The 126,800-nt window shown below is 46.2% G+C and overlaps 4 protein-coding genes and 3 pseudogenes across 4 annotated transcripts in view; 4 read left to right on the top strand and 3 right to left on the bottom strand.

The window, feature by feature from the left end:
• The first annotated feature begins 1,001 nt into the window (after positions 1 to 1,001).
• Positions 1,002 to 6,188, top strand: LOC136940956 (toll-like receptor 2; annotated as a pseudogene).
• A 5,485-nt stretch (positions 6,189 to 11,673) lies between these two features.
• On the top strand, positions 11,674 to 89,029 carry LOC136940949 (zinc finger protein 721-like; annotated as a pseudogene).
• LOC136940953 (toll-like receptor 2) lies at positions 26,287 to 31,130 on the top strand. Its single transcript, XM_067233297.1, is given in 4 exon segments — positions 26,287 to 26,696; positions 26,896 to 27,526; positions 28,974 to 29,318; positions 29,668 to 31,130. Coding segments are annotated over 4 exon segments (2,460 nt in total). The 3' UTR covers positions 30,742 to 31,130.
• Positions 63,804 to 68,985, top strand: LOC136940955 (toll-like receptor 2; annotated as a pseudogene).
• A 2,879-nt stretch (positions 89,030 to 91,908) lies between the features above and the next one.
• Positions 91,909 to 93,410, bottom strand: LOC136938518 (histone acetyltransferase p300-like). The gene is made up of 4 exons (XM_067231703.1): positions 93,226 to 93,410; positions 92,829 to 92,970; positions 92,365 to 92,483; positions 91,909 to 92,196 (listed from the first exon to the last, which is right to left on the bottom strand). Exons 1-4 carry the CDS (start codon positions 93,286 to 93,288, stop codon positions 91,909 to 91,911), a joined length of 612 nt encoding a protein of 203 aa, XP_067087804.1. The 5' UTR covers positions 93,289 to 93,410.
• Positions 93,411 to 106,466: 13,056 nt separating this feature from the next.
• Positions 106,467 to 109,577, bottom strand: LOC136938534 (transmembrane protein 184B-like). The gene is made up of 4 exons (XM_067231704.1): positions 109,519 to 109,577; positions 108,227 to 108,396; positions 107,738 to 107,932; positions 106,467 to 106,567 (listed from the first exon to the last, which is right to left on the bottom strand). Exons 1-4 carry the CDS (start codon positions 109,575 to 109,577, stop codon positions 106,467 to 106,469), a joined length of 525 nt encoding a protein of 174 aa, XP_067087805.1.
• A 942-nt stretch (positions 109,578 to 110,519) lies between these two features.
• Positions 110,520 to 126,800, bottom strand: part of LOC136938547 (GTPase IMAP family member 8-like) — a 17,542-nt gene continuing 1,261 nt past the window's right edge. Inside the window, exons 2-6 of the mRNA XM_067231710.1 lie at positions 124,537 to 124,624; positions 123,871 to 123,915; positions 123,144 to 123,680; positions 121,070 to 122,119; positions 110,520 to 113,522 (exon numbers count right to left, since the gene is read on the bottom strand). Coding sequence (XP_067087811.1) covers positions 111,508 to 113,522; positions 121,070 to 122,119; positions 123,144 to 123,680; positions 123,871 to 123,915; positions 124,537 to 124,561 — 3,672 coding nt within the window. The 5' untranslated portion in view covers positions 124,562 to 124,624 and the 3' untranslated portion in view covers positions 110,520 to 111,507. The remainder of the gene's footprint in view (positions 113,523 to 121,069; positions 122,120 to 123,143; positions 123,681 to 123,870; positions 123,916 to 124,536; positions 124,625 to 126,800) is intronic.

Genomic DNA, 126,800 nt, shown 5'->3' on the forward strand with positions numbered 1-126,800 from the left:
AATTGGATGTTACAGTGTTGTGCTTCCAACACTGACAGGATGTGTGTGTGACTCTCTACTGACAAGGCTGGTGGCAGAGACCACTGGACACCATGTGTGTATACGTGTGTGTGTGTATACGTGTGTACGCGTGTGTGTGCTGAAGCTTCAGAATGTCACCCTCACACACCCTCCCTTAGACACGGCTGGAGTTTGAACATGTATTTAACACAGATGTTGTTACGGTTATTTTAGGGTTCCTCTTTTTAGATCATGTGAATAACCTTCTACTTTATCTGTCTCTCTTTGTCTCTCTCTGTCTCTCTCTCTCTGTGTTGGTCTCTGTGACAGTTTCATATAATAATCTCCTAGTTTTACTCGCTGCACTGAAATAAAAACCCATATAGAATTCCTCTGTGTTTGCAGGTTATTTGAAAGTGTTTGTATCAGAAGACCTGTGTGTGTGTGTGTGTGTTTGTTTTCACCCTGGGCCTTAGGGGAGATCATTGTCATGGTAACCGCAGTGGAGTGTCTGTAACCGGGAAGAACAAAATGCTCATATCCTCTTTTTACGTTTTTACACTGAACAGGCAGAACACACACACACACATGATGAGACAGTCCTTCTCTCATTCCGAAGAGAGTAGGACTTCCTCCCTCTGTACCTCTGTCAGTCCAGACGCAAACACGCTCACACACTGTCTCTCACACACTCTCTCTCACACACAGAAGGAGAACCACACAGAAGAACTTCAAAAAGGTACAGTCTTCCATCCCTCGCTCTTTTTCTGCAGTTTACAGAACATTTACATGTAGTCATTTAGCAGACACTCTTATCCAGAGCGACTTACAGTAAGTACAGGGACATTCCCCCAAGGCAAGTAGGGTGAAGTGCCTTGCCCAAGGACTACACAGCCGGGAATCGAACTAGCAACCTTCTGATTACTAGCCCGATTCCCTAACCTCAGCCACCTGACTCCCTAACATGCTTGACTAACCCCTCCCTCTCTCTCTCTCCAGCCATGCCTTTGCCACTCTTCTTCCTCCTCCTCCTCTCCGGGGGTCAGAGGTCAGATCCGGGGGTGAGGTCTGAGGGGGGGACGGCGTGCGGCTGTGACGCGCGTCAGGTGTGTGACTGCTCCTCCAGGAACCTGACCCTTATCCCCAAGGTCCCTCTCCACGTCGTCGCCCTCGACCTCTCCCTCAACCGCCGCGGTGACCAACGCCGACCTCGCTGCCTACGCTCGCCTCACCACCCTGCGTCTCCATGGCAACCGCCTTTGGAGCGTGGCGGGGAGGGCGTTCCGGTCGCAAGGGAGACTGGAGCGTCTGGACCTGTCGGCCAATCAGCTGGCCAGCCTGAACGCTGATTGGTTCACAGGGCTGCTGTCTCTCACTCACCTCAATCTTCTGGACAACCCCTACAGGTAGGTGTGTGTGTGTGTGAGGGAAGGAGTGTGTATGTGAGGGAAGGAGTGTGTGTGTGAGGTAAGGAGTGTGTGTGTGAGGGAAGGAGTGTGTATGTGAGGGAAGGAGTGTGTGTGTGAGAGAAGGAGTGTGTGTGTGAGAGAGAGAGTTTGAAGGAGGGAGTGTGCCCTATATTGATCTCACCCCTGCCCCGCCCAGGTCCCTGGGCCCCCGCCCCCTGTTCCAGGGCCTGCTGTCCCTACGGACCCTCCGCCTGGGGGGCCCCTCCCTGGAGGAGCTCCGGAGCCACGACCTGGCAGGGGTGGGCCGGCTGGACCTCCTGGAGCTGCACGCCAACCACCTCCGCCACTACGACCCGGGTTCCCTGTCCCGGCCCTGGCCCCTGGGCGCTGCCACCCTCAGCCTGCGGGAGCCCTTCCTGACCAACCAGACGCTGGCGGAGGCTGTCCTGGATGACGTGTCGTACCCAGAGACGCCGCAGACCCTGTGCGACCTCCAGATGGCCGGGAACGTGTCGGTGCGTCCGTTTGCCGCCGTGGCACGGCGCCGCGTGCGCTCGCTGTCGCTAAGCAACACCTCGCTGTCGGATGAAACATTGGTCGACTTCCTGGAGGTGACGGACGGGACGCCGCTCAGCTTCCTGTCGCTGCAGGATGTGAGGTTGGTGGGGACGGGGCACCTGGAGCAAGCGCGGAAGACACAGCATGAGGGGTTTGACACGTTCTACCTGAGGAACGTGGAGATCGTCAACCTGTACCATTTCAGCTCCATGCAGGAGCTGGGGTTCCTGCTGCAGTACCCCCGACAGGTGTCTGTCATCTGGGCCAAGGTGAGGGGGGGGAGGGGGATCTGAACATCCCAGATTCAGATCCATTCTTGCGCTCTGGCAGAGATGGGACATCACAATTTATTTTTCTGAAAAGTATCTGTACATTCTACTTCTCACATTTTCAAGCCAGGCTTGAAGTTCAGTTCAAGTAAATATGAATAGTTCACGTTCATAGTTCACCATTTAAATTCTGAACTCGTTCATAGTTCAGTTCATTTCATAGTTTTAAGGTGGAAAGTGAGAATGAAAGACTTAACTTGTTTTTTAACCCTTAGATGCATGAGGTCTAAATATTTCCGACGCTCCCTGCATGAAGTCGAACACACCTGTTGTCTTGGAATACGTTGCTTGTTTGGTCTACATGTGTGTGAAATGAATCATGGGTAACGTAGTGCAAAGTCGAGTTAGTTGGTTTAGGGTAGGCTACATAGCGAAAATTTTACAGGCACTGAGCAACGACATGGTGCAAGCATTCGATTTAGACATCATCTCTCCTCAGGAGAAGGAAAACATTCCGTAACGTTTTAGCTAGACCTCAGATAATATGAACATGTTCATCGTTCAATTCATTATTTGTCATTAAGTTGCGTTCAGTTCATCGTTCTCATAAAAATTAACGTGTTTAATGAACGCGTTCTTTTGAACTCGTTCATGCACAACTCTGCATTTCACGCACAACAAACATAAGCTAGTCTATGAAGCTACCATGGAGCTGTACTCTTGTACTCTGCTGTAATCTACTCTGTTTTAGGCTTCTCTGTTCTCCTCTCCCCTCTCCTCTTCTCTCCTTTCAATGTGTGTGAACAAAAAATTCTATAGCTTGGAAAAGAAAGTTTCCCAAAACATGTCTACAGATGAAAAAAAAAAAAAAAGTTTCTACAAGTTGAAAGAATATTTTCGAAAAAAAAGTTACAATTTTTTTTTTCATCATTGATGAGTACTTGATGAGGACTCAGCCATACTATACTGTACTATACCGTATTGTTTCTTAAAAAGAATACAATAAAGTTTAGATTTATTTCTTCCGAAAGGTTGAAAAGATTTTCTCACAGTTTTTTTTTAAATCATTGATGAGGACTCTACTGTACTGTATTGTGCTCTGCCTAAATCAGTTTGAGGCCTCTCTGTTCTCCCCTCTCTCTCTCTCTCTCTCTCTCTCTCTCTCTCTCTCTCTCTCTCTCTCTCTCTCTCTCTCTCTCTCTCTCTTCTCTCCTTTCACTGTGTGAAAAAAACTTGTAACTGTTCTGTGTCGTGTGTAAAACAATTACATTTTGAAATTTAATTTCAAATGTAATGTCATGTTTTCGAAAAAAAGGTTTGAAAAAAAGTTTCACAAAAGAAGTTTCCATCATTGATAAGTACCCCCCTCCCTCCTCCATCCCTTCCCTTCTCTCCCCCTCCCCTCTCTCCTCTTTCCCCACTCCTCCCCTCCCTTCCCCAGGCCTTCGTCCTCCACTGCTTCACCTCCGTCCTCCTGACCAACCTCCAGTACCTGGACCTGAGTGAGAACCTCCTGACCGACCACACCCTGGCAGAGACGCTCTGCTACGGGGCTGGCATCCTCCGGAACCTCCGGGTCCTCAACGTCAGCTCCAACGCCATCAAGTCCCTCGCCCTGGCCGGCCGCCTGGTGGCACGCCTGGAGAGGCTCACTCACCTGGACATCAGCGGGAATGCCCTGGCCTCCATGCCCAGGGCCTGCTCCTGGCCGGCCTCCCTCAGGTTCCTCAACCTCTCCTGGGCCTCTCTGCGGACGGTCACCCCCTGCCTGCCCAGCACCCTGGAGGTAGGGGTGCACTGACGCCACCGGTACACACTAAGAAGTCTGTGTTACTGAGGACTGGGTTTTAACAGCCCCCTAAAGCAGATGGAGGTTCTAGATCAGGGGTGTTCCCCCCTGGTCCTCAGGGTCCGCTGTTCTGCATGTTCTAGATGTTTCCCTGCTCCGGCACACCTGATTCTAATGAATGGGTCGTTATCAAGCTTCCACAGAGCCTCATAATATATGTTAAACATAATATTTACATAAGATCTCTTTAAAAAATATATATATATTTGTGTTTTTTTAATATTAAACTATTCCACAGAAATGGCTTCAACATATCATATTTAACCTCTGACATCTGTGTGTGGAGGTGTTGGACCTGAGCCACAACGACCTGACCAGCCTGGGTGTGGTGCTTCCCAGGCTGAGAGAGCTGCTCCTCTCTGGGAACAAGATGCTGGCTCTGCCCTCCCCCTGGAAGACCCCCAACCTGGAGCTGCTGGTCGTCACCACCAACGCCCTCAGCGACTTCTCCCCCGACGACCTACGACCTTTCGGGCGTCTGCGAGAGCTGCAGGCCGGCGGAAACAACTTCCTGTGCTCCTGCTCCTTCGTGGCGTTCATGGCGACGGCGTTGTCCAGGGCGACGGTGGAGGGGACGGGAGCGGGAGGTGTGGGGGTGCGTCTCACGGACGATCCGGACAGCTACGTCTGTGATTCTCCGCTGTGGGTGCGGGGCGAGAGGGTGGGCGGGGTGAGGTTCTCGGTGGTGGACTGTCACCGCCTGGCGTTCGTGGCGTCTCTGTGTGGCGTCTCCCTCCTCGCCGCTGGCCTCCTCGCTGCCCTCCTCCACCGGCTGCACGTCCTCTGGTACCTCCGGATGATGTGGGCGTGGCTATCTGCCAACCGCAGCGCCAGGCGCCGTCGCCAAGACCGCAGCCGTCTCCTCGGCAACGACGACCCCGTCAGCGACTCCTCGAGGTTCAGCTACGACGCCTTCGTCTCCTACAGCGAGCAGGACGCCGACTGGGTGGAGCACTTCCTGGTTCCGGAGCTTGAAGAGGACTCCAGCTCCCAGGATGCACCTCTGTCCCTCTGCCTCCACAAGAGGGACTTCCTGCCGGGCAAGTGGATCGTTGACAACATCCTCATCGCCATGGAGAACAGCCGGCACACCATCTTTGTCCTGTCGGGGCACTTTGTGCGGTCGGACTGGTGCCGCTACGAGCTGGAGTTCTCACACCTGCGGATGTTCCAGGGCGACCAGGACGAGGCGGCCATCTTGGTTCTGCTGGAGCCGCTGGGGGAGAAGGACGTCCTCCGCAGGTTCTGCCGGCTCAGGAGGATGATGAGCTCCAGAACCTTCCTGCAGTGGCCCCGGGACGAGCAGGGGAGGGAGGAGTTCTGGAGCAGCCTGAGGGCTGCTGTGAGGGGGGATGACTGAACACACGTACACACACACACACACGTGTACACACACACACACGTGTACACACACGAGCATGCAAGCATATTGACAGTTATTTTCTTTCTAATGTTTCTTTTTTATTCAACACGTTGAGCAGCATCATTTGCCGTAGCCATGACAACAACACATCTGTAAACAGCTTAAAATCACCTGGGGGCTATTGCACAAAAGTAGAATAAAGAAATCCAGGATAACTGAAAAAGCGCAGCTTGACTTAGTGTTATCCGCTCATCGCGGCTTATTCGGTTGCACGTTTGCCAAACCAGGATGAGAAGGTGCCGCTATGTCAATCCAGATGTACATAGTTGGGATAAGTGCACCTTCACGGCTTTCTTAAATAGACCATGGTATCGATCACAGATTTACTGATGCAGAAATGGAAAAGACGCGTGTGGCATATTTTTCACCCGCTGAGCAGCAACTAATTATGGAAATTGAAGCATAGTGAAGCATATAATATGCAAAAAAGGAAATACGGCTGCTGTTATTAAACAGAGAGAAAAGCCTGGCAGACAATCGCGGACCGACTGAATGCGTAAGGATTGAAAAATATCTACTTGGAAAGTTGTACACTCTGTTTTAATTGCTTTTAATATGCTTGTTTTATGTGTTGGTTGTATTGCTGTATCTGTGTTTATGTGCTAAATGTGCTGGTTTTACTGTAAAGTGTCTTTGAGTAGCCTACCATGTAAAGCACTATGTAAATAAAATGTATTATTATTTAGCCTACTTTGCCTTAAAAGTGAGCAGAGGGAATTAATTTTCCTCCGGAAATGTACCCTAAAAACTAGGCCTAATTTCAAACCCTTATTCACAATGCAAGAACATGTTTTACAACCATATGCACAAATCTCTAATTCGAAATATCTTTCTACAATTAATGTTCATACAGAACAAACATGACTGGACAAAAAAGATCCTGGCAACAAGTCAAGATAAAATATAAAAACATTTTGCAGGTTGGTAAGTGCCTTAACAGTTTGCAAATGTAGAAATTACTTACAAGATGCCGGCTCACATATTTGATCAAGGGGGGGGGGGGGGGGCTTCACCCCAGCTGATGAATTGGCCCTTGTTTTAAACCAAGGAAGGCCTGTGATGGAAGGGATTCAGGGTGGGACAGCTACTGACTACCTGCAAAAACTGCCCTCTTCATACAAGGTACTTGTTTAGTTTTAGCGTCTCACAAATCACCCACAAAAGAATCAGTGAAAATAAACGTTCAGAACTGTTATTAAAAAACCTTGTCCCAAAATAGTTTATTAAGCCTGGAATTTTCAAAGACTGTGGAGCTAGCGTGGCTGATCACGTTTTAATTACAGTCGGACATGGCATGCACAGCAATGGCGTCTATAAAAGTATCATGTCACAAATTTTTCCAATTTGTACATGACATCTGTTTTTGGATACGTTTATTCGGTTTAACCTTTACTGTAGATGCGTGAGTTCAAAATATTTCCGACGCTTCCACCAGTTATTTTTACAAAACGGCAGCTAGGTAGCTTTAATTAGCTTCCGTTACCTAGCAACCTAGCATAATACTCGTAGCAATGCTACTACCTGCTAGTGTTACTTGTTAGCCTACTAATTGTAAATTTTGAAGCCATACTATAGCGTTTGTCATATAGTTTTTGTCTATCGGAAAATAGTCGGTTGGAATGTTCAGAATCACACGTGCGAAGCTACGATGTGGGGCCGTGCTTTCGAACGATCACATATGTGCAATGCTACTCCTTTAATATCAATATGCTAAAATGATGTACATAAACTACATTAGACTTTCATTTCTGTACAGATTATCCTACCACCGTCACACGGCCTAGCACTGTGTCCCTGGGAAATGATGGTAAAGTAATGAATGACCGTTTAAAACAGTGACAATAATTGTATGAGCCATGGCAACCCTAAAGGGAGTTAGATTAACTAACTAAAGTTCGGGAGGAAGATAGCGCACCAAGACTCCTCCTATACTCCAATCAAGCAAATCGCAAAAGCACGGAAGAATGCGCACCAACTCCAATCAACTTCACACGCATCAGCCTAGCGAAAACACGGAAGAATGCGACCAAACTCCCGGTATCAATTACGAGGCTTGTATAAAGTGTCTTCCGTTGCTCTGATCCTTGTGCTAGCATGTTTTTGTCTTTCGACTTTTCGTGCACCCCGCTGCTGTTCTGCCTGCCGACTGCCGACTCTGCCACCTGCTTCGTTGCCGCCGCCTCTGCTGCTCCCGCTCTGCTGCGGTCCGGCTCGCCCGTTCTCCCGGCTCCGGCTGTTCGCCTCCCGCCCTCATGGACGTCCTGGACCTCCACCCGTCCGACGAGGAGTTTCCCTCCCGGCTGGAGCGCCGGTCCCGCCCTCGGCGTTCTGGCCGCGTCCCCGAGGCCTCCGGCCGCTCTTCGTGCGGCGCTGCTCCGACCTCCTCGGCTTCCCCGGTTCCCGCGGCTTCTCCTGCTGGTCCCGTGCGTCGGCCCGACCGCCTCCCGCGGTCTCCGCCCCCCCGGCCTTCCTGCCGGGATCACTCCAGGCGTCCCTCCCGGTCTCGGTGGCTGCCTGCACCGGCCCCGGTTTCTCCTCCTCGCCCTCTCCTTAGCCTTCCCGGCCTCGCCTCTCGCGACCACGGGGGGCCCCGCTTCTCCTCCTCCGCCGGCTCTTCGCGCCGCTCCTCGTCCCTCGCCTCCCGGCGCTGCCCTCCGATTGGACCGTCGCCGGCCTGCAGCGCCTCCTCCGGGCTCGGGGGCTGCTTTTCAGCCGGTCCGATCCAAAGGCCAGGCTGTTCGCCCTCTGTTTCAGGGAGTCCGTGGGCCGGTGCGCCTCCCCGCTCCGCCCCTCTCTTGCTGCCGGGCGTGGGGTCGTGGCCGGCGCCTTCCTGCCCCCTGCCTTGCCCGCGTCCCTCTTTCCCCTGCCCCCCCTCCCCGCCTCCTCTGTCCCTGCTCCGGCTCCCGCCCTCGCCAACCTTCCTGGGCTGTTTGCGGCGTTCCTCGCCTCTATGGCGCCCCCCTGCCCCGTGCCTGCCCCTGCGTGCCCTCTGCAGATGGCTCCGCTCCGGCCACCCCCCCCGCCCTGGCTGCTGCCCTTCCTGCCGGTCCCCTGCCCGCCCCTCCCTTCACGCTGGCCACGGCGCCTCCCCCAGTCCGCCCCGCGGCCCCCTCTGCCTCCCGGCCTTCCCCCGTGTCTTCTGCCCTCCGGGCCGCCATCCTGCTGGGTAACTATGTGGACCTGGCTGACCTTCTCCTCCCCTCCAAGGTTTCCACCCCCCGTACCATTGACGGGACCTGCGGCGCCGTCTTGCTCCGTCACCCCGACCCCGCCCGGCGCCGGGAGCTCACACCTGCGGAGTTCGCCTACGCCTTCTCCCTGTACCGGAACGTTGTCTGCTCCTCCTTTCCCGGGCGCCGTGCGGAGCTGGACGACGACCTCACCTTGGTCCTGCAGCTCGCCCTGCGGTTCGGGGGCTCCGGCTTCTTCACCTACCACGTCCGGTTTGCCTCCGAGGCCGCAGGGCGGCTGCAGCAGTTTAATGAGTCCACCTACTGGGGCGTGCTGGACAGCCAAGCCTATTGCCGGGTCTTCGCCGCCCGGTCCGCCCTGCCCTGTTCCCTGTGCAGCGCCCCCTCTCATCCGTCGGATCAACAAAGGCCGATCAGACTCCATCACCGCCATGCCCTTCATCCGTCGCCTCACCTGGCTTTCAGTCACACATCAGTTCATAATCAAAGCCGCTCACATCCCCGGTCACCACAACACCATTGCCGACTCTCTCTCTCGTCTCTCCCTGCAGAAATTCAGGCGCTTGGCCCCAGAGGCGGACCCCCTTCCCACTCCGGTCCCTCCGTATTCCTATACGATCTTCCCGTAACGGCACCCCTCCACGACCTCCACCTCCATACCCAGGACGTCATCCTCCAAGGTCTGTCCCCCCGTACACTCTCCACCTACTGGACAGCCTGGAAAAGCTTCAGGTCCTTCCACACCATTCACCACCTCACATTCCCCTCATTCAACCTCCTTTCCATCACCAGCTTCATCTCATACGCTCACGCGCACCTCTCTATCCGCACTTCCACCATCCACACATACCTCAGCGGCATCAACTTCTTCTGCAAGTTGCTCTCCGGTTCCCCCTGCACAGCCATCTCCAACAGCCAGACCTCCGCTCTCCCTCTGCACGACTCCCCCTCACTGCCGACCTACTAGCCGCCTGCATCACCACACTGCGGTCTGGCTACTCCTCCCCTTCCACTGACTCCACCCTGGAGGCTATGTTCCTACTGGCTTTCTTCGGCTTTCTGAGGTGCTCCGAATTCACGTCCACCTCCTCCACTTTCGACCCTTCTGCTCACCCATGCGTCTCTGACATCACCCTACACACTCATTTTCTCTCTGAAACGCAGCAAGACCAATCAGAGTGGGTCCGCAGTTCCCATCTTCCTATTCCGCCTCAATTCTCCTCTCAGCCCCTTCGAGTCTCTACAGAAACTCATTCACTCCAAATCCGGCAGCCACGCCCTCCCATCCAGCCCACTATTCATCACGGAATTAGGACTCGTCGCCTCCCGGTTCTGGTTCCACCATCATCTCCGCCTCATCCTCACCAAATCAGGCATAGACCCCACACACTATTCCGCACATTCCTTCAGAATCGGCGCCGCTTCCTCTGCTTCCAGCCAGGGCGTCGCTGACCACACTATCCAGCTTCTGGGTCGCTGGTCCTCTCAGGCATACCGCCTATACGTCAGGACCAACCTCCCCGATCTCCACCACACTCAAGCTCTCATCAGCCTCGCAGCAGCCCGTAGGTGAGTGTTCCTTTGGGGATCCGGTTGAGCCGCTGCTCGGCCGTGACCCATAAGGACTCTCCGCCACACCCCGAGTCCATACCCGGAACCCAGGCCCGCCTCTGCTACCGGCCTCCATCAGCACCAGGCTAGGCCCTGCTACCAGCCTCCACCCACCGCCTCAGGCTCGGCTCTGCTACCAGCCTACACCAACCACTCAAGGCTCGGCTCTGCTACCAGCCTCAGGCTCGGCTCTGCTACCAGCCTGCGACACCCTGCATTAGGCTTGGCTCTGCTACCAGCCTCAGGCTTGGCTCTGCTACCAGCCTGTACCACAATGCATTAGGCTTGGCTTTGCTACCAGCCCAGCTTCAATAAAAGCTATCTATTCAATCGATGGTGTGATTACTGAACTCGTGAAAGGCTATGTTTTGAAACAAAAGCATGACTTAAAACTTTTGCATCACCAGATTCCATACCCTAGATGTCAACTCTGGTCTGGTGGAGGTGAACCCATTGGGGGCCCAGGAAAACAGAACTGACTCACCTTCTCAAGAGTATGACTTTAACATCGTTCATCCAGTGAAATGTTTTTTTTTTATTGAGTACAAATCTGAGGATGGGCAGTATTTTGTGAGCCAATCTTCATAATAGTTGGTAAATGCAAAAAGAGCCCAGCCTGTGTGTGTTGGGCGTCTGGTTTTGGAGAGAGGTCCTCTCTTACTGGATGGTAAATGTAAGAACCTTAAGGTTCCTTTTATAAACAGTATTTCGCAAACCTGGACTTTGTGTTCACAAAAAATGTTCACCCTTATTGGAACATTTCATATGAATCATCTTAGACCAACAGATCAATGATCAGTAAATATGCAGGATGAAAAAGATAAATGAAGATAATGGAATAAATGGAATACAAACACAGCCTGATATGTCTCTGTGGTTTTATTTGCCCGTGTCATGTGTCTTTTTTTACCATGTCTAATCATATAGCCTATAATTTTGAAGAAACCCAAATTACTATAAAGAGGAGTTGTATTTCAATTCAGTTTTTATCAAAGTGTTTTGTGTTTCTCCAGTAAAAAAGAAACCTGAGAAACAAACACCTCTCACCAAATGATCAACATTACGCAAAGTGGCCCATTATGACAGACAAAAGATTTCATTTATATGTGAAAGCTGCAGATCTCCTACTGGCCAATCATACTTGAATATGGGCGGAGACTAGACAGAGGAGACACCTTAAGGCTCCAGAGAGACTACAGAGAGAGACTCAACCAGAGAGACTACAGAGAGAGACTCAACCAGAGAGAGACTCAACCAGAAACAGCAGTAACCAGACAGAGAATCAACCAGAGAGAAACAAGCTTCCAGAGACTAGATACAGGATCCAGAGAAACCAGACAGAGAACAAAGAGAGAGCTGAGTTATGGAGACACATCACTGTGACACATGTGGGAAGAGCCTTTCCTCATCCAGTAACCTCAAGAAGCACATGAGGATCCACACTAGAGAGAAGCCCTACAGCTGTGACCTCTGTGGTAAAACCTTTAGACATGCTGGGGATTTAACAGTTCACAGCAGGATCCACACTGGAGAGAAGCCCTACAGCTGTGACCTCTGTGGTAAAACCTTTAGTCAGGCTGGGAATTTCAGAGCTCATAGCAGGATCCACACTGGAGAGAAGCCCTACAGCTGTGACCTCTGTGGTAAAACCTTTAGACAGGCTGGAGATTTAAAAGTTCACAGCAGGATCCACACTGGAGAGAAGCCCTACAGCTGTGAACTTTGTGGTAAAACCTTTAGACAGGCTGGGGATTTAACAACTCACTGCAGAATCCACACTGGAGAGAAGCCCTACAGCTGTGACCTCTGTGGTAAAACCTTTAGTCAGGCTGGGCATTCCAGAGCTCATAGCAGGATCCACACTGGAGAGAAGCCCTACAGCTGTGACCTCTGTGGTAAAACCTTTAGACAAACTGGGGAATTGACCATTCACCGGAGAATCCACACTGGAGAGAAGCCCTATAGCTGTGACCTCTGTGGTAAAACCTTTAGAAAGGCTGGGGATTTAACAACTCACTGCAGAATCCATACTGGAGAGAAGCCCTACAGCTGTGACCTTTGTGGTAAAACCTTTAATCAGGCTGGGCATTTCAGAGCTCATAGCAGGATCCACACTGGAGAGAAGCCCTACAGCTGTGACCTCTGTGGTAAAACCTTTAGACAAACTGGGGAATTGACCACTCACCGCAGAATACACACTGGAGAGAAGCCCTACAGCTGTGACCTCTGTGGTAAAACCTTTAGACATGCAAGCAATTTCACAACTCACCGCAAATTCCACACAGGAGAGAAGCCCTAACACTGTGACCTCTGTGATAAAACCTTTAAACAGACTGGGGAATTAACAGTTCATCGGAGAATCCACACTGGAGAGAAGCCCTACAGCTGTGACCTCTGTGGTAAAACCTTTATCCAGGCTCGTGGTTTCACAGCTCACTGCAGGATCCACACTGGAGAGAAGCCCTACAGCTGTGACCTCTGTGGTAAAACCTTTAGACAGGCCGGCCATTTCAGAGCTCACTGCAGGACCCACACAAGAGAAGATCTAAGCAACACACACTGACTGTTTATGTCAAACAAATGACATATTGAAGTTTCTTGCATATCTATGATAGAAAAACCAAGGGGGTGAAGTTGTCCCAGCAGTCACCACCTGAGAGAACTTCTGTATGACCCACAGCTGGAAGAACTACTGGCCTGTACCTACTGGGACAGCACATGCAGTAACACCAGATCTACAGTCCAACATGACAGGACACAAGGAAGATTCTCTACCCCTGTAACAATGGAGGGGCAGCTGTGTCAGACTGGGTAGAATCTTGGTAAACACTGGCTGACACCTTTCAGTTTTGAAGCATACATTTGTAATTTCTTAAGAAACCCATCAAGGTGCTCAATATTAATTTCTGGTTGACCTCTGTTTATCTCTGCAGCCCTTCAGAGTGTCTGTGTGTTTCACCCATTTGTTGAGTACGATTGGTTGTTTTTGTTTTAACTACAAGACCTGTTGAGGGTCATGCAGGTTGTTATTGAAACTGTATCTGTAATTTAAGGAAAACAATACTTCGTAGTTCTGATGAACACCGATAATAGTGTCAATACTGAAGGATTGTTAAGGAGCCTTAAGCTTTGGAAAGACTGAGGGCATTACATTATATTTCATTCACTGTACGTCACACTAAATACAATAGATAGTGCACAACAAAAGTACAGCAGAAAATCAAGAACCAGAACAAGCAAGACAGGCAAGAAGTATACCTTATTTTTTTATTGTTGTTTACTATATTAGTGTTTATAGTTTCATGATCATGTTTTTTTTTATTATCTAATTAAAGTCTTCATTTTGACACCATACATTCAGAGTCAAGTTCCTCTATGGATACAATGTTTTAATATCATTTTTTGTTAAGTTTAACCTTTTTATTTACATATCAGACTTTTGAAAAGTATACAACAATAATGATTCCGGGTTGATCATTTCTAGTTAGCAAAAAAATAAATAATAGAAATCTCAATGAATACAAATTTTACATCATGCATTTAGAGCAAGACATTTGCAATTTTAATTACCCCTATTGGTACTTTATCATTTGACTTGATACAAACCACGCACTGCATACAAATTAGAGTGTTCTTTACATTCTCTGCGTAATTAACTCCAAAGATGAAATAGATCCCCAGTAGGGCACCAACTCCCATTGAGATGTCCTCTACCTTTCCAATGTCCTTTCCATCCATGTGAAGACAAATTTCACATTCAGCACTTAAGGGGTTCCCACTCACGAGCAGCATTGGGGTAGGAGCCTTTGCTATCTAAAGCCCACAACAAATACAGTATCTTACATGAATACATTACATTTACACTGGTTTTCAAGCAGTCTCCTTTTTATTGGACTGAATTACAGAATTAGTCAGTGCATCTGATTGGAAGGTTAGCTGAACATCAATTATATTACACTATAGTACGTATTGTGTAGGCTAATAATATAGCGCATAATTTTGAAGAAAACCAAATTACTATAAAGAGGAGTTGTATGCCAAATAAGTTTGTCAAAGTGTTTTGTGTTTCTCCAGTAAAAAAATAAACCTGACAAACATACACTTCTCACCAAATGATTACATATGCAAAATGGACCATTATGACAGACAATAGATGTCATTTATATGTGAAAGCTGCAGATCTCCTACTGGCCAATCATACTTGATCATGGGTGGAGACTTGACACAGAAGACTCCTTAAGGCTCCAGAGAGACTACAGACACTCAACCAGAGAGACTACAGAGACTCAACCAGAGAGACTACAGAGACTCAACCAGAGAGACTCAACCAGAGTCTCTGGTTGAGTCTCACCACAGCTCACCACAGAATCCACACAGGAGAGAAGCCCTACAGCTGTGACCTCTGTGGTAAAACCTCAAAATCTCAGACGTCACCGCATGTCCCACACTAAAGAGAAGCCCTAAGCAGCCCACACTGACTATTTATGTCAAACAAATGACCTATTGAAGACTTTCTTGCACATCTATGATATAAAAACCTAGGGGGTGAAGTTCTCCCAGCAGTCACCCCATGAGAGAACTTCTTTATGACCCACAGATGGAAGAACTACTGGCCTGCACCTACTGGGACAGCACATGCAGAAGATCAATAACCAGAACAAGCAAGACAGTCAAGAATTATACCTTATTTTGTATTGTTGTTTACCTTATTATAGTGTTCATAGTTTGATGATCGTGTTTTATTGATTATCTAATTAAAGTCTTCATTTTGACACCATACTTTCAGAGTCAAGTTCCTCTGTGGATACAATGTTGTACAATTTAATATAATTTTTTGTTAAGTTTGGCAACTGAAGTGTTGAGATACACAACTCATTAATGATTTTCACAGCTGTAGATTGGCACGCAAGAATGGCATCCTCCTGCCACGCCCAGGCAGATGCTGGCACTCTGATTGATCCACAAGGCAACATACACACACACACACTAGTCGTCCTACTAAATAAGTCTTAATCTTTGATACAAAATAAAACCATGTGGGAAACCCACCCTGAAATGGAATATCTAAAGAATACTAAGTGGCGGCATCACTTACCCACTCGTCATCGTCCACACCCTGGAAGGACTCCTGTGGAAGAGGGTCGTCCATGTTCCCCAGCTTCGCCACCATGGCACTCAGCAACTGGAACACACACACACAAAGCAGTAAAAAATCAAAAGGTCACCAAAATGCTTAAACCAATCATAAAGAACACACAGACTCAGGGTAGATCAACGTACCTCATCTTTCTTCTGCTCATCAGTCTTCTCCAGAGAGGGCAGGCACTTCCTCACTGGGGCCTCCTTGGGAGCCTCGCTCACTGACACACAGACACACAAAACAGCGTCATAAATCATGGGAAGGTTCACTAGCGGGGCAGCAAGGGTGGCTGTAAAACAGTATACATTATAGATACTGTTTATGAAGTATGTTGGTGATATCTTCCTTAAATTAGTGTTGTGTCTTCTCTGTGTGTGCCTAGCCTATCACCAAGAGCCATAGGGGCTCATGCTGAGGAGCAGGGTGGGGGGCTTGGCTAAACATGACAATAATTGCAGTATTAGTAGTGCTGTTTTGTTTCAATGGGTCTAATATTTAAGTTGAGTGCTCAAAAGCTTCATGAATTTATTTTCTACTTTGTAATTCTCCGTTTTGAAATAGAACTTGAGACACACGCAATAGACAGAGTATATTATTATCATTGGTTTTAAAACTTTGCAATTCCAATCCAAAGTCATTTTATAGTTAATTTGCATGCATATTGTGTAGGCTAATCATATAGCCTATCATTTTGAAGAAAACCAAATTAGTATAAAGAGTAGTTGTATGCCAAAGAAGTTTTGTCACAGTGTTTTGTGTTTCTCCAGTAAAAATAAACCTGAGAAACATACATACTTTACCCTTTTAAAGTTGGTAACGGGGTCCGGCAGGGCGGTATATTATCCCCAGCCCTGTTTAATATCTATATGGACGACCTTTCCAGGCAGCTGGGGGGATGCAGAACAGGTTGTATGATAGGTTATTCCCTGGTCAACCACTTTATGTATGCTGATGACCTAGCTTTACTATCCCCTAGTAGCAGCGGGTTTCAACAGCTGCTTAACATCTGCTCTAATTATGGGGTTGATTTTGATGTTCAATATAATGCCAAGAAGAGCGTGGTAATGGTCTGTAGAACTAAGGATGACATGGATATTAAGTTCCCTGCCTTTAGACTTTCTGGGCAAACTCTGGGGGGGTCCAATAGTACCAAATACTTAGGGCACATTATTACAGACACATTGGAGGATGATGCCGACATGTTCAGACAGAGGAGATTGCTCTAATGTCCAAGCTAACATGCTGGTTAGAAAATTCCACCACTGTACACTTGACGTTAAAATTAATTTGTTTAGAGCGTACTGCACCCCTCTCTATACAGCTCCACTCTGGGTGAATTACAAGAAAGAGAGCTTGCGTAAATTGAAAGTAGCCTATAATGACTGTCTTAGGATACTCCTGAAGGAACCCAGGAGTACTAGAGCCAGTGAGCTGTTCTGCAATGTGGGTCTAACCACCTTCGTGGCCTTGTTGAGGAATCTTACTTTTAAGTTTATGAGTCGGCTTGACCACTCTGCAAATTTTATAAGTGATCTGATGACAGACCCTGGCCGTAGCCCTGTCAAGTACACCTCTAAGATCTGGGAACCAGGCGCGCCCCCAGACATTTTTCATTGGGGTGGCCAGATGGGACAAGGGAAAATCTTGGGGTGGCACACCAAAATCAAAACACATTTCAGGAATTATATTTTGCTCTTGTACTTAATAGGCTAGATGTCGATGTGAGCATTAATAATAGCATATACTAATTAATTATAATTAATAATGTCCGACGTGGACTTTCTTTTCATTGTCTGCAAATTGACATACAGTTACTGATCGTAGCTAGCTTAGCTAACGCTATACAGTACCATCCCACAACGCCAGCTATCCAGATACTCTAACAGTCCCAAGTTCAACTTCAGTTACGGGCCGAAACCACTAACACAAGAGTGTATTTAGAAATGCGTCTGCCTCAAAAACGACAAAAAGCGCATATGGAATTTAACAGAGCTGTACTGACGTACCATAGCAAACAATGGGGTTTTAAGTGCAATGTTCTAAAAATACACTCTCGGTGTGATCGTTCCGAATTGCCTAAGTTGGTACAGGCTACTCTCTAGACCAGGGGTACTCAATTAGAAACCCAAGAGGTCCACTAACCAAATTTCCATTCAGTCCAGGGTCCGGAACAATTATGGTTTATTTTTCTGGCCCTTACCTCAGAGTCTTGGGGGTAATTTTGTTCAAAGTGCCCATGCTTTGTGTCATGGTCTTTGAGTCAAATTCTTAATGTTGCGGAGCGGTAGGGATGGACTGGGAGTAAAAATAAGTCACGCACATTCTGTTTGATGTGATGCTAGTTCGTGAGAACGCTAGGATACTTAATGCGAGCGCGCATAGCACGCAAGATAATTTTTTTTGCCTTTATTTGAGCACAAAATAGTTTTTTGAGCTTTATGTAAAATGAACATAGCCGTTTTTCAATTGGTAAAACCTTGTTTAGTGAAGGTGATGTCTTTTTGTCTCTTAATTTTTCAGCCCCACCCTTACGTTTCTTAGCCTGGTTTTCCATTGTTATTCTTCTCCCGGTGCTCCCGATGGCCAGTCCGCTACTGCGGGGCTGGGCTGTGCCGAGGTGGTGAATTTTCAAGTCATATCATTGGAAATTCTCGTGCTGTCAGGGGGTGCTACAGCACTCCTAGTTCCCACGGCCATGATAGTGACGTTTCACATTAGCTACCACTATTGACAAGGGCAACCGTCTCATTAAACACATCGGTTTTGTGCGCCCCACCGGCAGCACAACTGCATACTTGTCTAAAATTTGGTATTTTTAGAATCAACTTTTCGCTGGGTTTAGAGCACGCCATGTTTTTCGCTAAGGAAGAAACAGGTACTGTTAGCAAATCGATTAGCCTGCGTTGTTGCGAATGACACACACAACCTGACCCACAGAGGTTGCAACCAACTTTCAGTGAGTGAGTTGTCATGGTGATTACAGTTATTAAAGCTCCTGATTGGACCTTTTATTGGACAAGTAAGATAGAAACCACATTTAGTTGGAACAAAAAGATGTGCCGGTTAAAATGGAAACGTTCCGTCAAAATGAATTAATTCCATAATAATATATCGGTTATAGGTCCGGGTCCGGATAGGGAACCGCCTGGGTCCGGACCCGGACCGCGGTCCGCCAGTTAGTGACCCTGCTCTAGACTGAAGTAACCTTGTCTGAACGAGCTAGCAAGGTAAGACAGCCCTCCTAAAATACCGATTTATATAACTACTGTAGCTTACCAACGTGAGGTTGCCTACAGTAAATAGGTCATTTAAAATTCAAAAACAGTTTATTCAATATTTGTACTCACTTTTTCCTTGAACTTGGTCGACGATCGACAATAAACTCCTGCTTCTATATGTACCAACCTAGGCTGCACTCTATCCTGGCCCAGTGCAACCTCTTGTGGGGGGAGGGGTGACAGGCTCTGAGTGTGAAGATACGTGACAGGATCTGAGTGGGGAGATACTTGGATTTCTATGACGAAGTGTTTCAATCGTAGATTGTGGTTAAAATATGTTTAAAACGTTCTACGTTTTACGTTGATTTGTCCTACAGTGAAGTTGAAATACCATTTTCCATTAATGATTTTTTTTAAATTATTATTCTTGATGACGGACAATATGCGACTCAAGATGGGGGGGCCAGTGTGGGGCCAGCAATTTTGTCTGGGGGGCCATGGCTGATGGCGCCACTGCTGGGAACACTGGCATGAGTGCCTTTTTTAGCCCTTCTTTCCCTGCATTTTTCTATTTAATGAATTATTTGTATGTATTGTTTGTTTTTTGTGTTTTCTTTTTTCTTTTCTTTTCTTTTTTCTTTCTTATTTCTTTTTTTTTACCATGTGGGCATTGAGCCTGTAATAAAGTTTATATATACACCTCTCACCAAATGATCAACATTACATATGCAAAGTGGCCCATTATGACAGACAAAAGATGTCATTTATATGTGAAAGCAGCAGATCTCCTATTGGCCAATCATACTTGATCATGGGCGGAGACTAGACAGAGAAGACTACTTAAGGCTCCAGGGAGACTACAAAGAGACTCAACCAGAGAGACTACAGAGAGAGACTCAACCAGAGAGAGACTCAACCAGAGAGAGACTCAACTAGAAACAGCAGTAACCAGACAGAGGATCAACCAGATACAGGATCCAGAGAGACGAGACAGAGAACAAAGAGAGAGCTGAGTTATGGAGACACATCACTGTGACACATGTGGGAAGAGCCTTTCCTCATCCAGTAACCTCAAGAGGCACATGAGGATCCACACTGGAGAGAAGTCCTACTGCTGTGACCTCTGTGGTAAAACCTTTAGACATGCTGGGGATTTAAAAGTTCACCGCAGAATCCACACAGGAGAGAAGCCCTACAGCTGTGACCTATGTGGTAAAACCTTTAGGCAGGCTAGTGGTTTGACATCTCACTGCAGGATCCACACTGGAGAGAAGCCCTATAGCTGTGACCTCTGTGGTAAAACCTTTAGCCATCCAAGCAGTTTCACAGCTCACTGCAGAATCCACACAGGTGTGAAGCCATACAGCTGTGACGTCTGTGGTAAAACCTTTAGCCAGGCTAGCAATTTCACAGTTCACCGCAGAATCCACACGGGAGAGAAGCCCTACAGCTGTGACCTCTGTGGTAAAACCTTTAGCCGTTCTAGCAATTTCACAGTTCACCGCAGAATCCATAATGGGGAGAAGCCCTACAGCTGTGACATCTGTGGTAAAACCTTTAGACATGCTGGGGATTTAACAGTTCACCGCAGAATCCACACAGGAGAGAAGCCCTACAGCTGTGCCCTCTGTGGTAAAACCTTTAGCCAGGCTGGCCATTTCAGAGCTCATAGCCGAATCCACACTGGAGAGAAGCCCTACAGCTGTGACCTCTGTGGTAAAACCTTTAGACAGACAAGCGAATTAACAGTTCACCGCAGAATCCACACAGGAGAGAAGCCCTACAGCTGTGACCTCTGTGGTAAAACCTTTGTACAGGCTGGGGATTTAACATCTCACCGCAGAACCCACACTGGAGAGAAGCCATACAGTTGTGACCTCTGTGGTAAAACCTTTCGACGGGCTGACAATTTCAGAGCTCATAGCAGGATCCACACTGGAGAGAAGCCCTACAGCTGTGACCTCTGTGGTAAAACCTTTAGACAGGCTGGGGATTTAACATCTCACCGCAGAATCCACACTGGAGAGAAGCCCTACAGTTGTGAGCTCTGTGGTAAAACCTTTAGCCAGGCTGGCAGTTTCACAGTTCACCGCAGAATCCACACTGGAGAGAAGCCCTACAGCTGTGACATCTGTGATAAAACCTTTAGCCAGGCTAACAGTTTCAGAGCTCACTGCAGGATCCACACTGGAGAGAAGATCTAGAAGCACACACTGACTATTTCAGACTAAGTTCCTTCATGGATACAATGTTGTACAATGTAACATCATTTTTTTTTTTTTTTGGCAACTGAAGTGTTGAGATACACAACTCATTAATGATTCTCTCTTTTAGAGTTCTCTCTCATTTTAGAGAACCATTGGCGTAGGAACTGGGGGGGACGTGTCCCCCTCAATACTGGAAAATGCAGCATGCGTCCCACACAAAAATTAGCCTAGATACCGCAGGGAAAAAAACTGTACATTTGGAACCTTTATTTTGAAAGCGCGACAAAGAAGATATTGGGTCAATATGTCCCCCTAATGTCAAAGTACATCCTACGCCCTTGTAGAGAACCATTGAGTGTCCCAGCTGTCTTGCCTCAAGCCCTACAGCTGTGACTTCTGTGATAAAACTTTTAGACAGGCTGGCCATTTCAGAGCTCACTGCAGGACCCACACAGAAGAGAATATCTAAGCAGCACACAGATTTTTTATTTTTGTTTACTTCATTATAGTTTCATGATCATGTTTTTTGATTATCTAAATAAAGTCTTATTTAGAGTCATTTTGACACCATACTTTCAGAGTCAAGTTCCTCTGTAGATACAATGTTGTACAAGGTAATATCATTTTTTGTTAAGTTTGGCAACTGAAGTGTGAGATACACAACCCAATGTTTGTAATAGTTGGTAAATGCAAAAAGAGCCCAGCCTGTGTGTATTGGGCGTCTGGTTTTGGAGAGAGGCCCTCTCTTACTGGAGGATAAATGCAAGAGTAGGGAGAGGTTGAGAAAGGTGGGCCATTTGGCTGGTTCTTCTCCCTCCACCGGGGAGAGGAGATGCCAGGTCTGGTATCAGCCCTTTGAGGCTTATCCAGAAAGATAGTGGCGTTGTATGAGGCATCATCATATTGATCGGAAATGGCCGTGTTGAAGGTTTGACTCTATGCTACAGATGAAATAGATCCCCAGTTGGGCACCAACTCCCACTGAGATGTCCTCTACCTTTGCAATGTCCTTTCCATCCATATGTAGTCAAATTTCACATTCAGCACAGAAGGGGTTCCCACTCACGCATGGGCGTTGCTTTAGGGGGAGACGCTCAGTACTAGTCCCCACCAATATTTTCAGGTGACAAAATGGTCCCCACCAATATTTTTGCTAACTCCTTTGCGATTCCGACGGCCAGGACAAGAAACGCTGTCATTTGATTGGCTGAAAACCCGAAGCGGGGAGGGTTATCTGACACGGGAGAGTGTCAAAGCAAGCACAGGCTACTTTGCTTGCTTGCACTGGCAGACAAGTGAGCGGGTGTGTCGAATACAACGGTAACTGACCAGGGCTGTCTGCCAATACATAGCCTACCCCATAACAGGCCAAAGTAAAACCTTTAAATATTCCCTTTGCCCTTCAGCATGTACATGTTTGCCCCTTTTTGTGCTTTGTAGCTATGCCACCCAAGTAGAAGAAAGGGGACTTTTTCATAAAGCAGAGTGTAAGTCAGGCAAAAATAACTAGTCACACAAACAAACTAGCAGTGGACCAGGCTTCCAAATGCAGATTCTACTGTGGAAAATAGTATTAACTAGGGGTGGAACGGTACACTGTATTCGTACCGAACCGTACGGTACGGGCGTCACGGTTCGGTGCATGAAATTACACGGAGAATACACGGTATAAAAATAAATAAAACTTGCGTGCAAATTAATTAATGTAATGCGGAACTACTGTTAGATACTTGTGTTCTTTTGGGACATCTAATCTGTAGCTCTGATTGGCGCCGCCGTGAGTCAGAGATTGGCTAGCTAGCAGCACTAAGGAAGTGTATGGCGAATGGTGGCGACCCACGAGAGATAGAGGACCCGCCGGCCGTTTTAAGATGGCAAGTTTGGGAAAACTTTGGTTTCCCATTCAGTTACAGTAGTAGAGGCGAGAGAGTGGTGGATAAGACGAGCACTGTGTGTCTGCATGGTTCAGCAGTTGTTGGCAATGACGTGTAGTCTGGGTAGGCAAGGTAGGCACTGCCTACCCTGCCAAAATTCAAACTTAAACATTTTTATTAAATCATTTTATTTAATAAACTTGTATTTTTACTGTTTATTCTTGTGATTTATATATACAATATGTGTGTTATTGCAGTTGTTTAGACGTTACGATGACGAATGTAGCAGTTACGCATAATCAAATATATATATTTTTTTTTTATAAGCAGTGCTTTTACTGTCCGTTCACTGCGGACGACAAGCGAAAAACTCACTTGCGCACTTCGATCCTGTATTCTTCAACATGTAGCCTACAGTAGGCTACTGGTCAAAAGTTTGGACACATTTTCCCATTTAAGTGCCTAGCCTCTTACTGACATCACCGCATGTCACTGGTTGTGGGGTATGTGACTGGAAATACATCTAACATGCTAACGCATATAACGCATCTGGCGTGTGCTAAATGACTAAAAATATCCGACGCCATCACCCAGGTGTGCCAATCATTGGAATGAGACAAAACATTTTTCAATGTTCTGCTCCCGAGCGGGTTTATTTTATGTAAACACGATTAGATTGAGGCTTTACAAGCAGAGGTGATACAGGAAGTCTGTTACAGACATGTCTTGTCCGTTTTTACTACAGGAACCTGTTGCAGAAGGTGCAAGAATAATTAGCAGAATTTAACATGAAACCGAATTAATTGCTCATTGCGTGATAGGCTCCTTACGGTGCGTGTCCACTGCAGCGACGCGAATCGCTTGCCATCGCTCGCCTTCCCACAGTTCACCACGCTCGGGGGCGTTTCAAACAGATTAATATAAAATGTAGTTCTCTAAAGTCACTGTTGTAGTTGTCATGGTCAAGTGTACAGACTTGGGTTTACATACTCGCAACATCGATGAAAATACAACTTGTATACAAAATACAAAACTGTTTAATAGACATAAACGTTGACATGTGTAAAAAACGTTTTATTATATTACTCAAAGTCTGCTAATCTGTCGATACGATAGGGAGTTCCAGCCGGGCTAGCTAGCTACTGTAGTTACCTCAGCACAGCGCGATATTATACAGACCGCCCGGTCCCAACACAAGCTCTTCTCCTGTCTGGCCCCCCAGTGGTGGAATCAACTCCCCACCTCCATCAGAGATACTGACTGTCTCTCCACCTTCAAGAAAAGGCTCAAGACGCACTTGTTCCGGGAGTACAACGGTACTTAGGAATGGTTCGCTTGACCCGATGTCAGTTTCCTCAAGGATCACAATGACTCTTGCTTAGAGACTTGTTGCTCTTGTGGTTAGTGGTAATTGTTTTAAATTTTTGTTCTCGCTGTGATATATAGTTTTTATTACTCTTGCTTGCTTTTTTCCACAGGTACACTTGCACTTATAGCGGTTCATGTTGTTTAATTGTAACTTGTTTAACTACATGCTCTTATGGTTCTTCCCTTTGGCACTTACTTTGGTTGTTCACAATGTGTGCTTCATGTTTTGGCTACTCGCGATGTTTTTTGGCTATCTTGTTGTTATGATCAGTGACCTATGCACTTTGTAAAGCTCTCTCTTGGAAGTCGCTTTGGATAAAAGCGTCTGCTAAATGAATAAATGTAAATGATAGAATGATTCTATCATGATAGAATGCAACGTTACCAAGTCACTGAATGTTAATCAGTCTATCTAAGTTAGAATCTTTCAGTCTCAAACAGTGGATCAGAGAAATTTTTTGTTTCTATATTCTGTCTGGGCATGCATGCAACCACACTCCCATGTTACGAGTGGAATACATCGTTTTCACAAAGTGCAGTGATACACGTCCCGTCGCAGCAATTTAACATGTTCCAGAAGAGGGGTTTTGTGTTGGCCTCAGAGGCATGTATACCAGAACATGACATCAAGACATGTTATCATTCTTCATGTTGAATTTATATTCACACAGAGAAGCCTGACGCCTTCTGAAGGGTATGACTTTACCTTCGTTCATCCAGCTTCATAGACAGAACCAAGTGACATGTTTATTTTTAGTACAAAAGTAGAAGTACAAATCTTAGGATGGGCAGTATTTTTGTGAGTTAATCTTAATATTTGGTAAATGCGAAAATAGCCCAGCCTGTGTGTGTTGGGCGTCTGGTTTTGGAGAGAGGCCCTCTCTTACTGGATGATAAATGTAAGAACCTTAAGGTTCCTTATATAAATAGTATTTCGCAAACCTGGACTTTGTGTTCACAAAAAATGTTCACCTTTATTGGAACATTTCATATGAATCATCTTAGACCAACAGATCAATGATCAGTAAATATGCAGGATGAAAAAGATATAATGACTGATTGATGGCTGATTGGATGTTGCAGTGTTGTGGTCATGTGAGCCCCAGACTGATGGCTGATTGGATGTTACAGTGTTGTGGTCATGTGACCCCCAGACTGATGGCTAATTGGATGTTACAGTGTTGTGCTTCCAACACTGACAGGATGTGTGTGTGACTCTCTACTGACAAGGCTGGTGGCAGAGACCACTGGACACCGTGTGTGTATACGTGTGTGTGTGTATACGTGTGTACGCGTGTGTGTGCTGAAGCTTCAGAATGTCACCCTCACACACCCTCCCTTAGACACAGCTGGAGTTTGAACATGTATTTAACACAGATGTTGTTATGGTTATTTTAGGGTTCCTCTTTTTAGATCATGTGAATAACCTTCTACTTTATCTGTCTCTCTTTGTCTCTCTCTGTCTCTCTCTCTCTGTGTTGGTCTCTGTGACAGTTTCATATAATAATCTCCTAGTTTTACTCGCTGCACTGAAATAAAAACCCATATAGAATTCCTCTGTGTTTGCAGGTTATTTGAAAGTGTTTGTATCAGAAGACCTGTGTGTGTGTGTGTGTGTTTGTTTTCACCCTGGGCCTTAGGGGAGATCATTGTCATGGTAACCGCAGTGGAGTGTCTGTAACCGGGAAGAACAAAATGCTCATATCCTCTTTTTACGTTTTTACACTGAACAGGCAGAACACACACACACACATGATGAGACAGTCCTTCTCTCATTCCGAAGAGAGTAGGACTTCCTCCCTCTGTACCTCTGTCAGTCCAGACGCAAACACGCTCACACACTCTCTCTCTCACACACTCTCTCTCTCACACACAGAAGGAGAACCACACAGAAGAACTTCAAAAAGGTACAGTCTTCCATCCCTCGCTCTTTTTCTGCAGTTTACAGAACATTTACATTTAGTCATTTAGCAGACACTCTTATCCAGAGCGACTTACAGTAAGTACAGGGACATTCCCCCAAGGCAAGTAGGGTGAAGTGCCTTGCCCAAGGACTACACAGCCGGGAATCGAACTAGCAACCTTCTGATTACTAGCCCGATTCCCTAACCTCAGCCACCTGACTCCCTAACATGCTTGACTAACCCCTCCCTCTCTCTCTCTCTAGCCATGCCTTTGCCACTCTTCTTCCTCCTCCTCCTCTCCGGGGGTCAGAGGTCAGATCCGGGGGTGAGGTCTGAGGGGGGGACGGCGTGCGGCTGTGACGCGCGTCAGGTGTGTGACTGCTCCTCCAGGAACCTGACCCTCATCCCCAAGGTCCCTCTCCACGTCGTCGCCCTCGACCTCTCCCTCAACCGCATCGCCGCGGTGACCAACGCCGACCTCGCCGCCTACGCTCGCCTCACCACCCTTCGTCTCCATGGCAACCGCCTTTGGAGCGTGGCGGGGAGGGCGTTCCGGTCGCAAGGGAGACTGGAGCGTCTGGACCTGTCGGCCAATCAGCTGGCCAGCCTGAACGCTGATTGGTTCACAGGGCTGCTGTCTCTCACTCACCTCAATCTTCTGGACAACCCCTACAGGTAGGTGTGTGTGTGTGTGAGGGAAGGAGTGTGTATGTGAGGGAAGGAGTGTGTGTGTGAGGTAAGGAGTGTGTGTGTGAGGGAAGGAGTGTGTATGTGAGGGAAGGAGTGTGTGTGTGAGAGAAGGAGTGTGTGTGTGAGAGAGAGAGTTTGAAGGAGGGAGTGTGCCCTATATTGATCTCACCCCTGCCCCGCCCAGGTCCCTGGGCCCCCGTCCCCTGTTCTAGGGCCTGCTGTCCCTACGGACCCTCCGCCTGGGGGGCCCCTCCCTGGAGGAGCTCCGGAGCCACGACCTGGCAGGGGTGGGCCGGCTGGACCTCCTGGAGCTGCACGCCAACCACCTCCGCCACTACGACCCGGGTTCCCTGTCCCGGCCCTGGCCCCTGGGCGCGGCCACCCTCAGCCTGCGGGAGCCCTTCCTGACCAACCAGACGCTGGCGGAGGCTGTCCTGGATGACGTGTCGTACCCAGAGACGCCGCTGACCCTGTGCGACCTCCAGATGGCCGGAAACGTGTCGGTGCGTCCGTTTGCCGCCGTGGCACGGCGCCGCGTGCGCTCGCTGTCGCTAAGCAACACCTCGCTGTCGGATGAAACATTGGTCGACTTCCTGGAGGTGACGGACGGGACGCCGCTCAGCTTCCTGTCGCTGCAGGATGTGAGGTTGGTGGGGACGGGGCACCTGGAGCAAGCGCGGAAGACACAGCATGAGGGGTTTGACACGTTCTACCTGAGGAACGTGGAGATCGTCAACCTGTACCATTTCAGCTCCATGCAGGAGCTGGGGTTCCTGCTGCAGTACCCCCGACAGGTGTCTGTCATCAGGGCCAAGGTGAGGGGGGGGGGGGAGGAGGGGGGAGGGGGATCTGAACATCCCAGATTCAGATCCATTCTTGTGCTCTGGCAGAGATGGGACTTCACAATTTATTTTTCTGAAAAGTATCTGTACATTCTACTTCTCACATTTTCAAGCCAGGCTTGAAGTTCAGTTCAAGTAAATATGAATAGTTCACGTTCATAGTTCACCATTTAAATTCTGAACTCGTTCATAGTTCAGTTCATTTCATAGTTTTAAGGTGGAAAGTGAGAATGAAAGACTTAACTTGTTTTTTAACCCTTAGATGCATGAGGTCTAAATATTTCCGACGCTCCCTGCATGAAGTCGAACACACCTGTTGTCTTGGAATACGTTGCTTGTTTGGTCTACATGTGTGTGAAATGAATCATGGGTAACGTAGTGCAAAGTCGAGTTAGTTGGTTTAGGGTAGGCTACATAGCGAAAATTTTACAGGCACTGAGCAACGACATGGTGCAAGCATTCGATTTAGACATCATCTCTCCTCAGGAGAAGGAAAACATTCCGTAACGTTTTAGCTAGACCTCAGATAATATGAACATGTTCATCGTTCAATTCATTATTTGTCATTAAGTTGCGTTCAGTTCATCGTTCTCATAAAAATTAACGTGTTTAATGAACGCGTTCTTTTGAACTCGTTCATGCACAACTCTGCATTTCACGCACAACAAACGTAAGCTAGTCTATGAAGCTACCATGGAGCTGTACTCTTGTACTCTGCTGTAATCTACTCTGTTTTAGGATTCTCTGTTCTCCTCTCCCCTCTCCTCTTCTCTCCTTTCAATGTGTGTGAACAAAACATTCTATAGCTTGGAAAAGAAAGTTTCCCAAAACATGTCTACAGATAAAAAAAAAAAAAAAAAAAGTTTCTACAAGTTGAAAGAATATTTTCGAAAAAAAAGTTACACATTTTTTTTTCATCATTGATGAGTACTTGATGAGGACTCAGCCATACTATACTGTACTATACCGTATTGTTTCTTAAAAAGAATACAATAAAGTTTAGATTTATTTCTTCCGAAAGGTTGAAAAGATTTTCTCACAGTTTTTTTTTAAATCATTGATGAGGACTCTACTGTACTGTATTGTGCTCTGCCTAAATCAGTTTGAGGCCTCTCTGTTCTCCCTCTCTCTCTCTCTCTCTCTCTCTCTCTCTCTCTCTCTCTCTCTCTCTCTCTCTCTCTCTCTCCTCTCCTTTCACTGTGTGAAAAAAACTTGTAACTGTTCTGTGTCGTGTGTAAAACAATTACATTTTGAAATTTAATTTCAAATGTAATGTCATGTTTTCGAAAAAAAGGTTTGAAAAAAAGTTTCACAAAAGAAGTTTCCATCATTGATAAGTACCCCCCTCCCTCCTCCATCCCTTCCCTTCTCTCCCCCTCCCCTCTCTCCTCTTTCCCCACTCCTCCCCTCCCTTCCCCAGGCCTTCGTCCTCCACTGCTTCACCTCCGTCCTCCTGACCAACCTCCAGTACCTGGACCTGAGTGAGAACCTCCTGACCGACCACACCCTGGCAGAGACGCTCTGCTACGGGGCTGGCATCCTCCGGAACCTCCGGGTCCTCAACGTCAGCTCCAACGCCATCAAGTCCCTCGCCCTGGCCGGCCGCCTGGTGGCACGCCTGGAGAGGCTCACTCACCTGGACATCAGCGGGAATGCCCTGGCCTCCATGCCCAGGGCCTGCTCCTGGCCGGCCTCCCTCAGGTTCCTCAACCTCTCCTGGGCCTCTCTGCGGACGGTCACCCCCTGCCTGCCCAGCACCCTGGAGGTAGGGGTGCACTGACGCCACCGGTACACACTAAGAAGTCTGTGTTACTGAGGACTGGGTTTTAACAGCCCCCTAAAGCAGATGGAGGTTCTAGATCAGGGGTGTTCCCCCCTGGTCCTCAGGGTCCGCTGTTCTGCATGTTCTAGATGTTTCCCTGCTCCGGCACACCTGATTCTAATGAATGGGTCGTTATCAAGCTTCCACAGAGCCTCATAATATATGTTAAACATAATATTTACATAAGATCTCTTTAAAAAATATATATATATTTGTGTTTTTTTAATATTAAACTATTCCACAGAAATGGCTTCAACATATCATATTTAACCTCTGACATCTGTGTGTGGAGGTGTTGGACCTGAGCCACAACGACCTGACCAGCCTGGGTGTGGTGCTTCCCAGGCTGAGAGAGCTGCTCCTCTCTGGGAACAAGATGCTGGCTCTGCCCTCCCCCTGGAAGACCCCCAACCTGGAGCTGCTGGTCGTCACCACCAACGCCCTCAGCGACTTCTCCCCCGACGACCTACGACCTTTCGGGCGTCTGCGAGAGCTGCAGGCCGGCGGAAACAACTTCCTGTGCTCCTGCTCCTTCGTGGCGTTCATGGCGACGGCGTTGTCCGGGGCGACGGTGGAGGGGACGGGAGCGGGAGGTGTGGGGGTGCGTCTCACGGACGATCCGGACAGCTACGTCTGTGATTCTCCGCTGTGGGTGCGGGGCGAGAGGGTGGGCGGGGTGAGGTTCTCGGTGGTGGACTGTCACCGCCTGGCGTTCGTGGCGTCTCTGTGTGGCGTCTCCCTCCTCGCCGCTGGCCTCCTCGCTGCCCTTCTCCACCGGCTGCACGTCCTCTGGTACCTCCGGATGATGTGGGCGTGGCTATCTGCCAACCGCAGCGCCAGGCGCCGTCGCCAAGACCGCAGCCGTCTCCTCGGCAACGACGACCCCGTCAGCGACTCCTCGAGGTTCAGCTACGACGCCTTCGTCTCCTACAGCGAGCAGGACGCCGACTGGGTGGAGCACTTCCTGGTTCCGGAGCTTGAAGAGGACTCCAGCTCCCAGGATGCACCTCTGTCCCTCTGCCTCCACAAGAGGGACTTCCTGCCGGGCAAGTGGATCGTTGACAACATCCTCATCGCCATGGAGAACAGCCGGCGCACCATCTTTGTCCTGTCGGGGCACTTTGTGCGGTCGGACTGGTGCCGCTACGAGCTGGAGTTCTCACACCTGCGGATGTTCCAGGGCGACCAGGACGAGGCGGCCATCTTGGTTCTGCTGGAGCCGCTGGGGGAGAAGGACGTCCCCCGCAGGTTCTGCCGGCTCAGGAGGATGATGAGCTCCAGAACCTTCCTGCAGTGGCCCCGGGACGAGCAGGGGAGGGAGGAGTTCTGGAGCAGCCTGAGGGCTGCTGTGAGGGGGGATGACTGAACACACGTACACACACACACACACGTGTACACACACGAGCATGCAAGCATATTGACAGTTATTTTCTTTCTAATGTTTCTTTTTTATTCAACACGTTGAGCAGCATCATTTGCCGTAGCCATGACAACAACACATCTGTAAACAGCTTAAAATCACCTGGGGGCTATTGCACAAAAGTAGAATAAAGAAATCCAGGATAACTGAAAAAGCGCAGCTTGACTTAGTGTTATCCGCTCATCGCGGCTTATTCGGTTGCACGTTTGCCAAACCAGGATGAGAAGGTGCCGCTATGTCAATCCAGATATACATAGTTGGGATAAGTGCACCTTCACGGCTTTCTTAAATAGACCATGGTATCGATCACAGATTTACTGATGCAGAAATGGAAAAGACGCGTGTGGCATATTTTTCACCCGCTGAACAGCAACTAATTATGGAAATTGAAGCATAGTGAAGCATATAATATGCAAAAAAGGAAATACGGCTGCTGTTATTAAACAGAGAGAAAAGCCTGGCAGACAATCGCGGACCGACTGAATGCGTAAGGATTGAAAAATATCTACTTGGAAAGTTGTACACTCTGTTTTAATTGCTTTTAATATGCTTGTTTTATGTGTTGGTTGTATTGCTGTATCTGTGTTTATGTGCTAAATGTGCTGGTTTTACTGTAAAGTGTCTTTGAGTAGCCTACCATGTAAAGCACTATGTAAATAAAATGTATGATTATTTAGCCTACTTTGCCTTAAAAGTGAGCAGTGGGAATTAATTTTCCTCCGGAAATGTACCCTAAAAACTAGGCCTAATTTCAAACCCTTATTCACAATGCAAGAACATGTTTTACAACCATATGCACAAATCTCTAATCTCTAATTCGAAATATCTTTCTACAATTAATGTTCATACAGAACAAACATGACTGCACAAAAAAGATGCTGGCAACAAGTCAAGATAAAATATAAAAACATTTTGCAGGTTGGTAAGTGCCTTAACAGTTTGCAAATGTAGAAATTACTTACAAGATGCCGGCTCACATATTTGATCTGGGGGGGGGGGGGGGGGGGGGCTTCACCCCAGCTGATGAATTGGCCCTTGTTTTAAACCAAGGAAGGCCTGTGATGGAAGGGATTCAGGGTGGGACAGCTACTGACTACCTGCAAAAACTGCCCTCTTCATACAAGGTACTTGCAGGCCTTGTGTGTCCAGTGACACAGTTACTCTCCTGCCACCAGACGAAGATCCAGTGAGTATTATTCTTTAAAAGCACATGGCTTGGCACATACTGTCAATAAAACGTCTATTGAATATGGCAGGGGGAATGAACTTATGCAGTATGGGAAGGGGCTTCTGCAGCTGTTGATGAGGAGACTGTGTCACTGGACTCCAGAAGGCCTGAGTTATCATGTAAATCATATGGAAATGCATATTTAGCCCATAATGGATGAGAAGTCATTTCAGTTCAGTTTATTCTTTGCTCCAGAAGGGCAATTTGTATGCAGCAAGAAGGCATCACATGAGAATATACAACACAAACCCCACAACAATATACACAATAAAAGTCAGTTATATAGCACTCATAATATATATTTGTAACAGGATCCAGACGCAGTAGGCTACAGCCTGACAGCCAGCCTGGCAACATTGTAAGTATGGGCTAAAGGAAATCTAAATCATGCACAATTCCTGCTGTGCTAATCAATGGGTGGTTTACGGAATTCACAAACTGTCAGATGCCATCACTCCGGCCCTGCTCCCATCCATCCTCCCTGACGCGTATCGTCCCAGCTATCGGTAGCCGATCTGGGAAAACTTTTTGAAAAAGACGGGCTATGGACCCAACCAACTCTATTTGGGAGGGGAGAACTCCCTCACATGGTACAACCCATGCAGAGGCTGAGGTGTCAGAATGCGGAACGTGTGTAGCCTACTTTAAGAGAAGATAGACTAACGTGACAAATGTAAAAAAATAAAAAATCCTCGACTGGCCCAAAAGTGAAGCGGCCCACTGGGAACTCTCCCGATTCTCCCGATTACCCACCCCGGCCCTGGTTGGAGATATAGAAGGGGGCGCAAAAAAAAACGCCTCCCTCTGAGTGGCGCCCTAGGCGATCGCCTATACTGCCAAACCGGTTATGCTGGTGTCGTGAGTGCTCGAGCCAAGGACACTTGACATCAGGTAATAAGCGATAGATAGGTTCTGCCACCTCCTCATAAGTGTAGCCGAGGTTTTTATATATATTAGGGCTTCTAATGTCGGAACCGTCTTGGTTTGCACGTCTCACTTTAATCAACTCCACAGAGAGAGAGAGACTGTCAGAACCAAACTCCCCTTTTCACAATAAAAGCACACAACAAAATACCGTATAAACAAAGTCGTACCTTGGTCGTACCTTGGTCGTACCTTGGTCGTACCTTGGTCGTACCTTGGTCGTACCTTGGTCGTACCTTGGTCGTACCTTGGTCGTACCTTGGTCGTACCTTGGTCGTACCTTGGTCGGCTGGTTACGTTATTTTTATACCCGTGGACAACGTTGCCGCGACGTCGTACCTTGGTCGGCTGGTTACCTTATTTTTAGACCCGTGGACAACGTTGCCGCTACTTCGTACCTTGGTCGGTTGGATACTGTTATTTTTGGTCCCATGGACAACGTTGCCGTGACGTTGTACCTTGGTCGGCTGGATACATTAACTTTGGTACCATGGGTTAAGTTGCGGTTAACTCGCTCTTTGGTCGCAGGACAACGGATCTCGAGTGCAATATAGTGGTTTATCCAGAGATGGCGAGATCACACTGGACTGCTCTCAGTTCTGACACTTTTGCAATGTAGCCATAGTCTACATGAATTTCAATCAAACACAATATTAAATGTTGCACCCAGCACGTATAAATGTAGACAATACATGTAATTCATGTGCAGCTCAACCCCAGCATGTCTTTTCTCATCAATTTTCTCATATGCAGAAACATAGCTTTAATAAATAAAAGACTGAATTTGGAATATAATTTAGTCTTTCATTCTTTACTATAAACATGTACAAAAGCAATCAATGTGTGATGTGTAACATGATTAAGCAAACATTCTTTGTATAGCACACCAAAGCTGTATGACACACAATGCAAATTTGTGCTCCAATAATTTTTGTAATACAAAATTGTTAAATGTGACCAAAAGGTAAGCGACTCTTAAGAGTTTCATTTCCAAAGACAAGTCATCACAGAATATTACAATTCTTCCTTAGCAAACCTGCCCCTCAGTCTGCCCTGAGCAACAACTTTGCGCATGCCCATTTCAAGGCATCGCTGAAACTGGGGTTTCAGAAGAGATTTTGCAGGGGTTCAACACCGTCTTGTACGCATTGGATTTCAACTGGAAATTATCTACTTCATTTACATTACATTTACATTTAGTCATTTAGCAGACGCTCTTATCCAGAGCGACTTACAGTAAGTACAGGGACATTCCCCCCGAAGCAAGTGGGGTGAAGTGCCTTGCCCAAGGACACAACGTCATTTGGCACGGCCGGGAATCGAACTGGCAACCTTCAGATTACTAGCCCGACTCCCTCACCGCTCAGCCATCTGACTCTAACTCACTTCAAAGGTGAGTTTCTTTACAGAAATAGTTTTAAATATATAAACATATTTTCAGAAATTGGATGGGGCATGCTAATACGTATATGTTTGAAATTTAGGCTATTTAGCCTGTTTATGTGTGGCCCGGTAATAGTCAGACCGGACACAGGAATGTAAAGATTGTTTTTATTTATTTGTGGGTTTGATTCCCTGACTGCACTTATTAAGAACAGTATTAATCTTTAAGCTTTGAGGAGCTTTCAGAACAAAAATACTTATTTCCTCACTTAGCTACATGTATACAATAGGTGAAAAATAGGCAACGCACTTGTTCCGGGAGTACAACGGTACTTAGGAATGGTTCGCTTGACCCGATGTTAGTTTCCTCAAGGATTACAATGACTCTTGCTTAGAGACTTGTTGCTCTAGTGGTTAGTGGTAACTGTTTTAAATTTTTGTTCTCGCTGTAATATATTGTTTTTATTACTGTTGCTTGCTTTTTTTTTCCACAGGTACACTTGCACTTATAGCGGTTCATGTTGTTTAATTGTAACTTGTTTAACTACATGCTCTTATGGTTCTTCCCTTTGGCACTTACTTTGGTTGTTCACAATGTGTGCTTCATGTTTTGGCTACTCGCAATGTTTTTTGGCTATCTTGTTGTTATGATCAGTGACCTATGCACTTTGTAAAGCTCTCTCTTGGAAGTCCCTTTGGATAAAAGCGTCTGCTAAATGAATAAATGTAATGTAAATGTAAGTATAAGCAACAGTAGTGGCTCTTCTGAATAATGAAAGAAAATAAACAAAAATACAATGGTTGAGCCACACATTAGTACATTGGTTAATTAAAACATTTGACAATTAACCATGTTCATGACATTTCAAATACAAACTCACTTTCTCTCTGGTGTACAGCCTGTGCGCTAAATCACACACGGAAATTAGACATACAACCAGCAATATCTCCCCTCTGGATTAGGCAAGAACATGAAAATAAACACAATTTATTAGTATACACGGCTTATGCAATATTGAACAATTATATGTTCTAGTGTACTGTGTTTAATTGCTTATGCTATCCCGCTGTTCAATACGTTCCACCTTGTGGTAAGTATTCCTTCAGCTCACACGCAGTCACCATCCAGACTAAATCTACATGAATTTATAATCATCGACAACAAATATTGGCCCGTTACATTTGCAGTCTTCTCATCCACCAACATCGATAGCCCATTAAGGTAAAATAAAAGTTTTTAATCCTTATTTCTAACTTTGTCGGCAAGAATACACACCTGTATCGGAAGCTAGCTCTGAAGTCTTCTACCCGCGCTAACTTTGTGACATAAAACGCGATTTCACCACCCTCGCGAGCTAACCGTGAACTGCTCTTAAGGTGACAGTGTAACCCCAACCAAGAAGCCGCTATCCAAGCAAATAAAACAAACAATGGTATTTAACAACTCAAAAACAATCCCTACCACTTGCTCACCTGGCTACATATGTGCTATCAGATTCACATTGTTTACGTTAGGATTTCGCTGGCTACAGTACAGTAGAGGTTAAACCCTCCAGAAAGTTATGTTGAAATACTGAAAATGCGTAGGCCTACATGTTATCAAAGTTTAGCGTCTCACAAATCACCCACAAAAGAATCAGTGAAAATAAACGTTCAGAACTGTTATTAAAAAACCTTTTCCCAAAATAGTTTATTTAGACTGGAATTTTCAAAGACTGTGGAGCTAGCGTGGCTGATCACGTTTTAATTACAGTCGGAAATGGCATGCACAGCAATGGCGTCTATAAAAGTATCATGTCACTAATTTTTCCAATTTGTACATGACATCTGTTTTTGGATACGTTTATTCGGTTTAACCTTTACTGTAGATGCGTGAGTTCTAAATATTTCCGACGCTTCCACCAGTTATTTTTACAAAACGGCAGCTAGGTAGCTTTAATTAGCTTCCGTTACCTAGCAACCTAGCATAATACTCGTAGCAATGCTACTACCTGCTAGTGTTACTTGTTAGCCTACTAATTGTACATTTTGAAGCCATACTATAGCGTTTGTCATATAGTTTTTGTCTATCGGAAAATAGTCGGTTGGAATGTTCAGAATCACACATGTGCGACGCTACGATGTGGGGCCGTGCTTTCGAACGATCACATATGTGCAATGCTACTCCTTTAATATCAATATGCTAAAATGATGTACATAAACTACATTAGACTTTCATTTCTGTACAGATTATCCTACCACCGTCACACGGCCTAGCACTGTGTCCCTGGGAAATGATGGTAAAGTAATGAATGACCGTTTAAAACAGTGACAATAATTGTATGAGCCATGGCAACCCTAAAGGGAGTTAGATTAACTAACTAAAGTTTGGGAGGAAGATAGCGCACCAAGACTCCTCCTATACTCCAATCAAGCAAATCGCAAAAGCACGGAAGAATGCGCACCAACTCCAATCAACTTCACACGCATCAGCCTAGCGAAAACACGGAAGAATGCGACCAAACTCCCGGTATCAATTACGAGGCTTGTATAAAGTGTCTTCCGTTGCTCTGATCCTTGTGCTAGCATGTTTTTGTCTTTTGACTTTTCGTGCACCCCGCTGCTGTTCTGCCTGCCGACTGCCGACTCTGCCACCTGCTTCGTTGACGCCGCCTCTGCTGCTCCCGCTCCGCTGCGGTCCGGCTCGCCCGTTCTCCCGGCTCCGGCTGTTCGCCTCCCGCCCTCATGGACGTCCTGGACCTCCACCCGTCCGACGAGGAGTTTCCCTCCCGGCTGGAGCGCCGGTCCCGCCCTCGGCGTTCTGGCCGCGTCCCCGAGGCCTCCGGCCGCTCTTCGTGCGGCGCTGCTCCGACCTCCTCGGCTTCCCCGGTTCCCGCGGCTTCTCCTGCTGGTCCCGTGCGTCGGCCCGACCGCCTCCCGCGGTCTCCGCCCCCCCGGCCTTCCTGCCGGGATCACTCCAGGCGTCCCTCCCGGTCTCGGTGGCTGCCTGCACAGGCCCCGGTTTCTCCTCCTCGCCCTCTCCTCAGCCTTCCCGGCCTCGCCTCTCGCGACCACGGGGGGCCCCGCTTCTCCTCCTCCGCCGGCTCTTCGCGCCGCTCCTCGTCCCTCGCCCCGGGCCTCCCGGCGCTGCCCTCCGATTGGACCGTCGCCGGCCTGCAGCGCCTCCTCCGGGCTCGGGGGCTGCTTTTCAGCCGGTCCGATCCAAAGGCCAGGCTGTTCGCCCTCTGTTTCGGGGAGTCCGTGGGCCGGCGCGCCTCCCCGCTCCGCCCCTCTCTTGCTGCCGGGCGTGGGGTCGTGGCCGGCGCCTTCCTGCCCCCTGCCTTGCCCGCGTCCCTCTTTCCCCTGCCCCCCCTCCCCGCCTCCTCTGTCCCTGCTCCGGCTCCCGCCCTCGCCGACCTTCCTGGGCTGTTTGCGGCGTTCCTCGCCTCTATGGGAGTCAGTTGGCTGAGCGGTGAGGGAGTCGGGCTAGTAATCCGAAGGTTGCCAGTTCGATTCCCGGTCATGCCAACTGACGTTGTGTCCTTGGGCAAGGCACTTCACCCTACTTGCCTTGGGGGAATGTCCCTGTACTTACTGTAAGTCGCTCTGGATAAGAGCGTCTGCTAAATGACTAAATGTAAATGTAAATGTATGGCGCCCCCTTGCCCCGTGCCTGCCCCTGCGTGCCCCGTCCTGGCCGTGCCTGCTCCGGTCCCTGCTCCCCTGACTAGGTGTTCTGTTCTTTCCTCTGCAGATGGCTCCGCTCCGGCCACCCCCCCCCCCTGGCTGCTGCCCTTCCTGCCGGTCCCCTGCCCGCCCCTCCCTTCACGCTGGCCACGGCGCCTCCCCCAGTCCGCCCCGCGGCCCCCTCTGCCTCCTGGCCTTCCCCCGTGTCTTCTGCCCTCCGGGCCGCCATCCTGCTGGGTAACTATGTGGACCTGGCTGACCTTCTCCTCCCCTCCAAGGTTTCCGCCCCCCCCGCCCGTCGCCGGGAGCTCACACCTGCGGAGTTCGCCTACGCCTTCTCCCTGTACCGGAACGTCGTCTGCTCCTCCTTTCCCGGGCGCCGTGCGGAGCTGGACGACGACCTCACCTTGGTCCTGCAGCTCGCCCTGCGGTTCGGGGGCTCCGGCTTCTACACCTACCACGTCCGGTTTGCCTCCGAGGCCGCAGGGCGGCTGCAGCAGTTTAATGAGTCCACCTACTGGGGCGTGCTGGACAGCGAAGCCTACTGCCGGGTCTTCGCGGCCCGGTCCGCCCTGCCCTGTTCCCTGTGCAGCGCCTCCTCTCATCCGTCGCTGGAGTGCACGGTTGCGGCCCGCCCGGCGCCTGCCCCCGGCCCCCCGTCCGGCCTGCCTTCTCCTCCTCCTCCCGCCCCTCCCCACCCCCTCATCCCGCAGCCCCTCATGTCTGGCCCTGCGAACACTGACCGCCGGGGCCGCCCCATCCTGATGCAGAAGGGGCGCATGTTCTGCAATAATTAACGCCGGGTCTTGCTCCTTGTCGTCCTGCCGGAGCCTCCACGTCTGCTCCTTCTGCGGTGGGGCCCACGTCTGCTCCTTCTGCGGTGGGGCCCACTCCCGCTCCTCCTGCTCCCTTGACCCCCCCGGCCGGCCGGCCCCCTGACTGTCTGCCCATTTCTCCACCCCCATCGTCGTCCCTGCCCTGGCTGCGGCCCTCCTCCGCCACCCCGACCCCGCCGCTGTGCAGTTCCTCCTGGACGGCTTGGTCCTAGGCTTCTCCCCCGGCCTGGTGTCCTTGCCCGCTTGCTCTTTTGCCTGCCCAAACCTCCGCTCGGCGCTCGAGGCCCCCGCCGTGGTCTCTGCCCTGTTGGCCAAGGAGGTGTCTCAGGGCTTCATGATTGGCCCGTTCGCCTCTCCCCCGTTCCCTGTCTACCGGGTGAGCCCCATCGGCGTCGCCACCCGGAAGTACTCGGGCAAGCAGAGGCTCGTGATTGACCTCTCTGCTCCCCGTCGCGGCCCCGGACTACTCCCTGGCTTACACCACCATCGACCACGCCATCTCCCTCATCCGCCTGGCCGGCCGCGGAGCCTGGCTGGCGAAGGCCGACATCACGACCGCCTTCAAGGTCCTTCCCATCCACCCAGACTACTGGGCTTTCTTTGGGGTCTGCTGGGAGGATTCCTACTACTTTGCCGTCCGACTGGCATTCGGCTGCAAAAGCAGCCCACGCTTCGACTGCCTCTCCGAAGCACTCTGCTGGATCCTCCTCAATGAGTCCAAGGTTCCCTTCTTAGTCCATCTCCTGGACGACTTCCTCACCATCGGACCCCTTCATCCCCACCGGCGCAAGGCCTCCACGCTCTCACCACGGTGTTCTCACAACTGGGTGTCCCCCTCTCCCTGGAAAAGACAGAAGGGTCAGCTACAACACTGGAGTTCCTCGGTATCACACTGGACACCAAGCGCCAACTCCTCTCCCTTCTCGGCCATCTGAACTACGCCCTCCGCATCATCCCCCAAGGCCGCTCCTTCATTTCCCACCTCCTCCTCCTGGCTTCATCCGTACAGTCGCTCCACCACACCATCACACTGGACGCTTCCTGTCTCATGGAGTTGGAGCTCTGGCATCATCTCCTTTCCCACTGGAACGGCATCACTTTCTTTTATAACGATCTCATATCCAACCCCAACGACGTGCAGCTCTTCACCGACGCCGCCCCCTCTTCTGTTTTCGGCTGCTATTATAACGGCCGCTGGTTCTCCTCCCCATGGCCTTCCAAGTTCCCTTCTTGCCCTTCTCCCTCACCGGCCCCCTCATCTGCACTTCACGAGGTCTACCTCATCATCGCCGCCCTCCTCTGGGGCCATGAATGGTCACGCCAATCCATCCTCATCCACTCCGACAACACTGCCGTCGTCTCCTGGATCAACAAAGGCCGATCAGACTCCATCACCGCCATGCCCTTCATCCGTCGCCTCACCTGGCTTTCAGTCACACATCAGTTCATAATCAGAGCCGCTCACATCCCCGGTCACCACAACACCATTGCCGACTCTCTCTCTCGTCTCTCCCTGCAGAAATTCAGGCGCTTGGCCCCAGAGGCGGACCCCCTTCCCACTCCGGTCCCTCCGTATTCCTATACGATCTTCCCGTAACGGCACCCCTCCACGACCTCCACCTCCATACCCAGGACGTCATCCTCCAAGGTCTGTCCCCCCGTACACTCTCCACCTACTGGACAGCCTGGAAAAGCTTCAGGTCCTTCCACACCATTCACCACCTCACATTCCCCTCATTCAACCTCCTTTCCATCACCAGCTTCATCTCATACGCTCACTCGCACCTCTCTATCCGCACTTCCACCATCCACACATACCTCAGCGGCATCAACTTCTTCTGCAAGTTGTTCTCCGGTTCCCCCTGCACAGCCATCTCCAACAGCCAGACCTCCCTTCTCATGAAGGGTCTGAAGCGCCTGGAACCCCGCTCTCCCTCTGCACGACTCCCCCTCACTGCCGACCTACTAGCCGCCTGCATCACCACACTGCGGTCTGGCTACTCCTCCCCTTCCACTGACTCCATCCTGGAGGCTATGTTTCTTCGGCTTTCTGAGGTGCTCCGAATTCACGTCCACCTCCTCCACTTTCGACCCTTCTGCTCACCCATGCGTCTCTGACATCACCCTACACTCCCCCGACACACTCATTTTCTCTCTGAAACGCAGCAAGACCAATCAGAGTGGGCCCGCAGTTCCCATCTACCATCCCACCCAGCTACCAGCCCAGCTTCAATAAAAGCTATCTATTCAATCGATGGTGTGATTACTGAACTCGTGAAAGGCTGTTTTGAAACAAAAGCATGACTTAAAACTTTTGCATCACCAGATTCCATACCCTAGATGTCAACTCTGGTCTGGTGGAGGTGAACCCATTGGGGGCCCAGGAAAACAGAACTGACTCACCTTCTCAAGAGTATGACTTTAACATCGTTCATCCAGTGAAATGTTTTTTTTTTATTGAGTACAAATCTGAGGATGGGCAGTATTTTTGTGAACCAATCTTCATAATAGTTGGTAAATGCAAAAAGAGCCCATCCTGTGTGTGTTGGGTGTCTGGTTTTGGAGAGAGGCCCTCTCTTACTGGATGATAAATGTAAGAACCTTAAGGTTCCTTTTATAAACAGTATTTCGCAAACCTGGACTTTGTGTTCACAAAAAATGTTCACCTTTATTGGAACATTTCATATGAATCATCTTAGACCAACAGATCAATGATCAGTAAATATGCAGGATGAAAAAGATAAATGAAGATAATGGAATACAAACACAGCCTGATATGTCTCTGTGGTTTTATTTGCCCTGTAAAACGAACATGTGTCTTTTTTTCCATGTCTAATCATATAGCCTATAATTTTGAAGAAACCCAAATTACTATAAAGAGGAGTTGTATTTCAATTCAGTTTTTGTCAAAGTGTTTTGTGTTTCTCCAGTAAAAAAGAAACCTGAGAAACAAACACCTCTCACCAAATGATCAACATTATGCAAAGTGGCCCATTATGACAGACAAAAGATTTCATTTATATGTGAAAGCTGCAGATCTCCTACTGGCCAATCATACTTGAATATGGGCGGAGACTAGACAGAGGAGACACCTTAAGGCTCCAGAGAGACTACAGAGAGAGACTCAACCAGAGAGACTACAGAGAGAGACTCAACCAGAAACAGCAGTAACCAGACAGAGAATCAACCAGAGAGAAACAAGCTTCCAGAGACTAGATACAGGATCCTGAGAAACCAGACAGAGAACAAAGAGAGAGCTGAGTTATGGAGACACATCACTGTGACACATGTGGGAAGAGCCTTTCCTCATCCAGTAACCTCAAGAAGCACATGAGGATCCACACTAGAGAGAAGCCCTACAGCTGTGACCTTTGTGGTAAAACCTTTAGCCGGGCTGACACTTTCAGAGCTCATAGCAGGATCCACACCGGAGAGAAGCCCTACAGCTGTGACCTCTGTGGTAAAACCTTTAGTCAGGCTGGGAATTTCAGAGCTCATAGCAGGATCCACACTGGAGAGAAGCCCTACAGCTGTGACCTCTGTGGTAAAACCTTTAGACAGGCTGGAGATTTAACAGTTCACAGCAGGATCCACACTGGAGAGAAGCCCTACAGCTGTGAACTTTGTGGTAAAACCTTTAGACAGGCTGGGGATTTAACAACTCACTGCAGAATCCACACTGGAGAGAAGCCCTACAGCTGTGACCTCTGTGGTAAAACCTTTAGTCAGGCTGGGCATTCCAGAGCTCATAGCAGGATCCACACTGGAGAGAAGCCCTACAGCTGTGACCTCTGTGGTAAAACCTTTAGACAAACTGGGGAATTGACCACTCACCGCAGAATCCACACTGGAGAGAAGCCCTATAGCTGTGACCTCTGTGGTAAAACCTTTAGAAAGGCTGGGGATTTAACAACTCACCGCAGAATCCATACTGGAGAGAAGCCCTACAGCTGTGACCTTTGTGGTAAAACCTTTAATCAGGCTGGGCATTTCAGAGCTCATAGCAGGATCCACACTGGAGAGAAGCCCTACAGCTGTGACCTCTGTGGTAAAACCTTTAGACAAACTGGGGAATTGACAACTCACCGCAGAATACACACTGGAGAGAAGCCCTACAGCTGTGACCTCTGTGGTAAAACCTTTAGTCAGGCTGGGAATTTCAGAGCTCATAGCAGGATCCACACTGGAGAGAAGCCCTACAGCTGTGACCTCTGTGGTAAAACCTTTAGACAGGCTGGAGATTTAACAGTTCACAGCAGGATCCACACTGGAGAGAAGCCCTACAGCTGTGAACTTTGTGGTAAAACCTTTAGACAGGCTGGGGATTTAACAACTCACTGCAGAATCCACACTGGAGAGAAGCCTTACAGCTGTGACCTCTGTGGTAAAACCTTTAGTCAGGCTGGGCATTCCAGAGCTCATAGCAGGATCCACACTGGAGAGAAGCCCTACAGCTGTGACCTCTGTGGTAAAACCTTTAGACAAACTGGGGAATTGACCACTCACCGCAGAATCCACACTGGAGAGAAGCCCTATAGCTGTGACCTCTGTGGTAAAACCTTTAGAAAGGCTGGGGATTTAACAACTCACCGCAGAATCCATACTGGAGAGAAGCCCTACAGCTGTGACCTCTGTGGTAAAACCTTTAGCCATGCAAGCAATTTCACAACTCACCGCAAATTCCACACAGGAGAGAAGCCCTAACGCTGTGACCTCTGTGGTAAAACCTTTATCCAGGCTCGTGGTTTCACAGCTCACTGCAGGATCCACACTGGAGAGAAGCCCTACAGCTGTGACCTCTGTGGTAAAACCTTTAGACAGGCCGGCCATTTCAGAGCTCACTGCAGGACCCACACAGAAGAGAAGATCTAAGCAACACACACTGACTGTTTATGTCAAACAAATAACATATTGAAGTTTCTTGCATATCTATGATAGAAAAACCAATGGGGTGAAGTTGTCCCAGCAGTCACCACCTGAGAGAACTTCTGTATGACCCACAGCTGGAAGAACTACTGGCCTGTACCTACTGGGACAGCACATGCAGTAACACCAGATCTACAGTCCAACATGACAGGACACAGGGAAGATTCTCTACCCCTGTAACAATGGAGGGGCAGCTGTGTCAGACTGGGTAGAATCTTGGTAAACACTGGCTGACACCTTTCAGTTTTGAAGCATACATTTGAAATTTCTTAAGAAACCCATCAAGGTGCTCAATATTAATTTCTGGTTGACCTCTGTTTATCTCAATAGCCCTTCAGAGTGTCTGTGTGTTTCACCCATTTGTTGAGTACGATTGGTTGTTTTTGTTTTAACTACAAGACCTGTTGAGGGTCATGCAGGTTGTTATTGAAACTGTATCTGTAATTTAAGGAAAACAATACTTCGTAGTTCTGATGAACACCGATAATAGTGTCAATACTGAAGGATTGTTAAGGATTTGACCATTAGTACCCTTAAGCTTTGGAAAGACTTGTCTGAGGGCATTACATTATATTTCATTCACTGTACGTCACACTAAATACACCAGATAGTGCACAAAAAAAGTACAGCAGAAAATCAAGAACCAGAACAAGCAAGACAGGCAAAAATGAAACCTTATTTTTTTATTGTTGTTTACTATATTAGTGTTTATAGTTTCATGATCATGTTTTTTTGATTATCTAATTAAAGTCTTCATTTTGACACCATACATTCAGAGTCAAGTTCCTCTATGGATACAATGTTTTAATATCATTTTTTGTTAAGTTTAACCTTTTTATTTACATATCAGACTTTTGAAAAGTATACAACAATAATGATTCCGGGTTGATCATTTCTAGTTAGCAAAAATAAATAAATAGAAATCTCAATGAATACAAATTTTACATCATGCATTTAGAGCAAGACATTTGCCATTTTAATTACCCTTATTGGTACTTTATCATTTGACTTGATACAAACCACGCACTGCATACAAATGAGTGTTCTTTACATTCTCTGCCTAATTAACTCCAAAGATGAAATAGATCCCCAGTAGGGCACCAACTCCCATTGAGATGTCCTCTACCTTTCCAATGTCCTTTCCATCCATGTGAAGACAAATTTCACATTCAGCACTTAAGGGGTTCCCACTCACGAGCAGCATTGGGGTAGGAGCCTTTGCTATCTAAAGCCCACAACAAATACAGTATCTTACATGAATACATGACATTTACACTGTGGTTTTCAAGCAGTCTCCTTTTTATTGGACTGAATTACAGAATTAGTCAGTGCATCTGATTGGAAAGTTAGCTGAACATCAATTATATTACACTATAGTACGTATTGTGTAGGCTAATAATATAGCGCATAATTTTGAAGAAAACCAAATTACTATACATTTACATTTAGTCAAGTAGGGTGAAGTGCCTTGCCCAAGGACACAACGTCAGTTGGCACACCGGGAATCGAACTGGCAACCTTCGGATTACTAGTCCGACTCCCTCACCGCTCAGCCATCTGACTCACTATAAAGAGGAGTTGTATGCCAAATAAGTTTGTCAAAGTGTTTTGTGTTTCTCCAGTAAAAAAATAAACCTGACAAACATACACTTCTCACCAAATGATTACATATGCAAAGTGGCCCATTTTGACAGACAATAGATGTCATTTATATGTGAAAGCTGCAGATCTCCTACTGGCCAATCATACTTGATCATGGCAGAACCCCCGCAAAGCAGCTGGGCCGGACTCTGTCTCTCCAGCCACCCTCAAGCACTGCGCTGACCAGCTGTCTCCGGTGTTTACCCACATCTTTAACACCTCCCTTGAGACATGCCATGTGCCAGCCTGTCTCAAGTCCTCCACCATCATCCCTGTGCCCAAAAAGCCAAGGCCAACAGGACATAATGACTACAGACCCGTCGCCCTGACCTCTGTGGTAATGAAGTCTTTCGAGCGCCTGGTGCTGGCACACCTTAAATCCATCACTGACCCTCTACTGGACCCCCTGCAGTTTGCCTACAGAGCCAACAGGTCTGTGGACGATGCAGTTAACATGGCCCTCCACTTCACCCTACAGCACCTGGACTCCCCAGCATCCTATGCCAGGATCCTGTTTGTGGACTTCAGCTCTGCCTTCAACACCATCATCCCCGCCCTGCTTCAGGACAAGCTCTCCCAGCTGAACGTGCCTGATTCCACCTGCAGGTGGATCACAGACTTCCTGTCTGACAGGAAGCAGTGCGTTAAGCTGGGAACACAAGTCTCTGACTCCCGGTCCATCAGCACCGGATCACCTCAGGGCTGCGTCCTTTCTCCTCTGCTCTTCTCCCTGTACACCAACAGTTGCACCTCCAGTCATCCGTCCGTCAAACTCCTGAAGTTTGCGGACGACACCACCCTTATTGGGCTCATCTCTGGTGGAGACGAGTCTGATTATAGGTGGGAAGCGGCCAACCTGGTGACCTGGTGCAGCCAGAACAACTTAGAGCTCAATGCTCTTAAGACAGTGGAGATGGTTGTGGACTTCAGGAGGAACACAGCCCCACTCACCCCCATCACCCTGTGTGACTCCCCAGTCAACACTGTGGAGTCCTTCCGCTTCCTGGGCACTATCCTCTCCCAGGACCTCAAGTGGGAACTGAACATCAGCTCCCTCATCAAGAAAGCACAACAGAGGATGTACTTCCTTCGGCAGCTGAAGAAGTTCAACCTGCCAAAGACAATGATGGTGCACTTCTACTCAGCCATCATTGAGTCCATCCTCACCTCCTCCATCACCGTCTGGTACGCTGCTGCCACTGCCAAGGACAAGAGCAGACTGCAGCGTATCATCCGTACTGCTGAGAAGGTGATTGGCTGCAATCTGCCTACCCTCGAGGACCTGCACACCTCGAGGACCCTGAGGCGAGCGAGGAAGATTGTGGCCGACTCCTCCCACCCTGGACACTCCCTGTTTCAGTCACTCCCCTCCGGCAGAAGGCTGCGGTCCATCAGGACCAATACCTCACGCCACAAAAACAGTTTCTTCCCTTCCGCTGTTGGCCTCTTCAACAAGGCCAAGGGACCACACTGACTCAAATGACTTATTGCTTAAAACACACTGCTTTTGCACTGCACCACAACATGGTATCTTGTACATTTGTATTTTTTGTAATATTTGTATTTTTGTATTTTTATATTGTAATTTACGGCAACTTATATTTATCCCACTTAGTACTGCTAGTTTATGTACCCTTAGTATAGTTAGTCCACATATTTAAATTTTAGGTATATGTTTATTGTATGCACCTCCTGCCAAAGCAAATTCCTTGTCTGTGCAAACTTTCATGGCGAATAAATCCCTTTCTGATTCTGATGGGTGGAGACTTGACACAGAAGACTCCTTAAGGCTCCAGAGAGACTACAGACACTCAACCAGAGAGACTACAGAGACTCAACCAGAGAGAGACTCAACCAGAAACAGCAGTAACCAGACAGAGAATCAACCAGAGATAAACAAGCTTCCAGAGACTAGATACAGGATCCAGAGAGACCAGACAGAGAACAAAGAGAGAGCTGAGTTATGGAGACACATCACTGTGACACATGTGGGAAGAGCCTTTCTTTATCCAGAAGCCTCAGGAAGCACATGAGGATCCACACTGGAGAGAAGCCTTCACAAGCATTCACAGCTGTGACCTCCGGGTAAAACCTTTAGCCATGCTAGCAGTTACAGAGATCACCGCAGGATCCACACAGGAGAGAAGCCCTACAGCTGTGACCTGTGTGGTAAAAACTTTAGACAGACTTGGGAATGTAAAGCTCACCACAGAATCCACACAGGAGAGAATCCCTACAGCTGTGACCTCTGTGGTAAAACCTCAAAATCTCAGACGTCACCGCATGTCCCACACTAAAGAGAAGCCCTAAGCAGCCCACACTGACTATTTATGTCAAACAAATGACCTATTGAAGACTTTCTTGCACATCTATGATATAAAAACCTAGGGGGTGAAGTTCTCCCAGCAGTCACCCCCTGAGAGAACTTCTTTATGACCCACAGATGGAAGAACTACTGGCCTGCACCTACTGGGACAGCACATGCAGAAGATCAATAACCAGAACAAGCAAGACAGTCAAGAATTATACCTTATTTTGTATTGTTGTTTACCTTATTATAGTGTTCATAGTTTCATGCTCATGTTGTTATTGATTATATAATTAAAGTCTTCATTTTGACACCATACTTTCAGAGTCAAGTTCCTCTGTGGATACAATGTTGTACAATTTAATATCATTTTTTGTTAAGTTTGGCAACTGAAGTGTTGAGATACACAACTCATTAATGATTTTCACAGCTGTAGGTTGGCACGCAAGAATGGCATCCTCCTGCCACGCCCAGGCAGATGCTGGCACTCTGATTGATCCACAAGGCAACATACACACACACACTAGTCGTCCTACTAAATAAATCTTAATCTTTGATACAAAATAAAACCATGTGGGAAACCCACCCTGAAATGGAATATCTAAAGAATACTAAGTGGCGGCATCACTTACCCACTCGTCATCGTCCACACCCTGGAAGGACTCCTGTGGAAGAGGGTCGTCCATGTTCCCCAGCTTCGCCACCATGGCGCTCAGCAACTGGAACACACACACACAAAGCAGTAAAAAATCAAAAGGTCACCAAAATGCTTAAACCAATCATAAAGAACACACAGACTCAGGGTAGATGAACGCACCTCATCTTTCTTCTGCTCATCAGTCTTCTCCAGAGAGGGCAGGCACTTCCTCACTGGGGCCTCCTTGGGAGCCTCGCTCACTGACACACAGACACACAAAACAGCGTCATAAAACATGGGAAGGTTCACTAACGGGGCTGCATGGGTGGCTGTAAAACAGTATACATTATAGATACTGTTTATGAAGTATGTTGGTGATATCTTCCTTAAATTAGTGTTGTGTCTTTTCTGTGTGTGCCCAGCCTATCACCAAGAGCCATAGGGGCTCATGCTGAGGAGCTTGGATGGGGGGGTTGGCTAAACGTGATAATAATTGCAGTATTAGTAGTGCTGTTTCGTTTCAATGGGTCTAATATTTAAGTTGAGTGCTCAAAAGCTTCATGAATTTATTTTCTATTTAGTAATTCTCCGTTTTGAAATAGAACTTGAGACACACGCAATAGAGTATATTATTATCATTGGATTTAAAACTTTGCAATTCCAATCCAAAGTCATTTTATAGTTAATTTGCATGCGTATTGTGTAGGCTAATCATATAGCCTATCATTTTGAAGAAAACCAAATTAGTATAAAGAGTAGTTGTATGCCAAAGAAGTTTTGTCACAGTGTTTTGTGTTTCTCCAGTAAAAATAAACCTGAGAAACATACATACTTTACCCTTTTAAAGTTGGTAACGGGGTCCGGCAGGGCGGTATATTATCCCCAGCCCTGTTTAATATCTATATGGACGACCTTTCCAGGCAGCTGGGGGGATGCAGAACAGGTTGTATGATAGGTGATTCCCTGGTCAACCACTTTATGTATGCTGATGACCTAGCTTTACTATCCCCTAGTAGCAGCGGGTTTCAACAGCTGCTTAACATCTGCTCTAATTATGGGGTTGATTTTGATGTTCAATATAATGCCAAGAAGAGCGTGGTAATGGTCTGTAGAACTAAGGATGACATGGATATTAAGTTCCCTGCCTTTAGACTTTCTGGGCAAACTCTGGGGGGGTCCAATAGTACCAAATACTTAGGGCACATTATTACAGACACATTGAAGATGATGCCGACATGTTCAGACAGAGGAGATTGCTCTAATGTCCAAGCTAACATGCTGGTTAGAAAATTCCACCACTGTACACTTGACGTTAAAATTAATTTGTTTAGAGCCTACTGCACCCCTCTCTATACAGCTCCACTCTGGGTGAATTACAAGAAAGAGAGCTTGCGTAAATTGAAAGTAGCCTATAATTACTGTCTTAGGATACTCCTGAAGAAACCCAGGAGTACTAGAGCCAGTGAGCTGTTCTACAATGTGGGTCTAACCACCTTCGTGGCCTTGTTGAGGAATCTTACTTTTAAGTTTATGAGTCGGCTTGACCACTCTGCAAATTTTATAAGTGATCTGATGACAGACCCTGGCCGTAGCCCTGTCAAGTACACCTCTAAGATCTGGGAACACTGGCATGAGTGAAGAGACAGAGAAGACTCCTTAAGGCTCCAGGGAGACTACAAAGAGACTCAACCAGAGAGAGACTCAACTAGAAACAGCAGTAACCAGACAGAGGATCAACCAGAGAGAGACAATCTCCCAGAGACCAGATACAGGATCCAGTGAGACCAAACAGAGAACAAAGAGAGAGCTGGGTTATGGAGACACATCACTGTGACACATGTGGGAAGAGCCTTTCGTCATCCAGTAACCTCAAGAAGCACATGAGGATCCACACTGGAGAGAAGCCCTACAGCTGTGACCTCTGTGGTAAAACTTTTAGACAGACTGGGGATTTAACAGTTCACCACAGAATCCACACTGGAGAGAAGCCCTATAGCTGTGACCTCTGTGGTAAAACCTTTAGCCGGGCTGACCATTTCAGAGCTCACTGCAGGACCCACACAGAAGAGAATATATAACCAGCACAAACATTTTTTATTTTTGTTTACTTCACTAGATACAATGTTGTACAATGTAATATCATTTTTTGTTAAGTTTGGCAACTGAAGTGTTGAGATACACAACTCATTAATGATTTTCTCTTTTAGAGAGAACCATTGAGTGTCCCAGCTGTGAATGATTTTATGAGGCAAGACTTGCCCCCAACAAACCTACCCATGAAGTTCGTTCAGCGTCAATGCACCCCTTCAGCCCTGTATTGAATGATGGAGAATAAAACATTATGGTCTTTGGTCAAATTGAAAATTCAGTAAAATCGTCTGTGGCAGTTGTTTGTCGTTTGAATTCTGTCATTTTTGCCCTTGCCTGAGACTGCAAACAATACAGGTGTTGTAACGAAATCGGTGACCTATCGAAAACAGATTAGCAAAACTGGCAAGCAACAACAAAGAATTACAATTGGTTTAGCACATTTGTTCGTACTCAAATCACAAAACTCTTAGCACACACTTAACACAAGTCTGTGATTAAACTGGATACTTTTTGATTGCTTTCACACAGAATGACTTGAATGACTGCAATATTTGTGTTAAATCATTATAGTTACATTTCGTGAGACAGCGTAGTTCTGCCAGGAAAATTAGCTATCGATGAGCCATATTGTTGTTGACCCTTTACCTCAAAAGTCAGATTTACATAACGGTCTGGCGGCTGGCGCACACCTGCAAGGATCACAATGTAGACTTACAATGTAAATGGGTGTGTGAGTGTTGCCTATGAGTATAATTCACAGCACAGAATAGAATCTCAATGAGTTGTCAGTGAGTAGGCCTACATGAGCATCTGGTGCATAATCACACATTAAGTCGCGGACCCATCAGGATAGGACTGATGAGTGGAGCATCAGGGAGTCAGGTGGCTGAGCGGTTAGAGAATCGGGCTAGTAATCAGAAGGCCGCTGGTTCGATTCCCGGCCGTGTCATATGACGTTGTGTCCTTGGGCAAGGCACTTCAACATACTTGCCTCGGGGGGAATGTCCCTGTACTTACTGTAAGTCGCTCTGGATAAGAGCGTCTGATAAATTACTAAATGTAAATGCATAACACCAAAAACAAAATAGCCTGTGGCTGTCTTGATTTACTACCGAGTGGTGCAGCTCAGGCTACTGCTCTCATCTAGTGTTAGACTGTGGTAATGCACCCAACCACACTACTCCCATATAACCAGTGGAATAAATCGTTTTCACAAAGTGCAGTGATACACGTCCCGTCACAGCAATTTAAAATGTTCTAGAAGAGGGGTTTTGTGTTGGCCTCAGAGGCATGTATACCAGAACATGACATCGAGACATGTTATCATTCTTCATGTTGAATTTACACTCACACAGAGAAGCCTGACTCACCTTCTGAAAGCTATGACTTTACCTTCGTTCATCCAGCTTCATAGAGAGAACCCAATGACATGGTTTTTGTTTTTTTTATTGAGTAAAAATCTGAGGATGGGCAGTATTTTTGTGAGTCAATGTTTGTAATAGTTGGTAAATGCAAAAAGAGCCCAGCCTGTGTGTGTTGGGCGTCTGGTTTTGGAGAGAGGCCCTCTCTTACTGGAGGATAAATGTAAGAGTAGGGAGAGGTTGAGAAAGGTGGGCCATTTGGCTGGTCCTTCTCCCTCCCCCGGGGAGAGGAGACGCCAGGTCTGGTATCAGCCCTTTGAGGCTTATCCAGAAAGATAGTGGAGTTGTATGAGGCATCATATAATGCAATCAGAGGTTCTTGATCAGAAATAGCTGTGTTGAAGGTTTGACTCTATGCTACAGATGAAATAGATCCCCAGTTGGGCACCAACTCCCACTGAGATGTCCTCTACCTTTGCAATGTCCTTTCCATCCATATGTAGTCAAATGTCACATTCAGCACAGAAGGGGTTCCCACTCACGCATGGGCGTTGCTTTAGGGGGGGACGCTCGGTAGTACCCACCAATATTTTAAGGTGACAAAATTGTCCCCACCAATATTTTAGCGAACTACTTTGTGCTGCTATTTGGATCGATTCCAACGACCAGGACAAGAAACGTTGTCATTTGATTGAACCCGAAGCGGGGAGGGTTGATATAATTAATCATTACTTGATTAATAATATCAAAATAACACTGTATACAATATGCTAGGAGGGTTAAACTTGCTAGCCATAGGATATGCTACAAAATGAATGAACCATTTTGTATGCAGGAAAGACAGCTTCAAACCACTACAGATGTAGAGGAGGCTAATGAAACAGCATCAGGTCTTCAGGTGAGGTTCTAATTAGCCTATGTCAAATTGTCAATTCATTTGGAGTTATCAGCATTGCTTTTTTGTTTTAGATTGCTCAACCAATAATCATATTTATTCAAGCATGGACTATTTTAGGGAGTCAGGTGGCTGTATGGTGGTTAGGGAGTCGGGCTAGTAATCTGAAGGTTACCGGTTTAATTCCCGGCTGTGCAAAATGATGTTGTGTCCTTGGGCAAGGCACTTCACCCTACTTGCCTCGGGAAGAATGTCCTTGTACTTACTGTAATTCGCTCTGGATAAGAGCGTCTACTAAATGTAAATGTATTTGATTATTTATAGGAGTAACCCAGTAAAGATGCTGTTAGGTTTAACTAGTTTAACTTTAGAGTACTATAAACACAAGAGCCTGTTGTCTAAACAAAACGCAAAAAGAATCACTATCTTACATTTAGTCATTTAGCAGACTTGCCCAAGGACACAACGTCAGTTGGCAACCGGGAATCGAACTGGCAACCTTCGGATTACTAGCCCGATTCCCTCACCGCTCAGCCACCTGACTCCCGTCTTCTAGTCACTAAAAGTTCACTTCTCAGCCTTGGGGTGGTGGGCGGGTGTCCCCACCAAATCTGAGACCAAACCTACGCCCTTGCACTCACGAGCAGCACAGGGGTCTTTGCCATTTATGAAAAGCCCACAACAAATACAGTATCTTACATGAATACATGACATTTAAACTGTGGTGTTCTAGCACTCTCTGTTTTATTGAACTGAATTAAAGAATTAGTCAGTGCCCCCGATTGGAAGGTTATCTGAACATCAATGATATTACACTATAATACGTATTGTGTAGGCTAATCATATAGTCTATCATTTTGAAGAAAACCAAATTACTATACAGAGGAGTTGTATGCCAAATACGTTTTGTCACAGTGTTTTGTGTTTCACCAAAAAAATGAACCTGAGAAACACACACCTCTCACCAAATGATCCAACATTACATATGCAAAGTGGCCCATTATGACAGACAAAAGATGTAATTTATATGTGAAAGCTGCAGATCTCCTACTGGCCAATCATACTTGATCATGGGCGGAGACAGGACAGGGGAGACACCTTAAGGCTCCACAAAGACTACAGACAGAGACTCAACCAGATAGACTACAGAGACTCAACCAGAGAGACTACAGAGAGACATAACCAGACACAGCAGTAACCAGATAGAAACAAGCTTCCAGAGACTAGATGCGGGATCCAGAAAGACCATACAGAGAAGCAAGAGAGAGCTGAATAATGGTGACACATCACTGTGATACATGTGGGAAGAGCCTTTCCTCATCCATTAGCCTCAAGAAGCACATGAGGATCCACACAGGAGAGAAGCCCTACAGCTGTGACCTCTGTGGTAAAACCTTTAGCCAGGCTAGCAGTTTCAGAGTTCACAGCAGGATCCACACTGGAGAGAGGCCCTACAGCTGTGACCTTTGTGGTAAAACCTTTAGCCGGGCTGACACTTTCAGAGCTCATAGCAGGATCCACACCGGAGAGAAGCCCTACAGCTGTGATCTCTGTGGTAAAACCTTTAGCCATGGAAGCAGTTTCACAGCTCACTGCAGGATCCACACTGGAGAGAAGCCCTACAGCTGTGACCTCTGTGGTAAAACCTTTAGGCATGCTAGTGGTTTGACAGCTCACTGCAGGATCCACACGGGAGAGAAGCCTTATAGCTGTGACCTCTGTGGTAAAACCTTTAGACAGACTTGGGAATTAACAGTTCACCACAGAATCCACACTGGAGAGAAGCCCTACAGCTGTGACCTCTGTGATAAAACATTTAGACAGGCTGGCCATTTCAGAGCTCATAGCAGGATCCACACTGGAGAGAAGCCCTACAGCTGTGACCTATGTGGTCAAACATTTAGCCGTGCTAACCATTACACTGATCACCGCAGGATCCACACAGGAGAAAAGCCCTACAGCTGTGACCTCTGTGTTAAAACCTTTAGCCGTGCTAGCAGTTATGCAGTTCACCGCAGGATCCACACTGGAGAGAAGCCCTACAGCTGTGACTTCTGTGGTAAAACCTTTAGTCAGACTGGGGATTTAACAGTTCACCACAGAATCCACACTGGAGAGAAGCCCTACAGCTGTGACCTCTGTGGTAAAACCTTTAGCCGGGCTGACCATTTCAGAGCTCACTGCAGGACCCACACAGAAGAGAATATATAACCAGCACACACATTTTTTATTTTTGTTTACTTTATTATAGTTTCATGATCATGTTTTTTTGATTATCTAAATAAAGTCTTATTTAGAGTCATTTTGACACCATACTTTCAGAGTCAAGTGCCTCTATAGATACAATGTTGTACAATGTAATATCATTTTTTGTTAAGTTTGGCAACTGAAGTGTTGAGATACACAACTCATTAATGATTTTCTCTTTTAGAGAGAACCATTGAGTGTCCCAGCTGTGATGATTTTATGAGGCAAGACTTGCCCCCAACAAACCTACCCATGAAGTTCGTTCAGCGTCAATGCACCCCTTCAGCCCTGTATTGAATGATGGAGAATAAAACATTATGGTCTTTGGTCAAATTGAAAATTAAGTAAAATCATCTGTGGCAGTTGTTTGTCGTTTGAATTCTGTCATTTTTGCCCTTGCCTCAGACTGCAAACAATACAGGTGTTGTAACGAAATCGGTGACCTATCGAAAACAGATTAGCAAAACTGGCAAGCAACAGCAAAGAATTACAATTGGTTTAGCACATTTGTTCGTACTCAAATCACAAAACTCTTAGCACACACTTAACACAAGTCTGTGATTAAACTGGATACTTTTTTGATTGCTTTCACACAGAATGCCTTGAATGACTGCAATATTTGTGTTAAAATCATTATAGTTACATTTCATGAGACAGCGTAGTTCTGCCAGGAAAATTAGCTATCGATGAGCCATATTGTTGTTGACCCTTTACCTCAAAAGTCAGATTTACATAACGGTCTGGCGGCTGGCGCACACCTGCAAGGATCACAATGTAGACTTACAATGTAAATGGGTGTGTGAGTGTTGCCTATGAGTATAATTCACAGCACAGAATAGAATCTCAATGAGTTGTCAGTGAGTAGGCCTACATGAGCATCTGGTGCATAATCACACATTAAGTCGCGGACCCATCAGGATAGGACTGATGAGTGGAGCATCAGGGAGTCAGGTGGCTGAGCGGTTAGAGAATCGGGCTAGTAATCAGAAGGCCGCTGGTTCGATTCCCGGCCGTGTCATATGACGTTGTGTCCTTGGGCAAGGCACTTCAACATACTTGCCTCGGGGGGAATGTCCCTGTACTTACTGTAAGTCGCTCTGGATAAGAGCGTCTGATAAATTACTAAATGTAAATGCATAACACCAAAAACAAAATAGCCTGTGGCTGTCTTGATTTACTACCGAGTGGTGCAGCTCAGGCTACTGCTCTCATCTAGTGTTAGACTGTGGTAATGCACACTACTCCCATATAACCAGTGGAATAAATCGTTTTCACAAAGTGCAGTGATACACGTCCCGTCACAGCAATTTAAAATGTTCTAGAAGAGGGGTTTTGTGTTGGCCTCAGAGGCATGTATACCAGAACATGACATCGAGACATGTTATCATTCTTCATGTTGAATTTACACTCACACAGAGAAGCCTGACTCACCTTCTGAAAGCTATGACTTTACCTTCGTTCATCCAGCTTCATAGAGAGAACCCAATGACATGGTTTTTGTTTTTTTTATTGAGTAAAAATCTGAGGATGGGCAGTATTTTTGTGAGTCAATGTTTGTAATAGTTGGTAAATGCAAAAAGAGCCCAGCCTGTGTGTGTTGGGCGTCTGGTTTTGGAGAGAGGCCCTCTCTTACTGGAGGATAAATGTAAGAGTAGGGAGAGGTTGAGAAAGGTGGGCCATTTGGCTGGTCCTTCTCCCTCCCCCGGGGAGAGGAGACGCCAGGTCTGGTATCAGCCCTTTGAGGCTTATCCAGAAAGATAGTGGAGTTGTATGAGGCATCATATAATGCAATCAGAGGTTCTTGATCAGAAATAGCTGTGTTGAAGGTTTGACTCTATGCTACAGATGAAATAGATCCCCAGTTGGGCACCAACTCCCACTGAGATGTCCTCTACCTTTGCAATGTCCTTTCCATCCATATGTAGTCAAATGTCACATTCAGCACAGAAGGGGTTCCCACTCACGCATGGGCGTTGCTTTAGGGGGGGACGCTCGGTAGTACCCACCAATATTTTAAGGTGACAAAATTGTCCCCACCAATATTTTAGCGAACTACTTTGTGCTGCTATTTGGATCGATTCCAACGACCAGGACAAGAAACGTTGTCATTTGATTGAACCCGAAGCGGGGAGGGTTGATATAATTAATCATTATTTGATTAATAATATCAAAATAACACTGTATACAATATTCTAGGAGGGTTAAACTTGCTAGCCATAGGATATGCTACAAAATGAATGAACCATTTTGTAAGCAGGAAAGACAGCTTCAAACCACTACAGATGTAGAGGAGGCTAATGAAACAGCATCAGGTCTTCAGGTGAGGTTCTAATTAGAACCTATGTCAAATTGTCAATTCATTTGGAGTTATCAGCATTGCTTTTTTGTTTTAGATTGCTCAACCAATAATCATATTTATTCAAGCATGGACTATTTTAGGGAGTCAGGTGGCTGTATGGTGGTTAGGGAGTCGGGCTAGTAATCTGAAGGTTACCGGTTTAATTCCCGGCTGTGCAAAATGATGTTGTGTCCTTGGGCAAGGCACTTCACCCTACTTGCCTCGGGAAGAATGTCCTTGTACTTACTGTAAGTCGCTCTGGATAAGAGCGTCTACTAAATGTAAATGTATTTGATTATTTATAGGAGTAACCCAGTAAAGATGCTGTTAGGTTTAACTAGTTTAACTTTAGAGTACTATAAACACAAGAGCCTGTTGTCTAAACAAAACGCAAAAAGAATCACTATCTTACATTTAGTCATTTAGCAGACTTGCCCAAGGACACAACGTCAGTTGGCAACCGGGAATCGAACTGGCAACCTTCGGATTACTAGCCCGATTCCCTCACCGCTCAGCCACCTGACTCCCGTCTTCTAGTCACTAAAAGTTCACTTCTCAGCCTTGGGGTGGTGGGCGGGTGTCCCCACCAAATCTGAGACCAAACCTACGCCCTTGCACTCACGAGCAGCACAGGGGTCTTTGCCATTTATGAAAAGCCCACAACAAATACAGTATCTTGCATTCATCCCTCTGGCCCACACTCCCCCTTCACACCTGGGTCCCCCTGAAATATAAGCATCACATGAAAGCATGAAGGAAACATTTGGCACAAAGCAAATAGGAACGTCATATTATATTCAGCTGGTTTCCTTTGATTTAGAAATCTTCTGGAAAAAATTATCTCCAATACTTTTGTTTATCTAGTGTATATCATTTTCAATGTATTTTGGGCACTGTCAGGACACAGTAGGATATGTGAATACAAACGGGGTATTTCTAGAATCACACAAGCACAATTCATCTTGGGAATTACATGTATTTATTTACCCATAAAACAGTCCACATATAATGTATTTCATAATACTGTTTGATTAGGAATATGTTTGTTAGTGAAAGGGTTATCCTATAAGGATTGAAGAATGCTGACAGAACTGTGATCAATGGTTCAGAGATGAGTGTCTTGGGGGGCTTCAGTCTGTGTATATTTGTCAGTTAAAATGAGAGCAGGACGTTAGCTGAACTTTTGGTACAACTCTAAGTTTGGGGAAAGGGAAGTGTGCTGTGAAGCATGTAACATAAAATACACTCAGGATTCTGCTTTGTGAAGGTTGTATTTATGTCAGTCATGTTGAGAGATCAGCTGAGTGAGTGCACACAAGTACAAACTACATTCCAGTGACACTAGAATGCGCTAGTCCAGCTGTTACTCTGCTGCTCTGAGGAAAAGCCCCAAGAAAGAGGATTAGGGTTAGATAACCCTTCACAGGCAATTGTGGTTATTATGTCCACCCGTAATCTCTAATAGTCTTTCACAAATTACGTGATTGTTTTCATTTTCCTCATTCACAGCCTAAAGTCAATTCAAACATCATCAGTCACCTAACATTATACTTGATTTCTCTTGTCGAGAAATAACATGCGTTCACCACAATAATTCCTACCTAAATAAATACTTTTGACATTTACAGTAAAATATAAAGCAATCCTGTCCTTTCAACAGTTCAAACATATTTACATACAACAGAAAATAATGCTAAAACCTACATGAAAATATTTAAAGACTGCAATTTCAGTCTTACTCCATGTTATGTAGCATATTACGAAGTGTACTGAATTATGTGTGTGTGATTACATATGTTGTGTATCATAGATCTGAAGACTCAGACATGTATGAAACAGTATGGGGAGTTTAATAAGGATGATTTTTTTTTTAAAGATGGGTGAACAACTGAAAAAAGCTTAATTAATCGGTGAGATGACTGAAAGCTAAATAACTTACTGACCATAGCCCTCTGGGTAACAGTTCTTACAATCTAAAATGAAAACAGAATGGCAACTAATACATAAATCTCTTCATAATTATGAATTGACGATACTGAGTTAAGTACTATACACACATTAAGATAGTAAAAGAAAAGAAAGCATTTGGTGGATACAACATGTTCATAGTAAAACTATAAAATATCTCCTGTAGATTTTATGTAGATGCTCAAAAAGGAAACCCTTTTTATGCAGAGACAGCAACTGTTCAGCGTTAAAGTAACTTTAGATGACTGATTAATACATGTTGATAGTTAGTTGAGAATCTGCTGTATATAACATCTGCAGATGGAATATTATCAAATAATTGTGACATTGTACAAGAGTGTTTGTTTGTGTGTGTGCGTGAGTGGGTGGGTGCGTGTATTTGTGAGAGGAATATTCTTTTTCAAATTTTTTAAATAGAAAATTAGCAATTTCCAATCCAAAGTCCTTTTATTAGAAAACCAAATTAGTTTGGTTGCATGCCAAATACGTTTTTGTCAGTGTTTTGTGTTTCTCCAGTAAAAATAAACCTGAGGAACGAACACCTCTCACCAAATGATCAACATTACATATGCAAAGTGGCCCATTATGACATACAAAAGATTTCATTTATATGTCAAAGTTGCAGATCTCTTACTGGCCAATCGTACTTGATCATGGGCGGAGACTAGACAGAGAAGACTCCTTAAGGCTCCAGAGAGACTACAGAGAGAGACTCAACCAGAAACAGCAGTAACCAGACAGATGATCAACCAGAGAGAAACAAGCTTCCAGAGACTAGATACAGGATCCAGAGAGACGAGACAGAGAACAAAGAGAGAGCTGAGTTATGGAGACACATCACTGTGACACATGTGGGAAGAGCCTTTCTTCATCCAGTAGCCTCAAGCAGCACATGAGGATCCACACTGGAGAGAAGCCCTACAGCTGTGACCTCTGTGGTAAAACCTTTAGACAGGCTGGGGAATTAACAGTTCACCGCAGAATCCACACTGGAGAGAAGCCCTACAGCTGTGACCATTGTGGAAAAACCTTTAAACAGGATGGCAATTTAAGAGCTCATAGCAGGATCCACACTGGAGAGAAGCCCTACAGCTGTGACCATTGTGGAAAAACCTTTAGACAGGCTTGCAATTTAAGAGCTCATAGCTGGATCCACACTGGAGAGAAGCCCTACAGCTGTGACCTCTGTGGTAAAACCTTTAGACAGGCTGGGGAATTAACAGTTCACCGCAGAATCCACACTGGAGAGAAGCCCTACAGCTGTGACCATTGTGGAAAAACCTTTAAACAGGCTGGCAATTTAAGAGCTCATAGCAGGATCCACACTGGAGAGAAGCCCTACAGCTGTGACCTTTGTGGTAAAACCTTTAGCCGGGCTGACACTTTCAGAGCTCATAGCAGGATCCACACTGGAGAGAAGCCCTACAGCTGTGACCTATGTGGTCAAACATTTAGCCGTGCTAACCATTACACTTATCACCGCAGGATCCACACAGGAGAAAAGCCCTACAGCTGTGACCTCTGTGTTAAAACCTTTAGCCGTGCTAGCAGTTATGCAGTTCACCGCAGGATCCACACAGGAGAAAAGCCCTACAGCTGTGACCTCTGTGTTAAAACCTTTAGCCGTGCTAGCAGTTATGCAGTTCACCGCAGGATCCACACTGGAGAGAAGCCCTACAGCTGTGACCTCTGTGGTAAAACCTTTAGCCGGGCTGACCATTTCAGAGCTCACTGCCGGACCCACACAGAAGAGAATATATAACCAGCACACACATTTTTTATTTTTGTTTACTTTATTATAGTTTCATGATCATGTTTTTTTGATTATCTAAAGAAAGTCTTATTTAGAGTCATTTTGACACCATACTTTCAGAGTCAAGTGCCTCTATAGATACAATGTTGTACAATGTAATATCATTTTTTGTTAAGTTTGGCAACTGAAGTGTTGAGATACACAACTCATTAATGATTTTCTCTTTTAGAGAGAACCATTGAGTGTCCCAGCTGTGAATGATTTTATGAGGCAAGACTTGCCCCCAACAAACCTACCCATGAAGTTCGTTCAGCGTCAATGCACCCCTTCAGCCCTGTATTGAATGATGGAGAATAAAACATTATGGTCTTTGGTCAAATTGAAAATTCAGTAAAATCGTCTGTGGCAGTTGTTTGTCGTTTGAATTCTGTCATTTTTGCCATTGCCTGAGACTGCAAACAATACAGGTGTTGTAACGAAATCGGTGACCTATCGAAAACAGATTAGCAAAACTGGCAAGCAACAACAAAGAATTACAATTGGTTTAGCACATTTGTTCGTACTCAAATCACAAAACTCTTAGCACACACTTAACACAAGTCTGTGATTAAACTGGATACTTTTTTGATTGCTTTCACACAGAATGACTTGAATGACTGCAATATTTGTGTTAAATCATTGTAGTTACATTTCGTGAGACAGCGTAGTTCTGCCAGGAAAATTAGCTATGGATGAGCCATATTGTTGTTGACCCTTTACCTCAAAAGTCAGATTTACATAACGGTCTGGCGGCTGGCGCACACCTGCGAGGATCACAATGTAGACTTGCAATGTAAATTGGTGTGTGAGTGTTGCCTAGGAATATAATTCACAGCACAGAATAGATTCTCAATGAGTTTTCAGTGAGTAGGCCTACATGAGCATCTGTTGCATAATCATACATTAAGTCGCGGACCCATCACGATAGGACTGATGAGTGGAGCATCAGACCAAAAACAAAATAGTCTGTGGCTGTCTTGATTTACTACCGAGTGGTGCAGCACAGGCTACCGCTGCCATCTAGTGGTAGACTGTGGTAATGCATGCAACCACACTCCCATGTTAAGAGTGGAATACATCGTTTTCACAAAGTGCAGTGATACACGTCCCGTCGCAGCAATTTAACATGTTCCAGAAGAGGGGTTTTGTGTTGGCCTCAGAGGCATTTATACCAGAACATGACATCAAGACATGTTATCATTCTTCATGTTGAATTTACATTCACACAGAGAAGCCTGACGCCTTCTGAAGGGTATGACTTTACCTTCGTTCATCCAGCTTCATAGACAGAACCAAGTGACATGTTTACATTTTAGTCATTTAGCAGACGCTCGTATCCCGTATTACATGTTTATTTTTAGTACAAAAGTAGAAGTACAAATCTTAGGATGGGCAGTATTTTTGTGAGTTAATCTTAATATTTGGTAAATGCGAAAATAGCCCAGCCTGTGTGTGTTGGGCGTCTGGTTTTGGAGAGAGGCCCTCTCTTACTGGATGATAAATGTAAGAACCTTAAGGTTCCTTATATAAATAGTATTTCGCAAACCTGGACTTTGTGTTCACAAAAAATGTTCACCTTTATTGGAACATTTCATATGAATCATCTTAGACCAACAGATCAATGATCAGTAAATATGCAGGATGAAAAAGATATAATGACTGATTGATGGCTGATTGGATGTTGCAGTGTTGTGGTCATGTGAGCCCCAGACTGATGGCTGATTGGATGTTACAGTGTTGTGGTCATGTGACCCCCAGACTGATGGCTAATTGGATGTTACAGTGTTGTGCTTCCAACACTGACAGGATGTGTGTGTGACTCTCTACTGACAAGGCTGGTGGCAGAGACCACTGGACACCATGTGTGTATACGTGTGTGTGTGTATACGTGTGTACGCGTGTGTGTGCTGAAGCTTCAGAATGTCACCCTCACACACCCTCCCTTAGACACGGCTGGAGTTTGAACATGTATTTAACACAGATGTTGTTACGGTTATTTTAGGGTTCCTCTTTTTAGATCATGTGAATAACCTTCTACTTTATCTGTCTCTCTTTGTCTCTCTCTGTCTCTCTCTCTCTGTGTTGGTCTCTGTGACAGTTTCATATAATAATCTCCTAGTTTTACTCGCTGCACTGAAATAAAAACCCATATAGAATTCCTCTGTGTTTGCAGGTTATTTGAAAGTGTTTGTATCAGAAGACCTGTGTGTGTGTGTGTGTGTTTGTTTTCACCCTGGGCCTTAGGGGAGATCATTGTCATGGTAACCGCAGTGGAGTGTCTGTAACCGGGAAGAACAAAATGCTCATATCCTCTTTTTACGTTTTTACACTGAACAGGCAGAACACACACACACACATGATGAGACAGTCCTTCTCTCATTCCGAAGAGAGTAGGACTTCCTCCCTCTGTACCTGTCAGTCCAGACGCAAACACGCTCACACACTGTCTCTCACACACTCTCTCTCACACACAGAAGGAGAACCACACAGAAGAACTTCAAAAAGGTACAGTCTTCCATCCCTCGCTCTTTTTCTGCAGTTTACAGAACATTTACATGTAGTCATTTAGCAGACACTCTTATCCAGAGCGACTTACAGTAAGTACAGGGACATTCCCCCAAGGCAAGTAGGGTGAAGTGCCTTGCCCAAGGACTACACAGCCGGGAATCGAACTAGCAACCTTCTGATTACTAGCCCGATTCCCTAACCTCAGCCACCTGACTCCCTAACATGCTTGACTAACCCCTCCCTCTCTCTCTCTCCAGCCATGCCTTTGCCACTCTTCTTCCTCCTCCTCCTCTCCGGGGGTCAGAGGTCAGATCCGGGGGTGAGGTCTGAGGGGGGGACGGCGTGCGGCTGTGACGCGCGTCAGGTGTGTGACTGCTCCTCCAGGAACCTGACCCTTATCCCCAAGGTCCCTCTCCACGTCGTCGCCCTCGACCTCTCCCTCAACCGCCGCGGTGACCAACGCCGACCTCGCTGCCTACGCTCGCCTCACCACCCTGCGTCTCCATGGCAACCGCCTTTGGAGCGTGGCGGGGAGGGCGTTCCGGTCGCAAGGGAGACTGGAGCGTCTGGACCTGTCGGCCAATCAGCTGGCCAGCCTGAACGCTGATTGGTTCACAGGGCTGCTGTCTCTCACTCACCTCAATCTTCTGGACAACCCCTACAGGTAGGTGTGTGTGTGTGTGAGGGAAGGAGTGTGTATGTGAGGGAAGGAGTGTGTGTGTGAGGTAAGGAGTGTGTGTGTGAGGGAAGGAGTGTGTATGTGAGGGAAGGAGTGTGTGTGTGAGAGAAGGAGTGTGTGTGTGAGAGAGAGAGTTTGAAGGAGGGAGTGTGCCCTATATTGATCTCACCCCTGCCCCGCCCAGGTCCCTGGGCCCCCGCCCCCTGTTCCAGGGCCTGCTGTCCCTACGGACCCTCCGCCTGGGGGGCCCCTCCCTGGAGGAGCTCCGGAGCCACGACCTGGCAGGGGTGGGCCGGCTGGACCTCCTGGAGCTGCACGCCAACCACCTCCGCCACTACGACCCGGGTTCCCTGTCCCGGCCCTGGCCCCTGGGCGCTGCCACCCTCAGCCTGCGGGAGCCCTTCCTGACCAACCAGACGCTGGCGGAGGCTGTCCTGGATGACGTGTCGTACCCAGAGACGCCGCAGACCCTGTGCGACCTCCAGATGGCCGGGAACGTGTCGGTGCGTCCGTTTGCCGCCGTGGCACGGCGCCGCGTGCGCTCGCTGTCGCTAAGCAACACCTCGCTGTCGGATGAAACATTGGTCGACTTCCTGGAGGTGACGGACGGGACGCCGCTCAGCTTCCTGTCGCTGCAGGATGTGAGGTTGGTGGGGACGGGGCACCTGGAGCAAGCGCGGAAGACACAGCATGAGGGGTTTGACACGTTCTACCTGAGGAACGTGGAGATCGTCAACCTGTACCATTTCAGCTCCATGCAGGAGCTGGGGTTCCTGCTGCAGTACCCCCGACAGGTGTCTGTCATCTGGGCCAAGGTGAGGGGGGGGAGGGGGATCTGAACATCCCAGATTCAGATCCATTCTTGCGCTCTGGCAGAGATGGGACATCACAATTTATTTTTCTGAAAAGTATCTGTACATTCTACTTCTCACATTTTCAAGCCAGGCTTGAAGTTCAGTTCAAGTAAATATGAATAGTTCACGTTCATAGTTCACCATTTAAATTCTGAACTCGTTCATAGTTCAGTTCATTTCATAGTTTTAAGGTGGAAAGTGAGAATGAAAGACTTAACTTGTTTTTTAACCCTTAGATGCATGAGGTCTAAATATTTCCGACGCTCCCTGCATGAAGTCGAACACACCTGTTGTCTTGGAATACGTTGCTTGTTTGGTCTACATGTGTGTGAAATGAATCATGGGTAACGTAGTGCAAAGTCGAGTTAGTTGGTTTAGGGTAGGCTACATAGCGAAAATTTTACAGGCACTGAGCAACGACATGGTGCAAGCATTCGATTTAGACATCATCTCTCCTCAGGAGAAGGAAAACATTCCGTAACGTTTTAGCTAGACCTCAGATAATATGAACATGTTCATCGTTCAATTCATTATTTGTCATTAAGTTGCGTTCAGTTCATCGTTCTCATAAAAATTAACGTGTTTAATGAACGCGTTCTTTTGAACTCGTTCATGCACAACTCTGCATTTCACGCACAACAAACATAAGCTAGTCTATGAAGCTACCATGGAGCTGTACTCTTGTACTCTGCTGTAATCTACTCTGTTTTAGGCTTCTCTGTTCTCCTCTCCCCTCTCCTCTTCTCTCCTTTCAATGTGTGTGAACAAAAAATTCTATAGCTTGGAAAAGAAAGTTTCCCAAAACATGTCTACAGATGAAAAAAAAAAAAAAAGTTTCTACAAGTTGAAAGAATATTTTCGAAAAAAAAGTTACAATTTTTTTTTTCATCATTGATGAGTACTTGATGAGGACTCAGCCATACTATACTGTACTATACCGTATTGTTTCTTAAAAAGAATACAATAAAGTTTAGATTTATTTCTTCCGAAAGGTTGAAAAGATTTTCTCACAGTTTTTTTTTAAATCATTGATGAGGACTCTACTGTACTGTATTGTGCTCTGCCTAAATCAGTTTGAGGCCTCTCTGTTCTCTCTCTCTCTCTCTCTCTCTCTCTCTCTCTCTCTCTCTCTCTCTCTCTCTCTCTCTCTCTCTCTCTCTCTTCTCTCCTTTCACTGTGTGAAAAAAACTTGTAACTGTTCTGTGTCGTGTGTAAAACAATTACATTTTGAAATTTAATTTCAAATGTAATGTCATGTTTTCGAAAAAAAGGTTTGAAAAAAAGTTTCACAAAAGAAGTTTCCATCATTGATAAGTACCCCCCTCCCTCCTCCATCCCTTCCCTTCTCTCCCCCTCCCCTCTCTCCTCTTTCCCCACTCCTCCCCTCCCTTCCCCAGGCCTTCGTCCTCCACTGCTTCACCTCCGTCCTCCTGACCAACCTCCAGTACCTGGACCTGAGTGAGAACCTCCTGACCGACCACACCCTGGCAGAGACGCTCTGCTACGGGGCTGGCATCCTCCGGAACCTCCGGGTCCTCAACGTCAGCTCCAACGCCATCAAGTCCCTCGCCCTGGCCGGCCGCCTGGTGGCACGCCTGGAGAGGCTCACTCACCTGGACATCAGCGGGAATGCCCTGGCCTCCATGCCCAGGGCCTGCTCCTGGCCGGCCTCCCTCAGGTTCCTCAACCTCTCCTGGGCCTCTCTGCGGACGGTCACCCCCTGCCTGCCCAGCACCCTGGAGGTAGGGGTGCACTGACGCCACCGGTACACACTAAGAAGTCTGTGTTACTGAGGACTGGGTTTTAACAGCCCCCTAAAGCAGATGGAGGTTCTAGATCAGGGGTGTTCCCCCCTGGTCCTCAGGGTCCGCTGTTCTGCATGTTCTAGATGTTTCCCTGCTCCGGCACACCTGATTCTAATGAATGGGTCGTTATCAAGCTTCCACAGAGCCTCATAATATATGTTAAACATAATATTTACATAAGATCTCTTTAAAAAATATATATATATTTGTGTTTTTTTAATATTAAACTATTCCACAGAAATGGCTTCAACATATCATATTTAACCTCTGACATCTGTGTGTGGAGGTGTTGGACCTGAGCCACAACGACCTGACCAGCCTGGGTGTGGTGCTTCCCAGGCTGAGAGAGCTGCTCCTCTCTGGGAACAAGATGCTGGCTCTGCCCTCCCCCTGGAAGACCCCCAACCTGGAGCTGCTGGTCGTCACCACCAACGCCCTCAGCGACTTCTCCCCCGACGACCTACGACCTTTCGGGCGTCTGCGAGAGCTGCAGGCCGGCGGAAACAACTTCCTGTGCTCCTGCTCCTTCGTGGCGTTCATGGCGACGGCGTTGTCCAGGGCGACGGTGGAGGGGACGGGAGCGGGAGGTGTGGGGGTGCGTCTCACGGACGATCCGGACAGCTACGTCTGTGATTCTCCGCTGTGGGTGCGGGGCGAGAGGGTGGGCGGGGTGAGGTTCTCGGTGGTGGACTGTCACCGCCTGGCGTTCGTGGCGTCTCTGTGTGGCGTCTCCCTCCTCGCCGCTGGCCTCCTCGCTGCCCTCCTCCACCGGCTGCACGTCCTCTGGTACCTCCGGATGATGTGGGCGTGGCTATCTGCCAACCGCAGCGCCAGGCGCCGTCGCCAAGACCGCAGCCGTCTCCTCGGCAACGACGACCCCGTCAGCGACTCCTCGAGGTTCAGCTACGACGCCTTCGTCTCCTACAGCGAGCAGGACGCCGACTGGGTGGAGCACTTCCTGGTTCCGGAGCTTGAAGAGGACTCCAGCTCCCAGGATGCACCTCTGTCCCTCTGCCTCCACAAGAGGGACTTCCTGCCGGGCAAGTGGATCGTTGACAACATCCTCATCGCCATGGAGAACAGCCGGCACACCATCTTTGTCCTGTCGGGGCACTTTGTGCGGTCGGACTGGTGCCGCTACGAGCTGGAGTTCTCACACCTGCGGATGTTCCAGGGCGACCAGGACGAGGCGGCCATCTTGGTTCTGCTGGAGCCGCTGGGGGAGAAGGACGTCCTCCGCAGGTTCTGCCGGCTCAGGAGGATGATGAGCTCCAGAACCTTCCTGCAGTGGCCCCGGGACGAGCAGGGGAGGGAGGAGTTCTGGAGCAGCCTGAGGGCTGCTGTGAGGGGGGATGACTGAACACACGTACACACACACACACACGTGTACACACACACACACGTGTACACACACGAGCATGCAAGCATATTGACAGTTATTTTCTTTCTAATGTTTCTTTTTTATTCAACACGTTGAGCAGCATCATTTGCCGTAGCCATGACAACAACACATCTGTAAACAGCTTAAAATCACCTGGGGGCTATTGCACAAAAGTAGAATAAAGAAATCCAGGATAACTGAAAAAGCGCAGCTTGACTTAGTGTTATCCGCTCATCGCGGCTTATTCGGTTGCACGTTTGCCAAACCAGGATGAGAAGGTGCCGCTATGTCAATCCAGATGTACATAGTTGGGATAAGTGCACCTTCACGGCTTTCTTAAATAGACCATGGTATCGATCACAGATTTACTGATGCAGAAATGGAAAAGACGCGTGTGGCATATTTTTCACCCGCTGAGCAGCAACTAATTATGGAAATTGAAGCATAGTGAAGCATATAATATGCAAAAAAGGAAATACGGCTGCTGTTATTAAACAGAGAGAAAAGCCTGGCAGACAATCGCGGACCGACTGAATGCGTAAGGATTGAAAAATATCTACTTGGAAAGTTGTACACTCTGTTTTAATTGCTTTTAATATGCTTGTTTTATGTGTTGGTTGTATTGCTGTATCTGTGTTTATGTGCTAAATGTGCTGGTTTTACTGTAAAGTGTCTTTGAGTAGCCTACCATGTAAAGCACTATGTAAATAAAATGTATTATTATTTAGCCTACTTTGCCTTAAAAGTGAGCAGAGGGAATTAATTTTCCTCCGGAAATGTACCCTAAAAACTAGGCCTAATTTCAAACCCTTATTCACAATGCAAGAACATGTTTTACAACCATATGCACAAATCTCTAATTCGAAATATCTTTCTACAATTAATGTTCATACAGAACAAACATGACTGGACAAAAAAGATCCTGGCAACAAGTCAAGATAAAATATAAAAACATTTTGCAGGTTGGTAAGTGCCTTAACAGTTTGCAAATGTAGAAATTACTTACAAGATGCCGGCTCACATATTTGATCAAGGGGGGGGGGGGGGGCTTCACCCCAGCTGATGAATTGGCCCTTGTTTTAAACCAAGGAAGGCCTGTGATGGAAGGGATTCAGGGTGGGACAGCTACTGACTACCTGCAAAAACTGCCCTCTTCATACAAGGTACTTGTTTAGTTTTAGCGTCTCACAAATCACCCACAAAAGAATCAGTGAAAATAAACGTTCAGAACTGTTATTAAAAAACCTTGTCCCAAAATAGTTTATTAAGCCTGGAATTTTCAAAGACTGTGGAGCTAGCGTGGCTGATCACGTTTTAATTACAGTCGGACATGGCATGCACAGCAATGGCGTCTATAAAAGTATCATGTCACAAATTTTTCCAATTTGTACATGACATCTGTTTTTGGATACGTTTATTCGGTTTAACCTTTACTGTAGATGCGTGAGTTCAAAATATTTCCGACGCTTCCACCAGTTATTTTTACAAAACGGCAGCTAGGTAGCTTTAATTAGCTTCCGTTACCTAGCAACCTAGCATAATACTCGTAGCAATGCTACTACCTGCTAGTGTTACTTGTTAGCCTACTAATTGTAAATTTTGAAGCCATACTATAGCGTTTGTCATATAGTTTTTGTCTATCGGAAAATAGTCGGTTGGAATGTTCAGAATCACACGTGCGAAGCTACGATGTGGGGCCGTGCTTTCGAACGATCACATATGTGCAATGCTACTCCTTTAATATCAATATGCTAAAATGATGTACATAAACTACATTAGACTTTCATTTCTGTACAGATTATCCTACCACCGTCACACGGCCTAGCACTGTGTCCCTGGGAAATGATGGTAAAGTAATGAATGACCGTTTAAAACAGTGACAATAATTGTATGAGCCATGGCAACCCTAAAGGGAGTTAGATTAACTAACTAAAGTTCGGGAGGAAGATAGCGCACCAAGACTCCTCCTATACTCCAATCAAGCAAATCGCAAAAGCACGGAAGAATGCGCACCAACTCCAATCAACTTCACACGCATCAGCCTAGCGAAAACACGGAAGAATGCGACCAAACTCCCGGTATCAATTACGAGGCTTGTATAAAGTGTCTTCCGTTGCTCTGATCCTTGTGCTAGCATGTTTTTGTCTTTCGACTTTTCGTGCACCCCGCTGCTGTTCTGCCTGCCGACTGCCGACTCTGCCACCTGCTTCGTTGCCGCCGCCTCTGCTGCTCCCGCTCTGCTGCGGTCCGGCTCGCCCGTTCTCCCGGCTCCGGCTGTTCGCCTCCCGCCCTCATGGACGTCCTGGACCTCCACCCGTCCGACGAGGAGTTTCCCTCCCGGCTGGAGCGCCGGTCCCGCCCTCGGCGTTCTGGCCGCGTCCCCGAGGCCTCCGGCCGCTCTTCGTGCGGCGCTGCTCCGACCTCCTCGGCTTCCCCGGTTCCCGCGGCTTCTCCTGCTGGTCCCGTGCGTCGGCCCGACCGCCTCCCGCGGTCTCCGCCCCCCCGGCCTTCCTGCCGGGATCACTCCAGGCGTCCCTCCCGGTCTCGGTGGCTGCCTGCACCGGCCCCGGTTTCTCCTCCTCGCCCTCTCCTTAGCCTTCCCGGCCTCGCCTCTCGCGACCACGGGGGGCCCCGCTTCTCCTCCTCCGCCGGCTCTTCGCGCCGCTCCTCGTCCCTCGCCTCCCGGCGCTGCCCTCCGATTGGACCGTCGCCGGCCTGCAGCGCCTCCTCCGGGCTCGGGGGCTGCTTTTCAGCCGGTCCGATCCAAAGGCCAGGCTGTTCGCCCTCTGTTTCAGGGAGTCCGTGGGCCGGTGCGCCTCCCCGCTCCGCCCCTCTCTTGCTGCCGGGCGTGGGGTCGTGGCCGGCGCCTTCCTGCCCCCTGCCTTGCCCGCGTCCCTCTTTCCCCTGCCCCCCCTCCCCGCCTCCTCTGTCCCTGCTCCGGCTCCCGCCCTCGCCAACCTTCCTGGGCTGTTTGCGGCGTTCCTCGCCTCTATGGCGCCCCCCTGCCCCGTGCCTGCCCCTGCGTGCCCTCTGCAGATGGCTCCGCTCCGGCCACCCCCCCCGCCCTGGCTGCTGCCCTTCCTGCCGGTCCCCTGCCCACCCCTCCCTTCACGCTGGCCACGGCGCCTCCCCCAGTCCGCCCCGCGGCCCCCTCTGCCTCCCGGCCTTCCCCCGTGTCTTCTGCCCTCCGGGCCGCCATCCTGCTGGGTAACTATGTGGACCTGGCTGACCTTCTCCTCCCCTCCAAGGTTTCCACCCCCCGTACCATTGACGGGACCTGCGGCGCCGTCTTGCTCCGTCACCCCGACCCCGCCCGGCGCCGGGAGCTCACACCTGCGGAGTTCGCCTACGCCTTCTCCCTGTACCGGAACGTTGTCTGCTCCTCCTTTCCCGGGCGCCGTGCGGAGCTGGACGACGACCTCACCTTGGTCCTGCAGCTCGCCCTGCGGTTCGGGGGCTCCGGCTTCTTCACCTACCACGTCCGGTTTGCCTCCGAGGCCGCAGGGCGGCTGCAGCAGTTTAATGAGTCCACCTACTGGGGCGTGCTGGACAGCCAAGCCTATTGCCGGGTCTTCGCCGCCCGGTCCGCCCTGCCCTGTTCCCTGTGCAGCGCCCCCTCTCATCCGTCGGATCAACAAAGGCCGATCAGACTCCATCACCGCCATGCCCTTCATCCGTCGCCTCACCTGGCTTTCAGTCACACATCAGTTCATAATCAAAGCCGCTCACATCCCCGGTCACCACAACACCATTGCCGACTCTCTCTCTCGTCTCTCCCTGCAGAAATTCAGGCGCTTGGCCCCAGAGGCGGACCCCCTTCCCACTCCGGTCCCTCCGTATTCCTATACGATCTTCCCGTAACGGCACCCCTCCACGACCTCCACCTCCATACCCAGGACGTCATCCTCCAAGGTCTGTCCCCCCGTACACTCTCCACCTACTGGACAGCCTGGAAAAGCTTCAGGTCCTTCCACACCATTCACCACCTCACATTCCCCTCATTCAACCTCCTTTCCATCACCAGCTTCATCTCATACGCTCACGCGCACCTCTCTATCCGCACTTCCACCATCCACACATACCTCAGCGGCATCAACTTCTTCTGCAAGTTGCTCTCCGGTTCCCCCTGCACAGCCATCTCCAACAGCCAGACCTCCGCTCTCCCTCTGCACGACTCCCCCTCACTGCCGACCTACTAGCCGCCTGCATCACCACACTGCGGTCTGGCTACTCCTCCCCTTCCACTGACTCCACCCTGGAGGCTATGTTCCTACTGGCTTTCTTCGGCTTTCTGAGGTGCTCCGAATTCACGTCCACCTCCTCCACTTTCGACCCTTCTGCTCACCCATGCGTCTCTGACATCACCCTACACACTCATTTTCTCTCTGAAACGCAGCAAGACCAATCAGAGTGGGTCCGCAGTTCCCATCTTCCTATTCCGCCTCAATTCTCCTCTCAGCCCCTTCGAGTCTCTACAGAAACTCATTCACTCCAAATCCGGCAGCCACGCCCTCCCATCCAGCCCACTATTCATCACGGAATTAGGACTCGTCGCCTCCCGGTTCTGGTTCCACCATCATCTCCGCCTCATCCTCACCAAATCAGGCATAGACCCCACACACTATTCCGCACATTCCTTCAGAATCGGCGCCGCTTCCTCTGCTTCCAGCCAGGGCGTCGCTGACCACACTATCCAGCTTCTGGGTCGCTGGTCCTCTCAGGCATACCGCCTATACGTCAGGACCAACCTCCCCGATCTCCACCACACTCAAGCTCTCATCAGCCTCGCAGCAGCCCGTAGGTGAGTGTTCCTTTGGGGATCCGGTTGAGCCGCTGCTCGGCCGTGACCCATAAGGACTCTCCGCCACACCCCGAGTCCATACCCGGAACCCAGGCCCGCCTCTGCTACCGGCCTCCATCAGCACCAGGCTAGGCCCTGCTACCAGCCTCCACCCACCGCCTCAGGCTCGGCTCTGCTACCAGCCTACACCAACCACTCAAGGCTCGGCTCTGCTACCAGCCTCAGGCTCGGCTCTGCTACCAGCCTGCGACACCCTGCATTAGGCTTGGCTCTGCTACCAGCCTCAGGCTTGGCTCTGCTACCAGCCTGTACCACAATGCATTAGGCTTGGCTTTGCTACCAGCCCAGCTTCAATAAAAGCTATCTATTCAATCGATGGTGTGATTACTGAACTCGTGAAAGGCTATGTTTTGAAACAAAAGCATGACTTAAAACTTTTGCATCACCAGATTCCATACCCTAGATGTCAACTCTGGTCTGGTGGAGGTGAACCCATTGGGGGCCCAGGAAAACAGAACTGACTCACCTTCTCAAGAGTATGACTTTAACATCGTTCATCCAGTGAAATGTTTTTTTTTTATTGAGTACAAATCTGAGGATGGGCAGTATTTTGTGAGCCAATCTTCATAATAGTTGGTAAATGCAAAAAGAGCCCAGCCTGTGTGTGTTGGGCGTCTGGTTTTGGAGAGAGGTCCTCTCTTACTGGATGGTAAATGTAAGAACCTTAAGGTTCCTTTTATAAACAGTATTTCGCAAACCTGGACTTTGTGTTCACAAAAAATGTTCACCCTTATTGGAACATTTCATATGAATCATCTTAGACCAACAGATCAATGATCAGTAAATATGCAGGATGAAAAAGATAAATGAAGATAATGGAATAAATGGAATACAAACACAGCCTGATATGTCTCTGTGGTTTTATTTGCCCGTGTCATGTGTCTTTTTTTACCATGTCTAATCATATAGCCTATAATTTTGAAGAAACCCAAATTACTATAAAGAGGAGTTGTATTTCAATTCAGTTTTTATCAAAGTGTTTTGTGTTTCTCCAGTAAAAAAGAAACCTGAGAAACAAACACCTCTCACCAAATGATCAACATTACGCAAAGTGGCCCATTATGACAGACAAAAGATTTCATTTATATGTGAAAGCTGCAGATCTCCTACTGGCCAATCATACTTGAATATGGGCGGAGACTAGACAGAGGAGACACCTTAAGGCTCCAGAGAGACTACAGAGAGAGACTCAACCAGAGAGACTACAGAGAGAGACTCAACCAGAGAGAGACTCAACCAGAAACAGCAGTAACCAGACAGAGAATCAACCAGAGAGAAACAAGCTTCCAGAGACTAGATACAGGATCCAGAGAAACCAGACAGAGAACAAAGAGAGAGCTGAGTTATGGAGACACATCACTGTGACACATGTGGGAAGAGCCTTTCCTCATCCAGTAACCTCAAGAAGCACATGAGGATCCACACTAGAGAGAAGCCCTACAGCTGTGACCTCTGTGGTAAAACCTTTAGACATGCTGGGGATTTAACAGTTCACAGCAGGATCCACACTGGAGAGAAGCCCTACAGCTGTGACCTCTGTGGTAAAACCTTTAGTCAGGCTGGGAATTTCAGAGCTCATAGCAGGATCCACACTGGAGAGAAGCCCTACAGCTGTGACCTCTGTGGTAAAACCTTTAGACAGGCTGGAGATTTAAAAGTTCACAGCAGGATCCACACTGGAGAGAAGCCCTACAGCTGTGAACTTTGTGGTAAAACCTTTAGACAGGCTGGGGATTTAACAACTCACTGCAGAATCCACACTGGAGAGAAGCCCTACAGCTGTGACCTCTGTGGTAAAACCTTTAGTCAGGCTGGGCATTCCAGAGCTCATAGCAGGATCCACACTGGAGAGAAGCCCTACAGCTGTGACCTCTGTGGTAAAACCTTTAGACAAACTGGGGAATTGACCATTCACCGGAGAATCCACACTGGAGAGAAGCCCTATAGCTGTGACCTCTGTGGTAAAACCTTTAGAAAGGCTGGGGATTTAACAACTCACTGCAGAATCCATACTGGAGAGAAGCCCTACAGCTGTGACCTTTGTGGTAAAACCTTTAATCAGGCTGGGCATTTCAGAGCTCATAGCAGGATCCACACTGGAGAGAAGCCCTACAGCTGTGACCTCTGTGGTAAAACCTTTAGACAAACTGGGGAATTGACCACTCACCGCAGAATACACACTGGAGAGAAGCCCTACAGCTGTGACCTCTGTGGTAAAACCTTTAGACATGCAAGCAATTTCACAACTCACCGCAAATTCCACACAGGAGAGAAGCCCTAACACTGTGACCTCTGTGATAAAACCTTTAAACAGACTGGGGAATTAACAGTTCATCGGAGAATCCACACTGGAGAGAAGCCCTACAGCTGTGACCTCTGTGGTAAAACCTTTATCCAGGCTCGTGGTTTCACAGCTCACTGCAGGATCCACACTGGAGAGAAGCCCTACAGCTGTGACCTCTGTGGTAAAACCTTTAGACAGGCCGGCCATTTCAGAGCTCACTGCAGGACCCACACAAGAGAAGATCTAAGCAACACACACTGACTGTTTATGTCAAACAAATGACATATTGAAGTTTCTTGCATATCTATGATAGAAAAACCAAGGGGGTGAAGTTGTCCCAGCAGTCACCACCTGAGAGAACTTCTGTATGACCCACAGCTGGAAGAACTACTGGCCTGTACCTACTGGGACAGCACATGCAGTAACACCAGATCTACAGTCCAACATGACAGGACACAAGGAAGATTCTCTACCCCTGTAACAATGGAGGGGCAGCTGTGTCAGACTGGGTAGAATCTTGGTAAACACTGGCTGACACCTTTCAGTTTTGAAGCATACATTTGTAATTTCTTAAGAAACCCATCAAGGTGCTCAATATTAATTTCTGGTTGACCTCTGTTTATCTCTGCAGCCCTTCAGAGTGTCTGTGTGTTTCACCCATTTGTTGAGTACGATTGGTTGTTTTTGTTTTAACTACAAGACCTGTTGAGGGTCATGCAGGTTGTTATTGAAACTGTATCTGTAATTTAAGGAAAACAATACTTCGTAGTTCTGATGAACACCGATAATAGTGTCAATACTGAAGGATTGTTAAGGAGCCTTAAGCTTTGGAAAGACTGAGGGCATTACATTATATTTCATTCACTGTACGTCACACTAAATACAATAGATAGTGCACAACAAAAGTACAGCAGAAAATCAAGAACCAGAACAAGCAAGACAGGCAAGAAGTATACCTTATTTTTTTATTGTTGTTTACTATATTAGTGTTTATAGTTTCATGATCATGTTTTTTTTTATTATCTAATTAAAGTCTTCATTTTGACACCATACATTCAGAGTCAAGTTCCTCTATGGATACAATGTTTTAATATCATTTTTTGTTAAGTTTAACCTTTTTATTTACATATCAGACTTTTGAAAAGTATACAACAATAATGATTCCGGGTTGATCATTTCTAGTTAGCAAAAAAATAAATAATAGAAATCTCAATGAATACAAATTTTACATCATGCATTTAGAGCAAGACATTTGCAATTTTAATTACCCCTATTGGTACTTTATCATTTGACTTGATACAAACCACGCACTGCATACAAATTAGAGTGTTCTTTACATTCTCTGCGTAATTAACTCCAAAGATGAAATAGATCCCCAGTAGGGCACCAACTCCCATTGAGATGTCCTCTACCTTTCCAATGTCCTTTCCATCCATGTGAAGACAAATTTCACATTCAGCACTTAAGGGGTTCCCACTCACGAGCAGCATTGGGGTAGGAGCCTTTGCTATCTAAAGCCCACAACAAATACAGTATCTTACATGAATACATTACATTTACACTGGTTTTCAAGCAGTCTCCTTTTTATTGGACTGAATTACAGAATTAGTCAGTGCATCTGATTGGAAGGTTAGCTGAACATCAATTATATTACACTATAGTACGTATTGTGTAGGCTAATAATATAGCGCATAATTTTGAAGAAAACCAAATTACTATAAAGAGGAGTTGTATGCCAAATAAGTTTGTCAAAGTGTTTTGTGTTTCTCCAGTAAAAAAATAAACCTGACAAACATACACTTCTCACCAAATGATTACATATGCAAAATGGACCATTATGACAGACAATAGATGTCATTTATATGTGAAAGCTGCAGATCTCCTACTGGCCAATCATACTTGATCATGGGTGGAGACTTGACACAGAAGACTCCTTAAGGCTCCAGAGAGACTACAGACACTCAACCAGAGAGACTACAGAGACTCAACCAGAGAGACTACAGAGACTCAACCAGAGAGACTCAACCAGAGTCTCTGGTTGAGTCTCACCACAGCTCACCACAGAATCCACACAGGAGAGAAGCCCTACAGCTGTGACCTCTGTGGTAAAACCTCAAAATCTCAGACGTCACCGCATGTCCCACACTAAAGAGAAGCCCTAAGCAGCCCACACTGACTATTTATGTCAAACAAATGACCTATTGAAGACTTTCTTGCACATCTATGATATAAAAACCTAGGGGGTGAAGTTCTCCCAGCAGTCACCCCATGAGAGAACTTCTTTATGACCCACAGATGGAAGAACTACTGGCCTGCACCTACTGGGACAGCACATGCAGAAGATCAATAACCAGAACAAGCAAGACAGTCAAGAATTATACCTTATTTTGTATTGTTGTTTACCTTATTATAGTGTTCATAGTTTGATGATCGTGTTTTATTGATTATCTAATTAAAGTCTTCATTTTGACACCATACTTTCAGAGTCAAGTTCCTCTGTGGATACAATGTTGTACAATTTAATATAATTTTTTGTTAAGTTTGGCAACTGAAGTGTTGAGATACACAACTCATTAATGATTTTCACAGCTGTAGATTGGCACGCAAGAATGGCATCCTCCTGCCACGCCCAGGCAGATGCTGGCACTCTGATTGATCCACAAGGCAACATACACACACACACACTAGTCGTCCTACTAAATAAGTCTTAATCTTTGATACAAAATAAAACCATGTGGGAAACCCACCCTGAAATGGAATATCTAAAGAATACTAAGTGGCGGCATCACTTACCCACTCGTCATCGTCCACACCCTGGAAGGACTCCTGTGGAAGAGGGTCGTCCATGTTCCCCAGCTTCGCCACCATGGCACTCAGCAACTGGAACACACACACACAAAGCAGTAAAAAATCAAAAGGTCACCAAAATGCTTAAACCAATCATAAAGAACACACAGACTCAGGGTAGATCAACGTACCTCATCTTTCTTCTGCTCATCAGTCTTCTCCAGAGAGGGCAGGCACTTCCTCACTGGGGCCTCCTTGGGAGCCTCGCTCACTGACACACAGACACACAAAACAGCGTCATAAATCATGGGAAGGTTCACTAGCGGGGCAGCAAGGGTGGCTGTAAAACAGTATACATTATAGATACTGTTTATGAAGTATGTTGGTGATATCTTCCTTAAATTAGTGTTGTGTCTTCTCTGTGTGTGCCTAGCCTATCACCAAGAGCCATAGGGGCTCATGCTGAGGAGCAGGGTGGGGGGCTTGGCTAAACATGACAATAATTGCAGTATTAGTAGTGCTGTTTTGTTTCAATGGGTCTAATATTTAAGTTGAGTGCTCAAAAGCTTCATGAATTTATTTTCTACTTTGTAATTCTCCGTTTTGAAATAGAACTTGAGACACACGCAATAGACAGAGTATATTATTATCATTGGTTTTAAAACTTTGCAATTCCAATCCAAAGTCATTTTATAGTTAATTTGCATGCATATTGTGTAGGCTAATCATATAGCCTATCATTTTGAAGAAAACCAAATTAGTATAAAGAGTAGTTGTATGCCAAAGAAGTTTTGTCACAGTGTTTTGTGTTTCTCCAGTAAAAATAAACCTGAGAAACATACATACTTTACCCTTTTAAAGTTGGTAACGGGGTCCGGCAGGGCGGTATATTATCCCCAGCCCTGTTTAATATCTATATGGACGACCTTTCCAGGCAGCTGGGGGGATGCAGAACAGGTTGTATGATAGGTTATTCCCTGGTCAACCACTTTATGTATGCTGATGACCTAGCTTTACTATCCCCTAGTAGCAGCGGGTTTCAACAGCTGCTTAACATCTGCTCTAATTATGGGGTTGATTTTGATGTTCAATATAATGCCAAGAAGAGCGTGGTAATGGTCTGTAGAACTAAGGATGACATGGATATTAAGTTCCCTGCCTTTAGACTTTCTGGGCAAACTCTGGGGGGGTCCAATAGTACCAAATACTTAGGGCACATTATTACAGACACATTGGAGGATGATGCCGACATGTTCAGACAGAGGAGATTGCTCTAATGTCCAAGCTAACATGCTGGTTAGAAAATTCCACCACTGTACACTTGACGTTAAAATTAATTTGTTTAGAGCGTACTGCACCCCTCTCTATACAGCTCCACTCTGGGTGAATTACAAGAAAGAGAGCTTGCGTAAATTGAAAGTAGCCTATAATGACTGTCTTAGGATACTCCTGAAGGAACCCAGGAGTACTAGAGCCAGTGAGCTGTTCTGCAATGTGGGTCTAACCACCTTCGTGGCCTTGTTGAGGAATCTTACTTTTAAGTTTATGAGTCGGCTTGACCACTCTGCAAATTTTATAAGTGATCTGATGACAGACCCTGGCCGTAGCCCTGTCAAGTACACCTCTAAGATCTGGGAACCAGGCGCGCCCCCAGACATTTTTCATTGGGGTGGCCAGATGGGACAAGGGAAAATCTTGGGGTGGCACACCAAAATCAAAACACATTTCAGGAATTATATTTTGCTCTTGTACTTAATAGGCTAGATGTCGATGTGAGCATTAATAATAGCATATACTAATTAATTATAATTAATAATGTCCGACGTGGACTTTCTTTTCATTGTCTGCAAATTGACATACAGTTACTGATCGTAGCTAGCTTAGCTAACGCTATACAGTACCATCCCACAACGCCAGCTATCCAGATACTCTAACAGTCCCAAGTTCAACTTCAGTTACGGGCCGAAACCACTAACACAAGAGTGTATTTAGAAATGCGTCTGCCTCAAAAACGACAAAAAGCGCATATGGAATTTAACAGAGCTGTACTGACGTACCATAGCAAACAATGGGGTTTTAAGTGCAATGTTCTAAAAATACACTCTCGGTGTGATCGTTCCGAATTGCCTAAGTTGGTACAGGCTACTCTCTAGACCAGGGGTACTCAATTAGAAACCCAAGAGGTCCACTAACCAAATTTCCATTCAGTCCAGGGTCCGGAACAATTATGGTTTATTTTTCTGGCCCTTACCTCAGAGTCTTGGGGGTAATTTTGTTCAAAGTGCCCATGCTTTGTGTCATGGTCTTTGAGTCAAATTCTTAATGTTGCGGAGCGGTAGGGATGGACTGGGAGTAAAAATAAGTCACGCACATTCTGTTTGATGTGATGCTAGTTCGTGAGAACGCTAGGATACTTAATGCGAGCGCGCATAGCACGCAAGATAATTTTTTTTGCCTTTATTTGAGCACAAAATAGTTTTTTGAGCTTTATGTAAAATGAACATAGCCGTTTTTCAATTGGTAAAACCTTGTTTAGTGAAGGTGATGTCTTTTTGTCTCTTAATTTTTCAGCCCCACCCTTACGTTTCTTAGCCTGGTTTTCCATTGTTATTCTTCTCCCGGTGCTCCCGATGGCCAGTCCGCTACTGCGGGGCTGGGCTGTGCCGAGGTGGTGAATTTTCAAGTCATATCATTGGAAATTCTCGTGCTGTCAGGGGGTGCTACAGCACTCCTAGTTCCCACGGCCATGATAGTGACGTTTCACATTAGCTACCACTATTGACAAGGGCAACCGTCTCATTAAACACATCGGTTTTGTGCGCCCCACCGGCAGCACAACTGCATACTTGTCTAAAATTTGGTATTTTTAGAATCAACTTTTCGCTGGGTTTAGAGCACGCCATGTTTTTCGCTAAGGAAGAAACAGGTACTGTTAGCAAATCGATTAGCCTGCGTTGTTGCGAATGACACACACAACCTGACCCACAGAGGTTGCAACCAACTTTCAGTGAGTGAGTTGTCATGGTGATTACAGTTATTAAAGCTCCTGATTGGACCTTTTATTGGACAAGTAAGATAGAAACCACATTTAGTTGGAACAAAAAGATGTGCCGGTTAAAATGGAAACGTTCCGTCAAAATGAATTAATTCCATAATAATATATCGGTTATAGGTCCGGGTCCGGATAGGGAACCGCCTGGGTCCGGACCCGGACCGCGGTCCGCCAGTTAGTGACCCTGCTCTAGACTGAAGTAACCTTGTCTGAACGAGCTAGCAAGGTAAGACAGCCCTCCTAAAATACCGATTTATATAACTACTGTAGCTTACCAACGTGAGGTTGCCTACAGTAAATAGGTCATTTCCTTGAACTTGGTCGACGATCGACAATAAACTCCCGCTTCTATATGTACCAACCTAGGCTGCACTCTATCCTGGCCCAGTGCAACCTCTTGTGGGGGGAGGGGTGACAGGCTCTGAGTGTGAAGATACGTGACAGGATCTGAGTGGGGAGATACTTGGATTTCTATGACGAAGTGTTTCAATCGTAGATTGTGGTTAAAATATGTTTAAAACGTTCTACGTTTTACGTTGATTTGTCCTACAGTGAAGTTGAAATACCATTTTCCATTAATGATTTTTTTTAAATTATTATTCTTGATGACGGACAATATGCGACTCAAGATGGGGGGGCCAGTGTGGGGCCAGCAATTTTGTCTGGGGGGCCATGGCTGATGGCGCCACTGCTGGGAACACTGGCATGAGTGCCTTTTTTAGCCCTTCTTTCCCTGCATTTTTCTATTTAATGAATTATTTGTATGTATTGTTTGTTTTTTGTGTTTTCTTTTTTCTTTTCTTTTCTTTTTTCTTTCTTATTTCTTTTTTTTTACCATGTGGGCATTGAGCCTGTAATAAAGTTTATATATACACCTCTCACCAAATGATCAACATTACATATGCAAAGTGGCCCATTATGACAGACAAAAGATGTCATTTATATGTGAAAGCAGCAGATCTCCTATTGGCCAATCATACTTGATCATGGGCGGAGACTAGACAGAGAAGACTACTTAAGGCTCCAGGGAGACTACAAAGAGACTCAACCAGAGAGACTACAGAGAGAGACTCAACCAGAGAGAGACTCAACTAGAAACAGCAGTAACCAGACAGAGGATCAACCAGATACAGGATCCAGAGAGACGAGACAGAGAACAAAGAGAGAGCTGAGTTATGGAGACACATCACTGTGACACATGTGGGAAGAGCCTTTCCTCATCCAGTAACCTCAAGAGGCACATGAGGATCCACACTGGAGAGAAGTCCTACTGCTGTGACCTCTGTGGTAAAACCTTTAGACATGCTGGGGATTTAAAAGTTCACCGCAGAATCCACACAGGAGAGAAGCCCTACAGCTGTGACCTATGTGGTAAAACCTTTAGGCAGGCTAGTGGTTTGACATCTCACTGCAGGATCCACACTGGAGAGAAGCCCTATAGCTGTGACCTCTGTGGTAAAACCTTTAGCCATCCAAGCAGTTTCACAGCTCACTGCAGAATCCACACAGGTGTGAAGCCATACAGCTGTGACGTCTGTGGTAAAACCTTTAGCCAGGCTAGCAATTTCACAGTTCACCGCAGAATCCACACGGGAGAGAAGCCCTACAGCTGTGACCTCTGTGGTAAAACCTTTAGCCGTTCTAGCAATTTCACAGTTCACCGCAGAATCCATAATGGGGAGAAGCCCTACAGCTGTGACATCTGTGGTAAAACCTTTAGACATGCTGGGGATTTAACAGTTCACCGCAGAATCCACACAGGAGAGAAGCCCTACAGCTGTGCCCTCTGTGGTAAAACCTTTAGCCAGGCTGGCCATTTCAGAGCTCATAGCCGAATCCACACTGGAGAGAAGCCCTACAGCTGTGACCTCTGTGGTAAAACCTTTAGACAGACAAGCGAATTAACAGTTCACCGCAGAATCCACACAGGAGAGAAGCCCTACAGCTGTGACCTCTGTGGTAAAACCTTTGTACAGGCTGGGGATTTAACATCTCACCGCAGAACCCACACTGGAGAGAAGCCATACAGTTGTGACCTCTGTGGTAAAACCTTTCGACGGGCTGACAATTTCAGAGCTCATAGCAGGATCCACACTGGAGAGAAGCCCTACAGCTGTGACCTCTGTGGTAAAACCTTTAGACAGGCTGGGGATTTAACATCTCACCGCAGAATCCACACTGGAGAGAAGCCCTACAGTTGTGAGCTCTGTGGTAAAACCTTTAGCCAGGCTGGCAGTTTCACAGTTCACCGCAGAATCCACACTGGAGAGAAGCCCTACAGCTGTGACATCTGTGATAAAACCTTTAGCCAGGCTAACAGTTTCAGAGCTCACTGCAGGATCCACACTGGAGAGAAGATCTAGAAGCACACACTGACTATTTCAGACTAAGTTCCTTCATGGATACAATGTTGTACAATGTAACATCATTTTTTATTTTTTTTGGCAACTGAAGTGTTGAGATACACAACTCATTAATGATTCTCTCTTTTAGAGTTCTCTCTCATTTTAGAGAACCATTGGCGTAGGAACTGGGGGGGACGTGTCCCCCTCAATACTGGAAAATGCAGCATGCGTCCCACACAAAAATTAGCCTAGATACCGCAGGGAAAAAAACTGTACATTTGGAACCTTTATTTTGAAAGCGCGACAAAGAAGATATTGGGTCAATATGTCCCCCTAATGTCAAAGTACATCCTACGCCCTTGTAGAGAACCATTGAGTGTCCCAGCTGTCTTGCCTCAAGCCCTACAGCTGTGACTTCTGTGATAAAACTTTTAGACAGGCTGGCCATTTCAGAGCTCACTGCAGGACCCACACAGAAGAGAATATCTAAGCAGCACACAGATTTTTTATTTTTGTTTACTTCATTATAGTTTCATGATCATGTTTTTTGATTATCTAAATAAAGTCTTATTTAGAGTCATTTTGACACCATACTTTCAGAGTCAAGTTCCTCTGTAGATACAATGTTGTACAAGGTAATATCATTTTTTGTTAAGTTTGGCAACTGAAGTGTGAGATACACAACCCAATGTTTGTAATAGTTGGTAAATGCAAAAAGAGCCCAGCCTGTGTGTATTGGGCGTCTGGTTTTGGAGAGAGGCCCTCTCTTACTGGAGGATAAATGCAAGAGTAGGGAGAGGTTGAGAAAGGTGGGCCATTTGGCTGGTTCTTCTCCCTCCACCGGGGAGAGGAGATGCCAGGTCTGGTATCAGCCCTTTGAGGCTTATCCAGAAAGATAGTGGCGTTGTATGAGGCATCATCATATTGATCGGAAATGGCCGTGTTGAAGGTTTGACTCTATGCTACAGATGAAATAGATCCCCAGTTGGGCACCAACTCCCACTGAGATGTCCTCTACCTTTGCAATGTCCTTTCCATCCATATGTAGTCAAATTTCACATTCAGCACAGAAGGGGTTCCCACTCACGCATGGGCGTTGCTTTAGGGGGAGACGCTCAGTACTAGTCCCCACCAATATTTTCAGGTGACAAAATGGTCCCCACCAATATTTTTGCTAACTCCTTTGCGATTCCGACGGCCAGGACAAGAAACGCTGTCATTTGATTGGCTGAAAACCCGAAGCGGGGAGGGTTATCTGACACGGGAGAGTGTCAAAGCAAGCACAGGCTACTTTGCTTGCTTGCACTGGCAGACAAGTGAGCGGGTGTGTCGAATACAACGGTAACTGACCAGGGCTGTCTGCCAATACATAGCCTACCCCATAACAGGCCAAAGTAAAACCTTTAAATATTCCCTTTGCCCTTCAGCATGTACATGTTTGCCCCTTTTTGTGCTTTGTAGCTATGCCACCCAAGTAGAAGAAAGGGGACTTTTTCATAAAGCAGAGTGTAAGTCAGGCAAAAATAACTAGTCACACAAACAAACTAGCAGTGGACCAGGCTTCCAAATGCAGATTCTACTGTGGAAAATAGTATTAACTAGGGGTGGAACGGTACACTGTATTCGTACCGAACCGTACGGTACGGGCGTCACGGTTCGGTGCATGAAATTACACGGAGAATACACGGTATAAAAATAAATAAAACTTGCGTGCAAATTAATTAATGTAATGCGGAACTACTGTTAGATACTTGTGTTCTTTTGGGACATCTAATCTGTAGCTCTGATTGGCGCCGCCGTGAGTCAGAGATTGGCTAGCTAGCAGCACTAAGGAAGTGTATGGCGAATGGTGGCGACCCACGAGAGATAGAGGACCCGCCGGCCGTTTTAAGATGGCAAGTTTGGGAAAACTTTGGTTTCCCATTCAGTTACAGTAGTAGAGGCGAGAGAGTGGTGGATAAGACGAGCACTGTGTGTCTGCATGGTTCAGCAGTTGTTGGCAATGACGTGTAGTCTGGGTAGGCAAGGTAGGCACTGCCTACCCTGCCAAAATTCAAACTTAAACATTTTTATTAAATCATTTTATTTAATAAACTTGTATTTTTACTGTTTATTCTTGTGATTTATATATACAATATGTGTGTTATTGCAGTTGTTTAGACGTTACGATGACGAATGTAGCAGTTACGCATAATCAAATACATTTTTTTTTTTTATATAAGCAGTGCTTTTACTGTCCGTTCACTGCGGACGACAAGCGAAAAACTCACTTGCGCACTTCGATCCTGTATTCTTCAACATGTAGCCTACAGTAGGCTACTGGTCAAAAGTTTGGACACATTTTCCCATTTAAGTGCCTAGCCTCTTACTGACATCACCGCATGTCACTGGTTGTGGGGTATGTGACTGGAAATACATCTAACATGCTAACGCATCTGGCGTGTGCTAAATGACTAAAAATATCCGACGCCATCACCCAGGTGTGCCAATCATTGGAATGAGACAAAACATTTTTCAATGTTCTGCTCCCGAGCGGGTTTATTTTATGTAAACACGATTAGATTGAGGCTTTACAAGCAGAGGTGATACAGGAAGTCTGTTACAGACATGTCTTGTCCGTTTTTACTACAGGAACCTGTTGCAGAAGGTGCAAGAATAATTAGCAGAATTTAACATGAAACCGAATTAATTGCTCATTGCGTGATAGATAGGCTCCTTACGGTGCGTGTCCACTGCAGCGACGCGAATCGCTTGCCATCGCTCGCCTTCCCACAGTTCACCACGCTCGGGGGCGTTTCAAACAGATTAATATAAAATGTAGTTCTCTAAAGTCACTGTTGTAGTTGTCATGGTCAAGTGTACAGACTTGGGTTTACATACTCGCAACATCGATGAAAATACAACTTGTATACAAAATACAAAACTGTTTAATAGACATAAACGTTGACATGTGTAAAAAACGTTTTATTATATTACTCAAAGTCTGCTAATCTGTCGATACGATAGGGAGTTCCAGCCGGGCTAGCTAGCTACTGTAGTTACCTCAGCACAGCGCGATATTATACAGACCGCCCGGTCCCAACACAAGCTCTTCTCCTGTCTGGCCCCCCAGTGGTGGAATCAACTCCCCACCTCCATCAGAGATACTGACTGTCTCTCCACCTTCAAGAAAAGGCTCAAGACGCACTTGTTCCGGGAGTACAACGGTACTTAGGAATGGTTCGCTTGACCCGATGTCAGTTTCCTCAAGGATCACAATGACTCTTGCTTAGAGACTTGTTGCTCTTGTGGTTAGTGGTAATTGTTTTAAATTTTTGTTCTCGCTGTGATATATAGTTTTTATTACTCTTGCTTGCTTTTTTCCACAGGTACACTTGCACTTATAGCGGTTCATGTTGTTTAATTGTAACTTGTTTAACTACATGCTCTTATGGTTCTTCCCTTTGGCACTTACTTTGGTTGTTCACAATGTGTGCTTCATGTTTTGGCTACTCGCGATGTTTTTTGGCTATCTTGTTGTTATGATCAGTGACCTATGCACTTTGTAAAGCTCTCTCTTGGAAGTCGCTTTGGATAAAAGCGTCTGCTAAATGAATAAATGTAAATGATAGAATGATTCTATCATGATAGAATGCAACGTTACCAAGTCACTGAATGTTAATCAGTCTATCTAAGTTAGAATCTTTCAGTCTCAAACAGTGGATCAGAGAAATTTTTTGTTTCTATATTCTGTTTATGTAATGTATTTGTGAGTGTAGCCTACACAATTTATATAAATAAAAGGGAGACCACTGGATTCACAGTTTAATGAAGGACCGCCATTGCATTGACACGTGCTGCAAAAACATGTTGGCAATGTGAATAAGTTAACACTGTTGGTTATTCAAATATAATGAATCAGTATTTGATTAATAATATCAAAATAACACTGTATACAATATGCTAGGAGGGTTAAACTTGCTAGCCATAGGATACGCTACAAAATGAATGAACAATTTTGTATGCAGGAAAGACAGCATCAAACCACTACAGATGTTGAGCAGGCTAAGGAAACAGCATCAGGTCTTCAGGTGAGGTTCTACTTAGCCTAAGTCAAATTGTCAATTGATTTGGAGTCATCAGCATTGCTGTTTTGTTTTAGGATGCTCAACCAGTCATCATATTTATTCAAGCATGAATTATTATTTATAGGAAACAGTAACCCCGTAAAGATACTGTTAACTAGTTTAACTTTAGAGTACGATAAACACAAGAGGCTATTGTCTAAACTAAGTGCAAAAATAATCACTATCTTGTCAGTAAAAGTTCACTTCTCAGCCTTGGGGTGGTGGGGGGGTGTCCCCACCAAATCTGAGACCAGACCTACACCCTTGCACTCACCAGCAGCACAGGGGTAGGAGCCTTTGTCATCTATGAAAAGCCCACAACAAATACAGTATCTTACATGAATACATGACATTTACAATGTGGTTTTCAAGCACTCTCAGTTTTATTGAAATTAATTAAATATTTAGTCAGTGCATTTGATTGGAAAGTTATCTGAACATAAATTATACTATAGTACATATTGTGTAGGCTAATCATATAACCTATCATTTTGAAGAGAACCAAATTACTATAAAGAAGAGTTGTATGCGAAATAAGTTTTGTCACAGTGTTTTGTGTTTCCAGTAAAAATAAACCTGAGAAACATACACCTCTCATCAAATGATCAACATTACATATGTAAAATGGCCCATTATGACAGACATTAGATGTCATTTATATGTGAAAGCTGCAGATCCCCTACTGGCCAATCATATTTGAATATGGGCGGAGACTAGACAGAGGAGACACCTTAAGGCTCCAGAGAGACTACAGAGAGACTCAACCAGAGAGACTGCAGAGAGAGACTCGACCAGAGAGACTACAGAGACTCAACCAGAGAGAGACCCAACCAGAAACAGCAGTAACCAGAGAGAAACAAGCTTCCAGAGACTAGATCCAGGATCCAGAAAGACCAGACAGAGAACCAAGAGAGAGCTGAGTTATGGAGACACATCACTGTGATACATGTGGGAAGAGACTTTCCTCATCCAGTAACCTAAAGAAGCACATGAGGATCCACATTGGAGAGAAGCCCTATAGCTGTGACCTCTGTGGTAAAACCTTTAGACATGCTGGGGATTTAACAGTTCACAGCAGGATCCACACTGGAGAGAAGCCCTACAGCTGTGACCTCTGTGGTAAAACCTTTAGTCAGGCTGGGAATTTCAGAGCTCATAGCAGGATCCACACTGGAGAGAAGCCCTACAGCTGTGACCTCTGTGGTAAAACCTTTAGACAGGCTGGAGATTTAAAAGTTCACAGCAGGATCCACACTGGAGAGAAGCCCTACAGCTGTGAACTTTGTGGTAAAACCTTTAGACAGGCTGGGGATTTAACAACTCACTGCTGAATCCACACTGGAGAGAAGCCCTACAGCTGTGACCTCTGTGGTAAAACCTTTAGTCAGGCTGGGCATTCCAGAGCTCATAGCAGGATCCACACTGGAGAGAAGCCCCACAGCTGTGACCTCTGTGGTAAAACCTTTAGCCAGGCTAGCAATTTCACAGTTCACAGCAGGATCCACACTGGAGAGAGGCCCTACAGCTGTGACCTCTGTGATCAAACCTTTAGCCGTGCTAGCAGTTACACAATTCATCGCAGAATCCACACAGGAGAGAAGCCCTACAGCTGTGACCTCTGTGGTAAAACCTTTACCCAGGCTGGGGATTTAACAGTTCATCGCAGGATCCACACTGGAGAGAAGCCCTACAGCTGTGACCTCTGTGATAAAAGCTTCAGCCAGGCTGGCAGTCTCAGACATCACTGCAGAACCCACACAGAGGAGAAGATCTAAGCAGCACACTGAATATTTATATGAAACAAATGACATATTGAAGAGTTTCTTGCATATCTATTTTAGAACAACCAAGAGGGTGAAGTTGTCCCAGCAGTCACCACCTGAGAGAACTTCTGTATGACCCACAGCTGGAAGAAGTACCGGCCTGCACCTACTAGGACAGCACATACAGCAACACCAGATCTACAGTCCAACATGACAGGACACAGGGAAGATACTCTACCCCTGTAACAATGGAGGGGAAGCTGTGTCAGACTGGGTATAATCATGGTAAACACTGGCTGACACCTTTCAGCTTTGAAGCACACATTTGTAATTTCATAAGAAACCCATGAAGGTGCTCAATTTTCATTTCCGGTTGACATCTGTTTATCTCTGCAGCCCTTTAGAGTTTCTGTGTGTTTCACCCATTTGTTGAGTAAGATTGGTTAGTTTGTTATTGTTTTATTTACAAGACCTAGTGAGGGTCATGCAGGTTGTTCTTGAAACTGTATCAATACTTTGTAGTTCTGATGAACACCAATAATTGTGTCAATACTGAAGGATTGTTAATTGGCGTGAATTAATAAATGTATTGTTATCCATCTTTTGCCTAAGCGTCAGAGAGGATACCATGACATGTAAGATGTCCTACAGTGTTAGATGTACTGCTTCAAATTGAAAACTGAGGCAATATTTCGAGAAGACACGTTTTTTAACATATGTTGTCAATTTTGTAAATTAAAAATCTAAACTTTTGTGTTACGAAGCATTTGTTGCAGTAACAGGAGTTTTTCAGGACAAAATTACACAATCTGGCTTCTGCGTTTGTGACAGGCAGGTACTGACCGTAGTAGCCTGTATGCCTCGTTGTTTGCAGATTTCTGTGAAACTTGCTAAATAAACATTAGCTAGCTACACTATGTAGGCTATATCCTTTAAGCTAAATATCTATAACTTGTTTGGACAATTGGATTGTGAAGGACTGAAATTTGTTGTGTCTATTCCAATATGTAATGATAGTATTCAATGACACAAGTCTGTGTTCTAGAAAGAGTGGTCTGGAGTCGCAGAGGTCCGATAATATCAACTTTAATACAGCAGTTGGAAATCAACAAGTACTGAGCTCTGGGTTTGTCTACGTTTCCCTACCCGCAACAGAGTTTTGGGTTGGTTCACAAAGTCCAACTCGCTATCTGTCCCTGCCCCAGCATATATTATTCAGTGCAGTAAAACAAAAATATGAAAAGAGGGTTGAGCTTGTTCTCTCGTGCATCAGGGAGTTGTTCTTGCTGACCCACCTGCTCGGGTGCCGTCTCAGCCCGGTTTCAAGGTTGCTTCTGAAATGGAGAGATTAAGACACAAAGTAGAGCCTGTTTCCCACACCCTGTGTGAGACACAATGTTTAAGCCTGAGCAAACTTCTAAGTTCATAAGACATAACTTTAATAAGCACAATACATAACTTTAATAAGCACAATACATTCTTTCATTGTAAACATTGATGCATGAAATGTTCTTGTTTTCTCATGATTTCCCTTAAATAATCACACATATTGGCTCTACTACAGTGCGTCCAAAAATGTGTGCAAGCATGGTAAAATATTTGGGCATACAGGTGCGAGCAAGTTTTAACCATAGACATAAAAGGCACTTTTTGCCACAAAAACGTAATTCACGCCTAAACCGTGCAACGGAACGTAAATAAAAATACAAGCAACTCAATCGCAAACAACACAAACCTTTTGACACCGGCATTGTCTATGTAGCGCAAATATTGAGGGATCCTTAAGGGTGGGAAAAAAGAAAGAAGAAAAATAATAATAATGTACATGTGAGAGAACAATGGTTGTGCTCGCCAAAGGCGTGAGCACACCCAATTACAGTTATTTGACTCTATGGGTTAAATCAGAGCAAGAATGGTCGAAGTAAGGTTAAATGAAATATACATTTAATAACATTGCAAATGAATGAAATTAATTACAAGGCAAACATGTTACAAAATGAAAGTTAACTCTTACCTATGCTACCATGATTATTGTAAATCAGAGAGACATCAAGAGCTGAGGAACGAGAATGAGTACAAGACAGAACTGAGGAGAAGGTCTCAGGAGATGAAGAATCCACAGAACAATGCATTACAATTCCCTTTATACACAAGACCAACCAATCAGAACAAATCTTGAATGGGGTGTGAGAGCCATCAAGTTGAGACCGTCCAGAAACTCCAGACTTAAGCATATGAGAGGTGGGGGCAGGTTTGACACCCAGCCGTACAGGGGTAAGGGGCACACGGACACACACACACACACACACGGAAACAGTTAGAACATAGCTAGGATTAGGGGTGAAGGCATGTTTGGCTACTGATGCATCTAAGCACTGTTATTGGTTCTTCCTACGGCTGAAATGTACACACATGCCTTCCACACCATCAGCAAGTCTCTCCAACTTTTACAGTCCCTCCCTCCCTTCCCCCGATGCTCCCCCCTCCCTCCTCATGTTCCGCCCGGAGCAAATGCCCAGGCCCTGCATGACAGGGTCGATCTTCTGCTCAAACACCTCGGCCAGCTTGGAGCAGTACTTGTAGACGCGTGACGTCTTGCAGTTGTACAACCAGGCATTGTTGAACATGAGCCAGATGTCGTCCACGTACTGCCAGGGCTCCTGGTACTGGCCCGTGTCCAGCTTCCTCTTGATGCTGGACAGGTCCATGGGAGTCTTCACTATGTCAAAGTAGTCCTGGTGGGGGAGGGGGGGGGGGGGGATGAATACAGTGAAGGGGAAATGACCCACACCTAGGGGTCCAGGATCTATCATGCATGTCTGCGTGTATGGAAGTGTGTGTCGGTGCACATGGGTATCTAGGTGTGTGTATCTAAGCCTGTGTGTGTGTGTGCGTCTCCTCACCGGGATTCCCAGCAGCATGGGGTCCACAGGCTGTCTGAAGGGCAGGGACTCAGGGTCCTGGCGGTACAGAGCCTCCAGGGTGGGCATGAGGGCCTGCCGCAGCTCCTCAGGCTTGAAGACTTGAGGGGGGGGGGGGGAGAAAGATACAGAGGTGGGGAGGAAGAAAAGAGGGTTGAGAGGAAGAGGTTGCAAGAAAGGATAGATGGTGGAGAGAGAAGAGAGAGAGAGAGAGAGAGAGAGAGAGAGAGAGAGAGAGAGAGAGAGAGAGAGAGAGAGAGAGAGAGAGAGAGAGAGAGAGAGAGAAGGAGACATTATATGAAGGAATGGGGATGGAGGGGTTAACACATTCAAAATGTATTGTTATACATTCATATGTATATATAACTAAAAGGATAAAACAGCTGCATTTCCAGAGATCCAATGAGATCGGTCTGGAGAGAGAGGGATGAGGAGGGCCGACTTACTCTTCTTCTTACTCTGAGCACTGGTGGGGGAGCTGTGCGTGCCTGAAGACCCCAACCACTCCTCTTCCTCGCTGGACGTCCCCGACGAGGACGACGTGTCCATTGGCTCGCCCTTATACCAGTCGCCCAATGGCTTCTCCTTCTTAATGTGACAGGACAACGGAACAAGAAATCGTTTAGTCACTTAACTGTACTGTTACGGCGTAGCTGTTTGACGATACGAAATCAGTCTGCATTCACAAGTTTAGTTAAATCAATCAATGAGGGTTGCTGAACTGGAAGTGACAGTTTAAGTTCTATAAAGTAACTTGTATGCCACCCTGCCAACTTCCACACCAAACTCCCTAAACTTCTTCTGTGTGGGGCGCCCCGGTAGCTCACTGGGTAGGACACGTACCATATGGGCTGAGGCCCACAGCCAGCGGCCCAGGTTCGGTTCCAGCTCAGGATATTTCTGCATGTCTCACTCTCCCCTATATTTTTCCTGTCTCTGTCCAATAAAGCCATAAAAGGCTAAATATATTTAAAAAAAACTTGACTTCTTTATGATGATGGTTTCCATCATTTTTGAATAAAAGGTTCATCAGGGTTTCCCGCAGAAAATGTGTTAGTTAAGGTGGTAGGGTGAGGTTTGCTTTGATAACTAGAGAGAATTGTACCCTCTCTAGTTATCAAAGCAAACCTCACACCCTACAATTTCTGGGGAAATTGTAGGGTGTTCAGATGGGTCCGTTTATTAACTGTAACTTTTACAACTGATATTTCTGTATATTTTATATAAAATTAGGGCTGTGAAATGATAAAAAATGTTAATCAAATTAATCAAAGGTTTCTGTGGATTAATCATGATTAATCACATTACCGATTTTCAAAATTGTTGTCATTAGTGTGCGACTTTGCGGTGCTTTGATGCTCGAGTCCCCCGTTGCCACTCGCAGAACTTCGGTGAACCCCTCGTCCTCAACAATATTAATCGGTCTACAGCTTTTTGCAATCCATTTGGCAACTGTGCTAGTCAACTTGTCACAAGCAGTCTTAGTGAGGGCCCCATGCTGTTCAGTGAGGGTGGCGCATTACTTGAACTCCCCTCGCCGACCAACGCATGCTTCGCGTTGAGGTGGTAGCTACTTTAGGCTGGTATTGCTTCGGTGAAACGATAACGTCTTCCCGCAGTGTGCATATCACTTTGGTTTTATTGAATGTTCCATCTTTGTTTTTTGGAACACAAACTTCCCATAAGGTCCTCAGGTTCATCAGAATTATCCATGTTGTTTGTTTGTTTGTTTGGATAGCAGCTGCCGTCTGACTGCATTAGAGCAGCGACAAGTGCAGATTGGGTGGAATTGTGGGTATATTACGTTAAATGCGTTAAACAAAAATAACGAATTAATCCTGTAATTTAATCATAACATGTTAACGCGTTATTTTTCACAGCTCTAATAAAAATGCATACTTATTATTTATGAAGATTGCATAGATTTAAAAGCATACATTTGTTGCTGCTCATTTACAATTCAAAATACAAAAAGTAAAGTGCAGAAGAAACGGTTGTCTTCATGTCCCCTGCAAGAGGGAATAGTGATAAGCTATAGCAGCCTCAGTTGAAAAGTTGGATCAAACGAAGATATTGGGCAATCCGGTGTAAAAATTGTTCTAACCTCTATGACTTAAAGATCCCATGACATGCTGTCTTTGGATGATTTTATATAGGCCTTAGTGGTCCCCTAATACTGTATCGGAAGTTTCTTTCCCGAAATTCAGCCTTGGTGCAGAATTACAGCCACTACGAGCAGTCCCACAATGAGCTTTCCTCAGGACGTGCTGTTTCTGTAGCTTTAAATTCTATGAGGAAGAAAGAGGGGGGGCTAACTGCCATGCTTCGGTCGTTTGCAAGCCATGATGTCTCGAGGAAAACCAATATCGCGTTCGCACGGTCGTAGCTCATTTTTTCATTGGTGGGCCAAATTATCTGTGCGGGCAAAGCAGAGAAAAGGGAGGTAACCTTCACTCTTATGGCGTCATAAAACCAGCATTTTCAAAACTGAGTGTTTCAGCTTTCATTTTCTCAAAGGCGGAGAAGAATACCCAGGGCTTGGTTTACACCTTTCTAGCCACTGAGGTACCAAAGGCAGGTTAGGGGAACTCATATTAATGTTAAATAACCTCCTAAAGTAAACATTTAATGTTATGGGACCTTTAAGCCCCATATATTTTTGTTCCCTAGTTATCTTGTCTATGTCAACTTCTATGTTATTGTACTCTATTTTAGTTTTCTGAACTATGCTAACTTGTTCCTGTAAACCAACCACTAAATAATTAGCTTCTGTAACATTAAAAAATGTCATTTTGATTAGTCTCACCAGCATAACGCCTGGGACCATGGGCGGATCTACAAGGGGGCAAGGGGGGGCAGCTGCCCCCACTCTAGAGCCTTGCCCCCCCAGCTGCCCCCCTAACTTTGGTGATCCAAAAACAGACCGCCACTATGTCCACAAGCTTCTCAAAACATTGAACTGAACAATACATTTACCGAAAGTGAACAGTTACATTTTTTTAACCCTTGTGTTATCTTCGGGTCATTCTGACCCATCACTCATTGTGACCCACCGTCGTATTGCGACAAATTTACCTCATACAAAAACAAAGTGAAGCATTTTCTTTTAACTGTCGGGCTGTCTCAGACCCCCCACATTGGAATGGTTAAAAGAAAATTATTTTTATTTGTTTTTGTATTGGGTAAAATTGGGTAAACACAACGATGGTTCGTTATGAACCTTTGGGTCATGTGACCCGAAGGCAGCACGAGGGTTAAATGCATTCTCAGCCCCCTGCCCCTAAAATACTTAGCTACGTCCCTGCATCAAACGTGCAGAGCGGCGTTCACACAGTCTGCCTCGCACACAGCGAGTCTGCTGCTGTGCGGTGGCATTGCATCCCGGCAAAGACTGGAGCGACTGAGCTGCGCCTCCGAGCCTCTAAAGGTGAAGTCAGTTTCCCCAGGTGAAGTTTAAACGCACATGTTTAACTTAAAGTTACATTTGTAATGAATGTAATGCTAAACACAATTCAGCATCAGCAAAAACAGTGAGTCTATTACGTTAGCCAAAAGTCAAATCGCTCCCTCGTGATTAAGAGCACTCTGCCCTTGATTAGTTTTGATTTTAGTGAAGACAAGAACAGCTTAATATAAAATCTTGTTTGTATCCATAACGTTTAGGCTACTGGTCGCTGTTTCGCCGACGTTACAACATATAATATAGTGCCAGTTGGGAGATTGATCATTTTTATATGATCTAGCTAATAAAGAATATATTGTGCTTATTAAAGTTATGCATTGTGCTTATTAAAGTTATGAACTTAGAAGTGTACTCAGGCTTAAACATTGGGTCTCACACTGAGTGTGGGAAGCAGGCTGTTCTTTGTGTCTCTATCTCTTCATTTTCAGAAACAACCTTGAAACTGGGTGGAGATGGCACCCGAGCAGGTGGGACGCGTAGGCAAGAACAACTCCCTGATGCACGAGAGAACAAGCTCAACCCTTTTTTAATACTTGTGTTTCAATTGCACTGTATAAATATATGATGGGGAGGGACAGATAGCCAGTTGGACTTCGTGAACCAGCCCAAACTCTGTTGCGGGTAGGGAAACTTAGACAACTCCAGAGCTCTGTACTTGTTGATTTCCAACTGCTGCATTAAAGCTGATATTATCGGACCTCTGCGACTCCAGACCACTCTTTCTAGAACACAGATTTGTGTCATTGAATACCATCATTACATATTGGAATAAGCAGTCCTATAAAATCCACTTAATCTCCTATCGTTTGTGAAACGTTTTGCTGCAAAGCACAACAACCGTCGCCTTAAGGTTTCCTAAAAAAGATGGGTGATCAGTGTGCGAAATACGGGGTCCATGCACGCCAAACAAAAGATACGCTGAGAAGTCATACTAAAAATGGCTAGCAAGCGAAAGCTAAACCAGAGCGTATCACTCACTCACTTTGGGTTTACATCCATAAAGGTGGCACTCAAAGATGAAGAGGCACCGAAAGACTGCTGGTGCAGCTAGCACAGTGGGCCTACTCACTACGATCCTCTCCCACCCAGTGACCCCCCAGAAGAACAACGTTTAGTTGAGGCCGAGTGCTCCGAAGACGCAGCAGGTGCTGAGGTAAAGTTAGCTGCTAGCACAAGTGACTTGCTGGCTGGTTGGACAACAAAGCAGGTGGGCGAATGGAAAGACCGCAACCCTTGGCTTGACATTAAGGCTGGAAAATTGGGGTGTTTAGTGTGTAGAAAAGCAAAAACGTTGCTACTCTCAGAAAAGGGACCGGGTTTACACCTTGCAGAAGAATGTATCAACGGTGATGTTACTTGCTCTGAAGCAAAGAGGCTACGAAAGAAGATATACAAACACAGGGACAGCCAGGCCCACACAAGGTCAGTGGAAATAGCCTAGATGAAAGAGAAAGACACTCTCCCAAACACTTTCATTGATATACAGTCCTATTTACTCAAGAAAACCACAATCTCGTTCAGAACAGCTTACACCGTGGCAAAGGAAAGGTTATCGTACAAAAAGCTCAACCCACTCATGACAATGCAGGAGCTTAATGGAGCCGAAGTTGGTAATATCCACAAATCTGACCATGCATGCGCAGAAATAATCAGTCACATTGACAAGGAAATGCGCCGCAAATTCGTCTGCAATGTGAAAGAAATGGATTCACGGGTGTCAATCACAATTGATGAAAGCACCATTCATGGCAGACTCTAATAATCTATGTAAGATGTGATGTCAGCGGTAAGGGGGATGTAGACAATGTTTTCCTGGATCTAGTGGAACTTAGAGATGGGGTCGATGCTGAATCCATTTATAACTCGATGATGGCGAGTCTACATAAAGCTGGAATGGATGATGAAGACTTTTTGAAGACGCACCTGATAAGCATTGCCACTGATGGAGCTGCAGTGCTCACAGGAAAAGCCAGTGGGCTTGTCGTTAGACTGAAAGAAAAGTTTCCGAACGTGCAGTATGTTCACTGCCTGGCGCATAGATTAGAACTGGCTTTCAAAGATGCTCTTAAAGAAGTGGCTGGCACTAATCAGTTTGAGTTCTTTATTTCCAAATTATACTTACTCTACAATCAGTCAACCAGGAACACCAGATTGCTTAGAGAAGCAGTGGCCGAGCTCGACATGGAAATACTGAAAATAGGTCAAATCTTCACCATCAGATGGGTTGCCAGCAGCATTAAAACAGTAAAAGCAGTATGGAAAGATTTCCCAGCACTAGCACTCCATTTTAAAACAGCCAGTGAGGACACATCACGCAATGATCTTGAGAGGCAAAAATACAAGGGACTCCTGAAGCACCTTGGTAACTCAGGATTTGTGGAAGATTTGGCTGTCATGAAAGACATCCTGCGTGAACTCCAGAGCCTGTCTCTCAAGCTGCAGAAAAGAGAAATGTCACTCGTGGATTCAAGTCTCGCCATCCAACAAACTATAAATGTTTTGACGGCCATGAAGATGACTGGTGGGGGGAAATCAACCAAGAAGGCTGAACAGTCCGTCTCATCTGGCCTTTTTAAGGGCGTAGAGCTGAGTGAAGGCAGGGCGAAAATAAACAGGTCTTGGTTTCATGAATCAGTGATTGCGTCTGTAACTAAGCGATTACCGGAGTCAAATTTGGTCCTGATGCTCAAAGCTCTTGACAAGCGTTTTTGGCCAGGAGAGCAGGAGGACCTGATTTTGCATGGCGAACCAGAAGTACACAGCCTTGCGAAAGCACTTGGAGAACCAACCAGGGAGGCCGTGGAGCAGTTGGAAACTACAGGGCACTGCAGCGGGGAAAACATTGGAAAGACTATGCATAGTAAGTAGCACGTATCTCCCCACGTCAGCTAAGTGCGAACGAGGCTTTTCCGCAGTTAACAACACGGACAACCAGACGCGCAACAGGTTGTGCGAAGACAGCCTGTCTTCACCTCCTGTTTGTGGACCTCAACGGACCTCCTCTGCACAAATTCGACTCAGTTCCATTCGTCAGAAGCTGGATTAAAGCAGGACATCGCCTCTCTTCTTCCTGGAAACCAGGACGGCAACCACAAGAAGTCGAGCCAAGGCATCTTTGGTCTATTCTAACTTAAGGTAAGAGGCTATTTTCAATCTTTGCAGTGACTGAATTGTGATGATAGAACTGATTGTTGTGCATAAAATGAGTGTGTGCGACTGTGCGTGTGTCCTTTCCGGCCTCGGCATACGGCCACGTAAAGGCCGTTATCAGCGAGGGTCCAGCTACCACCCTGGACAGCTCCTCCCGAGCTTGCACCTCCCGTTACGCACGGCTGGCGAGGGATAATTAAAAGACACACCTGCTCAGGATTAGACCAGTCAGCCGTGCCATATAGCGAGAAGCGAGACCAATCCCAGGCGGCCAGTCTTGTGAGCACACTGTTTCGAACGACGAAGGACTGACTAACGTGCTGTATTTTCGCTCTCTCTCTCCTTCCCAGATTCGCCGACGAAAGTGTGCCGGCACTCCTCCTTCGCTGCAACGAGGGCTGAAAAACTGCATTCCGTCTTTTGGTTTTGTTTTCCCGACTTTGTTTCCCCACTGTTTGGTTCTCTAACAGACCCAGTCTGCCGTGTACTTATGCATTAAAAAAGCATTCACGCTCTGCCCGATCTCTTTCTTTGCCACAATGTGTTCAATGATGTATCTGTCTGATTGTATTTTCTGTAGTGTAGATGGATGGTTAAATAATGAGACAGAATTGTCTTGGCTTGCATCCATGAAATATTGTAATGTTAGGCCTACTGCATATTGAGAACATTTCGATTGGTATTGCGCAACAATCGGGAGATGGGGATCCCCCCGAATATTGATGGGTATTTCGCACACTGTGGATGATCATGGGTCATTTGTGGACTGTAGGCTAATTATAAGTTTTTAATTATAATACTTGTCTGCTGTTTTATACTTGTAGTCCACTGCATCTTGGACACAATTATTTTACTTACTTACTTTACTTACTTACTGAATTTTCATTTTGCTTTTTATACTTTTACGTTTTAAAAGATGCACAGTTTTGTTTTGTTTGAACACTGGGCTCAGGCCCGGAGTGGCCATCAGGAGAATCGGGAGAATTCCCGGTGGGCCGCTCTGCCCACTCATAAATTGGGAAAGCAGATCGCCTGCTTTCTCTTTTTTTTCACACACCGAATAAAACTATATGTGTTAAGTTTGTTAAGTTACTGTGTGACTGATAAGTAAGCTAATAGGCTACACTAGGCTTTAATCTAAATAAGCGCATGATCAGACCGTGCATTAAAAAGTGCAATTTTCAGTTGTCGCGCATGATCTCTTTCTCAAACACAAGTTTGTGTACCAAGGTTGTTGCCATGGAGACAACCCTAAACCATCATTTGTTGTTGTGGAGGGAGTTAGCAAGATTAAGCTGATGCGAAAAGAATAAAATGGATGGGAAAAATGTTTTCTCAAATCGTTCAGGTAAAAATGTGGGTTGTAATTTCCTGAAAATATAGGCTATCAATATGAGTCCAACGTAATGTTTATATTACATAAAGCTCAAAAAACTATTTTGCACTGAAATTAATGCAAAAAATCGCTCGCAAGCTCGCATTAATGTGAAGTTCCGATTTCACCTCACATCAAAACCTTGACTAGGTTCGGGTTAAGCCCCGAATGTTCAACATATGGCTCGGCCCCTGGTGGGGATGGGCTGGTTTAGGCCATTACACTCACGTGCTGAAAATGGGACCCACTCCGGCCCGGACTGGGCTTATTCCTGTTGCGAATTCTTGTACTCGCTGTGAAATATTTGACTGTTGATTGTTTTTTCTACAGGTACACTCTTGCGGGGAGTTTCATGTTGTTCAATTGTAACTTGTTTAACTGCATGCTCTTATGGTTCTTCCCTTTGGCACTTATTTGGTTTTCCACAATGTATGCTTCATGTTTTGGCTGCTCGCAATGTTTGGGGCTATCTCGTGGTTATGATCAGTGACCTATGCTCTTTTGTAAAGCTCTCTCTTGGAAGTCGCTTTGGATAAAAGCATCTGCTAAATGCATAAAATGTAAATGTAAAAACGCTTGTAGTTTGTAAGGGCATGATTAAACAATAACAACCATAGTTTAAAAGTATTTTTGTGTTTGTTTTTTTTAAAGCCATTCACATATAGGGATTCCTAAGTACCATTTACCCATGCCACCCTGCCAATACCTCTTGCCACCCCTTTGCCACCCCATGTAACATTTTCTAGATCCGCCACTGCCTGGGACACACTGGCTGCGAAGCGCCAGGAAGCACTTCGACTGGCTCAAAGCTGTTCACACCAGACGCGCATTTCTCCGCGCCGGTCACCAAGCCTTTCAGCTACTCTGAGCTTTCCTTTACGCTGACATGGTACATAAACATGGCAATGGCTATATCCCAGCATTGATCCTTATCTACGTTGTAGATACTTCGGGGAGACTTGGGATGTCTGCGTCGGTTATGAGTAGATAACTTCTCAACACAAAATCCTTAAAACTCGTCATTTGTTTTCATCGGGAATGATCAAAACAGTATCTTAGCTAGTTTATAAACGTGCCAGTTTACAAAATATTTTTCAGATTTCAAATTGTGGGCCTATTGTTTTAGATTGCTCACCGAGTATTTTGTAGGCTCCGCAATTTTCTGTTCAGCTGTATAACGAGGTGAAAGTGAAAGTTAACTAATTCAAGAAATTGTTGAAATGCGTGAGTCTCACGGCCAATGCGTGAGACTCGAGAGCCCTGTTTATTACAAACAGCACAAAGGCACAGCGACACTAGGCATTCTTTTAGCAGGTATAAGTTGCCTACACACCATTTATAGACCACTTAATTACATGCATTAATAACTGAAGTTGTCGGGTTCATCTGGTAAGGTATAGCCTACTTTACAGTTTTGACAACGCTACCCAGGATCTCTTTAGTAATATGTTCAAATTTAGGCAATATCTATTATTTCAGTTATTCATACAATCGTCAGGCAATGTTTTACAGTGACACATTTGATACAATATAATTTAAAGTTAATCCCTGAGCCCCACCCCCCTTTAAGAAGATGTGAGTTAATTCAACACATGGATTTAAAACCCTGAGAGTAGGCTATGAGAGAACAGTGTGTGATAGTCAATTCAGTTTAAGGATGAATGATTGAGGAATTAGGGTATTTAAGTTATCATTAACAGCTATTTTGTACATTTTGTCTTAGAAATGTTACAAATATTTTGAGAACCGGTAGAGGTGTGTACACATCTGACCAGGATTCCCTGTCAATATTTTAGTCTACTGGAGCTTATTTTTTCCTTAAAAGCTATTTTCTAATATCTCATTTCCTTGCCTACTATTAGGATACAAAACCTCATATAGGTCAGTAGTCCACACAGCTGGGGTGTCTTAAAAAGTTCACTTGTAACAGCAGCAGGTTAGACCCATCAGTGCTTCCAACAGGCACACACTCTCATATACAACACAACAGGGTTCTGCTTGGGTTCATTCATCCATGATCTTATTTCTTTGTTTGTGAAAAACCACAATGACAACATACAAGACAGAAATACTGTCTTGCAAAAAACAAAATACAGACAATAAAATTAGTCAACCTTGTACCCATCCCATAACTATAGGCTATAGAGAACACAAAGAAAATACAAGGCCCTTCTCAGCTAGGATACCAGCTTACCCTACCTTCATCACTTCACAAATCAAACAGCTCAATCTTTAAACTGTACATACGAGATATGGTTTATTTCAAAACTGTCGCTCACATTTTTGGCAACTCAGTTTTCATTCTCCATTTCTTACAGTTTTTCACAATTGCTAAAACACATTTCTTGAAACAGTCTTCCACTTTCTCAAAACTGTAAACACAAAACCTCATGTTCAAGCACTATTTACAAAACCTCTGAATCCTCTTGCAAATTGAAACTTTCGCCTCAAAACTGATTTACCTGTGCTCAAAATCAAACACTGCTCTCAAATCATAAACAAAGTGATCAAAATTATATACACTATCAAGAAGTCAGTAAACAATACACCAAAAAAATAGAAAACACATTGTTCAAAACATATAGTTCTCAGGGAGAATTTTTACGTAATCTCAAAACAAATTTCATATTTATCCGTCATTGTCTTTTGATGAACAAAAACATGTTTTATCATATAGCTCAAAATTCATCAGAAATTACTACTCTGTTTTGCTCTTTGCAATTTATTTGTTCTTTCTCCTCCTTGTACCCCTGTACAGTACTGTACCCTGCATCTCACTACTCACAACTCACTCTTGTTCTTTGTTGATATGAACCTGCAACCAGTCAAAATCTATTGAGCAGTCAGTACTGTTACTGTAACAAATGGAAAGCACAATGTTCAGGGCCATACAATGTGTTATTGTACAGTATACAGCCTACAATGCACAGAGCACTTTGTCGACATCACAAGCAATATTTTCCCAGCTTCAACAACCTGTTTGCTCTCTGAACTGGCTTATATTGGTTGTGTCACATCATTTGAAACAAGTGAAATCAATTTTGAGTGGTTGTGTGTAGTCAATGACATGTTTTCTCTTTGTATTTGATTGTTGCCATTTGTGTTTACCAGTATGGATGACATGTGCATTAGAGTGCAGAAAGTGTTTTAAAAATGAGAATGTGTTTAGAGTTTTGCTTACAGTTTTTCTCGATTGCTAACACACAAAAATGGTATGTGTAAGCCATCCCCACTGTCAGGGTGTGAGGTGGGGTAGGATCCAAACGCACGAGAGATGCGAGGCATGGTCGAAACAAGGGTTTATTCTCAAACTGGGAACAGATAGGGTATTCACACGGACAGGTATGGTAAGGACAAAACAAAGACTGGACACAAAACAAACCTAAATACACAGAACCAAACGACACAGGTGGACACAATGACGCTAACGAGACAGGTGAAGACAATGACAGGGAAACACTAGGGCAGGACAAAAAACTGACACCGGGGGGGGGGGGGGGGGGGGGGGGGCACGGCTGTGGCCGTGACAGTACCCCCCTCTCAAGGGACGTCACCGGACGTCCCACAAGGCCGGAGCTGGTCCGGAGGTCGGCCCGGAGGCAGGGCAGAGGGCCGACGCAGGTCCGGGGGCCGGCCCGGAGGAAGGGCAGAGGGCCGGGGCAGGTCCGGGGGCCGACCCGGAGGCAGGGCAGAGGGTTGGGGCAGGTCCGGGGGCCGGCCCGGAGGAAGGGCAGAGGGCCGACGCAGGTCCGGGGGCCGGCCCGGAGGCTGGGCAGAGGGTCGGGGCAGGTCCGGGGGTCGACCCGGAGGCAGGGCAGAAGGCCGGCGGCCCGGAGGCCGGAGCAGGTCCAGGGAACCACCCGGGGGCAGGACGGGCACAGGGGACGGGCACGGGAGGCGCCTGGGAGCGCGGACGAGGGGGCGCCTGGGAGCGCGGACGAGGGGGCGCCTGGGAGCGCGGACGAGGGGGCGCCTGGGAGCGCGGACGAGGGGGCGCCTGGGAGCGCGGACGAGGGGGCGCCTGGGAGCGCGGACGAGGGGGCGCCTGGGAGCGCGGACGAGGGGGCGCCTGGGAGCGCGGACGAGGGGGCGCCTGGGAGCGCGGACGAGGGGGCGCCTGGGAGCGCGGACGAGGGGGCGCATGGGAGCGCGGGCATGGTGGCAGGCTGCGGCCAGGAGTCCTCGGGCGGAGGAGGCGGGGACCAGGAGTCCTCGGGCGGAGGAGGCGGGGACCAGGAGTCCTCGGGCGGAGGAGGCGGGGACCAGGAGTCCTCGGGCGGAGGAGGCGGCGGCCAGGAGTCCTCGGGCGGAGGAGGCGGCGGCCAGGAGTCCTCGGGCGGAGGAGGAGGTGGCCGGGGCACAGGGCAGAAACGAGGCAGGGGCACAGGGCAGGACCGAGGCTGGGGCACAGGGCAGGACCGAGGCTGGGGCACAGGGCAGGAACGAGGCTGGGGCACAGGGCAGGAACGAGGCTGGGGCACAGGGCAGGAACGAGGCTGGGGCACAGGGCAGGACCGAGGCTGGGGCACAGGGCAGGAACGAGGCTGGGGCACAGGGCAGGAACGAGGCTGGGGCACAGGGCAGGAACGAGGCTGGGGCACAGGGCAGGAACGAGGCTGGGGCACAGGGCAGGAACGAGGCTGGGGCACAGGGCAGGAACGAGGCTGGGGTACAGGTCAGGAACGAGGCTGGGGTACAGGGCAGGAACGAGGCAGGGGCCCAGGGCAGGAACGAGGCTGGGGCACAGGGCAGGAACGAGGCTGGGGCACAGGGCAGGACCGAGGCTGGGGCACAGGGCAAGAACGAGGCTGGGGTACAGGGCAGGACCGAGGCCGGGGTACAGGGCAGGACCGAGGCCGGGTACCGGCGGCAGGCGGCCGAGACTCCCCGGCAGGAACAGCCTCGGTGGTCTGGATGCTGGGCGGCGCAACCTTGTTCGTCCGGGCGCAGGGCGGCACAACCTCAGGATGAGGCAGGGGCACAGGGCAGGATCGAGGCAGGGGCCCAGGGCAGGACCGAGGCTGGAGTCGGGGTTCAGGCTGGGGCTGGAGCCGGGGTAGGAACCAGGACTTGGGGTGGGCCCTCCGCTGCAGGCTTCGGGGTCCACCAAAGGCCAGGCGGGACCCTAGGAAAGGGTTGGGTGAACTCTCTGCTGGGTCCTTTCTTGGTCTTGTCCTTCTGTCAGGGTGCGAGGAGGGGTAGGACCCAAACGCACGAGAGATGCGAGGCATGGTCGAAACAAGGGTTTATTCTCAAAAACTGGGAACAGATAGGGTATTCACACAGACAGGTATGGTAAGGACAAGACAAAGACTGGACACAAAACAGAAACCTAAATACACAGAACCAAACGACACAGGTGGACACAATGACGCTAACGAGACAGGTGAAGACAATGACAGGGGGGGGGGGGGGGGGGGGGGTACGGCTGTGGTCGTGACACCCACAAAACCATTTTGCCGCCATCCCAGCTGGGACCTCCATGTATTTGGCAACACTTCAGTAAGAGGCAGACTTGGCAGGAAGGTGGAGGATGCATGACCACAACCAATAAAAACAAAATTGAGGTTTCTCTATGAACCAGAGTAAATGATCCTGAACATGGCACTCATGTAGATGTGTGCATGTGTATGTGTGTACATCAAAACAAGTCATACGTTGTGTTTAAGCATAACTTGAGGGGACATGAGTGTACGTGTGTGTTCAGGTTTTTAGATCCATATTGGCAGAGGTATGTGTTTTAATTTCAATAAAATGTGACCTTACTTTGTAGCATATTACGTCCACTGTAAATATCAACTCCTTCCATGAGCCTTTGAATGCATTGTACACAGCCAGACATGTATGCAATGAAATGGAACAGCCAAAGAACACATTTATAACAATTTAAAAACAGCAGTGTTGAGTCGATACAATACATCTCACTCTTTAAGCTCTGCCACAGTTTAGACCCCTACTCCTACCCATACCCCGTCTCACATAATCACACACACTCCTCTCGGTAAAACTATTTAATCCTCTCTTTCTCCTTTCACCCCCAGGGGTCAACCACTGTGTGTGTGAGTGTAGGTAGGTAGAGTGTGTACGAGCGTCCCTCTAGAACTCGTCGTCGGAGCTGAGCAGCAGGGTCTTCTCGGTGTCTCCGCACGTGCTGAGGGTGCTATGGCTGCGGGAGAGCGCCGGGCGAAACAACCATCCTGGTCCACGTAACTCTGTCATTGTGGCATTTCGTTCTTCTGTTGTGGACTATTGTTTTTTTCTTCTGAAAAGTCCTGCTTCTTTCAACTGTGTTTTAGCGTGCGCATAGGCTACTTATTTTAATGTTGTGAAACGTTAACAGCATATCTAAGATTATTTCATAGGAATGTCCCTGATTAAAATAAAGAGTAGTGCAAGTCATGACTTTGAATTGTTAACACAAATGTTTCTTCTTTTCTTCCAACCAAAACGATCAACTTCATGGTAATAACAGTTACGTGGACCAGGATGGTTGTTTCGCTATCGATTTTGACGTTTAACATGCAATTTATACTTTTGCATAAGTAGCCTACTACTTGCTACATGCTTCGATAGCCAAACAAATGTCTTGGTGCACGTAACTCTGTCAGGCTATTGCATTTTGTGCTTCTGTCGATCAATTTCTTGTTAGTTACTGCATCCATTCAGCAACGAAGTGTAGTACTACCAACCCTTTCCCTTTTGAGTTAATGTAATGTGTTTTTGAGTTAATGTAATGTCGTTTCCCATTTGGGGGAGCGTGTCCTTATATTGGGGGGAGGTGAGCAAGTCATCCTAATTGGGGGGAGTTGACTCGTATTTGGGGGGGAGTGTTTTCTTTTGGGGGATGCACTCATGTTAGTGGGTGTGATTTGCACGTCAGGGCCACCGTAGGATGGCGTCCTGGACCATGTCTCCCCCCCAGGTGAGGGAAGGAGGGAGAGGTGTGAGTAGAGCCTGTGGAGAGGATGAAAGATGGATAAGAGAGAGAGATATCAGGAGGAGCAGAGTGGAGTGAACACAATGAACAGAATGTGCAGGACTGCCACATACAGCACACTGCCAGTGAACCCCATCAACATGAAACAGACACTGATGCAACACAAATGTAACGTTCTAACACTGTAGAAGACGACACACATGCATAATGAATGAGAGTTACAACACTGTATGACTGGCATCACAGACACAGAATGTCACAAGCTGTGGCCGGGCCAGACCTGACACAGCTAGGGATAGACCTACCGTACTGTCCATAGGGTTAGGATAGGAAGCGGCCCTTTTAGTGCAGCGGAGAGAGGAGGGAGGGAGGGAGGGAAGGGATGAGACAAAGGGATGAGGTAGGTGGGAGGTTGAAATGTCTGCCTCACCGTTGGAGTCCAGCCTCTTGTCCATGTAGACCTTGTAAGTGAAGGCGTACCGAAGGGCCACGGCTGCGAAGAACATCTCGATGCAGATGATGAAGTTCTGGTAGCCGGCGGCAACCGTGCCCTCGCCCACCGACACCTCGGCAGAGTTGATCTGAGGGATGGCACCACACTTCTCCAGGATGGCCAGGAGCATGCCTGGGGAGGGAGGATGTAAGGGGGAGGGAGAGCAGGGGAAGAGGGACAGAGGAAAGGGAGAGTGGGGGAGGGGAGGGAAGCGAGCAAAAGTAGAGGGAGATGTAAGGATTCACATTTTGACTCTTAAACAATGAGTATAAAAAGAATTGTTGGGAAAAGTCAGCATTTGGCTCATACCCTGATACCCATGATTCTGAACGTGTGTTAATCTGCCTGGTTTGCGTGTGTACATATTGTCTGTATTGCACGTGGGCAGTGATAAAAAGAGAAATAAGGAGAGAGAGAGTTGCTCACCCTGCCAGAAGGAGAGGAAGATGACCGACTTGACCATGAAGAACTTGAGCATGGGGCTGTAGGGGACGAGCAGGTCACGGGTGGCGAAGTAGAAGAGGAAGAGAGCGTAGAGGGACAGGCTGACCGAGACGTTGTAGATGATGGTCACGTACAGGTAACCACCTGCCACACTGGAGGGGGGGGGGGTACATTAGCATCAGGTACAGGTTCTGTAAAAAATCATGTCTCATTACGCATTCAATTATACTGGGGGGGGGACATTAGCATCACGTACAGGTAACCCCTAGTCACACTGGGGGGGGCATTAGCATCACGTACAGGTAACCCCTCGTCACACTGGGGGGGGCATTAGCATCACGTACAGGTAACCCCTCGTCACACTGGGGGGGGCATTAGCATCACGTACAGGTAACCCCTCGTCACACTGGGGGGGGCATTAGCATCACGTACAGTTAACCCCTCGTCACACTGGGGGGGGCATTAGCATCACGTACAGGTAACCCCTCGTCACACTGGGGGGGGCATTAGCATCACGTACAGGTAACCCCTCGTCACACTGGGGGGGGGGGGGGGGGGGGGGGGGACATTAGCACAAGTACAGGTTCTGTAAAAAATCATGTGTCATTCCCCATGAAATAATTTGATTCAGCCAGTGTGCCTAATTAGTCTGCTAATTCTGTAGCAGATAATATCCAATAATTATAGAGGAACTGATTTACAGTGGTGACATATAATTATATATTTCTGTATACACACACACACAGTAAGGTCCAAAAGTCTGAAACCACTAGTCAAGATACATCCATTTAGCATTTGTTTCTAAATGTAATAGATATGTTTTCGTTACAAAGGATAATATCATCTTAACAATTCCCCCCCGTTGCTTTAATGACAGTGTGCACTCGAGCTGGCATGGCCTCTACAAGTGTGTGCAAAAACCTGATGATCCCAGTGTGATATGACACGTTCCAAAGAGCTTCTGGTGATGTCACGGAATGCTTGGCTTTCTCAGTCTCTAATTGCCCCATTAAATGTTCAATGTGGCCTCAGACTTTTGGACCGTACTGTAAAATAAATAAACCCATAACTGAGTACATAGCACATAATCTGAGGTGGACCACTAGAGGGAGGGGCACAGCTCCACTCACTTGAAGTCTGTATCAGAATTCATTTGAAAACAAGTGTATTGTATGTACTACAATGAGATTCACTCTCTGTGTATGATGTTGATCTGAATATACTTCCACCTGGTGTTTTGTGTTGATCTTCATGGATCTGATGGTCCTCCTCACCTCCTGTGTTTCAGGTACTGGACAGCTGAGCTTGGAGGCACATTGTGGATGTGAAGCATCTATCCTTCCTCTCTAACGTTGTTTTGTCTATAGGAATGGTTTGCTGGACCTCATGTTAGTTTCCTCAAGGATCACACTGACTCTTGCTTAGAGTTTTGCTGCTCTTGTTGGTTAGTGGTAACTGATTTAAATTGTTGAAATATTTTTTTACTGTTGCTTGCTTTTCTACAGGTGCACTTGCACTTATAGCGATTCATGTTGTTTAATTGTAACTTGTTTAACTACATGCTCTTGTGGTTCTTCCCTTTGGCACTTATTTTGGTTGTTCACAATATGTGCTTCATGTTTTGGCTACCTGCAATGTTTTTGGGGCTATCTTGTTGTTATTATCAGTGAACTTGTAAAGCTCTCTCTTGGAAGTCGCTTTGGATAAAAGCATCTGCTAAATGAATAAATGTAAATGTAAATATAGGTTTCAGTAATTCTGGAATATCTGACATGTTGCTCAATATTTAGCCTCTTGTCCCTATTTGCAGTATCACCAGACTTTATTTAAAATTTGCAAATGTACGTTTTGAGTTATTATGAAATATTGTGTGTTGACTGACAGGAAACCAAAAAAACATTGTTACTACATCTATGAAACAAGAGTGTCATACCACTATTCTTTGTGAAAATCTGTGTACTAGTAGAAGCTGACATTTTCAGCGACCAGTTAAAATGAAATATTTTATATAACTTTAACTTTTTCTCTGTCATTCAAGAATCCATAGGACTAGCTTTTTTGTTACATATTTTCTGAAGTCCTATGGAGTTACAGTATCTATGTCAGTACCACTTCTCACACATTGTTGACTGTATCACTGAGTCTAGATAGTAAATGCTACTGAACTGGGTTGGGTCAGTAGCAAACATTTAGCATATTTCTACTTTTAACTGCTTTTCTGAAGCAACTCTAAAGTCAACTATTTAGAAAAATAAATATATTTGATTCAAGCAGATTCAGTCGGTTTAATGATACAGTCTGTGCAAATAACAAGCTTTTCATATTTCACTGTGACAGTTTGTCCAGATATTACTCAAATCAAAGGTAATAAAGATTTGTTTACGTGGCTGTACTACGGTACAAACAGATACTTTAAGATAAAGTAACTCTTAAAAGTCTCAAGGCATCTAAATATGTGCACTATGCATATTAGTAGAAAAACTGTCCACAATTTGTTTATACATAATATCAATGGAAAACTGATTAAAAATTCCACACTTTATAATACGATTTTGTTTGTTTAATTCAATTGAAACTATTAGATGGGAAAACAACATTGGCATCATCTTACAGAAACACAAGTGGTAAACACTCGTTAAACACATGTTGATTAATGTGTGACAGCTGACTGCTTTAATCACTCCACTCCAATAATCACTCACTCTAATAAAGGAAACATGGTTGGGGGTTTAACATACATACAAGTACTGCATACAATCCCCAAGGAAAAAAGAACATAACACATAATGTCTTACTTTGTTACGTATGGTGGCAACATACATCATTTTAAAATAAACATCACTGAGCACAGTAAGGCACGAATACAGCTATGCCTTTGTTTACATGGAGTAACATGTATTTTTGACTATATTTTTGATATTGATGTTTCTTTCATACCCCTTCGTAGCCAAATAACATTTCTTTGTAAATGTACACAGACACTAAACCAACATTTCAGCTAATATGCAGATCCAGAGAGAAGAACTAATTAGAAGCAAGAGAACAATGGTCTTACTTCCCTATGGGGGGGCTTAATTCCCCTCTGTACAGTAAGTTGCTTTGGATCCTTCTTCATGATATCATCATCATAACTGTCATATTCTCCATAATTAAGTCTCAACAATAAAAAAAAAATGTTTTTAGATAAACAAACACTAAACAAATAATAAACAGTTTGTTGTTTTGGCCAATCAACAAAAACACTTTGCAGCAGAACCATGCAATTATGAAATATTACACATTGACGCATCTTTTTCAACTGACTTTTTCAAGTCTTCTGCCTGTTTTTGATGTTTCTCCCGTAAAGCATCCAATTCCGTCTTCAGCTTTGCCTTTTTATCTTCAGAAAGTTTTTCCTGGGGCTGATAAGGAGTTTCATTTTCAGCTATTTTTTGTCTCAGTGTATTCTCATTATAGCTAGAGAGATTTTTCAGGGCCTGATACTCATCATGATGCTTCTTAATAAGTTTTTTTGTCTCTGTGTTTCGTTTCACCCTGAGGGCTTTGAAGTCCTTGGTGTATTTATCTTTAAACTCATTCAATTCTTCAGCTTGTTTTCTGGCCTCATCTTCATATGTTTTCTTCATCTTTTCTCTTTTTCTCTTATGGTCTTCCTCAATTTCTCTGCGCGCTCTCTCCTCCTGTTCTCTCCTGAGTCGATCCTCTTTCTCTCTCTTTATGTTCTCTTCTTCACGTTCTCTCTCAAACTCCTCCTGGATTTTTCTCAGTCTGTTTTGCTCCTCCTCTCTTCTCTGTTCATCTTCTTTCTGTCTTTTTTCCCACTCTTCTTTTCTTTCTTTCTCCCAACTTTCACGTTGACCTTCCAGCTCCTTTTTCTTTTCTCCATATAATCTCTCTATTTTCTCTCTTTCTTTCTGTTCTGCCTCCCTTCTCACTTTTTCTTTTAAAATCCTTTTAGATTCTTCTTCTTCCATTTCTTTCAATTTCATTTCCCACGCTTGCTTCTCCAGTTTCATTCTTCTCTCATATTCCTCTTCTCTCCTTTTTCTTTCCTTCTCCTGCTCTTCTTCCCATAGTTTCATATTCTCCAACACCTCCTGCTGTATCTCCATTTTACTTTCTTCAGTTTCTTTTATTTTTCTTTCCCATTCTAGTTTTTCTCTCTCATCTGCTTCTCTCCTCTTTTGCTCCTCATTTTGATATTCCTCACATTTCTTTTCAAATTCTTTTTGTTTATTACTGTGTCTCTCCTGTTGCTCTTCATGCTTCTCTTTTTCTTCCAGATCTCTTTGTTTTTGTTTATTTTCAAACTCTTCTGTTTGTGTTCTTATTGTTTCCTGCATAGTTTCAAATTTTTGCTCCCAGTCCAGACGTTGCTTTTCTTCCTGCTTTCTCTTCCTTTCATCCTCTACTATTCTTTTGGCCTTTTCAGTTTCTTTTTCTTTTTTCACGTTCTCTATGATTTTTTCCTTTTCTTTTAATTGTTTTCCTCTCAGCTTTCTCTCCTTCTCCACTTCCAACCTCTGTTCATCCAGTCTTCTCTGCATCTTTTCCATCTCTGTCTCATGATTCTTCTGCAGAGTCTCCTTCTCTCTCTGCATCTCTTCTTCTTTCTCTTTCAGAATCTTGTCAAATTCTCGTTTAATAGCTCCCTCAGCTTCCTGGAACATTTCATTGGTGTAACATCCTCCTCCATTGTTGTTCACCATCTCATCAATCTTCTTGATCAGTTCACTGACCTGAGAGCGGTTGTCTGAATCGTTGTTATTGAAGACATGACATCTCCCTCCACAGTCTCTAATTAGTTTTTGGACCATGTCTTCACAGTCTTCTGAAACATAGTTGTCAAGTGTATTGTTTTTTAGGTCATCTCCTCTAGTAAAAAGCACAATGATGTAAATCCCGGAATTGTTCCCAAAGCCTCTCTTGATCAGTTGTAATGTGTCTTTCTCTTCCTGTGTGAATCGGCCGATGGACAGGATGAGTAAGAACACATGAGGCCCTGGAGCCAAAAGACTGATGCATTTAACAATCTCCTGCTCAACATCATCATTACTGAGAGCTGTGTCGAACAACCCTGGGGTGTCGACTACTGCAACAGACCGACCATCCACCACTCCCTCTTCTTTCTGGCAACACTTGGTCACAGATTTTCCACTTGGTTTGGATTTAAACACTTCCCTGCCTATGATTGTGTTGCCGGTGGCACTCTTTCCACTTCCAGTCTTTCCTATCAGCACGATCCTCAGGCAATCTGTGCTCTGATGTTCCCCATCTCCTGCAAGACAATAGAACTGTATATTACCTTTTCAGATCAGTGATTAACAATGGACAGTCAGCTCAAAGAGTAAGACATAAAGTTGTTGTCCAAAGTTTACATGTTTACACTTGTAAAGAACATGTGGGGGTCAGATGTCTGAGCGGTTAGGGAGTCGGGCTATTAATCAAAAGGTTGTTGGTTCGATTCCCCGGCCGTGCAATATGACGTTGTGTCCTTGGGCAAGGCACTTCATCCTACTTGCCTCGGGGGAATGTCCCTGTACTTATGTAACGGGGCGACAATGTTTGGGTGTTTTGTGATTGTGACATGTAAATATTGGCTGTTGGTAGTGGGCGGGGTTGAACAATGGTAAGTGATTATTTTAGAATGGTGTATGGTTTGTAGCGTTTCCCAACAGGTGTGCCAAATGGTCTCTAATGAGACCGACGCGATTGGTGACGGGAGGAATTAAATGCGGAGGACGGCATTCAACGGGGAAGCTGGTTATTGGCAGGCGCCCAGAAAGGACTCAACGACGAACCTCCACGGAGTGGAACAGCAACCGTTACGATCGAGCTGAAGGATCATACAACGCACACAACGAAACAACGTCAAGAAACGCTGGAGGACACTGGTATCGTGCGCCCCACCAAAAGACGTACAATGCTCTCTATTTCGGCAGCAAAGGGAAGGGAAATACACTTGCCTGTACCACATTGCCGTGTGACAGCCTAGTGGTTTAACCTCACTGCCAGTGCGGGTCCTGATCTATCTTGTTCTTCTTCCGCAGTCCCGTGGGAAACATACGCCACCGCTGTGAAAGGACAGTTTTGGTGGAACTGCGGTGCGCTTGCGGCTGCGTTACACTGGAGCCCTGAAGTCATCAGCTGGGTCGTGAGTGGTGTCTGGACTGGTGGGATCGCTGGACAAATCCTCTCATGAGTGGTCTATTTTTTACTTACTTTTATATCAATCTGGATCTTCTGCTACTTCTGTGAGGGACTGGGGGTTATGAGCCGGTCGCCGTTTTGCGGCATACGTTTATGGTGTGTTATAATGTTTGCAGTGTTGTGGGTTTGCAGTGAAATTGCTGTGGGATTGGCAGTGAAATTGCTGTGGGTTTTGCTGTGAATTTGATGTAAATTGCTGTGGATTTGCTGACATTAGCTTTTGGCACCAGGTGTAGAGCTGCGATTTGCTCATGACTTAAGTCTTCTGTTTTTAGAACTGTGTATTAATAAAGGGATATTTATTATAAATTATTTCACTGTGTTGGTTGTGTGCCTCAAGGATCCGAGTTAAAAATCCTTTCCGTTACAAATTGGCGTAGTCAGCAGGATCCTTGACGCACACAGCATCATGAGTGAAAATGAGGAACAACTGGCAACCCAGCCTCAAAGAGCGAATGCTTTTATGCCATGGTTTATGGGTGTACCGTGGGTCCCGAAGTTTAGTGGAGATGGGGAGTCAGACAGGTTTAGTGAATGGAAATTTCAAATGGAAGCCTTGATTAGGGCCCAGGGGCTGAATACAGAGCAACGGGTTGACTTTATTCTGAGTGCATTAGAAGGAAATGCTAAAAGAGAAGTGGCACTATTGGAACCGGATAAACGCAACACTGATGTCGCAATTCTGAAAGAACTAGCACTGTTGTATGGAAACCAGCAGCCAGTGGCTAAACTGCGGCTCAAATTTTTCAATGTCAGACAGGAACCAGGGGAGGATGTACGGGCCTTCACCCTCCGCTTACGTGAACTGCACCATCAATGGCGAGCAAGAGAACCCCTTGCAGATGGGACCGATGATGAACTCCTTCGCACGCAATTTTCCATGGGCCTGAGGCCTGGTCCAATTGGCCAAGAGATACAGAGACAACTCCGCAGGACCCCCACACTCTCCTTCGCAGAGGCCTTTGATGAAGCTAAGGCACTGGAACGGGAGCAAGGTCATGCCGAAGGCGCCCAAGTCTGCCCAACCTTTGCTAAAACGACAAGGACACCTACGCCTGAGCCCCCAGGTAATACAGATTGGCAACGGATAAAAGAGACTTTACGGGCCGAGTTGCGTGAAGAGTTAAAAGAGCAGGTGACTCTGCTAGGAAGGTCTATCGTGGATGAACTGCAGGGGCGCTTGAACATCAGCCCATCAGCACCCTCCCCTTTAATTCCAGCTCATTCCAACTCGACTGGGCGATCACAAACCAGCGGCACGGCCACTCAACCTTCCTGGCCTCCCCAGTCAAATGCCCCTCAACGTCAACGACGGGGGTCAGCTTCCCCCGGGCAGCCACCTTACCAGTGGGATGCTCAAGGTAGAGCTATCTGCAGAGACTGCGGGGAAACTGGCCACATCCAGCGCTTCTGCCCCCGGCGACATCCAAACCAGACGGATTTTCGGTTCTCCCGGTCACAACAGGGCGAGTGAACCGGGAGGGGCCCCCCACGGCACCCCCACAAAAGCCCTCGATAGTTGGCAGATGCCCTGAGATTGAGGTGTTCGTGCAACAACAACGAGTACCATGTATACTCGATACTGGCTCACAAGTAACCCTCTTTAGTGAAGCACTATTCCAGCGCCACTTTGGTGAAGACAGTATGCTTGACCCTAGTAGTATATCGTGGCTGGCCTTGAAAGCAGCAAATGGGCTGAACATTCCTTATGTGGGGTATGCGGTTTTAGATTTTCAGATAGGGGGTATAGACGTGAAAGGGAAAGGGGTACTGGTTGTCCGAGATGATTGCATCAACACGGAATATGGACTCTTGGGCATGAACGTCATAGCGGACTGCTGGACAGGTATTTTTAAGAGTGGGCATCCTGGGGTGGCTGCATTTAAATCTGTGTTCCCTCCTGCTGCAGAAAAAGCCTGGGATGCTGCCTTTGTCGCCTGCCAAAGGACTAAAGCCTCTGTGACCTGCATGGAGCTACAAGGTGTGGCTAGGCTTCCACGGCAGCCCCAAGTGGTGATTCCACCATTGACCGAGATGATCATTTGGGCTCAGGTACCACAGGCTGTTGGCCAGCCTGACTGCCCCGTATTGATTGAAAACCTAGAGAACTGTGGCCAAAAATGGAGAGTAGCTAGAGCCGTGAGTTGGACCCGAGGGGGAAGGGTTCCCCTGCGCCTGTGTAACCCTAACCCGTTTTCCCTTGAACTTCCCCAGAGGTGCCCCCTGGCTTTGGTGGTACAGATTGACGAACAGGACATCCAAGGACAGTCAAGATTGGTGTTGCGCAACACTGGACCCCAAGTCATCGAAGTCGACATACGGCATGCAGAGGAAAGCCCAGTCAATGACCACCCAGCCATGTCCCTGGGCGGCGAGGGACTGAACGGCGATCAACAGGCCCAATTGCAAGCCCTGCTGCGCAAGTGGTCCCATGTCTTTGCAGCTAACGACGAGGATTTTGGCAGAACTGCCATTGTCACCCATCGGATTCCCACTGGCACAGCACCGCCAAGTCGAGAGCGCTACCGCCCAATCCCTCCAAAACTCTATACAGAACTGAGAGTCTTGTTGCAAGGGATGCTGGACAGTGGAGTGGTTAAAGAAAGCGCCAGCCCGTGGGCTGCTCCGGTGGTCCTTGTTAAAAAAAAAGACGGCTCCTTAAGGTTCTGTGTGGATTACCGTAAACTCAACGCGGTAATCCACAAGGACTCCTTTCCGCTGCCCAGGATTGAAGAATCCCTCACCAGCTTGGGGAAGTCGGAATGGTATTCCACACTTGACCTCGCCAGTGGTTATTGGCAGGTGGAAGTCGCTCCAGACGACCAGGAGAAAACTGCTTTCGCCACGCCCTTCGGACTCTACCAATTCGAGCGTATGCCTTTCGGCCTCTGTAATGCTCCTGCCACCTTTCAGAGGTTAATGCAACGCTGCTTAGGAGCCCAAGTGTATGATTACCTTCTCATCTACCTTGATGATGTCATAGTGTACTCCACAACTTTCCATGCCCATTTGAAGCATCTTGAGCAGGTCTTCGCCCGCCTCCAAGAGCATGGCCTCAAGTTGCAACCTCGCAAGTGTCGCCTCTTTCGACGTAGCGTTACATACCTCGGACACGTCATCAGCAAGCAGGGCGTTGCTACTGACCCTGACAAAACTGCGGTAATCCAGGACTGGGCCATACCATCAACTGTCAAGCAGGTACGCTCATTCCTTGGCTTTGCCGGCTACTACCGCCGGTTTATTCCAGCCTTCGCCAAAGTAGCAGCTCCACTACATCAACTTCTACAAGGTCAGGCCAACCGACCATCTGCCCGCATCCAATGGACAACGGATTGTCAGGCCGCATTCGACCATCTGAAGCAAGCCCTACTCACTGCTCCCATCCTTGCCTACGCCGATTTTCAACTGCCCTTCCGACTATACACGGATGCTAGTCTGAGCGGGCTGGGTGCAGTTCTCGCTCAAGTTCAAGATGGAAGGGAAAGGGTCATTGCCTATGCCAGTCGTAGCCTCCATGCTGGTGAGCGCAACGACACAAACTACAGTTCCTTTAAGCTAGAACTGCTAGCATTGAAATGGGCCATTACAGAAAAATTTAAAGACTACTTGTGGGGGGCACAATTCACCGTCTTCACCGATAACAACCCGCTGGTCCATCTTGATACGGCGAACCTTGGCGCAACCGAACAGAGGTGGGTGGCCCAACTTGCAAACTTCTCCTACGACATCCGCTATAGACCGGGGACAGCAAACCGCAACGCTGACGTTTTATCCCGGCTTCCAGGGGAAGCTACCAACCTGTTGGTGCATGTTGCAGGGTGCACCACTTCCCGAGAACAGCCCGTCGAGCCCAAGGGTTGGGGTGAACAACAGAAAGAAGACGCAGACCTCCGACTTCTGCATTCTTGGAAAGTGAATAACAGGCCTCCATCAAACCGCTCTTCACTGTCCCCTCGGCTTCGCTGCCTCCTCAGAGAGTGGAACCGAATAGAGCTGCGAAATGACGTATTGGTGAGGTGTGTCGCGGAACCAGACACCGGCGAACCAGTGGAGCAAGTCCTCGTCCCAGAACAACATGCCCGTCGGCTCTGGGAGGACTACCACAAGGCCGGGGGCCATGCAAGTGGCGACAAGATGGTGTCTCTCTTGAGGAGAAGATTCTACTGGGTAGGAATGAGCACAAGTGCACGGACATGGGCAGCGGAATGTACTACTTGCATAGTGGGAAAGTTGGGTGCGCCACCAAAAGCCCCCTTATGTCCTACCCCCTCATTACGTTGTCTTTGGGCGCCATGCCAGACTACCCGTAGACATGCTCCATGATGTTGCACCCCCCCAGCGTAGAGAGGACCTGGAGGGATGGGTCCGAAGCCATCACCAAACACTCCTCCAGGCTTATGCCACTGTCAAGGGAAATGTAGAACGACGAACCCAATGGAACCAAGACCGCTACAATCGCAATGCACGGATTATGCCACTGTTGCCTGGGGAGCGAGTGCTCATAAAGAACTTTCGACGTCGGGCCCAAGGGAAGCTAGCACCTCAGTGGCTACCTATACCCTTTATCGTAGTCACCCAACCCTACCAAGATAGCCCAGTCTTCACGATACGCCCCGAAGGGAAGGAAGGACCCCTTCGGACAATTCATCGCAACAACCTCCGCTCATGCCCAGGTGATGTACCCTCGACAAACGACAACAATCCACCAAATGAACAACTCGCGACTCCTTGGCCAAGTGGCCCCCTCGCTCTGTTCCCACCAGCTCAACCGCTGCAGCTCGAACCTTGGGCAGCAATGCCAGGGCCAGCCGAAAAACCACCCAGCTTTGAAACACAGACAATTCCTTCTCTTGCCTCAGTCAACCCGTCTCAGGAAGCCACTGGCCCAGAGTCACTACCAACTGTAACTGCATGTGATCAAATATTTCAACCTTGTGTGACACCAGCTCACAACCCAATTCCAACACACCAAAGGACTGAACCAACCACTGCTAGGCGGTACCCAAACCGCTCTACTCGTGGTATGCCTCCGGCACGATACGAACCGTGAGTCAGACTGGACACTGTTGGCCAGTGCAACATAGAACACTGAACATTGGCCATGGTAGTGGTCGAGGACGACCACCATTAAAGAGGGGGGAAGAATGTAACGGGGCGACAATGTTTGGGTGTTTTGTGATTGTGACATGTAAATATTGGCTGTTGGTAGTGGGCGGGGTTGAACAATGGTAAGTGATTATTTTAGAATGGTGTATGGTTTGTAGCGTTTCCCAACAGGTGTGCCAAATGGTCTCTAATGAGACCGACGTGATTGGTGACGGGAGGAATTAAATGCGGAGGACGGCATTCAACGGGGAAGCTGGTTATTGGCAGGCGCCCAGAAAGGACTCAACGACGAACCTCCACGGAGTGGAACAGCAACCGTTACGATCGAGCAGAAGGATCATACAACGCACACAACGAAACAACGTCAAGAAACGCTGGAGGACACTGGTATCGTGCGCCCCACCAAAAGACGTACAACGCTCTCTATTTCGGCAGCAAAGGGAAGGGAAATACACTTGCCTGTACCACATTGCCGTGTGACAGCCTAGTGGTTTAACCTCACTGCCAGTGCGGGTCCTGATCTATCTTGTTCTTCTTCCGCAGTTCCGTGGGAAACATACGCCACCGCTGTGAAAGGACAGTTTTGGTGGAACTGCGGTGCGCTTGCGGCTGCGTTACACTGGAGCCCTGAAGTCATCAGCTGGGTCGTGAGTGGTGTCTGGACTGGTGGGATCGCTGGACAAATCCTCTCATGAGTGGTCTATTTTTTACTTACTTTTATATCAATCTGGATCTTCTGCTACTTCTGTGAGGGACTGGGGGTTATGAGCCGGTCGCCGTTTTGCGGCATACGTTTATGGTGTGTTATAATGTTTGCAGTGTTGTGGGTTTGCAGTGAAATTGCTGTGGGATTGGCAGTGAAATTGCTGTGGGTTTTGCTGTGAATTTGATGTAAATTGCTGTGGATTTGCTGACATTAGCTTTTGGCACCAGGTGTAGAGCTGCGATTTGCTCATGACTTAAGTCTTCTGTTTTTAGAACTGTGTATTAATAAAGGGATATTTATTATAAATTATTTCACTGTGTTGGTTGTGTGCCTCAAGGATCCGAGTTAAAAATCCTTTCCGTTACACTTACTGTAAGTCGCTCTGGATAAGAGCGTCTGCTAAATGACTAAATGTAATGTATGTCATGGCAGTTTGAGTTTCCAATAGTTACTACAACACTTATTTGTCTGTGATAGAATCATTGGAGCACATACTTTGTCCCAAGAAATATTGTTCTTTTATGCATTTATTATGGATCTTCTGAAAATGGGTCTGCGTCAAAAATAGTCATAGTAATGATTGGGAACTCAAACTGCCATGACATGCATGTCCTTTAAAGTGTATGTAAACCTTTGACCACAACTGTACGGTATGTCAGTGAATTAATCATTCTTACAAAATACTTCTAAATAGTACTATTTATATAAATTTAATTTGAAAAGGATTTACTTTTATTTGTCTTTTTCCAAACTCTTCTAACAAATCTATTAGAAGCATTAATAGTACTTTGTAGTAAACTTACGTGCTAACTGGTTCTGTTCTTTTAACTTCTGTATCTCTTCATTTCTGTAATCCAACTCAGCCTGTAGTTTACTGAGCTTCTCAGTTAGTGTTTCCGCATACTTCTCTGTGGTGAAGGAGCTGAAGTTACATTCAGCCATCCCTCCCTCCACCTTCTCCAGAACTTTAGACAATGATTGGTTATTTCTAACATCCTTTATGTTTAATATCTCATATCTTCCCCCACAGCTCTGGAGCAGCTGCTGGATCTCTTCTGTTTTATACAGAAAATCAGTCACAGGTTTAGCTGTAGGGTCAGATTCAGATGTGAACAGAACCATGTGATTGATTCTTGATCCGTAGATGTCCTGCAGGGTCTGCAGCTCTCCCTTGTCTTCATCATTGAGTGGACCCACAGGCACCACCAGCAGGAAAGCATGGACTCCAGGAGGGTCACACAGACAGACACAGCGGAGAGTCTCACGCATCACTTCCTTCTGAGTGAGGGTTGATCCATACAGAGCAGGAATCTCCACCAGGGTCAGCCAGCGTCCACACACCTCTCCCTCTCTCTTCACACACACTGCTGAGGAGAGAGACTCTGGTTTGGTCTCTCTCTGACCCAGTATGGTGTTGGCTGTGGAAGTCTTCCCAGATCCTCTCCTCCCACACAGGACCAAGTTCATTCTAGGAATTGACCTGTTACCCTCTGCCACTGCCTCTAGTGTATTTTTCTTATATGGTAAGTATCTCCACTCATTTGTCTTCACTATTTCTTCTATCTCATTTGTTAACTGAGTGTGGTCCAAGCTTGTCATTTCATAATGCCGCTTCCCACATTCTCTAATGATGTCAGTGACACATCGATTGTTGTCCTCTCCATCATGTGTTGTGATCACAATTGAATGCATGAAAGCGTCTGAACCAAAGTTACTAAGGATCCATTTCAATCTCTCTTGGTCCTTCTCTGTGAAGTCACTTGGTTTCAACAGTAGCAAGAATACATGAGGACCCGGAGCAGACATGGACACACACCTCTCAATCTCCTCTATCAGAACATTTTCAGCCAGATCTTGAGAAAAAAGGTCTTGAGACTTTACAACTTTGACATTTGTTTTAGCGGAAAACATGGTTCTAGGCAAAATAGAACGACGCTTTGAATATGTTTTTCCGTATCTTCCCTGAATGAATTGATCAACCATTGTTTTCTTCTTCTCACTCCTCCCCAGCAGCAGAATCCTGAGAGCAGACACTGTAAGAGATGTTCAGACCTTAAATGAGAAAGTATACAACAATATAGTATAATATTGTAATCTAATATGGAACGTGACAAGAACCAAAACTAACAATATGACCTCCTTCAGATGCTCAATACATACAGTATGACCACCATAAACACTACAATCTATAAGTTGTCTTTTATTTGTCATACATCTTGTCATATAGTTGTCATATATTCTGTATTTTTTATGTAAAATGTATAATACTGTGATACAGTTGTTCTAATTACCATCTGTTTGCTGATTTGACGTTGTTCCCTTTTTGTCCAAAGTTGAAGAAACTCCTAGAAAAGGTTAATTCAGATAAAATAATCTCTTCCAGTATCTTAATATAGTATAAGAAAAGTATTTAAATAATGTGTTGGACACATATTCCTATAAAAAGTATTTGAGTATGTGATATGTCAAATTACTTATTGTATTCTAATTATAAAATGATACTATGATTCCTATATTTCTTGTTCCTGCACATGCTACATGTTATGTTTATTGTTGTCTGTAGGTTTAATATAGTGTTACCATGCACTGTCAGTCAGATACTACAAGTTAATGAGTGTATGTGAGTTAGTGTATTTTTAGATTGTTGAGATAATATGGACGTATAGCATGTGTACTCTTTTTCATCTTCTTGCAAAAACAAACTGCAATAAAACACACTTCATAAATGTTGTCAGAGGCTGGAACTCTTACCAGTTTTTATGAGTGCTGATATGGGCTTTGTTGCTCCTCTTTGTTCTCCACCATGATCTTCTGAAGTAACTTTTGACATTTTCTCTTTCCCTGAAGTGTCACTTTGAGCATCTTCAAATAACTGACATATGAGTGGTTTTCCTCCGTTGACTTCCACAATCTTGTCTATATTTGACAAAAGATCTGAGCGTCCATTGGGGTGCTTGATCTCCAAGTACCTCTTTTTGCATTCTCCAATCAGTTCTTCTACCTCAGGATTTATATCAACACAGGTTTTCATGTCTTGTCTTCTGTCTTGTCCAGCATTAACTTCCACCATTGAGTAGGCACAGGAATTTCCACTGAGAGAATCAAGAATGTTTCTGATTCTGTCCCTCTCCTCCTCAGTGAACTTTTCAGGTGTCACCAGCAGGAGGAGCACATGAGGTCCAGGTGTAGACAGAGTCACACACTGCTGCAGTTCCTCTGATAATTTTATATTAGAGATATCTGGGTGCAGCAGGTCTGGAGTGATGACCACAGTGAAGCGTCTTCCCTCCACCAATCCCCTGGCTCTCTCAGTCTGGTGTAGAACATAGTTGAGGTCAAATGCCTCTCTACCCAGGAGGAGGTTTCCCACAATGCTCTTCTCTCTGCCATTCCTCCCCAGAAGAACAATCCCCACTGTGGACCAAACATCACAATACATTTAGGTTAATTATGAGTGAATTATGAAGTGTGCAGCTCAGAGACACTGCCATGTGCAAGTGTCAAGTGAGGGGGGATACATGTGCTTCATTGTATCCTATTAGTATGTAGGCTACTGTACTCTAAATATATCAGTACAATATTGATGATTTAACAATTCACTTACTCTCAGGGGGGACGTCCTTGCTTTTACACCTCCGCCTCCTATTTTCTGAGACAGTAAATATCAAAAGAATAGACCAGTGTAAATAAAACAGGTGTTTATCCTTATATATGATCATATAGCCTAACTAAGCTTTGCATAAAAACTTTGGACGTATCCTATAAAATGTTATGGACGGCTTCTGTATCGGAGTAAGGTAATGGTTCTCAGTGTGTTTGACGGTCCAAGGTTTCTAAAGTATTTTACTTGCTCACATTTTTTATTTACAGAAATTTTGCAGATATCCATAATCTAATTCTAAAAGAATCACTTTAGGTAGTCTTTTGAGTTGTGTGTGGTTTTCTTGATCATCCAAATAAAAAGTATAATCCAAAATCCCAAATTTCTTTCAGACTTCACCCTACATTCTGAAGACACTGTATATAGGGCATGATGAAGTTAAATCTTAAAACAATGTTCCGTCTTGAATATAAGTTTAGGACATATGCAGAAAAAAACGAAGGCCTAATCAGAAAATGTATGTTGAACCATGAGAAACGTGACCCTCTGGAATCAATAAGTTATATGTGCTTGATTGGGAATGATTGTTATTATCAAAAAAGTAGTCTATAAATATGCCAGTTTACTCATATTTTTCTGATTTCAAATTGTATTGTTTAGATTACTCTCCGAGAGGTGTTGTAGACTCCGCCATTTTATGTCAGCAGGTAACAAGGAAGTGAAAGTGAAGGTATAAACTCATTCAGTTAACCCATTCCTGTGAAGGTAGAAGGTTAATACATGCAGTTTTAGTTGCAAGCATGCAGGAACGTATCTTAATGTGTGCATCCGTCCATGATCTTTTATCTCCCCGGTGTGGTTCTTTAGCAACACAGAATACAACAGAACGCACATCAGCACAGCACACATGAATAAAAAACAGCAAAAAAGGGAAGGGGACACAAGGCATTCTTTAGCATGTGTAATGTGCACACCATATATACCACATGTTTAACAAATGGAGTTGTATGTTTCATCTGGTAAGGTATACTTTACAGTTTTAACAAACGCTACCATGATTCTCTTTAGTATCTCTTCACATTTAGTCATTTAGCAGACGCTCTTATCCAGAGCGACTTACAGTAAGTACAGGCCCGATTCCCTAACCGCTCAGCCACCTGACTCTTCAAAAGTCCTAGAAAACATTGAGACAATATCTATTCTTTTAGTTTTGCAAACAATAGTCAGGCAATGTTTTACAGTAACAAATTTGTAACTAAAGCAGTTTCAATTATACACTCTCATTTAAAGTTAATCCCTGAGCCCTATTGTGGTGGAATTTTAGGACTTATAGGAATATCGTTACAATGTATGTGTTTTATAAGCAGTGATCTATAAGTTTCTTTGTTATAGACAGTGAATGTAGGATGCATGCTCTGTAGAATGGATGTAGCAGTTGGTCTTAAGGTATTTATGGTGTTGTTTTATGATGTCTAACTAAGAAGCCAGAGGCACAGAGGTTGGGGGATTCTTGAGTTCCCGTGGCCTAAAGGGAGTAGTTTAAGATAGATAAATTGATCAAGCTGCTCTGACCCTTCCTGTTTCATGGGTGGTGTTAATTAAATACTTGTTTGAAGGTGTCCACACAAAGTACAGTTGACCATTTTACTGGTCAACTCCTGTGGCTTTATTATCTACTGGTTTGGGGAGAGATGCCACATCAAAGAACTGTGGGACAATTGGTATGGAGATCTATTGTTTCAAACTGTCACTGAGTAGTGCTGGCCAATCACAGAGACCGCTATATTGATGGATTGACCATCAGAAGAACCATTTGTTCTAAATTTATATAAGGCAGGGTTTTAGGGTTGTTCTTCACCACTCTCTCGAACGACCTGTAGGTTACATCTACATGTCTTTCGCTATGACGGGTCCAGAGTACTCTGTTAATTCTTAATTTGTACAAACTAAATAAATTGTATTGAAACCGCCATCTTGACTATTCAGATCTACACAGTGCCACTTGAATTCTGCCATTACACCTATCCCCTCTTCCGAAGATGTGAGTGAATTCAACAGATGGATGATAGTTAATTCAGTTTAGAGGAGGAATGATTGACGGATGAGGGTATTTCAGTTGTCATTAACAGCTACTTTGTACATTCTGTCTAACTACATTAGAGCCTAATCAACTTTACAAATATTTTGAGAACTGATAGAGGAGTTTCCTCAACAGGATTCCGGATTTCAGTCTAACCAGTGGAGCTTTTTTACTTAAAAGCTCTTTTCTCATTTCTCATCTCATTTCCTTGCCTAGTATTAGGATACAAAACCTCATATAGGTCACACAGCTGGGTAGTCTTTAAAAGTCTGCTTGTAACAGCAGCAGGTTAGACACATCAGTGCTTCCAACAGGCACACACTCTCATGAACAATAAAACAGGGTTCTGTTTGGATGCATTCATCCATGATCTTTTATTTATTTATTTGTGGGAAACCACAATGACAAAACACATTAGTCACCCGAGTACCCATACCCATGAAGTATATAGGCTAGAGAGAACACAGGGGAGAAAGTACAAGGCCCTTCTCAGCTGGGATACCAGCACACCCTATCCTCATCACTTAACAAATCAAACTGCTCAATCTTTAAAACTATTTATACACAAAATGTGTTTTTTTCAAAGCTGGCGCTCAAATGTTTGCTTACTCAGTTTTCAAATACTCGCTATTCCATAAACCTTTTCAAATAGCACTTTCAAAAAGAGGTGTTGTAGATTTAAAGTTGTCATTATACACAAGCACCCTCTGCTGGTCATTCCACTTGTAATTCTAATTGGTCACCATGACTGTTTTATTGTTGGGATTAATTCAAGTGTGTAGAAGTGAGTGGATAGAACATAGTCTGTTACACAATTTGATCATAATATTGTAACATTTAGGGGAAAGACACC

Source organism: Osmerus mordax, chromosome 3, assembly GCF_038355195.1.
Source record: "Osmerus mordax isolate fOsmMor3 chromosome 3, fOsmMor3.pri, whole genome shotgun sequence".
Classification (NCBI taxonomy): Eukaryota; Metazoa; Chordata; class Actinopteri; order Osmeriformes; family Osmeridae; genus Osmerus; species Osmerus mordax.

Coding starts and splice junctions, on each gene's coding strand:
- LOC136938518 (XM_067231703.1), bottom strand. CDS start 93,288: ATGCAGAAATATCCTGAGCTGGAACCGAACCTGGGCCGCTGGCTGTGG. Junction 92,971..93,225: donor TGTGGGCCTCAGCCCATATG/GTACGTGTCCTA, acceptor TGTCACATTAAG/AAGGAGAAGCCATTGGGCGA. Junction 92,197..92,364: donor CCATGCTGCTGGGAATCCCG/GTGAGGAGACGC, acceptor CTCCCCCACCAG/GACTACTTTGACATAGTGAA.
- LOC136938534 (XM_067231704.1), bottom strand. CDS start 109,577: ATGCTTCACATCCACAATGTGCCTCCAAGCTCAGCTGTCCAGTACCTG. Junction 108,397..109,518: donor CAGTACCTGAAACACAGGAG/GTGAGGAGGACC, acceptor CCCCCCCTCCAG/TGTGGCAGGTGGTTACCTGT. Junction 106,568..107,737: donor CAAGAGGCTGGACTCCAACG/GTGAGGCAGACA, acceptor TACGTGGACCAG/GATGGTTGTTTCGCCCGGCG.